Genomic DNA, 144,179 nt, shown 5'->3' on the forward strand with positions numbered 1-144,179 from the left:
GAACACATTGATATACAAGCGATTCCATGATATTTTATGTCAAAATGTAGCACCAAGCTATTAATAGTTAATGAAAGTTTGTAATAATAACGAACAGTTTTCGATATTAAAAATGAAAGCTGAAAGGGAAGTACCTTCGACGTTGCTGTAAATGAAGATGCTGTCAAGAACAAATTAAATATGTTGTTATATTTTTATGTCTCGAGTATTATGATTGCATTAATAATGAATCACCTGCGTCATGTGAGAGTTGTGTGGACTTAGATACAATTGAACACAAATATGTAATTCAATCGGATCGCTTTCAGTTGCTGTAGATGTAAGTAAAAGATTGCATTTGATTTTGAAACAGTTTGTGAACCACGAGGTTGACCTTACGTCAAGGAACGTCCTTCTCAAACAAACTATTCATGAGCTCCTCTTGCTTCTTTGTTCAGGTGAGAGAATGAACCTTTCTCATACAACAAATAGACACTGTATATTTTAGCATGCTGTTCATCGGCCATCATTTCAAGGAGAAGCTGGAAGCCAGTGGATACCCAGATGGATGTACCGATCACCACACTTACATCCAGGAGATCTATGACAAAAAAGGCATTCGGTTGGACAAGGACCTCATCGAAAAAACACCAGTTAATTTGCTCTGGGGCAAGTTTGGACAGCGGTTAGACTATAGTCAGAACGTCTATATGAACGGCCCCGCACAGTACTTTGCTTTGTGGAGTGATGAACGAAATACCATCGAGGATGTCACCGTCGTCAACAAACACATCGTGGAAGTGACCTTTACCCACAAGGTAGAATCCCAAACCCCTTATTCTCATTTCAATGTCTCAATAGCTGCTTGGGTCACCGCACAAGTGCTGTCCGTGTCAAAGTACAAGACTCTGTGACCCACCAGCATCAGGTACATTCATTGACTCCACAACACGAATCCACAGCTGGGCCATTCGTTGGTTGAGTTTACAGACGAACTGGACAGAAACACCATCAAGATGTTTGTGTCAGGAGGCCCCTCAAAATATGGCTATGAGTTAATGAACCCCAGACCTGATGGAACGCGCAAGATCTGCAAAGTACGAGGGTTCACCTTGAATTACAGAAACCAACAACACCTCAACTTTGACACCATGAAAGGACTGATACTGGAATGACGGCCTAGGAAGGAGGGGGAGAACACAGCTTGGATTACCCTCATCAGATCGTTCATAAAGGACCTTGACACGGAAACGCTCTTATGACCCGGCCCACCCAAAAAGACTACCGCACCGTTTACGACAAGCGGAGCCTCCTCTACGATGAAACCCAGGGCTGCCTGTAGACACGCCTTTGGGTAGAGAGACGACTAGATATTTTTTTTATTTCATACCATTGGGGTTGTCACAACGGATCGAAAGTGAATCGCCATGGACACCTACAGAAAAAAAACGGATCTAAATCTGACCAATCAGAAGCTTGGGTTTTGAACAAATCAGAGGCCGCGCTCGGACCATGCTGGGCTCTGATTGGTCGAACTGAGGTTGTGCTTTCTCTCTCATGCTACAAGCCTGACCCTATGGAAAAGAAACACAAGTGATGGTCCGTTTTCGAAAAATTGAGGCTCAGACCAGGCACCGGAATGGACCAATCAGGAAGCAGGGCGTCAATGTCTTAAAGCTGACAGACGCTCTCCGCTAATCACTTTTCACAGAACGGTCCAAGCAACAACATCGTCCCTCTGATTGATGTTCCTCACGTTGTGTTGGCTGTTGGCGTCTTATCTGGAAGAAACACGTGTTTGGAGAGAGTACCATCAAGTGTTGACACACATCCGTGAAGACTTGGAAAGAAACAACGAACAGAAAATCCAGACAACATCATGTCGAAACTTATGAATGCCAAGACACAGAGTGACATGGGTGGTAAAGGCAGTGGTGATGTGAACGGTGAAATGACCGCTGAACTGTGGGGTGAAGTGTACGACGTGATGTGTTGCGAAGATAAGGGCCGACGACCTTTGCACCAAGTTACGTGCGAAGACGAAGTGATATGCGATATGATAGGTTCAAAGATGAGGAAACTGACTGAACCCAAGAAAGTACCACTGAAGAAGACGATAAAGACCCAGAAAAAAAACAAGCAAACCAGCAGCAACAACAACAACAGCGGCAACCACAGCAGCTGCCACAACAGCACCATCCACCACCACAGCAGCAGCAGCAGACACTGAAACGAAAGGAACATCCTTTTTGAAACCTGTAACACCTGCAACACCTGCTAAAAGACCACCACAGAAGAAATTGTCTCTGAAGACATCTCATCAAGAACAGCTATAAGTACCATTCTATTCTTTGGGATGTGTATGCCGTTATGATGATGATGACAGCTGACAGCCCTCCCTTCCATGGATCTTAGCACACCCACCCTGCTTGATGCTTCTTTGTCACCAGCATCACCGGAGGATGTCTTCTCCTCAGGTATGCCCATGGTTTGCAAAGATGACGAAAACGTTGACCAGGATCCTTATGGAGAAACTCAACTCACTTCCCTACAACGTCAATGTAGTGCCTGTTGGCACAACAATATGCTTAGATACATAAGCTGCAACAGTGGTCAAGTGATGCGTCGTGTCCGTTTCAGGGAGGCCATAGACTGTACGTATACCTGTGTTGCTGATGGGTACCTATCTTATGATGACCCCATCTTCACTGGAAGAGCTTGAAGATGGAAGAGGAAAAGTTTTCGCGTTGTTGAAGGGACATGCAAAGCACTCCCTCCTCAGTTGTCTTTTCGTATTTCCTATGTATCTGGTTGATGTTGTTCATTATTAAACAGTGATTGATTGAACTGACTCTTTGTGTCTTGATTGATCTCAACTCCAATAGGAAGACAAACCGAGGGTAGAGGCTGAGTTGAGAGGTCGTTGTATGTATGTCATGTCACATGCTCGTTGTAAAAGTTAAGAGTGAGTGAGTTAAGATTTATAGTCACATCAGCAATATTTCAGCCATATCGTGACTAAATCAAGTTGTACATTAAAAATGCATAAATATAGACATTAAAATCTGTCGACAAAGGACAGTAAAATCACTAGACTATCACAGATGTAGATTGTAAAACTAGCATGTCATAATAAAATTCGTAACAATTCATAACAGTACACAATAAAAATGGGCTATAGATCACCAATAGCCAAAGGTAGGTCACCATACTAGGTACCATACTTCTGCTACCTACATGGTAACCCAGCAGGATTTACACCATCGCTCTGGCTACTGGTGATTGTCAGCAAGTTTAAGCCAAATCAATTAAAAACAACAATAATTCTATGATTAAAAACATGGAAAATGAAAAATACTTTGAATAAAGTGGGACCTATGTACCCTCTCAGGGGGACAATTATTGTGCGCTACTTCGATCCCTTTTGAAGGTACAGCCACTAACAATCACAGTTATATAATCATTTTACCAATTTAAAAGCACATACTTTTTACAATATATTTAATCAAAATTTATCTATTAATTCAATTTATTTTAAAAAACAAATAATTAAATGAGTACTTACCTTAAAAAGATCCTTCATAGATGAAACCTGGAAATAATTATCCCTCGTGATGGAAAAATTGATACAGTCAAGCAGGACATGCTTGACTGTGATTCTTTCATCACAAGGGATACAGAGTGGAGGATCCTCACCTTTTAACTAATATTTATGAGTATAACGAGAATGGCCAATACGACATCGTCTTAATACGAGTTCTTCAAATCTGGACTGACAGCCCAAGTAGGTATAACCGATATCTGCTTTAATTGCATGTAATTTATTTATACCCACTTGAGTGTCCCACTTCTTCTGCATTAGGTCTTTGATATAGCATCTAATAACAGGTTTATGGTCACTATATGGTAGAAGAAGTGGTGTTACAGATTTTTAGAGAGCTGTCTTTGCTGCAGCATCAGCCATAGTGTTACCCGTGATTCCAACATGACCGGGCAACCAGCAAAGGCCGATGTCGTAGCAAGGTCATTATACAATTCTAAAATATCTAAAATGAATTGATGATGTGAAGAGCTAGATTTGATTGCCTGTAGACACGATAATGAATCTGAAAAGATGATGAACCGTTTACAACTGCACTGTTTTGGGATATATTCCAAAGCAGTAAATATTGAGCTATGGTCTGGTAAGCGATCCAACGACAGCAGCACAGGAGACTGTGCTGCCGTCATTGGATCCATCTGTAAAAATGGAATGGTGGGATTCATGTTTAGCTCTAACTTGTAAATATTCTTGCTGATATACTAATTGATTTGTGTCTTGTTTTTTTAAATTGTGTGAGAGTCAAGTCCACCTCTGGTCTAATAAGTTGCCAAGGAGGGGAAGACAGAAGCCTGAAAGTAGAAATATTATCTAAATCAATATCTGCAGCTGTAATGTGGGGTTTAATCTGAATGCCTAGTGGTGGGACCAGCTTAGGCTTTCTATGAAAAAGGTCTTCATCAAGTGGTTGAAATATACAGTTATGTGCAGGGTTTAACGGGTTAGAACGTAATTTTGCAATGTATTGAAGCGATAATTTGATACGCTGTTGCTTCAACGATGGTTCATCAGCTTCTACATATAAGCTATCCACAGGAGACGTTCCAAATGCGCCAAGACAGGCCCTGATGGTGAATGGAATCTAATTTGTGTAAATTGCTCTTACAGGCTCCACCATAAACGATCGAGCCATAATCTAATTTAGAGCGGATCAGAGACCTATACAAGTGGAGGAGGGTTGTCTGATCATCTCCCCACTTTGTATTGGCAACAACTTTCAACAAATCTACAGCCTTCAGGCATTTAGTTTTGAGATAATTAATATGCGGCTTAAAAGTAAGATGGTGATTGAAAATACCACATTGTGTGTTACTTATAAGATTATTAGTTTCCAAGTACCACACCAGTCGATTATTTACCATACGTTCCATGGTTTTGCACACACAGCTGGTTAGTGATATTGGTCTATGATTAGATGCATCACTATGGTCCCTACCAGGTTTAGGTATCGGGACAACTATAGCATTACGCCATGAAGGAGGAACATTTCCTGACATCCATATCTAAACAAATATATCAAGAAGCGTCTCTAAACATCAGTTAGGTAAATGCTTCAGGAGCTGATAATGAATATTATCATCTCCCGTTGCAGTGTCATGCGCTTGACCAAGTGCAGTATTTGGCTCGTGGAGCGAAAATATCTCATTATAATCTTCTCCATTTAGAGAAGTAAAATCAACCCTCTTCTTTTCCTGCTGTTTCTGATATGTTTGAAACTTGGGATGATAATTCGTTGATGAAGAGTGTTTGGCCAGCGTCTCGCCCAATTTATTAGCAATGTCCACTTTATCAGTTAATAAATGGTCACCTTCCTTAAATTGGTGGACAGTCGATTTTGAGCCTTTACCTTTAATTTTAATAATCATGTTCCACACCTTGGATATCAGCGTGTGAGAATTTATTTTAGAGACATAATTCCTCCAAGACTTAAGCTTATTCTGTTTGAATGAACGGCGTGCCTTGCCATTTGTGATTTTAACATTAATTAAGTTGTGGACAGTAGGATGTTGGCGGAAATATTTCTCCGCTTTTTTCCTGCATTTCCTAGCCTGTCTGCACTCTCGATCAAACCATGGTTTTCGAATGTGTGGATTTGCAGAGAACTTAGGGGTGGTTATATCAGCAATGTCATTTAGGTTATCCGAAAACAATTGAATTGGGTCGATAACAGTCCTGAACATATCAGGTGTTAGTCTGTCTGTGCAGAGTTCCTGAAAGGAAGGCCCGTTGGCCTTGTTAAAATTCCACCTTGATGTAGGTGGAACATCTTATGGATTAAGTGCTGTTAACATGGAGGGAAAATGGTCGCTTCCACACAAGTCATCATGGACTGACCACGTAAATTCGTTTGATAGATTTGAATCTGTTAGTGACAGATCCAAAGCAGAATAAGTTCCAGTAGCAGGATGTAAATAAGTATTTGATCCATTTTTGAAAATGCATAAATTGTTATCAGAAATAAAATCTCCAAGTACTTTTCCCTTAGGATTGACGGCAACACTACCCCATAATGGAGTATGGCTGTTAAGTCACCCATGATCATGCATGGCTTAGGCAGCTGGTCATATAAAGATTGAAGATCTGATCCCTGAAGCACAGAAGAAGGGGAAATATACATAGAACACAGTGTAAAGGTGATGTGTAAAGTCAGTTGGACTGCAACAGCTTGCAGATTGGTATGAAGTGAAACAGGGCTGTGGATCACTGCCTGCTTCTCTAAAACAGAAGATCCTCCAGTAGCTTTAACACCTGGAGGAGAAAATGAATGGTAGGAACTATACCGACACAAATCAAAGTTATCAGTCTCTTTGAGATATGTGTCCTGGAGACAGATTGCTGATGGGTTAAAATCTTGTACTAATAAATGTATTTCATTAAAATTGGTCCTAAGACCTCTGCAATTCCACTGAATCAGTGGATTCATAATGTTCAAGTAACTGGCGGGTGAACAGGAGATCTACGTCTCCCATTTCAAAGCGACTTACTTCTGTTGCGCCCATTAGGATGAGGAGAGACATCCATGTCCTCCAAGGTTTGATATCTGTTATAAATTTGTATAGGTTCACGTTGACCCTTTGGTACACAATCTGATTTTTGTGAATAATCAACATTCTTGTTTGCACTTTTTACAACAGGAGTTGGCTTTGTAGCCAGTGCTGGCGCTGCTGCTACTGATGGTGTTGACACAGGTGCTTCATCTGTTTGTGAAGAGGAACTGGATTGTAACAAAGAATATTTGTCTCCCCAAACCCAAGTTATATCCGCCTGGCATTGCACAGACATGGTTGATTTTGAAGATGTGCGTGTGACAGCTGCTGAGTAGGATGCAGCTGTGGTTGGTGAGGTATTAGCCTCAATTAAACGCTTTGCTTCAGGGAAGGTTATGTTCTTTTCATGTTTCAGTTGTACAATCTGGAGTTGAAGTTTGAACTGTGGGCAGGTCTTTGATGAAGCCACAATTTCCAGAACAATTTACACAGTTAGGTGTTTTTTAACGTTTTTCATCAATTCCATGGTCATGTTCTCCACATTGATGGCAGATCGTGCGACTTTTGCATGATTGAGCACCATACCCAAAATGCTGGCATCTGTAACATCGAAGTGGGTTTGGAATATACTTGCCCGCTTCAATGTCCTGCTTTAATGTTTCTGGGAGGAGTTGGTTTTGAAAACGTCATGAGATAGGTGTTTGACTGAAAAATTGTGTCATCCCTTTTGTAAGTGAAACGTTTTACACTTGTGACTCCCTGATCTTGTATATTTGGCGGCTATTTCATGTTCTGTCATATCACAGGTCAACAATCCCTGTCTCTGACAATGCCTTTACTCGAATTTAGAGTTTTGTGAGGAGTAATCAGAACAGGAGTGGAAACCAACTGTTTTGCAGCTTGCAAGATCGAAGATTGTTTCGGAGTTTTGCATTCAACCAGCAGAAATCCAGATCAAATTTTCTTCACATCTTGTACATCGCCAGCGATGCCATAAAGAGCCTTTGAAATCGCGAATAGATTAAGCTTCAAGGGGGTACCATCAGACGCAGTAACCACTGAAAACTGTTGTTTGAAGAATTCTTCAAAATACTAATTTCCTCCTCTGAGGAATCATCCAGCGAACGTTGAGTTTTTTTGGATTGTGCCAGCTCCTCAGCCACCACGGAGTGTCATAAAGACGATGCTCAACACCAGTGGATCTCCAACTGGCAGCACCGAGGATACTGAGATGGTATACTCAAGCAGAAGAATTAATTGAAAATTAAATAATCCACCGGATTGGCCCATGAGCCACCACCTTCTGGGCATACGACTCTAGGCATGTGAATGAATTGTCAAACAAAGAATCAAATTTTGTGACATAAACAATTTGTCAAGACCTAAACTATAAAGGAAATTTGAATTCAAATTTTGTGCAAATACAAATAATGCACAGGGCCTGACATGACCAGCCGATTGATAGAACCGGGCCCATTCTACCACCCGTCTAGGCGAAGTAAAGTGGTGTATTGGGCAATGGAACGCTATTCCTGGAACCAGTGCCCTCAACAACCAGACTCCCGTCCTCCGCCGACACAGGGGCGCAACCCACGACAAACAGGTTGCCCAATTGTATCGCCTTATACGACAAGCAATGGGGTGCTGTGGACAAATTCTGCCCCGAGTCCACAAGGGGGAAGAGCTATTAGCGTTACCCAGCACTCACCACGGGGAGGTTGCTCTTCACGAGTGCCTGTAAAAGTTAAGAAAAAAGTAAAGAATAAAATATAAAAAAAAGATAAAAGAAAAAGGCCTTGCTTGAAAGATCAGATGGAGTCCACATGGTGTTCAGACTGTGGGAAATAGTTCACTAGACATGATAATAGTGAGAAAGACATAGGAGACGGTTCCATAAACCTCTGCAACCCCGACAGGAAGCTACTCTCCTCCACCACCACCGTCACCACCGCTCCCGTGTGTCAGTCACCCAGAACACAGGATGACGTCACGTGGTGATGATGATAACAATGATGAAGAGGTCATGATCCACCGTTTGAGGAGAGGAGACTCATAAAAGCAGGCAAACGCCCAGAGCTTCTTTCAATGGAGTAACAGTCATCATGGGTCAAAGAGGGTCTATGAATGCTATGTCATCGTCCTGAGATGTGCCCGATACCGAGTGGGTGTCGGGCGAGTGAAAAAGCGAGAAAACGCACACACTTTATAGAGTACACACTCTTTATTGATGAGACATGGCGACTCAGTGACATTCTGGAGGAACCTTTTCCTTGTGTCATCCTTCTCATCCTAACTATGATTCATTTCACGAACGTCTGAGGTCTTTTCAAACATGGCCTAAACAGGTGACCCAGACCCCTTATAACATGGCCATGGCTGCCTACGAGGTGACCATGTTATCTGTTGTTGCTGGGGTGTGACAGTCTGCCAATGGGAAGCCACAGACAAACCCTGCAAAGAACATCTGAAGCACGTCAAAGTCCCCTGTGAATACTTGTGTATGTTTTTTCCTGATGGAGAAGTGAATGAAAAATACAGATGTTTGATGTTCCGAAGAAGCACGAAAGAGAAGAGTCGAGTGTCTTGTTCAGCCCAAGTGACAAAGTTTCTTTTATTTTCCAAAGTTTCCAGTGAGTGAGTGAGTGAGTTAAAGTTTAACGTCACATCGGCAATATTTCAGCCATACAGTGACGAAACAAAATTTGACATCAACAATACCAAAGTTTACCCTAGTGTTCACAAAATTCACAGGGACTCTCCTAATCCTGTGACTTTTGTTTTGTTTGGTGTTGGTTCATGTGAGTGGGGGATTAAAACGTTGAACAACCATAAGTGTTATGTTGTCTTTTTCTTTAGGATGGAGAAAAAACAAAACAGGATCGAAATGCACACCCAAGAAAAAAAACGGAAGGAAATCTGACCAATCAAAGACTTGAGTTTTGGACCAATCAGAGGCCACCTTTGCCCTGGGCACCCCTCTGATTGGTCGAACCGAGGTTGTGCTTTCTCTCCCATGGTAAAATCCATTTCCTATGAAAAAGAAACACAGGGGTTGGTCCGTTTTGGAAAACTGAGACTCAGACCAGGCGCCAGAACAAACCTTTCCCTTTCCTATAAAAACAAGAGCGAACTCAAACTCACTGCATTCTATGAAATCAACCATGTCGTCTTCATACAGCTGCATGAAGCGTCAGACCGACAGTAACAGTTACCTGTGCTGCCCTGAAGTGACATGTACCGAGTGCCACACTCAAGGTCACCGCCACTATGCCTGTCCGAAGATAAGCAGTCAAGATAAGCATGCTACGACTGTCAAGTCGTGGGTCATTTCGCTGCAGATTGCCCAGAACCCAGTCGAAAGAAGACTCCCCACGGCCCATGTTACAATTGCCAAGTCGTGGGCCATTTCGCTGCAGATTGCCCAGAACCCAGTCGAAAGAAAACTTCAGTAGCGCCGTCCATGTCGACACCAGTGACACCAGTGACACAAGTGACACCAGTGCTGAAGCCCCTCAAGAAAGCACTCTTGACAGCGTCGATGAAGTCATCAGTCCGAGGAAGAGGAGGAAGAAGAAGAAGAAGAAAGATTATCTGAGCAAAGTGACTAACGCATGCGACATGCTGCTCCACTGTTTTTCCAGTTTCCAGTTTTTCCAGTGTTCCAGTGTTCCTACACTTTCCTGCCATTTCCAGTTTCCAGTTTGTTTTCCAACGGTCACCCATCTCTCCCGAAAGAACGCTTTCATCCATGACTTTGACGACCCTCAAACCAAAACAAAGAAGCCACCACCACCACTGCGACCAACATCACCACCACCACCCTCCACCACCACCCTCCAACATCAACCACCACCCCTTCTTTTTTTTAAAAAAAAAACCTCAAGGATTTTACAGGAGCTTCTTTCAATTTTGATATTTTCATATTGTACGAGCGCTTCTTATGGTTCCCCGCCACCCCGTAATCGGATGTGCCGTCCTCTTTGAGGTGCGCACGCCTCCCGGAAACGGACATGCCGCCATTTTGGATGTGCATGCCACCGGAAATGGATATGCGGCCATCTTGGATGCGCACGCATCACCGGAACCGGACGTGCCGCCATGATGCACATACCACCGGAACCGGAAGTGACGTGATCGTACTGACAGGTATATCCCCCTGGTCCTGTAGTACCGACCCCAACTACTAACATCGAATGTTATATACATGATATGATGTGTTCTGTGCATAAAAGGCTTGATGGATATAAAGTTTACAATTTTAATGATTGGTTGTCTGTTATTCATTTATATATACATTGTATATATATAAGTCTCTAAATAAAGTGTAAGCGATTACAAATGGGTAGATCTAGCTCTTATTCATGCTTGTGAAAAAAACACAAAAGGTTAAAAAAAAATTCAAAACCGTTAGCGCAAAATGTGTCTTTCATGTTATTGAAAGAAAACAAAATAGAAAAGACTTGTCAAAGAAAAACGACAAACGCTTACAGCAATTGATCATAATACGCAACATAATAGTGAGGGTTTGTTCACAAAAGGCTTTTCATTTCATTGCACAATGACGAACATAAGGAACAGCTGTTCCTTTCATTCACTTGGTGTTGCGACATACAAGATGATGCTCAGTTCATCTCGGTACAAGGTCAAGGTCATCGGGTACAAGGTCATGAGGGATGAGAGTTGATCTGCTTCTTTTGTTCCTTTCAAGGTCATTAAGGTTGAGGGGTGACCTACTTCTATTGTTCACTATTGGGTATTGTTCCCCTTGTCTTTACGACGCCGCAACTTTCTACCTACTCTTATTTGACTATGTTTTAGTCCTTATTTGACTATGAAAAACCTTTATTTGGTTTTATTAAAGTGCTCATTTGACTTTACAAATACTACCATTGTGCCCTGATTTGACACTGTCAGAGGCAGCCACCAGCAACGTGGCTGCTCTCTACCAAGCATGACTGTAAAAGTGACAAGGCTAGAGACAGAGTTCCCCGCCCCTACATTTGCGCATGCAGTCCGTGCGCCATGTGCTGTCCAGAACGCCACACCTTAACAAGTTCACGAAGTGGTGCGTTTGCGCGAATGTTTTTGAATGATTTGTCATCCTTCTGTTCAGCAGGGTTTTTGAGTGCCTGCAGCAACAGTGGAGTTCGGTCTTGACTGCCATCGAGTTCGGACGTCTTTTGCTTCTCAGCAACTTGTCTAGTGTTATACAACACACTTGACTGTTTATGATACTTCCTCTTTGGTTCTTTTGGCTTTTGATTTCTCTTGTGTTGGAGTGAATTCAAACTTTTAATTTCTATTTGGTGTTTGCTGATTGTTACAGTCAGTTGTTGGGGATTGTCCTCGGCAATGGCTGACAACAGAATGGAATGTGAGGAAGGATATAAAGTGGTGGCTTCAGGGAGGAAGCGAATCGGCCGTATTCCAGATGGTACTTCTAAAAAAGCCTGTGTTGCCAAGCAACCAAATACTGTCCCTCGAACTGCATGGTCTGATCTTACTTTTGTTTTTGATGAACCAGCACAGGTCAAATCAACCACTGTTGTCTTCAAAGCCGATGTAGATGAGTGTGATGATGGTTCAACGACCCTCTGTCAACTTATGACACAGCATGCTTTGGCTAGTGCCTTGGCTAAGGTCACTACAGAAATAGTCAGCGTTAAGTGGATGGCCAGGGGAGATGTTAGTGTCAAAGCAAAAACCGTTGAGGCTACCAAAACACTTTTGCAGGTCACAGAACTTGATGAACATTTTGTCACCCCTCATGAGCCTGAATCCTTAATGAGATCACGTGGAGTCATCTATGGTATTGATCTGGATATTGAGATGAATGAACTTGAGGACGAGTTAAAGCCTGTGTTACCATTAATGTGCTCTGCTGTGCGTCGGACTCGTGGGCCTGATAAAGTTCCCATCAAATCTGTTCTTCTTACATTTACTGGCCAGTCTTTACCAGATCATGTTGTCATTTTCTTCCAGAGATTTCCAATCCGGATGTATGTTCCTCCTGTTCTGCTCTGCGATGCTTCAAGCGTCAGTCCTTTGGGCATGTCTCTGCTAAGTGTAGGAGCACTCTTCATGTGTGCGCTAAATATGGAGGGAAGCACAAAGACGAGGAGTGCAATGAAAGTTCCCTTAAATGAAAGGAACTGTGGTGGTGCTCACTCTGCGGCATACAAAGGCTGCATTAAATACCAGGAAGCTGTCCAGGTCCAGAAAGTCAGAGTTGAGGGTAAGTTGTCTTATTCTCAGGCTGTTCGACAGGTGCGTGGAGGCTTAGATGTCGTTCAGGTTCCAGCAGTCCCTAAACCACCTCCTGCAGCTAAACCACTGTCTCAGGTTGTTACAATTTCTGATGCTGTGTCTTCTCCAGTCATGGTGACTGCTAGTACTCAGACTGAAACTCTGGAAGTTGAATGTCAGACCGATCCTGTTGTTGCCATCATGCCTGAATCATCTTGCAAACCTCTATTTAACAATGTCTCTCCTGTTGATTTTCTCAACTTTGTTATGTGTATAGTTGCTAATCTTGGCACTACTCGTGCATTCAAGTCTGATGGTCTCCAGACGATAGTAGCAGCTGCCCAGTCCCTCTTGGGTTAAAATTGTCCCGGATGACCGTCTCAATCCTTATTATGGCTCTCTTCATCATTCAGTGGAATGTTAGATCAGTAAATACTAATGGTCCGGGATTCAAGGTTTTTATTAACAGTCTTGATCCAATGCCTGATGTTATATGTCTTCAGGAGACGTTCCTGAATCCTAAACAGCAATTCCGTTGGGAATGTTATGTCTGCCTACGTAAAGATTGTCAGGTTGGTTTTAGAGGTGGTTGTGCTATACTCATAGGACACTTTGTCATTTAGTGAACTTACGTTGCCACCATCCCAGTTAGAAGCGAATGCAGTCAATATTCATTTGAAGGTTAAAAGATCAGTCTCCATTTTCAATATCTATAATTATGCTCTCGCTACCTATGATGACTATATTTCTCTTTTGAACATGTCAGACAATATTACAGTTGTGTGTGCGATTTTAATAGTCACAGTCCATTGTGGGGAGCTAGTAAGTTGGATGCTGGAGGTAAAGCCATTGAGACACTGCTTGATGAAAATAATCTTTTCCTTCTTAATGATGGTTCTATGACCCAGTATGACTTGGCTTCTGCTTCATTTTCGGCCCTGGATTTGACCAGTGTCAGTCCACAACTGGCTCCACATTGTAATTGGGAAGTGTATTTGCAGGATTCATTTGGTAGTGATCATTATCCTGTGATTACTAGCCTTCAACTTGACCCAATCGCTGAACTGAGTGGTACACCTCAGTGGTGGATTTTCTCTAAAGCTGACTAGTCTGCATTTACTGCTTTGTGCTCTGACACAATCACGCCTGCTATAAACTCTATTGATATTGAGCAGTTTTCCAAATGCTTTGTCTCTAACATTATTGATGCTGCCAATAGATTTATAGGCAGAAGTTTTGGTAAACGTCCGCTTAAACCGCCTGTTTGTTGGTGGACGGACAAATGTCAATCAGCACATGATTCCAGGAAGAGGGCAAAGAATATTGTTGAAAGATCGGATTTGCCGTGTGATTTAATTGAGTATAGGCACACTTCCGCATTACTGAAAAGAACTGTTATTGAAGCAAAACGTTTGTCTTGGTCCAAATACACCAGTTCTATAAATAACAATACACCTGCAACAACAAATATAGACAAGAGTAATGCACTGGCTCTGTCATTTCTAAAAGTATCGAGTACAGATAACTTTAACTCAGATTTTCTCTGCTATAAAGAAACACTTGAATAAAATTTCTCGGACATCTTACATTGTCCAACATATCATATTGCTGATTACAACTTATTATTTAGTTACCAGGAATTAAAGAATGCTATTTCAGGACGGAAAAATACTTCTCCAGGAGATGATTCGTTATGCTATGAAATGTTTAAACATCTTCCCCTTATCAGCCTTGAAACCAAGTTTTTACTGTTTAATAATATTTGGTTTGAAGGCAAACTTCCGACTTCTTGGAAAAAAGCAATAGTAGTTCCAATTCCGAAGCCTGGTAAAGATCCTACTAAAGCCACATCCTACAGACCTATTGCCAATCAGGATTTAGAAAAAATAGATCTTGTGATGATCATTTAGTGTGACTTGAAACTGAAATTAAAAAGGCTGTTGGTTGGTTGGTTTGTTGTTTTACACGGCACTCAGCAATTTTCCAGCTATATGGCGGCGGTCTGTAAATAATTGAGTCTGGACCAGACAATCCAGTGATTGACATCATGAGCATCGATCCACGCAATTGGGACCGATGACATGCATCAACCAAGTCAGAGAGCCTGACCACCCGATCCCGTTAGTCGCCTTTTACGACAAGCATAGTCGCCTTTTATGGCATGCATGGGTTGCTGAAGACTTATTCTACCCTGGAATCTCCACGGGTCCGAAATTAAAAAGGCATAAGGTAGCACTGAATATTTAATGGCTGTTTTAATGGACATTGAAAAAGTATATGACATGTTGTGGAGGGAAGGTTTGGTAATTAAACTGTAGAACCTTTGAGTTTGTGGACGTATGCTTGATTAGATAAAAGATTTCTTAACGGATAGAACTATACAAGTTTGCATTGGAACGTCACTGTCAGATATTTTTATTTTAGAGAATGGAACACCTCAAGGAAGTGTGATCAGCCCAACATTATATAATGTCATGATTAATGTTTCAATTGAGAATATTAATATCCTGGTTGAAACATCACAGTTTGCAGATGATGGAGCATTGTGGAAAAGGTCCGGTAATTTTGACACTGTCTTCAAAGTCGTTTAACAATCTCTCTATCTTGTACAGAATTGGTGTGTACATTGGGGTTTTAAGATTTCAGCTTCTTAATCTTTTGCTATCATTTTTACTCGCAAAAAGATTCCTCACAATTTAAAATTAGTCTTGTGTGGTTCTGAATTGGAGTTTGTGGATAAAGTCAAGTTTTTAGGTCTCTGGTTTGATAAGAGCCTCACCTGGAGACCACATATGGACTATCTGATTCAGAAATGCAATAAAGTCCTGAACCTTCTGAGAAGTATTTATAGTACCAAATGGGGTGCAGACAGGAAGTGTTTGTGAACGTTATATAGAGCCCTCATTTGATCTCGACTTGATTTCAGTTGTCAAGCCTATGGATCTGCATGTGCTACACAATAGCAAGACTTGATGTTGTTCAGTCGAAAGCCCTAAGATTATGTCTTGGAGCGTTCAGGACCACCTCTGTTAAGGCTTGACAAGTTGAATCAGGTGAAATGCCGTTAGATCTCAGGCCTGCAATGTTAGACGTTAGATATACACACAGTAAAAAAAGTGTTGCACCCCCACATTAATACGTTTGATACATCACAACATTTAAAACGCCCGACTCTGGTTTTAATGGTAGGTATTCCTTGGGGATCTGATGTTAAATGTGTAATGTTTTCGGAGGGAAGATGATCACCAAAACGTAGCAATCAGCACGTAAATTGCATGGTGCATGACATTTGCAGATTGCAGTATCTTCTTAAGCTCAACAAAGATGTTCTCTGACAGCCCAGTTTATTGTAACCCACAATGCCGGGTAGACGATTGTCAGAAGCAGTCAAGTGGCAGATTATTGGCCTTCATGGAGCAGGTCTTTCGTTCAAGGAGATTGGCAGAAGAACCGGACATCACTACTCAACAATAAGCCGTTTGGTCAGAAAACACGCACAAACTAATGATGTAAGGAATTGCAGACCCTCTGGCAGACCACGTAAGACCACAGTTAGAGATGACAGAGCGTTGTTGAGGGTGGTAAGGCATCATCCATTTGCTACAAGCACAACCTTGAAACGTCTTTGGCTTCCTCGTCAACAGTTCAGTATCCAGACCGTGAGAAATCGTCTTAAAGCTGCAGGGTTGAAGTCCAGAAGGGTTATCAAGCGACCTAAACTCACAGACAACCACAAACGACTACGTCTAGCCTGGTGTAGATTGAGACAGAACTGGAACTTGAGGTCCTGGAGAAGAGTCCACTAGTCGGACGAAAGCAGGTTCCTTCTGCATGTTGTGGATGGCAGAGTGAGAGTATGGAGGCGTCCTGGAACAGCTTATACTGCAAGAAACATCATGCCAACTGTACCATATGGAGGTGGATCTGTTATGGTCTGGGGATGCTTCTCATTTGATTGTAAGCTTGATTTAGTGACCATACGAGGCAACTTGACAGGGGAGCGCTACATCCAAGAGGTGCTGAATCCAGTTGTGGTGCCCCATTTTGACAATCATCCACTGGCCACCAGACCGATATTCATGGATGACAATGCCAGACCACATCGTTCACGAGCTGTGACCCAGGTTATCCACAACAATGCTCTGACGCAGATTCCATGGCCAGCAATGAGTCCAGATCTGAATCCTCTGGAACATGTATGGGACATTTTGGGACGCCTGATTTATCGTCGGGACCCTCCTCCACAGAACTTGCGTGAATTGGAAGCAGCATTACACGAGGAGTGGCAGCAGCGATGGAGCCCATGGAGCGATTCCAACGTCTGGTGAGGAGTATGAGACGAAGACTTCAAGCTGTGATCCAAGTGCTTGGTGGAAGTTCTCGATATTGACTTACTGTGTTCGTCAAATCTCCATATGACATTCTTACCCTATTGGATGAATTTGGTCACTAAAAATTATTGAGATGTCACCATACTTAATGCGACTTCATTGTTCGTTCATTTTTCGTAAAAGTTCAGCATGAGATTATTACATGCCATAAGGTCATGGAATACCCCATTTAAGTTCATTGTATAGACAATACACTGGTTTGTTGGTATACACGAAATCCTGGTTATAATATTAATTCGGTTATCTTTACACCCTTTCAAAACACCCCTCCATGAAAAAGTATAGGGGGTGCAACACTTTTTTTACTGTGTATATGTTAAAATCTTTCTCATCTTTTTGGAGAAAACACTCAATGTCAACTGTGTTGAATGATTGTGTAGAATGTTTTCATGACACTAGGAGCAATCATTGAAGCTTTGCATTGGATTAATTTTTTAAGGCCTGTTTCAGCGGTTATTTCCAGTGACTCTGTCAGTGCATTACAAGCAATTCGGGTAGGTTCTTCTTCAGCGAGGCAGGACTTGATCAACATTATTCTCGTCCTTTGTAATGACTTAAGTAAAGATCTGTTAGATGTTGAATTTTCATGGATCCCCGCTCATGTTGGATTACTTGGAAATGAGAAAGCTGATAAATTGGCAAAAGCTGCATTAGAATTTGATGAATGTGAACAGGCTGAAACAATTTTACTTTCTCCTGCAGAGTTAGGCACCGTCAGTATGGCCCATGCTAAAACAAAATGGCAGCAGAGATGGGCATCATCCTTAAAAGGATGTCATCTCTTTGGCATCGATCCTTTTATCACTAAATTACACATATCTAGAAATAATCGGAGAGAGGAGGTTCTCTTAACCAGACTTCGTCTTGGACATTGTGGCCTTGGTGCTTATCTAAATGTTATTAATAAAGACATTTCTGCACATTGTACAGTGTGTAATCAGCTTGATGTTTTATTGCATTGCCAAAAGTATGTTAATCAGGCAATGGTGGAGTCTCTAACAGTTCTCAATATTGACTTCTCATTGTCTGGTATTTTATGTTCTAGAAATATTGTTCACCATGATATTCAGAATGTCATTCTCGCTTATATTAAAGCATGTGGCAGTTTTGATACTTTATAAAATATCCAGGTACTTAGCAAACCTTTATTATGGGCAAGGTGTAAATGGGCCTAGTTGCCCGAACACCTATAAAACATTTTACTAATCATCATCATCAATAGAACAGTGACATTTCAACAACATGCCAAGATTATCAGAAGTGCAAAGAAGCAACATGATAGGGTGCTTGCAGACAGGGGAATCCTGATCAGCTGTAGCAGGGTTTTCAATGTAGCACTAAGCACCATCACAAGGCATCTCCGACAGGCTGTACGATACCGTTTAAGAGCAGCAGGTCTACGAGCAAGACATTGTGTTAGACGCGTCATATTGCTTTGACAACATCGCAACAACGACTGCATTGGTGTCGTCAACACAGGGTATGGTCTCAACTGCCATTGAGAGATGTCTGGTTCAGCGACGAATCAAGATTTCTCAACCGTCGCGGGGATGGAGGAGCACAGCGGAGAACCTTACGCCAGAAACTGCATGCAGCGAACAGGTTTGGTTGGGGTAGTGGGTATCTCTCATCAGGGCATCACAGGTTTGGTCCATAATCAGAGCAATCTCACGGCTCAACGATACATCAACGAAATTCTCCTGCCAAAGGTCCTCCCAACTGCAGCCAAAGGTCCTCCCAACTGCAGCCAAAGGCAACCGTGTATTCCAACAGGACAAAGCACAGCCCCATACAGCATGGATCACAAGAGCCTGTCTACACAACAACAACAACAACAACAACAACGTTGATGTTCTCCCCTGGACCTCCAGGGATGATTGGATAGACGGCTACGCCGACGTCAACCACAGCCCCAGGCGTTGCAGCAGTTGACTTTTGCGTTGCATGCCGAGTTGACTACCTTTCCCCAGGATGTGATTGGTATACTCGTCTCTTCCATTGGCAGGAGATTTCAGGCCACTATCGATTCCAACAGGAGACGCGTTATTGATGGAAGCTGACCTTCATCTTGGACTTTCCCTACGAACGATAACTGAGATGACAACAATCACCAAGTGTTCTCTCCACAACCTTGTTCGTATAAATGCATTTTCCTACCTCACACAAATCTGGCTTTGCGTTTCTTGTTTTTTTAAAGAATAGTTTTGTTTTCATAATATATTTGTTTTCTACTAGTATATTACATGATTATTTAAACTCAAGTGTGTAATATGCTTATTGCTGATTCTGAAGCTAGCATATGCAAATTGCAGTTTTGTTTTACTCCTGGGTTACATGTGTGCATTTTACGACACTATATAAGTACTTGCATCAACGGGTAAGGAGTGTTTGTTGTTTTACGACACTGTACAAGTGCTTGCATCAATGGGTAAGGCGCGTTTGTTGTTGGACGACACTGTACAAGTGCTTGCATCAACAGGTAAGGCGCGTTTGTTGTTTTACGACACTGTACAAGTGCTTGCATCAACAGGTAAGGCGCGTTTGTTGTTTTACGACACTGTACAAGTGCTTGCATCAACAGGTAAGGCGCGTTTGTTGTTTTACGACACTGTACAAGTGCTTGCATCAACAGGTAAGGCGCGTTTGTTGTTTTACGACACTGTACAAGTGCTTGCATCAACAGGTAAGGCGCGTTTGTTGTTTTACGACACTATATAAGTACTTGCATCAACAGGTAAGGCGTGTTTGCATCAATAGGTAAGGCGTGTTTGTTGTTTTACGACACTGTATAAGTACTTGCATCAACAGGTAAGGCGTGTTTGTTGTTTTACAACACTGTATAAGTACTTGCATCAACAGGTAAGGCGTGTTTGTTGTTTTACGACACTGTATAAGTACTTGCATCAACAGGTAAGGCGTGTTTGTTGTTTTACAACACTGTATAAGTACTTGCATCAACAGGTAAGGCGTGTTTGTTGTTTTACGACACTGCATAAGTACTTGCATCAACAGGTAAGGCGTGTTTGTTGTTTTACGACACTGCATAAGTACTTGCATCAACAGGTAAGGCGTGTTTGTTGTTTTACGACACTGCATAAGTACTTGCATCAACAGGTAAGGCGTGTTTGTTGTTTTACGACACTGTATAAGTACTTGCATCAACAGGTAAGGCGTGTTTGTTGTTTTACGACACTGTATAAGTACTTGCATCAACAGGTAAGGCGTGTTTGTTGTTTTACGACACTATATAAGTACTTGCATCAACAGGTAAGGCGTGTTTGCATCAATAGGTAAGGCGTGTTTGTTGTTTTACGACACTGTATAAGTACTTGCATCAACAGGTAAGGCGTGTTTGTTGTTTTACAACACTGTATAAGTACTTGCATCAACAGGTAAGGCGTGTTTGTTGTTTTACGACACTGTATAAGTACTTGCATCAACAGGTAAGGCGTGTTTGTTGTTTTACGACACTGCATAAGTACTTGCATCAACAGGTAAGGCGTGTTTGTTGTTTTACGACACTGTATAAGTACTTGCATCAACAGGTAAGGCGTGTTTGTTGTTTTACGACACTGCATAAGTACTTGCATCAACAGGTAAGGCGTGTTTGTTGTTTTACGACACTGTATAAGTACTTGCATCAACAGGTAAGGCGTGTTTGTTGTTTTACGACACTGCATAAGTACTTGCATCAACAGGTAAGGCGTGTTTGTTGTTTTACGACACTGTATAAGTACTTGCATCAACAGGTAAGGCGTGTTTGTTGTTTTACGACACTGTATAAGTACTTGCATCAACAGGTAAGGCGTGTTTGTTGTTTTACGACACTGTATAAGTACTTGCATCAACAGGTAAGGCGTGTTTGTTGTTTTACGACACTATATAAGTACTTGCATCAACAGGTAAGGCGTGTTTGCATCAACAGGTAAGGCGTGTTTGTTGTTTTACGACACTGTATAAGTACTTGCATCAACAGGTAAGGCGTGTTTGTTGTTTTGTTTGTTGACATCATGACCATCGACACACGCAATTGGGCTACGATTACATGCATCAACCAAATCAGCTAGCCCGACCACCCGATCCAGTTAGTCTCCTCTTACGACAAGCGTAGTCGCCTTTTACAGCAAGCATGGGTTGCTGAGGACGGCTTAATGGCTACAATAGGTAGGTATACTACCCAATGTCTAGGCGCCATATTGATTCCCGGGATCAAAGTATCTTGTTGATTATTTTATTACAGTTATCAAGAAGTGTCCTTATTAAATCTACAATCTGTGGAATATTTATATTTCCTTTAAGCAGGTGGCTACAAACCTATCAGCAAATATTGAGAGACCTCAAGATTGGTATTTGTAAAAGGATATGTACTATTAACCCGTCTGGAAGTGGCATTGGACACCTTTAAAGTACTGTGTCATGTTTATATATTACCATTTGGATGATGCTAGTAACAGTACAAACTAGTGCACAGAGTTTCATTGTTGTGGGCCAAGATTTCAATCAATCAGAGAATATTCCTGTAGATATCACCCTGCTCAGAGTGGCATGATGCCTTTTAAGTGAAAAAAGGGGGTGGATCTTTTTAAAGTTCCATCTTGCTCCTTATAGTGTAACATTTATGTTAACTGTATAGCCCCTGAACAGAGTTTGGGGGCAGTAGGTTTAAAATGTTATTTTTAAGGGAATATTGACTGTTTACTACACATATATTGCATAACACATTCAAAATCAATAAGACATTGGGAGCTTATATCCGTCTAATTCCGCTTCCCTTTCCGATCCTTTCCGTTCCCGTGCTTGCAATCTCCTCACAGCGATAGTACGTTCCCAGAGCTCTCTATACTATGTTACCGAGAGTGTAACGAAGGTGTCACGCGCTGGGAAGGAGCTTGCCGTGCTTGTTACTGAGGGAGAGCACTCTGATCTCGCAATGACACTCGTGAAAACACTGTCAGTCTGCAGCCGGGTGGGGACGACATTACAACCGTGCAGGTGCGTCAACCATTCTGCCTCCCTACTCTCTGCATGGATAAACCACACGCGCCGCGTCGTAATCGTGGACGCCCTCATGGGGAGTGGTGCTCACGCTATTGCTGCAGATGTTCAAATGTTGATCACGCCCTCAGTTTTCGTGCACCGTAAACAGGGCCAGTTAAATCGTAACCAGTTTGTCTGTTGTCGCCTTACATTAAGTGTGCTCACTACACCCCACCCCCTCCCAACCCCTCCCAACCCCTCCCCGCCCTAAAAATGTATTTGATTAAAAGGAATGCGCGGCAATGCATACACATGTATCTTTTGGATGGGAGACACGGGCGGAAGTCTACCCCCAGGTCGGTTCATTTTGTAGGACTCTAGCGCTTTGTCATAAAAAAAATGTGCCAAAGATTTTTTTTAATTTTTAAAATGTTCACAATTTGTTAATATCATGAAATTGTCTCCGGCAAAACTAATGACTTGGTTGTCACTATTTTAGTATGAGGCCTAGCTGCCTAATGTATGCACTAGCTCAGCAAACCCCCATCTAACATGTTTCCGAGTCTCACCTATTTTTGAGCCCCTAAACATGACGTAACCATGAACATGACGTAACCATGAACATGACGTAATCATGAACATGACGTAACCATAAACATAACCATGAACATGACGTAACCATGAACATGACGTAACCATGAACATGACGTAATGAACATGACGCAACCATGCTTAATGATGTAATCAAGGTAGATGCTTCAGATCCAACTGAAGACTGCTAAAGTTCTGATACGAATTACGCTACAAAAAGTAAAATATTCAATAAGTAATGGAAACATACATCTAAACTGACTTTTTCACTAATGCTTATTTTAATCAAACTTGATCTGATGATAATTTGCAGTAGATGTATTGGCTGCTGTTTGTAAATTTCCTGTCTGTTATGTCATGTGACAGATCATGATGTGCATCTTTTGAAACCTAACTGTCATGAAGGGGCTCTTGATCAGGTGACAGTAACAAGATGGCGTTGATTGACTTGTCTTGCTTGGTACGGCATTATCACAATTAAACTGACAAGATGTGGTCATTTGACTAACAGGAATATATGTTCTCAAAGATAAGATTTATTGTATTTGTATTGGGAATGTTATTAGATGTGTATTTAGTACCGTATTCGACGTAATAAGCGCCCCGTTCTTATAAGCGCCCATGGCGATATTTGCTAATATATTGGCCAGTGAACAATCCCAATTAGCACCCCTTTCGATTGATCAATGCACACAAGACTTATTTATTCACGTATAATGCGCACTCGTGTGCTATATGCTTCCTTAATTATGGGCAATTAAATTCTGGAAAAATATATCTGTCGTATATAAGCATTTCAGGCTGTCAGCATAAACCACGAAATTTATCTTTCAATTCTGTTTTTTTCACCCAAATAATATTCTAATAAGAACCCCCTATTTCTAATTTTGAGAACGCCCTGGGCGCTTATTACGTCGAATACGGTAATACTACTTAGGGGCTCGAAAACGCAGTGAGCGGGGATACTATCATAGTAAATTGTGATGATCTAGAGTATCTGTGTCCCCACTTTGGCAGCTTCCTATGTACAGGGCTGTCAACTTTAAAATTCAGCGGGCCTTACGGCCTGCACTTTACTTTGAGCTGTAAACATGGTAGATGAATCTCGACATTGCGATTGCTTGATGAAACGAGGATCCAGCTTGAAGGTACTCTGCTCGTTGCTCGTTCTTCCATTGTGCTGCCTACTGTCAGGTGTCTGGTTGTCTGCCCTTGTGCTGCCTACTGTCAGGTGTCTGGTTGTCTTCCCTTGTGCTGCCTACTGTCAGGTGTCTGGTTGTCTGCCCTTGTGCTGCCTACTGTCAGGTGTCTGGTTGTCTGCCCTTGTGCTGCCTACTGTCAGGGGTCTAGTTGTCTGCCCTTGTGCTGCCTACTGTCAGGGGTCTAGTTGTCTGCCATTGTGCTGTCTACTGTCAGGTGTCTGGTTGTCTGCCCTTGTGCTGCCTACTGTCAGGTGTCTGGTTGTCTGCCCTTGTGCTGTCTACTGTCAAGTGTCTAGTTGTCTGCTCTTGTGCTGTCTACTGTCAGGTGTCTAGTTGTCTGCCCTTGTGCTGCCTACTGTCAGGTGTCTGGTTGTCTGCCCTTGTGCTGTCTACTGTCAGGGGTCTAGTTGTCTGCCCTTGTGCTGTCTACTGTCAGGTGTCTGGTTGTCTGCCCTTGTGCTGTCTACTGTCAGGTGTCTGGTTGTCTGCCCTTGTGCTGCCTACTGTCAGGTGTCTGGTTGTCTGCCCTTGTGCTGCCTACTGTCAGGTGTCTGGTTGTCTTCCCTTGTGCTGCCTACTGTCAGGTGTCTGGTTGTCTGCCCTTGTGCTGCCTACTGTCAGGGGTCTAGTTGTCTGCCCTTGTGCTGCCTACTGTCAGGGGTCTAGTTGTCTGCCCTTGTGCTGTCTACTGTCAGGTGTCTGGTTGTCTGCCCTTGTGCTGCCTACTGTCAGGTGTCTGGTTGTCTGCCCTTGTGCTGTCTACTGTCAGGTGTCTAGTTGTCTGCTCTTGTGCTGTCTACTGTCAGGTGTCTAGTTGTCTGCCCTTGTGCTGCCTACTGTCAGGTGTCTGGTTGTCTGCCCTTGTGCTGTCTACTGTCAGGGGTCTAGTTGTCTGCCCTTGTGCTGTCTACTGTCAGGTGTCTAGTTGTCTGCCCTTGTGCTGTCTACTGTCAGGTGTCTGGTTGTCTGCCCTTGTGCTGCCTACTGTCAGGTGTCTAGTTGTCTGCCCTTGTGCGGTCTACTGTCAGGTGTCTAGTTGTCTGCCCTTGTGCTGTCTACTGTCAGGTGTCTAGTTGTCTGCCCTTGTGCTGTCTTCTGTCAGGTGTCTAGTTGTCTGCCCTTGTGCTGTCTACTGTCAGGGGTCTAGTTGTCTGCCCTTCTGCTGCCTACTGTCAGGTGTCTGGTTGTCTGCCCTTGTGCTGCCTACTGTCAGGGGTCTAGTTGTCTGCCCTTGTGCTGCCTACTGTCAGGGGTCTAGTTGTCTGCCCTTGTGCTGTCTACTGTCAGGTGTCTGGTTGTCTGCCCTTGTGCTGCCTACTGTCAGGTGTCTAGTTGTCTGCTCTTGTGCTGTCTACTGTCAGGTGTCTAGTTGTCTGCCCTTGTGCTGTCTACTGTCTGTTGTGTAGTTCTCTGCCCTTGTGCCGTCTACTGTCAGGTGTCTAGTTGTCTGCCCTTGTGCTGTCTACTGTCAGGTGTCTAGTTGTCTGCCCTTGTGCTGTCTACTGTCAGGTGTCTAGTTGTCTGCCCTTGTGCTGTCTACTGTCTGTTGTGTAGTTCTCTGCCCTTGTGCCGTCTACTGTCAGGTGTCTAGTTGTCTGCCCTTGTGCTGTCTTCTGTCAGGTGTCTTGTCATTGTCGTCACATGTCTGGTTGTCTTACCTTTTGCTGTTGAAGGATTGGTAGCCTAGTGGTTAAAGCTTTCGCTCGTCACAAAGAAGACCCAGGTTGGACTCCTGACATGGGTGCAATGTGTGCAGCCCATTTCTGGTGTGCCCTGCTGTGATAAACCATACTCACACATTTACTTTGTGCTTTCTCCTGTCAGGTGTCTGGTTGTCTGACCTTGTGTTGTCTACTTTAGATGTCGGATCATCTCACCCCCTCTACACAGTCAGTCACATGTCCGGCTACATCACTTCCTGTGTGTCCGAAATGGAAGAGGAAGTCACCATCAGTTACCATGGTTACACAGATGTTTCAGAACAAAGAGGAAAGTGGATAGAGAAGTAGTTCCTGAGACCACATCAACACTAGGAAGTCTGCTGAAGCCATTCTGCCTCTCAGTTGCTGTAAGTCAGTGTGTGTGTGTGTGTGTGTGTGCGTGTGCGTGTGCGTGTGTGTGTGTGCGTGTGCGTGTGCGTGTGCGCCTGTGCCTGTGCCTGTCAATGTGTCACTATGCAGGCCACAAGGTTACACAAACTTCAAAGGAGCCACTTGGCTCCTAAATTAATTTTTCAAGGAGCCAAATAGAATTTCAAGGCGCCAAGGCAAAATGTAAGGAGCCAAAAGTAATGACTTGTAATTTAACTGAGCTTCTGCATAACAAAACACAAAAAAATCCATTAGTTTGAATAATCAGTTTTATATCATGTACAACAACTGTTGTTGAAGCTTTTGAGTTTTTCAGAAAAAAACAAGCTTTAGAACATCGTGTCAGTAACATCATCAGACAAGCTTTAGAACATGTGTCAGTAACATCATCAGACGAGCTTTAGAACATCGTGTCAGTAACATCATCAGACAAGCTTTAGAACATTATGTCAGTAACATCATCAGACAAGCTTTAGAACATCGCGTCAGTGACATCATCAGACAAGCTTTAGAACATTGTGTCAGTAACATCATCAGACAAGCTTTAGGACATCATGTCAGTAACATCATCAGACAAGCTTTAGGACATCGTGTCAGTAACATCATCAGACAAGCTTAAGAACATTGTGTCAGTAACATCATCAGACAAGCTTTAGGACATCGTGTCAGTAACATCATCAGACAAGCTTTAGGACATCGTGTCAGTAACATCATCAGACATGCTTAAGAACATTGTGTCAGTAACATCATCGGACAAGCTTAAGAACATTGTGTCAGTAACATCATCGGACAAGCTTAAGAACATTGTGTCAGTAACATCATCTGACAAGCTTAAGAACATTGTGTCAGTAACATCATCAGACAAGCTTTAGGACATCGTGTCAGTAACATCATCTGACAAGCTTAAGAACATTGTGTCAGTAACATCATCGGACAAGCTTAAGAACATTGTGTCAGTAACATCATCAGACAAGCTTTAGGACATCGTGTCAGTAACATCATCTGACAAGCTTAAGAACATTGTGTCAGTAACATCATCAGACAAGCTTAAGAACATTGTGTCAGTAACATCATCAGACAAGCTTTAGGACATCGTGTCAGTAACATCATCAGACAATCTTAAGAACATTGTGTCAGTAACATCATCAGACAAGCTTTAGGACATTGTGTCAGTAACATTATCAGACAATCTTAAGAACATTGTGTCAGTAACATCATCAGACAAGCGTAAGAACATTGTGTCAGTAACATCATCAGACAAGCTTTAGGACATCGTGTCAGTAACATCATCAGACAAGCTTAAGAACATTTTGTCAGTAACATCATCAGACAATCTAAAGAACATCGTGTCAGTAACATCATCAGACAAGCTTAAGAACATTTTGTCAGTAACATCATCGGACAAGCTTAAGAACATTGTGTCAGTAACATCATCAGACAGTTTACCGGTGCCAGTTGCAGGTTTTGGTTCATCGAACGTGTCGACAGACGATGAAACTTCTGTGTCAGCTTAGCCATTCGAAGCATTCCGTATTTTCCTGAGTATACTGCGCATTTTTAAAAAAACCAACCACAGTTGTGTAGAAGGGGTGCGCATTATACACGAAATAATGAGTTTTGATGTTTTTCCCCCATGGAAAGACATTACCGTGAGCACGTAACACCGGAAATACCATGTCAACAAATCCATACTGAGATACGCAAATTAATCATGTAATTACACTGTCTGACTATAAAACATGTTCTTTGTATATCTGGACTTATGTGTGTAACTTATTTCATTAATTTTATTCAAAATTACTTTTAATATTTTTATACTTTTAATTAATTTTGGCGAAATCGTGTGTGAAGCGATCGGAAGATCGCACAACACACCTTTATTAACAGAAACCACGGTCAGATTACTGCTATTGACGCCTTGAAACAAACTTTAGTTGACAGAGAATGGATACATATGTCATAAATGCCATACTTTGACTCGTTAAAAGTCATATTTGATTTTGTTGGACAATTCTATGTCAACACATAATTCTCGCGATCACGCGATCACGTACGCTGGAGCCTTGACGGTGACTGGTCAGACTGGTTCCATGTAAAAAATAATACCCGGAAATAGCAATCAGCTGCTTCGCTTAGGGTTATTATTATTTCAAATATGTTTAGTAAAAGCTGCATCTAAATTAACAAGATATTGGAATATATTATTCCTGATAAAAAAATAGTTTCAGATAAGAATTTTGCCGATCCTTGCATTAAAACCCTGTAAAGTTATATCAATGGGTGTGTCTTGACCGAATCACCGGTAGATTCCAAGAACATGTGTGTACAGCTGATAGCTGTGTCCGGCTTAGTTTACGAGAAAATACACAAGGTAATCTTAATCCATGGATATAAAACAATGCCTAGCAGAACAAAAAAATACAATTTAATCAACATGTCTGGTGATTTTTTATCTCAAATTTCGAATTTGTACTGACCAAGTTTCTCATCACCCGTTTGTTTGCCAGACTTCGCTGAAGGGGTAGATATATCTACGGTGTGATTTTTCTTCTGCGCTTGGTAGATCTATTGGAAATTTTTTTCCCCAAAAAATACTGAATCTGCTAGAGAGGGGTGTGCACTATACTAAAGAAAATACGGTATTCATCATTTGCCGATTGACAACGATTTGTTGTTGTTTTGACTTGCGCCAATATGGAAAAATACTTCGTGTTTTTGAACGGCGAAACGACCGCCACAGCTGTCACCTGGGCGGATGCCGTACAGCGCATGCGTGGGTACTAAACTCTTAACATCGTTAGTGCATTACCTAATAACGGAAAGTGCTTCCTTCATTCCAGGTATGGAGCTTCATAGCGAAAGCGAAAACAGTACACATGGCCTAGCAGTGATCTAGTTGATGTTATTATGTTCTGATATCAATTTTTTTCACTGAAGTTACCACACTTATATTAAAAGTGATCTTTTTTAATATCTTATGACAAGAGATATTTAGTCGCCAAACTTAATTAAAGACAGGTGGCCTGTAGGACATCTTGTTGCAGGTGTGTTGGACTAGGACTGTATGTAGGACATCTTGTTGCAGGTGTGTTGAACTAGGACTGTATGTAGGACATCTTGTTGCAGGTGTGTGGGACTAGGACTGTATGTAGGACATCTTGTTGCAGGTGTGTGGGACTAGGACTGTACATAGGACATCTTGTTGCAGGTGTGTGGGACTAGGACTGTATGTAGGACATCTTGTTGCAGGTGTGTGGGACTAGGACTGTATGTAGTACATCTTGTTGCAGGTGTGTGGGACTAGGACTGTATGTAGTACATCTTGTTGCAGGTGTGTTGGACTAGGACTGTATGTAGGACATGTTGTTGCAGGTGTGTGGTACTAGGATTGTATGTAGGACATCTTGTTGCAGGTGTGTGGGACTAGGACTGTATGTAGGACATCTTGTTGCAGGTGTGTCGGACTAGGACTATATATAGGACATCTTGTTGCATGTGTGTGGGACTAGGACTGTATGTAGGACATCTTGTTCCAGGTGTGTGGGACTAGGACCGTATTTAGGACATCTTGTTGCAGGTGTGTGGGACTAGGACTGTATGTAGGACATCTTGTTGCAGGTGTGTGGGACTAGGACTGTATGTAGGACATCTTGTTGCAGGTGTGTTTAACTAGGACTGTATGTAGGACATCTTGTTGCAGGTGTGTGGAACTAGGACTGTATGTAGGACATCTTGTTGCAGGTGTGTTGAACTAGGACTGTATGTAGGACATCTTGTTGCAGGTGTGTGGGACTAGGACTGTATGTAGGACATCTTGTTGCAGGTGTGTTTAACTAGGACTGTATGTTGGACATCTTGTTGCAGGTGTGTGGGACTAGGACTGTATGTAGTACATCTTGTTGCAGGTGCGTGGGACTAGGACTGTATGTAGGACATCTTGTTGCAGGTGTGTGGAACTAGGACTGTATGTAGGACATGTTGTTGCAGGTGTGTGGGGCTAGGACTGTATGTAGGACATCTTGTTGCAGGTGTGTTGAACTAGGACTGTATGTAGTACATCTTGTTGCAGGTGCGTGGGACTAGGACTGTATGTAGGACATCTTGTTGCAGGTGTGTAGGACTAGGACTGTATGTAGGACATCTTGTTGCAGGTGTGTGGGACTAGGACTGTATGTAGGACATCTTGTTCCAGGTGTGTGGGACTAGGACTATATATAGGACATCTTGTTGCAGGTGTGTGGGACTAGGACTGTATGTAGGACATCTTGTTGCAGGTGTGTGGGACTAGGACCGTATGTAGGACATCTTGTTGCAGGTGTGTGGGACTAGGACTGTATGAAGGACATGTTGTTGCAGGTGTGTTGAACTAGGACTGTATGTAGGACATCTTGTTGCAGGTGTGTTGAACTAGGACTGTATGTAGGACATCTTGTTGCAGGTGTGTGGAACTAGGACTGTATGTAGGACATCTTGTTGCAGGTGTGTGGGACTGGGACTGTATGTAGGACATGTTGTTGCAGGTGTGTGGGACTAGGACTGTATGTAGGACCTCTTGTTGCAGGTGTGTGGGACTAGGACTGTATGTAGGACATCTTGTTGCAGGTGCGTGGGACTAGGACTGTATGTAGGACATCTTGTTGCAGGTGTGTGGAACTAGGACTGTATGTAGGACATGTTGTTGCAGGTGCGTGGGAATAGGACTGTATGTAGGACATCTTGTTGCAGGTGTGTAGGACTAGGACTGTATGTAGGACATCTTGTTGCAGGTGTGTGGGACTAGGACTGTATGTAGGACATCTTGTTGCAGGTGCGTGGGACTAGGACTGTATGTAGGACATCTTGTTGCAGGTGTGTGGAACTAGGACTGTATGTAGGACATGTTGTTGCAGGTGCGTGGGAATAGGACTGTATGTAGGACATCTTGTTGCAGGTGTGTAGGACTAGGACTGTATGTAGGACATCTTGTTGCAGGTGTGTGGGACTAGGACTGTATGTAAGACATCTTGTTGCAGGTGTGTGGGTCTAGGACTGTATGTAGGACATCTTGTTGCAGGTGTGTCTGACTAGGACTGTATGTAGGACATCTTGTTGTAGGTGTGTGGGACTAGGACTATATGTAGGATATCTTGTTGCAGGTGTGTAGGACTAGGACTGTATGTAGGACATGTTGCAGGTGTGTTGAACTAGGCCTGTATGTAGTACATGTTGTTGCAGGTGTGTGTGACTAGGACTATATGTAGGAAATCTTGTTGCAGGTGTGTTGGACTAGGACTGTATGTAGGACGTCTTGTTGCAGGTGTGTAGGACTAGGACTGTATGTAGGACATGTTGTTGCAGGTGTGTGGGACTAGGACTGTATGTAGGACATCTTGTTGCAGGTGTGTGGGACTAGGACTATGTAGGACATCTTGTTGCAGGTGTGTAGGACTAGGACTGTATGTAGGACATCTTGTTGCAGGTGTGTTGGACTAGGACTGTATGTAGGACATCTTGTTGCAGGTGTGTGGGACTAGGACTATATGTAGGACATCTTGTTGTAGGTGTGTTGGACTAGGACTGTATGTAGGACATCTTGTTGCAGGAGCGTGGGACTAGGACTGTATGTAGGACATCTTGTTGGAGGTGTGTAGGACTAGGACTGTATGTAGGACATCTTGTTGCATGTGTGTGGGACTAGGACTGTATGTAGGATATCTTGTTGTAGGTGTATGGTACAAGGACTATATATAGGACATCTTGTTGCAGATGTGTAGGACTAGGACTGTATGTAGGACATGTTGCAGGTGTGTTGAACTAGGACTGTATGTAGTACATCTTGTTCCAGGTGTGTTGAACTAGGACTGTATGTAGGACATCTTGTTGCAGGTGTGTGGGACTAGGACTGTCTGTAGGACATCTTGTTGCAGGTGTGTCGGACTAGGACTGTATGTAGGACATGTTGTTGCAGGTGTGTTGGACTAGGACTGTATGTAGGACATCTTGTTGCAGGTGTGTCTGACTAGGACTATATGTAGGACATCTTGTTGTAGGTGTGTGGGACTAGGACTGTATGTAGGACATCATGTTGCAGGTGTGTGGGACTAGGACTGTATGTAGGACAACTTGTTGCAGGTGTGTGGGACTAGGACTGTATGTAGGACATATTGTTGCAGGTGTGTTGAACTAGGACTGTATGTAGGACGTCTTGTTGTAGGTGTGTTGGACTAGGACTGTATGTAGGACATCTTGTTGCAGGTGTGTTGAACTAGGGCTGTATGTAGGACATCTTGTTGCAGGTGTGTGGGACTAGGACTGTATGTAGGACATCTTGTTGCAGGTGTGTGGGACTAGGACTGTATGTAGGACATCTTGTTGCAGGTGTGTTGAACTAGGACTGTATGTAGGACATCTTGTTGTAGGTGTGTGGGACTAGGACTGTATGTAGGACATCTTGTTGCAGGTGTGTGGAACTAGGACTGTATGTAGGACATCTTGTTGCAGGTGTGTGGGACTAGGACTGTATGTAGGACATCTTGTTGCAGGTGTGTAGGACTAGGACTGTATGTAGGACATGTTGTTGCAGGTGTGTGGGACTAGGACTGTATGTAGGACGTCTTGTTGCAGGTGTGTAGGACTAGGACTGTATGTAGGACATCTTGTTGCAGGTGTGTTGGACTAGGACTGTATGTAGGACGTCTTGTTGCAGGTGTGTGGGACAAGGACTGTATGTAGGACGTCTTGTTGCAGGTGTGTCGGACTAGGACTGTATGTAGGACATCTTGTTGCAGGTGTGTTGGACTAGGACTGTATGTAGGACATCTTGTTGCAGGTGTGTGGGACTAGGACTGTATGTAGGACATCTTGTTGCAGGTGTGAGGGACTAGGACTGTATGTAGGACATCTTGTTGCAGGTGTGTTGGACTAGGACTGTATGTAAGACGTCTTCTTGCAGGTGTGTAGGACTAGGACTGTATGTAGGACATCTTGTTGCAGGTGTGTGGGACTAGGACTGTATGTAGGACATCTTGTTGCAGGTGTGTGGGACTAGGACTGTATGTAGGACGTCTTGTTGCAGGTGTGTAGGACTAGGACTGTATGTAGGACGTCTTGTTGCAGGTGTGTTGGACTAGGACTGTATGTAGGACATCTTGTTGCAGGTGTGTGGGACAAGGACTGTATGTAGGACGTCTTGTTGCAGGTGTGTCGGACTAGGACTGTATGTAGGACATCTTGTTGCAGGTGTGTTGGACTAGGACTGTATGTAGGAAGTCTTGTTGCAGGTGTGTTGGACTAGGACTGTATGTAGGACGTCTTGTTGCAGGTGTGTGGGACTAGGACTGTATGTAGTACATCTTGTTGCAGGTGTCTGGGACTAGGACTGTATGTAGGACATCTTGTTGCAGGTGTGTTTGACTAGGACTGTATGTAGGACGTCTTGTTGCAGGTGTGTAGGACTAGGACTGTATGTAGGACATCTTGTTGCAGGTGTGTGGGACTAGGACTGTATGTAGGACATCTTGTTGCAGGTGTGTGGGACTAGGACTGTATGTAGGACGTCTTGTTGCAGGTGTGTAGGACTAGGACTGTATGTAGGACATGTTGTTGCAGGTGTGTTGGACTAGGACTGTATGTAGGACGTCTTGTTGCAGGTGTGTCGGACTAGGACTGTATGTAGGACATCTTGTTGCAGGTGTGTTGAACTAGGACTGTATGTAGGACATCTTGTTGTAGGTGTGTGGGACTAGGACTCTATGTAGGACATCTTGTTGCAGGTGTGTGGAACTAGGACTGTATGTAGGACGTCTTGTTGCAGGTGTGTCGGACTAGGACTGTATGTAGGACATCTTGTTGCAGGTGTGTTGGACTAGTACTGTATGTAGGACATCTTGTTGCAGGTGTGTGGAACTAGGACTGTATGTAGGACGTCTTGTTGCAGGTGTGTGGGACTAGGACTGTATGTAGGACATGTTGTTGCAGGTGTGTTGAACTAGGACTGTATGTAGTAGATCTTGTTGCAGGTGTGTGGGACTAGGACTGTATGTAGGACATCTTGTTGCAGGTGTGTTGAACTAGGACTGTGTGTAGGACATCTTGTTGCAGGTGTGTGGGACTAGGACTCTATGTAGGAGATCTTGTTGCAGGTGTGTGGAACTAGGACTGTATGTAGGACATCTTGTTGCAGGTGTGTGGGACTAGGACTGTATGTAGGACATCTTGTTGCAGGTGTGTGGGACTAGGACTGTATGTAGGACATCTTGTTGCAGGTGTGTTGGACTAGGACTGTATGTAGGACGTCTTGTTGCAGGTGTGTAGGACTAGGACTGGATGTAGGACATCTTGTTGCAGGTGTGTGGGACTAGGATTGTATGTAGGACATCTTGTTGAAGGTGTGTGGGACTAGGACTGTATGTAGGACATCTTGTTGCAGGTGTGTGGGACTAGGACTGTATGTAGGACATCTTGTTGCAGGTGTGTGGGACTAGGACTCTATGTAGGACATCTTGTTGCAGGTGTGTAGGACTAGGACTGTATGTAGGACGTCTTGTTGCAGGTGTGTTGAACTAGGACTGTATGTAGGACATGTTGTTGCAGGTGTGTGGGACTAGGACTATATGTAGGACATCTTGTTGCAGGTGTGTGGGACTAGGACTGTATGTAGTACATCTTGTTGCAGGTGTGTTGAACTAGGACTGTATGTAGGACGTCTTGTTGCAGGTGTGTAGTAGTAGGACTGTATGTAGGACATCTTGTTGCAGGTGTGTGGGACTAGGACTGTATGTAGTACATCTTGTTGCAGGTGTGTAGAACTAGGACTGTATGTAGGACGTCTTGTTGCAGGTGTGAAGAACTAGGACTGTATGTAGGACGTGTTGTTGCAGGTGTGTAGAACTAGGACTGTATGTAGGACATCTTGTTGCAGGTGTGTAGGACTAGGACTGTATGTAGGACGTCTTGTTGCAGGTGTGTGGGACTAGGACTGTATGTAGTACATCTTGTTGCAGGTGTGTGGGACTAGGACTGTATGTAGTACATCTTGTTGCAGGTGTGTGGGACTAGGACTGTATGTAGGACATCTTGTTGCAGGTGTGTAGGACTAGGACTGTATGTAGGACATCTTGTTGCAGGTGTGTTGAACTAGGACTGTATGTAGGACGTCTTGTTGCAGGTGTGTGGGGCTTGGACTGTATGTAGGACGTCTTGTTGCAGGTGTGTGGGGCCAGCTTCACGGGGGCAATGGTGTGGCAGTATGAGACTCTCCGCTACTACGCCAGGCGCCATCAGAATGAGGGGAACACAAAGAACTTAGATGCAGCACTGGCAAAGAGTTTTGGATTTCGAGCGCATGTATGTACAACCACTATCACCACACCCATCAATCTATGCCCTGCCCTGTTTCATCTCAACTCTGTGCCTTGTCCTGTTTTATCTCAACTCTGTACCTTGTCCTGTTTCATCTCAACTCTGTACCTTGTCCTGTTTCATCTCAACTCTGTGCCTTGTCCTGTTTCAGCTGAACTCTGTGCCTTGTCCTGTTTCAGCTGAACTCTGTGCCTTGCCCTGTTTCATCTCAACTCTGTGCCTTGTCCTGTTTCATCTCAACTCTGTGCCTTGCCCTGTTTCAGCTGAACTCTGTGACTTGTCCCGTTTCAGCTGAACTCTGTGCCTTGTCCTGTTTCAGCTGAACTCTGTGCCTTGTCCTGTTTCAGCTGAACTCTGTGCCTTGCCCTGTTTCAGCTGAATTCTGTACCTTGCCCTGTTTCAGCTGAACTCTGTGCCTTGTCCTGTTTCAGCTGAACTCTGTGCCTTGTCCAGTTTCAGCTGAACTCTGTGCCTTGTCCTGTTTCATCTCAACTCTGTGCCTTGCCCTGTTTCATCTCAACTCTGTGCCTTGTCCTGTTTCATCTCAACTCTGTGCCTTGCCCTGTTTCAGCTGAACTCTGTGCCTTGTCCTGTTTCAGCTGAACTCTGTGCCTTGCCCTGTTTCAGCTGAACTCTGTGCCTTGTCCTGTTTCATCTCAACTCTGTGCCTTGTCCTGTTTCATCTCAACTCTGTGACTTGTCCTGTTTCAGCTGAACTCTGTGCCTTGCCCTGTTTCATCTCAACTCTGTGACTTGTCCTGTTTCAGCTGAACTCTGTGCCTTGTCCTGTTTCATCTCAACTCTGTGCCTTGTCCTGTTTCATCTCAACTCTGTGCCTTGTCCTGTTTCATCTGAACTCTGTGCCTTGCCCTGTTTCATCTCAACTCTGTGCCTTGCCCTGTTTCATCTCAACTCTGTGCCTTGTCCTGTTTCATCTCAACTCTGTGCCTTGTCCTGTTTCAGCTGAATTCTGTACCTTGTCCTGTTTCAGCTGAACTCTGTGCCTTGTCCAGTTTCAGCTCAACTCTGTGCCTTGTCCTGTTTCATCTCAACTCTGTGCCTTGTCCTGTTTCATCTCAACTCTGTGCCTTGTCCTGTTTCATCTCAACTCTGTGCCTTGTCCTGTTTCATCTCAACTCTGTGCCTTGCCCTGTTTCATCTCAACTCTGTGCCTTGCCCTGTTTCATCTCAACTCTGTGCCTTGTCCTGTTTCATCTCAACTCTGTGCCTTGTCCTGTTTCATCTCAACTCTGTGCCTTGCCCTGTTTCATCTCAACTCTGTGCCTTGCCCTGTTTCATCTCAACTCTGTGCCTTGTCCTGTTTCATCTCAACTCTGTGCCTTGCCCTGTTTCATCTCAACCCTGTGCCTTGCCCTATTTCATCTCAACTCTGTGCCTTGTCCTGTTTCATCTCAACTCTGTGCCTTGCCCTGTTTCAGCTGAACTCTGTGCCTTGTCCTGTTTCAGCTGAACTCTGTGCCTTGCCCTGTTTCAGCTGAATTCTGTGCCTTGTCCTGTTTCAGCTGAACTCTGTGCCTTGTCCTGTTTCAGCTGAACTCGGTGCCTTGTCCAGTTTCAGCTGAACTCTGTGCCTTGTCCAGTTTCAGCTCAACTCTGTGCCTTGTCCTGTTTCATCTCAACTCTGTGCCTTGCCCTGTTTCATCTCAACTCTGTGCCTTGTCCTGTTTCATCTCAACTCTGTGCCTTGCCCTGTTTCAGCTGAACTCTGTGACTTGTCCCGTTTCAGCTGAACTCTGTGCCTTGCCCTGTTTCATCTCAACTCTGTGACTTGTCCTGTTTCAGCTGAACTCTGTGCCTTGTCCTGTTTCAGCTGAACTCTGTGCCTTGCCCTGTTTCAGCTGAACTCTGTGCCTTGCCCTGTTTCAGCTGAAATCTGTGCCTTGTCCTGTTTCAGCTGAACTCTGTGCCTTGCCCTGTTTCAGCTGAACTCTGTGCCTTGCCCTGTTTCAGCTCAACTCTGTGCCTTGCCCTGTTTCAGCTGAACTCTGTGCCTTGTCCTGTTTCATCTCAACTCTGTGCCTTGTCCTGTTTCAGCTGAACTCTGTGCCTTGCCCTGTTTCAGCTGAACTCTGTGCCTTGCCCTGTTTTAGCTGAACTCTGTGCCTTGCCCTGTTTCATCTCAACTCTGTGCCTTGCCCTGTTTCAGCTGAACTCTGTGCCTTGTCCTGTTTCATCTCAACTCTGTGCCTTGTCCTGTTTCATCTCAACTCTGTGCCTTGCCCTGTTTCAGCTGAACTCTGTGCCTTGCCCTGTTTCAGCTGAACTCTGTGCCTTGTCCTGTTTCAGCTGAACTCTGTGCCTTGTCCTGTTTCAGCTGAACTCTGTGCCTTGTCCTGTTTCAGCTGAACTCTGTGCCTTGCCCTGTTTCAGCTGAACTCTGTGCCTTGTCCTGTTTCATCTGAACTCTGTGCCTTGTCCTGTTTCATCTCAACTCTGTGCCTTGCCCTGTTTCAGCTCAACTCTGTGCCTTGCCCTGTTTCAGCTGAACTCTCTCTGGAACAACTTCAGCCCGGGACAGAAGGTGGTGTCAGGTCTGGTTGCCTCCAACGTCTGTGTCTTCCTGCTGTGGAGGATCCCAGCGCTGGCTCCCTTCCTGATGAAATACTTCTCCTCCGCTCCAGGTTCGTCAGCCTTTAACGATAGTAACACACTATCACCCTCTCCATTTCAGACAGACCTCTACCCTCCATGATACTGAGTGTATTGTTTCAGGCAGACCTCTACCCTCCATGATACTGAATATATTCATTCAGGCAGACCTCTACCCTCCATGACACGGAGTGTATTGTTTCAGGCTGACCTCTACCCTCCATGATACGGAGTGTATTGTGTCAGACAGATCTCTACCCTCCATGATACTGAGTGTATTGTTTCAGGCTGAACTCTACCCTCCATGATATGGAGTGTATTGTTTCAGACAGACCTCTACCCTCCATGATACTGAATATATTCTTTCAGGCAGACCTCTACCCTCCATGATACTGAGTGTATTGTTTCAGGCAGACCTCTACCCTCCATTATACTGAGTGTATTCTTTCAGGCAGACCTCTACCCTCCATGATACTGAATATATTCTTTCAGGCAGACCTCTACCCTCCATGATACTGAGTGTATTGTTTCAGGCAGACCTCTACCCTCCATGATACTGAGTGTATTGTTTCAGGCAGACCTCTACCCTCCATAATACTGAGTGTATTGTTTCAGGCTGACCTCTACCCTCCATGATACTGAGTGTATTGTTTCAGGCTGAACTCTACCCTCCATGATATGGAGTGTATTGTTTCAGACAGACCTCTACCCTCCATGATACTGAATATATTCTTTCAGGCAGACCTCTACCCTCCATGATACTGAGTGTATTGTTTCAGGCAGACCTCTACCCTCCATTATACTGAGTGTATTCTTTCAGGCAGACCTCTACCCTCCATGATACTGAATATATTCTTTCAGGCAGACCTCTACCCTCCATGATACTGAGTGTATTGTTTCAGGCAGACCTCTACCCTCCATGATACTGAGTGTATTGTTTCAGGCAGACCTCTACCCTCCATAATACTGAGTGTATTGTTTCAGGCTGACCTCTACCCTCCATGATATGGAGTGTATTGCTTCAGACAGACCTCTACCCTCCATGATACTGAATATATTCTTTCAGACAGACCTCTGCCCTCCATGATACTGAGTGTATTGTTTCAGACAGACCTCTACCCTCCATGATACTGAGTGTATTGTTTCAGACAGACCTCTACCCTCCATGATACTGAATATATTCTTTCAGGCAGACCTCTACCCTCCATGATACTGAGTGTATTGTTTCAGGCAGACCTCTACCCTCCATGATACTGAGTGTATTGTTTCAGGCAGACCTCTACCCTCCATAATACTGAGTGTATTGTTTCAGGCTGACCTCTACCCTCCATGATATGGAGTGTATTGCTTCAGACAGACCTCTACCCTCCATGATACTGAATATATTCTTTCAGACAGACCTCTGCCCTCCATGATACTGAGTGTATTGTTTCAGACAGACCTCTACCCTCCATGATACTGAGTGTATTGTTTCAGGCAGACCTCTACCCTCCATAATACTGAGTGTATTGTTTCAGGCAGACCTCTACCCTCCATGATATGGAGTGTATTGTTTCAGACAGACCTCTACCCTCCATGATACTGAGTGTATTGTTTCAGACAGACCTCTGCCCTCCATGATACTGAGTGTATTGTTTCAGACAGACCTCTACCCTCCATGATACTGAGTGTATTGTTTCAGGCAGACCTCTACCCTCCATGATACTGAGTGTATTGTTTCAGGCAGACCTGTACCCACCATAATACTGAGTGTATTGTTTCAGACAGACCTCTACCCTCCATGATACTGAATATATTCTTTCAGACAGACCTCTGCCCTCCATGATACTGAGTGTATTGTTTCAGGCAGACCTGTATCCTCCATGATACTCAGTGTATTGTTTCAGACAGACCTCTGCCCTCCATAATACTGAGTGTATTGTTTCAGGCAGACCTCTACCCTCCATAATACTGAGTGTATTGTTTAAGGCAGACCTCTACCCTCCATGATACTGAGTGTATTGTTTCAGGCTGACCTCTACCCTCCATGATACTGAGTGTATTGTTTCAGGCTGACCTCTACCCTCCATGATACTGAGTGTATTGTTTCAGGCAGACCTCTACCCTCCATGATACTGAGTGTATTGTTTCAGACAGACCTCTACCCTCCATGATACTGAGTGTATTGTTTCAGACAGACCTCTACCCTCCATGATACTGAGTGTATTGTTTCAGACAGACCTCTACCCTCCATGATACTGAATATATTCTTTCAGGCAGACCTCTACCCTCCATGATACTGAGTGTATTATTTCAGGCAGACCTCTACCCTCCATGATACTGAGTGTATTGTTTCAGACAGACCTCTACCCTCCATGATACTGAGTGTATTGTTTCAGGCAGACCTCTGCCCTCCATGATACTGAATATATTCTTTCAGGCAGCCCTCTACCCTCCATGATCCTGAGTGTATTGTTTCAGACAGACCTCTACCCTCCATGATACTGAGTGTATTGTTTCAGGCAGACCTCTACCCTCCATGATACTGAGTGTATTGTTTCAGGCAGACCTCTACCCTCCTTGATACTGAGTGTATTGTTTCAGACAGACCTCTACCCTCCATGATACTGAATATATTCTTTCAGGCAGACCTCTACCCTCCATGATACTGAGTGTATTGTTTCAGGCAGACCTCTACCCTCCATGATACTGAATATATTCTTTCAGGCAGACCTCTACCCTCCATGATACTGAGTGTATTGTTTCAGACAGACCTCTACCCTCCATGATACTGAATATATTCTTTCAGGCAGACCTCTACCCTCCATGATACTGAGTGTATTGTTTCAGGCAGACCTCTACCCTCCATGATACTGAGTGTATTGTTTCAGGCAGACCTCTACCCTCCATTATACTGAGTGTATTGTTTCAGGCAGACCTCTACCCTCCATGATACTGAATATATTCTTTCAGGCGGACCTCTACCCTCCATGATACGGAGTGTATTGTTTCAGACAGACCTCTACCCTCCATGATACTGAGTGTATTGTTTCAGACAGACCTCTACCCTCCATGATATGGAGTGTATTGTTTCAGACAGACCTCTACCCTCCATGATACTGAGTGTATTGTTTCAGGCAGACCTCTACCCTCCATGATACTGAGTGTATTGTTTCAGACAGACCTCTACCCTCCATGATACTGAATATATTCTTTCAGGCAGACCTCTACCCTCCATGATACTGAGTGTATTGTTTCAGGCAGACCTCTACCCTCCATGATACTGAGTGTATTGTTTCAGGCAGACCTCTACCCTCCATGATACTGAATATATTCTTTCAGGCGGACCTCTACCCTCCATGATACGGAGTGTATTGTTTAAGACAGACCTCTACCCTCCATGATACTGAGTGTATTGTTTCAGACAGACCTCTACCCTCCATGATATGGAGTGTATCTTTCAGGCAGACCTCTACCCTCCATAATACTGAGTGTATTGTTTCAGGCAGACCTCTACCCTCCATGATACTGAGTGTATTGTTTCAGGCAGACCTCTATCCTCCATGATACTGAGTGTATTGTTTCAGGCAGACCTCTACCCTCCATGATACTGAGTGTATTGTTTCAGACAGACCTCTACCCTCCATGATACTGAATATATTCTTTCAGGCAGACCTCTACCCTCCATGATACTGAGTGTATAGTTTCAGGCAGACCTCTACCCTCCATGATACTTAGTGTATTGTTTCAGGCTGACCTCTACCCTCCATGATACTGAGTGTATTGTTTCAGGCTGACCTCTACCCTCCATGATACTGAGTGTATTGCTTCAGGCAGACCTCTACCCTCCATGATACTGAGTGTATTGTTTCAGACAGACCTCTACCCTCCATGATACTGAGTGTATTGTTTCAGGCAGACCTCTACCCTCCATGATATGGAGTGTATTGTTTCAGACAGACCTCTACCCTCCATGATACTGAGTGTATTGTTTCAGGCAGACCTCTACCCTCAATGATACTGAGTGTATTGTTTCAGACAGACCTGTACCCTCCATCATACTGAATATATTCTTTCAGCCAGACATCTACCCTCCATGATACTGAGTGTATTGTTTCAGGCAGACCTCTACCCTCCATCATACTGAATATATTCTTTCAGACAGACCTCTACCCTCCATGATACTGAGTGTATTGTTTCAGGCAGACCTCTACCCTTCTTGATCCTGAGTGTATTGTTTCAGACAGACCTCTACCCTCCATAGTACTGAGTGTATTGTTTCAGACAGACCTCTACCCTCCATGATACTTAGTGTATTGTTTCAGACAGACCTCTACCCTCCATGATACTGAGTGTATTGTTTCAGGCAGACCTCTACCCTCAATGATACTGAGTGTATTGTTTCAGACAGACCTCTACCCTCCATCATACTGAATATTTTCTTTCAGGCAGACCTCTACCCTCCATGATACTGAGTGTATTATTTCAGACAGACCTCTACCCTCCATGATACTGAGTGTATTGTTTCAGGCAGACCTCTACCCTCCATGATACTGAATATAGTCTTTCAGGCAGACCTCTACCCTCCATGATACTGAATATAGTCTTTCAGGGAGACCTCTACCCTCCATGATACTGAGTGTATTGTTTCAGACAGACCTCTACCTTCCGTGATACTGAGTGTATTGTTTCAGGCTGACCTCTTCCCTCCATGATACTGAGTGTATTGTTTCAGGCTGACCTCTACCCTCCATGATACTGAGTGTATTGTTTCAGACAGACCTCTACCCTCCATGATACGGAGTGTATCGTTTCAGGCAGACCTCTACCCTCCATGATACTGAGTGTATTGTTTCAGGCAGACCTCTACCCTCCATGATACTGAGTGTATTGTTTCAGGCAGACCTCTACCCTCCGTGATACTGAGTGTATTGTTTCAGGCAGACCTCTACCCTCCATGATACTGAGTGTATTGTTTCAGGCTGACCTCTACCCTCCATGATACTGAGTGTATTGTTTCAGGCTGACCACTACCCTCCATGATACTGACTGTATTGCTTCAGGCAGACCTCTATCCTCCATGATACTGAGTGTATTGCTTCAGGCAGACCTCTACCCTCCATGATACGGAGTGTATTGTTTCAGGCAGACCTCTACCCTTCTTGATCCTGAGTGTATTGTTTCAGACAGACCTCTACCCTCCATGATACTGAGTGTGTTGTTTCAGACAGACCTCTACCCTCCATGATACTTAGTGTATTGTTTCAGACAGACCTCTACCCTCCATGATACTGAGTGTATTGTTTCAGGCAGACCTCTACCCTCAATGATACTGAGTGTATTGTTTCAGACAGACCTCTACCCTCCATGATACGGAGTGTATTGTTTCAGACAGACCTCTACCCTCCATGATACTGAGTGTATTGTTTCAGACTGACCTATACCCTCCATGATACGGAGTGTATCGTTACAGGCAGACCTCTACCCTCCATGATACTGAGTGTATTGTTTCAGGCAGACCTCTACCCTCCATGATACTGAGTGTATTGTTTCAGGCAGACCTCTACCCTCCATAATACGGAGTGTATTGTTTCAGGCTGACCTCTACCCTCCATGATACTGAGTGTATTGTTTCAGGCAGACCTCTACCCTCCATGATACTGAATATATTCTTTCAGACAGACCTCTACCCTCCATGATATGGAGTGTATTGTTTCAGACAGACCTCTGCCCTCCATGATATGGAGTGTATTGCTTCAGACAGACCTCTGCCCTCCATGATACTGAGTGTATTGTTTCAGGCAGACCTCTACCCTCCATGATACTGAGTGTATTGTTTCAGACAGACCTCTACCCTCCATGATACTGAGTGTATTGTTTCAGACAGACCTCTACCCTCCATGATCCTGAGTGTATTGTTTCAGACAGACCTCTACCCTCCATGATACTGAGTGTATTGTTTCAGGCAGACCTCTGCCCTCCATGATACTGAATATATTCTTTCAGGCAGCCCTCTACCCTCCATGATCCTGAGTGTATTGTTTCAGACAGACCTCTACCCTCCATGATACTGAGTGTATTGTTTCAGGCAGACCTCTACCCTCCATGATACTGAGTGTATTGTTTCAGGCAGACCTCTACCCTCCATGATACTGAGTGTATTGTTTCAGACAGACCTCTACCCTCCATGATACTGAGTGTATTATTTCAGACAGACCTCTACCCTCCATGATACTGAGTGTATTGTTTCAGGCAGACCTCTACCCTCCATGATACTGAATATAGTCTTTCAGGCAGACCTCTACCCTCCATGATACTGAATATAGTCTTTCAGGGAGACCTCTACCCTCCATGATACTGAGTGTATTGTTTCAGACAGACCTCTACCTTCCGTGATACTGAGTGTATTGTTTCAGGCTGACCTCTTCCCTCCATGATACTGAGTGTATTGTTTCAGGCTGACCTCTACCCTCCATGATACTGAGTGTATTGTTTCAGACAGACCTCTACCCTCCATGATACGGAGTGTATCGTTTCAGGCAGACCTCTACCCTCCATGATACTGAGTGTATTGTTTCAGGCAGACCTCTACCCTCCATGATACTGAGTGTATTGTTTCAGGCAGACCTCTACCCTCCGTGATACTGAGTGTATTGTTTCAGGCAGACCTCTACCCTCCATGATACTGAGTGTATTGTTTCAGGCTGACCTCTACCCTCCATGATACTGAGTGTATTGTTTCAGGCTGACCACTACCCTCCATGATACTGACTGTATTGCTTCAGGCAGACCTCTATCCTCCATGATACTGAGTGTATTGCTTCAGGCAGACCTCTACCCTCCATGATACGGAGTGTATTGTTTCAGGCAGACCTCTACCCTTCTTGATCCTGAGTGTATTGTTTCAGACAGACCTCTACCCTCCATGATACTGAGTGTGTTGTTTCAGACAGACCTCTACCCTCCATGATACTTAGTGTATTGTTTCAGACAGACCTCTACCCTCCATGATACTGAGTGTATTGTTTCAGGCAGACCTCTACCCTCAATGATACTGAGTGTATTGTTTCAGACAGACCTCTACCCTCCATGATACGGAGTGTATTGTTTCAGACAGACCTCTACCCTCCATGATACTGAGTGTATTGTTTCAGACTGACCTATACCCTCCATGATACGGAGTGTATCGTTACAGGCAGACCTCTACCCTCCATGATACTGAGTGTATTGTTTCAGGCAGACCTCTACCCTCCATGATACTGAGTGTATTGTTTCAGGCAGACCTCTACCCTCCATAATACGGAGTGTATTGTTTCAGGCTGACCTCTACCCTCCATGATACTGAGTGTATTGTTTCAGGCAGACCTCTACCCTCCATGATACTGAATATATTCTTTCAGACAGACCTCTACCCTCCATGATATGGAGTGTATTGTTTCAGACAGACCTCTGCCCTCCATGATATGGAGTGTATTGCTTCAGACAGACCTCTGCCCTCCATGATACTGAGTGTATTGTTTCAGGCAGACCTCTACCCTCCATGATACTGAGTGTATTGTTTCAGACAGACCTCTACCCTCCATGATACTGAGTGTATTGTTTCAGACAGACCTCTACCCTCCATGATCCTGAGTGTATTGTTTCAGACAGACCTCTACCCTCCATGATACTGAGTGTATTGTTTCAGGCAGACCTCTGCCCTCCATGATACTGAATATATTCTTTCAGGCAGCCCTCTACCCTCCATGATCCTGAGTGTATTGTTTCAGACAGACCTCTACCCTCCATGATACTGAGTGTATTGTTTCAGGCAGACCTCTACCCTCCATGATACTGAGTGTATTGTTTCAGGCAGACCTCTACCCTCCATGATACTGAGTGTATTGTTTCAGACAGACCTCTACCCTCCATGATACTGAATATATTCTTTCAGGCAGACCTCTACCCTCCATGATACTGAGTGTATTGTTTCAGGCAGACCTCTACCCTCCATGATACTGAATATATTCTTTCAGGCAGACCTCTACCCTCCATGATACTGAGTGTATTGTTTCAGACAGACCTCTACCCTCCATGATACTGAATATATTCTTTCAGGCAGACCTCTACCCTCCATGATACTGAGTGTATTGTTTCAGGCAGACCTCTACCCTCCATGATACTGAGTGTATTGTTTCAGGCAGACCTCTACCCTCCATTATACTGAGTGTATTGTTTCAGGCAGACCTCTACCCTCCATGATACTGAATATATTCTTTCAGGCGGACCTCTACCCTCCATGATACGGAGTGTATTGTTTCAGACAGACCTCTACCCTCCATGATACTGAGTGTATTGTTTCAGACAGACCTCTACCCTCCATGATATGGAGTGTATTGTTTCAGACAGACGTCTACCCTCCATGATACTGAGTGTATTGTTTCAGGCAGACCTCTACTCTCCATGATACTGAGTGTATTGTTTCAGACAGACCTCTACCCTCCATGATACTGAATATATTCTTTCAGGCAGACCTCTACCCTCCATGATACTGAGTGTATTGTTTCAGGCAGACCTCTACCCTCCATGATACTGAGTGTATTGTTTCAGGCAGACCTCTACCCTCCATGATACTGAATATATTCTTTCAGGCGGACCTCTACCCTCCATGATACGGAGTGTATTGTTTCAGACAGACCTCTACCCTCCATGATACTGAGTGTATTGTTTCAGACAGACCTCTACCCTCCATGATACTGAGTGTATTGTTTCAGGCAGACCTCTACCCTCCATAATACTGAGTGTATTGTTTCAGGCAGACCTCTACCCTCCATGATACTGAGTGTATTGTTTCAGGCAGACCTCTATCCTCCATGATACTGAGTGTATTGTTTCAGGCAGACCTCTACCCTCCATGATACTGAGTGTATTGTTTCAGACAGACCTCTACCCTCCATGATACTGAATATATTCTTTCAGACAGACCTCTACCCTCCATGATACTGAGTGTATTGTTTCAGGCAGACCTCTACCCTCCATGATACTTAGTGTATTGTTTCAGGCTGACCTCTACCCTCCATGATACTGAGTGTATTGTTTCAGACAGACCTCTACCCTCCATGATACTGAGTGTATTGTTTCAGACAGACCTCTGCCCCCCATGATACTGAGTGTATTGCTTCAGGCAGACCTCTACCCTCCATGATACTGAGTGTATTGTTTCAGACAGACCTCTACCCTCCATGATACTGAGTGTATTGTTTCAGGCAGACCTCTACCCTCCATGATATGGAGTGTATTGTTTCAGACAGACCTCTACCCTCCATGATACTGAGTGTATTGTTTCAGGCAGACCTCTACCCTCAATGATACTGAGTGTATTGTTTCAGACAGACCTGTACCCTCCATCATACTGAATATATTCTTTCAGGCAGACATCTACCCTCCATGATACTGAGTGTATTGTTTCAGGCAGACCTCTACCCTCCATCATACTGAATATATTCTTTCAGACAGACCTCTACCCTCCATGATACTGAGTGTATTGTTTCAGGCAGACCTCTACCCTTCTTGATCCTGAGTGTATTGTTTCAGACAGACCTCTACCCTCCATAGTACTGAGTGTATTGTTTCAGACAGACCTCTACCCTCCATGATACTTAGTGTATTGTTTCAGACAGACCTCTACCCTCCATGATACTGAGTGTATTGTTTCAGGCAGACCTCTACCCTCAATGATACTGAGTGTATTGTTTCAGACAGACCTCTACCCTCCATCATACTGAATATTTTCTTTCAGGCAGACCTCTACCCTCCATGATACTGAGTGTATTATTTCAGACAGACCTCTACCCTCCATGATACTGAGTGTATTGTTTCAGGCAGACCTCTACCCTCCATGATACTGAATATAGTCTTTCAGGCAGACCTCTACCCTCCATGATACTGAATATAGTCTTTCAGGGAGACCTCTACCCTCCATGATACTGAGTGTATTGTTTCAGACAGACCTCTACCCTCCGTGATACTGAGTGTATTGTTTCAGGCTGACCTCTTCCCTCCATGATACTGAGTGTATTGTTTCAAGCTGACCTCTACCCTCCATGATACTGAGTGTATTGTTTCAGACAGACCTCTACGTTCCATGATACGGAGTGTATCGTTTCAGGCAGACCTCTACCCTCCATGATACTGAGTGTATTGTTTCAGGCAGACCTCTACCCTCCATGATACTGAGTGTATTGTTTCAGGCAGACCTCTACCCTCCGTGATACTGAGTGTATTGTTTCAGGCAGACCTCTACCCTCCATGATACTGAGTGTATTGTTTCAGGCTGACCTCTACCCTCCATGATACTGAGTGTATTGTTTCAGGCTGACCACTACCCTCCATGATACTGACTGTATTGCTTCAGGCAGACCTCTATCCTCCATGATACTGAGTGTATTGCTTCAGGCAGACCTCTACCCTCCATGATACGGAGTGTATTGTTTCAGGCAGACCTCTACCCTTCTTGATCCTGAGTGTATTGTTTCAGACAGACCTCTACCCTCCATGATACTGAGTGTGTTGTTTCAGACAGACCTCTACCCTCCATGATACTTAGTGTATTGTTTCAGACAGACCTCTACCCTCCATGATACGGAGTGTATTGTTTCAGGCAGACCTCTACCCTCAATGATACTGAGTGTATTGTTTCAGACAGACCTCTACCCTCCATGATACGGAGTGTATTGTTTCAGACAGACCTCTACCCTCCATGATACTGAGTGTATTGTTTCAGACTGACCTATACCCTCCATGATACGGAGTGTATCGTTACTGGCAGACCTCTACCCTCCATGATACTGAGTGTATTGTTTCAGGCAGACCTCTACCCTCCATGATACTGAGTGTATTGTTTCAGGCAGACCTCTACCCTCCATAATACGGAGTGTATTGTTTCAGGCTGACCTCTACCCTCCATGATACTGAGTGTATTGTTTCAGGCAGACCTCTACCCTCCATGATACTGAATATATTCTTTCAGACAGACCTCTACCCTCCATGATATGGAGTGTATTGTTTCAGACAGACCTCTGCCCTCCATGATATGGAGTGTATTGCTTCAGACAGACCTCTGCCCTCCATGATATGGAGTGTATTGCTTCAGGCAGACCTCTACCCTCCATGATACTGAGTGTATTGTTTCAGACAGACCTCTACCCTCCTTGATCCTGAGTGTATTGTTTCAGACAGACCTCTACCCTCCATGATACTGAGTGTATTGTTTCAGACAGACCTCTACCCTCCATGAAACTTAGTGTATTGTTTCAGACAGACCTCTACCCTCCATGATACTGAGTGTATTGTTTCAGGCAGACCTCTACCCTCCATGATACTGAGTGTATTGTTTCAGACAGACCTCTACCCTCCATGATACTGAGTGTATTGTTTCAGACAGACCTCTACCCTCCATGATCCTGAGTGTATTGTTTCAGACAGACCTCTACCCTCCATGATACTGAGTGTATTGTTTCAAACAGACCTCTACCCTCCATGATACTGAGTGTATTGTTTCAGGCAGACCTCTACCCTCCATGATACTGAGTGTATTGTTTCAGACAGACCTCTACCCTTCCTGATACGGAGTGTATTGTTTCAGGCTGACCTCTACCCTCCATGATACTGAGTGTATTGTTTCAGACAGACCTCTACCCTTCCTGATACTGAGTGTATTGTTTCAGGCTGACCTCTACCCTCCATGATACTGAGTGTATTGTTTCAGACAGACCTCTACCCTTCCTGATACGGAGTGTATTGTTTCAGGCTGACCTCTACCCTCCATGATATGGAGTGTATTGCTTCAGGCAGACCTCTACCCTCCATGATACTGAGTGTATTGTTTCAGGCAGACCTCTACCCTCCTTGATCCTGAGTGTATTGTTTCAGACAGACCTCTACCCTCCATGATACTGAGTGTATTGTTTCAGACAGACCTCTACCCTCCATGATACTTAGTGTATTGTTTCAGACAGACCTCTACCCTCCATGATACTGAGTGTATTGTTTCAGGCAGACCTCTACCCTCAATGATACGGAGTGTATTGTTTCAGACAGACCTCTACCCTCCATGATACTGAGTGTATTGTTTCAGACAGACCTCTACCCTCCATGATACTTAGTGTATTGTTTCAGACAGACCTCTACCCTCCATGATACTGAGTGTATTGTTTCAGGCAGACCTCTACCCTCAATGATACGGAGTGTATTGTTTCAGACAGACCTCTACCCTCCATGATACTGAGTGTATTGTTTCAGGCAGACCTCTACCCTCCATGATACTGAGTGTATTGTTTCAGGCAGACCTCTACCCTCCGTGATACTGAGTGTATTGTTTCAGGCAGACCTCTACCCTCCATGATACTGAGTGTATTGTTTCAGGCAGACCTCTACCCTCCATGATACTGAGTGTATTGTTTCAGGCTGACCTCTACCCTCCATGATACTGAGTGTATTGTTTCAGGCTGACCACTACCCTCCATGATACTGACTGTATTGCTTCAGGCAGACCTCTATCCTCCATGATACTGAGTGTATTGCTTCAGGCAGACCTCTACCCTCCATGATACGGAGTGTATTGTTTCAGGCAGACCTCTACCCTTCTTGATCCTGAGTGTATTGTTTCAGACAGACCTCTACCCTCCATGATACTGAGTGTGTTGTTTCAGACAGACCTCTACCCTCCATGATACTTAGTGTATTGTTTGAGACAGACCTCTACCCTCCATGATACGGAGTGTATTGTTTCAGGCAGACCTCTACCCTCAATGATACTGAGTGTATTGTTTCAGACAGACCTCTACCCTCCATGATACGGAGTGTATTGTTTCAGACAGACCTCTACCCTCCATGATACTGAGTGTATTGTTTCAGACTGACCTATACCCTCCATGATACGGAGTGTATCGTTACAGGCAGACCTCTACCCTCCATGATACTGAGTGTATTGTTTCAGGCAGACCTCTACCCTCCATGATACTGAGTGTATTGTTTCAGGCAGACCTCTACCCTCCATAATACGGAGTGTATTGTTTCAGGCTGACCTCTACCCTCCATGATACTGAGTGTATTGTTTCAGGTAGACCTCTACCCTCCATGATACTGAATATATTCTTTCAGACAGACCTCTACCCTCCATGATATGGAGTGTATTGTTTCAGACAGACCTCTGCCCTCCATGATATGGAGTGTATTGCTTCAGACAGACCTCTGCCCTCCATGATATGGAGTGTATTGCTTCAGGCAGACCTCTACCCTCCATGATACTGAGTGTATTGTTTCAGACAGACCTCTACCCTCCTTGATCCTGAGTGTATTGTTTCAGACAGACCTCTACCCTCCATGATACTGAGTGTATTGTTTCAGACAGACCTCTACCCTCCATGAAACTTAGTGTATTGTTTCAGACAGACCTCTACCCTCCATGATACTGAGTGTATTGTTTCAGGCAGACCTCTACCCTCCATGATACTGAGTGTATTGTTTCAGACAGACCTCTACCCTCCATGATACTGAGTGTATTGTTTCAGACAGACCTCTACCCTCCATGATCCTGAGTGTATTGTTTCAGACAGACCTCTACCCTCCATGATACTGAGTGTATTGTTTCAAACAGACCTCTACCCTCCATGATACTGAGTGTATTGTTTCAGGCAGACCTCTACCCTCCATGATACTGAGTGTATTGTTTCAGACAGACCTCTACCCTTCCTGATACGGAGTGTATTGTTTCAGGCTGACCTCTACCCTCCATGATACTGAGTGTATTGTTTCAGACAGACCTCTACCCTTCCTGATACTGAGTGTATTGTTTCAGGCTGACCTCTACCCTCCATGATACTGAGTGTATTGTTTCAGACAGACCTCTACCCTTCCTGATACGGAGTGTATTGTTTCAGGCTGACCTCTACCCTCCATGATATGGAGTGTATTGCTTCAGGCAGACCTCTACCCTCCATGATACTGAGTGTATTGTTTCAGGCAGACCTCTACCCTCCTTGATCCTGAGTGTATTGTTTCAGACAGACCTCTACCCTCCATGATACTGAGTGTATTGTTTCAGACAGACCTCTACCCTCCATGATACTTAGTGTATTGTTTCAGACAGACCTCTACCCTCCATGATACTGAGTGTATTGTTTCAGGCAGACCTCTACCCTCAATGATACGGAGTGTATTGTTTCAGACAGACCTCTACCCTCCATGATACTGAGTGTATTGTTTCAGACTGACCTCTACCCTCCATGATACTGAGTGTATTGTTACAGGCAGACCTCTACCCTCCATGATACTGAGTGTATTGTTTCAGGCAGACCTCTACCCTCCATGATACTGAGTGTATTGTTTCAGGCAGACCTCTACCCTCCATAATACTGAGTGTATTGTTTCAGGCTGACCTCTACCCTCCATGATACTGAGTGTATTGCTTCAGGCAGACCTCTACCCTCCATGATACTGAGTGTATTGTTTCAGGCTGACCTCTACCCTCCATGATACTGAGTGTATTGTTTCAGACAGACCTCTACCCTCCATGATACTGAGTGTATTGTTTCAGACAGACCTCTACCCTCCATGAAACTTAGTGTATTGTTTCAGACAGACCTCTACCCTCCATGATACTGAGTGTATTGTTTCAGGCAGACCTCTACCCTCCATGATACTGAGTGTATTGTTTCAGACAGACCTCTACCCTCCATGATACTGAGTGTATTGTTTCAGACAGACCTCTACCCTCCATGATCCTGAGTGTATTGTTTCAGACAGACCTCTACCCTCCATGATACTGAGTGTATTGTTTCAGACAGACCTCTACCCTCCATGATACTGAGTGTATTGTTTCAGACAGACCTCTACCCTTCATGATACTGAGTGTATTGTTTCAGGCTGACCTCTACCCTCCATGATATGGAGTGTATTGTTTCAGGCAGACCTCTACCCTCAATGATACTGAGTGTATTGTTTCAGACAGACCTCTACCCTCCATGATACTGAGTGTATTGTTTCAGACAGACCTCTACCCTCCTTGATCCTGAGTGTATTGTTTCAGACAGACCTCTACCCTCCATTATAAGGAGTGTATTGTTTCAGACAGACCTCTACCCTCCATGATACTGAGTGTATTGTTTCAGGCAGACCTCTACCCTCCTTGATCCTGAGTGTATTGTTTCAGACAGACCTCTACCCTCCATGATACTGAGTGTATTGTTTCAGACAGACCTCTACCCTCCATGATACTTAGTGTATTGTTTCAGACAGACCTCTACCCTCCATGATACGGAGTGTATTGTTTCAGGCAGACCTCTACCCTCAATGATACGGAGTGTATTGTTTCAGACAGACCTCTACCCTCCATGATACTGAGTGTATTGTTTCAGACTGACCTCTACCCTCCATGATACTGAGTGTATTGTTACAGGCAGACCTCTACCCTCCATGATACGGAGTGTATTGTTTCAGGCAGACCTCTACCCTCCATGATACTGAGTGTATTGTTTCAGGCAGACCTCTACCCTCCATAATACGGAGTGTATTGTTTCAGGCTGACCTCTACCCTCCATGATATGGAGTGTATTGCTTCAGGCAGACCTCTACCCTCCATGATACTGAGTGTATTGTTTCAGGCTGACCTCTACCCTCCATGATACTGAGTGTATTGTTTCAGACAGACCTCTACCCTCCATGATACTGAGTGTATTGTTTCAGACAGACCTCTACCCTCCATGAAACTTAGTGTATTGTTTCAGACAGACCTCTACCCTCCATGATACTGAGTGTATTGTTTCAGGCAGACCTCTACCCTCCATGATACTGAGTGTATTGTTTCAGACAGACCTCTACCCTCCATGATACTGAGTGTATTGTTTCAGACAGACCTCTACCCTCCATGATCCTGAGTGTATTGTTTCAGACAGACCTCTACCCTCCATGATACTGAGTGTATTGTTTCAGACAGACCTCTACCCTCCATGATACTGAGTGTATTGTTTCAGACAGACCTCTACCCTTCATGATACTGAGTGTATTGTTTCAGGCTGACCTCTACCCTCCATGATATGGAGTGTATTGCTTCAGGCAGACCTCTACCCTCAATGATACTGAGTGTATTGTTTCAGACAGACCTCTACCCTCCATGATACTGAGTGTATTGTTTCAGACAGACCTCTACCCTCCTTGATCCTGAGTGTATTGTTTCAGACAGACCTCTACCCTCCATTATAAGGAGTGTATTGTTTCAGACAGACCTCTACCCTCCATGATACTTAGTGTATTGTTTCAGACAGACCTCTACCCTCCATGATACTGAGTGTATTGTTTCAGACAGACCTCTACCCTCCATGATACTGAGTGTATTGTTTCAGACAGACCTCTACCCTCCATGATACTGAGTGTATTGTTTCAGACAGACCTCTACCCTTCATGATACGGAGTGTATTGTTTCAGGCTGACCTCTACCCTCCATGATATGGAGTGTATTGCTTCAGGGAGACCTCTACCCTCCTTGATCCTGAGTGTATTGTTTCAGACAGACCTCTACCCTCCATGATACAGAGTGTATTGTTTCAGACAGACCTCTACCCTCCATGATACTTAGTGTATTGTTTCAGACAGACCTCTACCCTCCATGATACTGAGTGTATTGTTTCAGGCAGACCTCTACCCTCCATGATACTGAGTGTATTGTTTCAGGCAGACCTCTACCCTTCATGATACTGAGTGTATTGTTTCAGACAGACCTCTACCCTCCATGATACTGAGTGCATTGTATCAGAGAGACCTCTACCCTCCATGATGCTGAGTGTATTGTTTCAGACAGACCTCTACCCTCCATGATACTGAGTGTATTGTTTCAGAGAGACCTCTACCCTCCATGATACTGAGTGTATTGTTTCAGGCAGACCTCTACCCTCCATGATACTGAGTGTATTGTTTCAGACTGACCTCTACCCTCCATGATACTGAGTGTATTGTTTCAGGCAGACCTCTACCCTCCATGATACGGAGTGTATTGTTTCAGGCAGACCTCTACCCTCCGTGATACTGAGTGTATTGTTTCAGGCAGACCTCTACCCTCCATGATACTGAGTGCATTCAGTCATTACAGTTTCCTGCACCTTGCGGCCAACATGTACGTGCTGTGGTCCTTTTCCTCCATCTCCCTCAACCTGTTCGGGAAGGAGCAGCTCTCGGCAGTCTACCTCAGTGCAGGTAAGCAGCTTCAGTCTACCTCAGTGCAGGTGAGCAGCTTCAGTCTACCTCAGTGCAGGTAAGCAGCTTCAGTCTACCTCAGTGCAGGTAAGCAGCTTCAGTCTACCTCAGTGCAGGTAAGCAGCTGCAGTCTACCTCAGTGCAGGTAAGCAGCTTCAGTCTACCTCAGTGCAGGTAAGCAGCTTCAGTCTACCTCAGTGCAGGTAAGCAGCTTCAGTCTACCTCAGTGCAGGTAAGCAGCTTCAGTCTTCCTCAGTGCAGGTAAGCAGCTTCAGTCTACCTCAGTGCAGGTAAGCAGCTTCAGTCTACCTCAGTGCAGGTAAGCAGCTTCAGTCGACCTCAGTGCAGGTAAGCAGCTTCAGTCGACCTCAGTGCAGGTAAGCAGCTTCAGTCGACCTCAGTGCAGGTAAGCAGCTCCAGTCTACCTCAGTGCAGGTAAGCAGCTTCAGTCTACCTCAGTGCAGGTAAGCAGCTTCAGTCTACCTCAGTGCAGGTAAGCAGCTTCAGTCGACCTCAGTGCAGGTAAGCAGCTTCAGTCGACCTCAGTGCAGGTAAGCAGCTTCAGTCTACCTCAGTGCAGGTAAGCAGCTTCAGTCTACCTCAGTGCAGGTAAGCAGTTTGTATGGACAGCTTCCGTCCACGTGGTTGGGGAGTTTGTTTGTTAGGGACGGACCATCTGATATTCTGGTGGGGGCCAGGGATTAGCTAATCTTTCTGCAAAAACAGATATATGAGACTAAATATAATTTTACAAAAAACAGCTTGCAAACTATGTATTTTTGGTGGTTGACAAACAAATTTCAGATTAAGAAGCACAATTATTTACTTCAAGAACTTTCTGGGACAACATATTTTTTTCGATAAAATCCAAGGCCATAACCACCCCTCCCACCTCCGAATATCAAATGTAGTGGTGGTATAGGTATATAAATCTTGCTCAAGTGGAGTTGTGGCAGAACCCCCATTACCTATACTACTTTCGGTCCTTTAGTAAACAGTTATTATCTGACTTTCTTCCCTTCTTATTTCAGCTGCAGTGTCTTCCTTTACCAGCATGGTTCACAAGGTCATCAGAGGTAGACCAGTTCCATCTCTAGGGGCGGTGAGTGTTGTCAGGGGGAGACCCATTCCATCTCTAGGGGCGGTGAGTGTTGTCAGTGGGGAGACCAGTTCCATCTCTAGGGGCGGTGAGTGTTGACAGGGGAGACCAGTTCCATCTCTAGGGGCAGTGAGTGTTGACAGGGGAGACCAGTTCCATCTCTAGGGGCAGTGAGTGTTGACAGGGGAGACCAGTTCCATCTCTAGGGGCAGTGAGTGTTGACAGGGGAGACCAGTTCCATCTCTAGGGGCAGTGAGTGTTGACAGGGGAGACCAGTTCCATCTCTAGGGGCAGTGAGTGTTGACAGGGGAGACCAGTTCCATCTCTAGGGGCAGTGAGTGTTGTCAGGGGGAGACCAGTTCCATCTCTAGGGGCAGTGAGTGTTGTCAGTGGGGAGACCAGTTCCATCTCTAGGGGCGGTGAGTGTTGACAGGTGAGACCCGTTCCATCTCTAGGGGCGGTGAGTGTTGTCAGGGGAGACCAGTTCCATCTCTAGGGGCAGTGAGTGTTGACAGGGGGAGACCAGTTCCATCTCTAGGGGCAGTGAGTGTTGACAGGGGGAGACCAGTTCCATCTCTAGGGGCAGTGAGTGTTGACAGGGGAGACCAGTTCCATCTCTAGGGGCAGTGAGTGTTGACAGGGGAGACCAGTTCCATCTCTAGGGGCAGTGAGTGTTGACAGGGGAGACCAGTTCCATCTCTAGGGGCAGTGAGTGTTGACAGGGGGAGACCAGTTCCATCTCTAGGGGCAGTGAGTGTTGACAGGGGAGACCAGTTCCATCTCTAGGGGCAGTGAGTGTTGACAGGGGGAGACCAGTTCCATCTCTAGGGGCAGTGAGTGTTGACAGGGGGAGACCAGTTCCATCTCTAGGGGCAGTGAGTGTTGTCAGTGGGGAGACCAGTTCCATCTCTAGGGGTGGTGAGTGTTGTCAGGGGAGACCAGTTCCATCTCTAGGGGCGGTGAGTGTTGTCAGTGGGGAGACCAGTTCCATCTCTAGGGGCGGTGAGTGTTGTCAGTGGGGAGACCAGTTCCATCTCTAGGGGCAGTGAGTGTTGTCAGTGGGGAGACCAGTTCCATCTCTAGCGGCGGTGAGTGTTGTGAAACCGGGACTGCTTCTTGACATGAAGGACAGAAGCAGGTGTTGTTCGAAGTTATAGCCAAGTTTATTACTGATAAATGTTGTGAACCCTGAAACAATTGTAAAACATTCATTACACAAAATATAAACATATGCTGACATCAAATATTTCATTACATTTGATGATATATACAAAATGCTATAACTACTAATTGATAAGCTTACATCTCATCAAAAACTTAATTAATCTTATATTATAAACCTACTTAACCCGCATATATACTTATATATGTGTATCATATAAATAGAGTAAGATAGACGTGACATGATACATTTACTATGTGTACATACAATATGCAATATATGAGAATATATATAAAACCTAGTAAACCCACCAAGTGTGTGGACCTGGGTTCATCAGTCCAGACACAGACCTCTGCACGAGTAATACAGCTACATCTGCACGACAAGTAAATGAATATATATACACACTGTGCAGACCAATCTGATAGCAGCAATATTACTACAAACCGAAACATAGTGTTATTGCAGAGTAACTTAAAACATTTCTAAAATATAATAGTAAAACCCTGATTCATTCATACATCATACATTCATACATTACACATTCATATATACCAATATGTTACCTAGCAACACATATGTTTCACATTCATACTTCATACTTTCATACATCAGCTTCACAGTGATTGAAGATTTAGTTAAATAGTATTTTAGCACTTACTGAATTATTTACATTACGCAAATAATAACACTTGTAATGCATACAGAAATACAACTAATTACTATGATCTGGCTAATATTTACAACATGACAAAAAACAGCCAAATTATCAAGAGCATAAACACAATATACTGTAGTGATTGGTGCTTCCACACTCGTACATTGGGTTACATCGGATTGGCCACCCGATGTTACTCGTATGTTTCCGGGTGTGATCGAGGCACGTGATCAACTTACCCGCCAAATCTGACAGGTGACAATCGACAGATTGAGACTAGACAGCAGACCGAACGGACGAAAACCACAGAAGCTAACACGATCTCGATCTCCCCTTCACCAAGCTTACGCTGTAAGGTAAGCGCCTTTCCCTATCACTAGGCTTTCACAACAATGGCGCTGTGAACAGGATTAAGCCTAATTGTGATATTTGTGACAAAAGTAAATATGTCACACGACAATGGGAAAGGACTGATGAATGGGTCACGTGATGTCCTTATATAGAGCAAAACTCGCAGTATGGAGCGTTTTGAGCTTTTTCATTGGCTATTAGAGTAATACCCCAATGCTCTTTAGATTTTATATTTATCACTTTTCGGCCGTAAAAACATACTCGTAATGTTAAATGCACAGTAATATCAAAGGGTGTTTATGTATCCACTATCCATGTGTTCTGATCATGTCAACCGCTGGAAGCTGCATGCTTTTCACCCGGCGTATTACGTGTATATTTCATGGTGTTGATTGCAGTGTTGCTTGTACCTAGCTGTCAATCACTGTCACTGGGTGCATGGTAACGCTGTAACAACTCCCATGGCTTTGCGTGTTTTGTTTTTAATATAAATTCTGTCAGCATATTTATATATGTGTAGTGTTATCATCATTTATCCATTTATACTTTTATTATATGTATATAAATTATGTATTCACATTAATGCACATTAAATAGTGGGTAAGTATTCTGCAGGTCTTTTCATTAATGCAGGGGTTTGCAGGTATGTATTCACTGTGCATTATTGTTTATACAAGGTTTTAGGATGACACTTCTGCACTCAGTCATTCGCATGACTGACAGCGGTCAACTGTCACCTAATCCTGGGGTTATATTTATGTATATTAGGTTTTTCAATTATTTATACAAGGTGTTAGGTTGACACTTCTGCGCTCACTCACTCTTGATAAGACTGACTGACAGCGGTCAACTGTCACCTAGACCTGGTGTGTTCATTGCATTTGTTTATTATTTATATCCATTTGGTAAGTGTGGTAGCTTTTGCAATTGTTTAGAATATTTATTTATTTGTCATTTTTATGGTCATGTTTATGCCATGCATGAAATGTGATTGTGTTATATTAGCATAGGTCAAACGTTAGATGGTGCAAGTATTTCACCCTAGTATGGCCGGGTTTCATTTCAGTTTGCGACACCCACTGACCGTACAGATTATTTTGGGGTATGCCATCTGCTTTGTTCACTGCTGGTACAGTTCGGTTATCTTGCCTTCAGTGTTGTGTTTTCATCTGTAAGTCTGGTAGTGTTAGGTAAGGGTAGCTAATGCTTAGCAGCTGAGTAGTCGGTCCTTTGGGGGACGATATCGTTCACTTGGTTCTGGTTTGTGAAGCCTGTAAGTCCGGTTGCTGACAATATGCGTCCACTTTTATGCTCTGTCCTTCATACGAACGGCATCATTCTACTGGTCGCAGTCAGTATATTCGGCGACGTGGAGCATTCTTCACGATCAACTGGCGCTCTATCCTTCTTCAGACGATGGGCTTCGCAGTCGGCTGCCACTGCCTCACCCTATTAGCAACATGTAGCACAATGTTGTTTGGGTTGGTCTCAGTTCTCTACTGGTGGGGGGTAGTGTTGATGGTATGTCTTGGGTTTTCTCTGCCGCCATGGTCTCTCTAGCCCAGGTGTAATCCGCCATGCAGGTTGCAGCTTCCATTCATCTATCCTTTGACATGTACATGATTTGTCATATCCATAATATTGACATCTCTTTACTTAGGTTAGTTTAATGTTATACAGCTACCATGTAGGTACCGAAAGGTCAGCTTCGTCTTACCTTAGGTTGTAGTACAAGAGCAAGAATACTTTAGGGAAGGCCCGGACACTTTTGTTCCTTTCCCAATTGTATTCGTTCCAAACATGGGGTTTTTATAACTTGTACTTTCTAATTAATTATTTAAGACGGGTTTTTGGATTATTTCAGATAATCCAATCATGCCGCCAGTTTATATCAATCTGTGCTCTGAGGAAGAACTCAGGCTTATTCCGGGAATAGGGATGAAACTGGCCCGGAAGATTGTTCAGCTCCGAGAAACCTTAGGCGTACTGACGGAGGAGGACATTCGTAATCTCCCCTCTATCAGAAACCCTGAACAGGCTTTAAGCACCATCTCCTTTGCCACTGGTACTCAAACTGCAGGCTCTTGGTCTACCGGGATGGTGGGGCAACCCGCTTCTAGGCAAGCTGCACCATCCAAAACCAAAACACCTAAATCAGCATTTGGACAATTTACTCCAGCTACGGAAAGTACCTCGAGTAGGTTGTCGCAAGCTAAAATGTTCCATCAAGCAGTTCCTAGCCCTGATATGGATGCTATCAACTCCAACTTAAAACAACTGGAACAAGCGGAGATCAACTTGCAGGCCAGGCGTAGAGGGCTTACTCCACCAAGTCATAGTGCTCTCTATGGCCGGTGGCAGGCGGCCACTCACGATCTCAGCAGGGAGATGGAGGTTTTCTCTGAGGTTCTTGCCAACCTGGAAGCCAGTAGCCCTAAGGATCCTGGATCCAGCCATCTCGCTAAGGCACCCATGCCTAACCCTCATTCTGAGGTACAGGGTACGGAAGTGTTACGGCGGAGTTCTAGGACAAAGCCCAATACTGAGGAGATTGACCCTCGGGTCCTCCAAGGTGCTGAGGGGAATGTCCACCAGAGACAAGCTCTAACCCCTGGGCATAGGGAACGGAGGAGGACAGGCCAAACTCAATCTATGGCCCCTCAACCAAGCCTGATTAACTCAGCCCAGGGGAATGATACGCGTGAAACCCCATCCACCCAACGGACCACTCCATCCAGGTCTCGTTATCCCAAGCCTGCTCAAGATGACAGTCCGGGAGAGAAGGCATTGCAGTACAGGGGATACTTAGACTCAGAGGAGGAGGATACACTTCTGCTCAAGCAAAATGGGGGTGTCCCCATTTGGCCTAGAGAGGACATAAGGCAGAACGATGGGACAGAACATGGTTTGTCCACATATGCCGAGGGGTACCCTAGGGTTAATCATGCCCAAAGGGATTACCCAGAATATGTGGATACATATGGCCATTCATTTGGTAGCCGTCAATGTTCCCGTCCTCGTTGGTCCCCGATGTATGAAGAACAAGACCCTACGAATTATCATTCTGTACGGGATCCTAACCAATGCCGGGTGGATGCTACACATCCTGGGGCCCGCATACCAGCCAATCGCGGGGAACTCCAGCCACTCTGGGATCAATCTGGATTGTATAAAGAAGATCTGGCACATGCCCACAGAGATAGGCAAAGGATGTGTAAGGATAGGACAGAAAGAATCAGGAGGGCTCCTCATCATCAACCAGCCGCCTGGAGAGAGCCATTAGGTAACTCTTCGGATAGCGACTCAGATGAGGTACGTCCACAGCTCATGCAGAGGAGACGTAAAGCAGTGGTTGAAAAACCAACAGCTCCACTACCACGGATGTTATCCTATGATGGTAGTGCAAGATGGTCCTCCTTCTACATGAAATTTCAACGCTTCGCCCGATCTCAGGCCTGGAATGAGGAGGAGAAACTTGACAAGCTGTGTTACTGCCTTGCAGGGAAAGCAGCCGACTTCTTCGCCTTATTGCTAGAGAGAGATGAATTCATCTCCTTCCAAGGAATGGTAAAGAAACTCGAAAGGCGGTTTGGGAAACGGTCTCCAGCTGAGACTGCCCAACTGCAGTTTCCGAATCTTCGTCAGGGCTCAGACGAGTCATTGGAAGAATGGGCGGAGCGTGTACTCCAAGTAGCGATGGCTGCCTTTACAGATCTACCTGAGGACTTTGTGGAACAACAAGTGGTGCGGAGATTCTGCCAAGGATGCGCAAACAAAGAAGCTGCCCACTATGTTTCCAACCTGGGACTTAGAACTCTGGAAGCAGCTATGGACTCAGTCCAAAAGTACTTCCAGAATACCCAGGCAGTCTATGGTAGACCAGTCATTCGACGGGATGTTAGGCAATCGCACTTGGCCAATGAATCTGAGGAAGAATATATGGTTGCCCAAATGACACCTCGTTCAAATTATACCCCTTCACAGGATAAGTGGCAAACTCCATCACAACCTGTAAGGTCAAGTGTGGTGGAACGTTTGACCCGCCTGGAAGCTCGGGTTGAGGAGATGTCAGAAGATATCAAAAAGCTGATGGCTATCGTGAGTCGACGATTTAGAAGCCCCTCATCATCACCAACTAGATCGGGGGAGTGCTTCAAATGTGGGAAAACAGGTCATTTCCGAAGGGATTGTCCAAACAATTACAATGAAGGTGGATATGGAGAGAAGAAAGTCACGTTCAGTGCTCATGAAAAGCAGGGGAGGGAAAGCAAAGCCAGACAAGACCCAAAGGAGGCTTTAAACACTTCCGGATCGAGCACAGAGGCCTAACCTCGATCCAAACTGAAGAAGGCCAACCCCCTAAACTTCCTCCATTGTCGCCACCCCCTGGACATTATCCATCTCTGACCTCCCACACTCAGCCTACAGCTCTCGGGTCAACCAGTACTTCAGATGACGACAATCTGTCAATTCCAGAAATCACAGTTAGGCAATTAAAAAGTGGATCCATGTTTTTGGTACCAGTCCAAATCCAAGACCAGCACACAACTGCAGTGGTGGATACGGCGGCTGAGGTTACCATTATTTCGGACACTTTTTACAAAACACTCTCACAAAAGCCTGAGAAGAAGCAGGACATCAAGTTGAGAACTGCCGGCAGGGACTTCCATATGTCCTCATTTGTAACACAACCACTCCAGTTACAATTAGGGTCCAAAACCTATTCGATTCCTGTAGTAGTGGGCCCAATCCAAGATGATGTTCTTCTGGGACTGGACTTTTTAGTTCCCCAGGGGGCACATCTTGACTTGACTCAACAGTTACTACAGATTGGATCGGATACCATTGAAATGACTCTATGCCGTTCTCAAAAGGTACCGCAAGTATCCAGAATCTCGGTATGGAAGAAGACCATCATTCCGCCGAATTCGGTACAGCAACTTGAATGTCCTATATCAAAGCAACTCTCAGATTTCATTATAGAGCCACGCCTAACAAGTAATGATCTTCTGATGCCCAGGACTTATCAAACTGGAGGAAGCGTACCCATTGTGTGCCTTGTCAATCCTTCGGATCATCAAGTGGTGCTACAGCCTCGTCAAGTCTTAGGGGTTGCCATGGAAATACATCATGTCGAATCCCCCTCGGAACAATCTGCGGCTGTTAGAAGTGGTAATCAACCCAACATCCCTGCTCATCTGACAAGTCTGTTTGAAAGGTCATCAAAGCTACTGCAAGGTCATGAAGTGCATCAACTGGCACAACTTCTCACAGACTATCAAGATGTATTTGCCAAAGATGACTTGGATTTGGGGAACTTTACTGAACTTGAACATTCCATTGATACTGGAAACGCTAAACCGATTAAACAGCGTATGCGAAGAACACCACTTGGATTCGAGAAGGAGGAAGAGTCACATCTTAAGAAAATGTTAGATGCCGGAGTCATTCAACCTTCTGTATCAGAATGGGCTGCACCCCCTGTGTTAATACGCAAACACGATAACACAGTACGTTGGTGCATAGATTATCGCGGTCTGAATGACGTCACGAAAAAAGACGTATTTCCGTTGCCCCTGGTGGAAGATTGTCTTGACACGCTCGCCGGTAATCTCTGGTACTCTAAGCTAGATGCAAACTCAGCTTATTGGCAAGTGAAAATCTCTCCAAAGGATCGCGAAAAAACTGCTTTCATCACCAAGTATGGTCTATTCGAACATATTCGAATGGGATTTGGACTATGTAATGCTCCAGCAACATATTCGCGGGTAATGAACCTCGTGTTGAGAGGATTGACCTGGGATATCGCACTGGCATTCTTGGACGATATTTTGGTGATGGGTACCAAGGTTGAAGACCATCTGACTAATCTCCGATCCATCTTCGAGAGATTCCGAAGTTATCAACTCAAATTGAAACCTCGCAAATGTGAACTGTTTCAGCAGAGGGTTGAGTTTCTCGGTCGCGTAGTTAGCCAAGATGGCCTTGAGGCCAACAATGATGGCCTCAAAGTGGTACTTACCTGGCCCCACCCCACCTGTACCAAGGATGTTGAAAGGTTCCTTGGCTTTGCCAACTACCACAGGATGTTTATCAGGGACTACGCTTCTATAGCAGTCCCGTTGTATCGAATAACGGGTAAGAAGGCATTCCAATGGAATGATGAGCAGGAGCAATCTTTCTCGTCCTTGCGGCATGCTCTTACCCATACACCTGTGTTGGCATTACCTACCAAGGAGGACCCCTTCATCCTGGATACAGATGCTTCGGATGAAGCCATAGGAGCAGAACTGATCCAAGTTCAAAATGGAGAGGAGAGGGTAGTTTGTTTTGGCAGTTTTGGCCTGACCGCCGAGCAGAAACGATACTGCACAACCAGAAAAGAACTGTTGGCAGTAATCAGATTTACAAGGCAGTTTCGACACTATCTGCTGGGACGGCGTTTTACTGTTAGGACTGATCACAGCAGTCTCCAATGGCTGTTAAACTTCCGGAATCCAAATGGCCAATTGGCCAGGTGGCTGGAAGAATTGAGCCAATATGACTTGATTGTGAAACATCGCCCTGGAAAACTGCATGCCAATGCGGACGGTCTATCACGTATTCCACAAGGAGGCCACTGCCACAACTACAGACCAGAAGTAATGTTAAAAAGTTTGCCATGTGGAGGATGCAAATATTGCACTCGGGCTCATGAAAATTGGAGTAGGTTCTTCAGGGATGTGGATGACACCATTCCTCTGGCCCATGTTGGGCGGGATTGCCTCTCCGATGATGACTCACCTGATGATTGTGGCCTGCCGGTCTCCTGTCTTGAAATACAATCCATTGGGGATTCGGGTTTCCAAATGAACACCACCCCAGTGGCCGTAAGACTTGTTGTGACTGATGACGGGCAGAAAGAACAATTTGGGTATTCATCTGAAGAAATATGCAATCAGCAGAGATCTGATCCAGACTTAACCATTATAATGGATTGGATTCAAACTGCTGAGGAGCCGAGTGAATCAAGTCTCTTCTTGGCCAGTCCCGCAGCTAAACACTATTGGTTGAACCGAACTCTATTTCGGATTGACAAGCAGGGATTGTTACGTGTTGATCCTCTCATAAAAGAAAAGACAACACGAGGCATGGCATCCCTGGTGGTCCCGAAATCATTACAGCAAGAAGTGCTAAGGTTGAATCATGATGTCATGGCTGCGGCACATCTGGGAATGGAAAAAACAATCTATAGAGTTAAAACCCGATTCTACTGGCATGGCATGGTACAAGATATCAAGTTGTATGTAAGCACATGTTCAACATGTAGCCGAAACAAAGGACCTGTACGACATGCCCGGTCACCAATGATCAACTTTCATGCAGGGGCACCCATGGAAAGAGTTCATCTTGATTTCATTGGCCCTTTGCCCAAAAGCAAGTTGGGGAATCAATACATCTTGATGATGGTTGACCAATTCACCAAATGGGTGGAGTGCATAGCTTTGCCTACCCAAACGGCTGAGGTGACAGCCAAAGCTGCCGTAGATGGTTTTTTCTCTAGATTTGGTTGCCCTTTCCAAGTATTTACAGATCAAGGAAGAAACTTCGAGAGCAAATTGTTCACTGAACTTTGCACCCTACTACAGATACATAAAACCAGGACAACCCCATATCGTCCCTCTGCTAATGGACAAGTGGAGCGATTTAATCGCACCCTCCTGCAAGCCATTCGTTGCCACATAGATGCAAATCAATCCAGGTGGGATGAATTTTTACCACAACTGGCAGGAGCATTGAGGTCTGCAGTTAATCGGCAAACGGGATATACCGCCAACATGCTGATGCTTGGTAGGGAAATCAATCAACCTGCAGAGCTAGTCTTCAGCGCCACGCAGGAGGAATCTCCATCCTTGAACCCTGACACATATGTGCATCAGTTAGCCTCAGCTCTTGGTGAGGTACATCGCCTTGCCCGTAATAAATTGCAAACTACCCAGCTCCAAATGAAGAGGGATTACGATTTGAGGATTTTGTCCCGAAAGTTTGAAGAGGGGGAGATGGTGTATATACTGGACACTGCCTCCATACAAGGAAAGTGCAAGAAGTTGTCTCCATCCTGGAAAGGACCCGGGATAATCATTACTAGGATTTCCAATACACTGTATGAAGTCCGGACAAGGAAGACAACATCAGTACATCACCATGATCGCCTCAAGCCTTGTCGAGATCGCGTAATTCCAAGTTGGATCCAGAGGTTATCTAAGACAAAGAGTACTTCTGATACTCAAGAGGATCTCAACTTGGAGTGGCTCTTCAAGGACCAAACAAATTATTGTATCTGTAATAAACCCGATGATGGACGATTAATGATAGGCTGTGACCGATGTGACCAATGGTTTCATGGAGCCTGCGTTGGAATCACCAAGAGAACAGCAAACGCTCTGGATGAATACATCTGTCCTCACTGCACCACAGGAAAGGACAGAGTATCCTAGAGGGAAAACTCGAATGTTTCAGAAAAATGGTATTCCAAAGACGTGGACGCTCCAGCGAACGCCATGGAGCCAGGAGCAGGGAGGCCTCAACTTCCTACTGGGCTGGAGACTTGCTATCCACGTCTTCGGGCTCCCAGACCAGCCTAGGAGCTCCAACATCTCCAGGAAGAAGGTCCCCTGCCCCTCATCATGAACGATCAATGTCAGATCAATCCCTGGGACATGTACCAGACCTATCCAAAACGTCCAAGGATAGTGGATACCAGCTCCAGGCCGCACACTCAAGGAAAAGAAGCCCTGAGGATCTCATCATATCTTCCAGGAAGCGAGCCTGTCCGAGCCCGGATAGACGGCAGGTGGCCTCTGTCGTCTATCTTCCTGTTGCCAGCCGGGAGCGGAAAGTCCCACCACGCCCGTCTAACCGACAATCGCGCCGGCAATCACCCAGGCGATCACCCCGGCGTCAGGTGTCTGTGTATTACAACACTGCACGACACAGGCAGCACTCCTCCCCTGTAAGACGAACCGCTCCCAGAAAGGAACAGCGCTCTTCACCCCGGAGACATGTCTCTCCAAGACGGGAACGACGACCTTCGCCGCATAGACATATCTCAAGACGGGAAGTTCCCAGGCAGGAGCGACATGTCTCCCCCAGACGGGATCGACGCCCTAGGTCAAGGAGGCAAGCCCCAGAGCCAAGGCATCAGGCTTCTCCCTCCCGACAGGTCAGGTCAATTAACCAAGGGCTGAGCGTCTCTGTCATTAACAAGGCCGCCCCGAAAATAGCAGCTCGATTCCAGAGTAGTCATCCCCACGGAATGGGATCGAGCTGTCCAATACGGACGTGCGGTACAAGAACCAGGACGCTGCGCCACCATGCCTACGGAGCTCACCTCCCCCCCTGTTTCCGTGACTCCGTACCAGCATCACAAGAAACGGCAGTGGAAATGATATCGGCCATAGAAGACCTTGCCCGGCAGATTTTGGGAGCAGGAGCTACCTGGACGGAATTACACCAGTTCGTCCTAAGGAATAGCCTTGTTCCCAAAGACATACCCCTAAGAGGAAGCTGCTACGGGCTTATAAAAGAGTTATGTAACATCAAAGGATGGCCGTTACCATTGGATTCCGTCAACCTGTCGCCAGATAGCCCTGCCTGCCTAATACATTGGAGGATCTTGGTAGCCCTTCTGGATGTCACCTCGGATGGAGTCCGAAACCATTTCAGGAACTTCGGGAACCTTCTGCCACTGCCAGGACCATCGCCATCTGTGCAAGCCACGCCAATAGCAGAGCTTCCCGGAACATCCACTCGACCGACTCCATCCTCAGCGCCGCCGAATCCAGAGAGACTTCCCAGGGGTTTTGACACCCATTTCCACTCCGATAGGATGCGCAGCAGGCTCCATCTGGACGCTGCCACACCCCTGGAAGAGGTCCTGGACAAGGCCGGCCAGCCAAAAGAGGTAACCATCAACCTTCAGAAGGCGCTACAGATCTTTTGCGACCCAACAACCTGGCCCCAACAACCAACTTTCCATCAGTGTTGGAAGACAGCTGTCGGTTTCCACCCAAAGAATGTGCAGGCCATGGACCCCGACCAACTAGACAAGTTAAGGCACCTGCTATCATCCCAGGATGTAATCGCCTTCGGGGAAATTGGCCTGGACTTCACTGTGGGAAACTGGCAACGGCAAGGGCAAGTCCTAGGGCAGCTCTTCAAGCTGGCACCATCAACCAAGCCAATCATCCTCCACCTCAGGGGCACTACCGCAGACACCTATCAACAGGCTCCACTACAGGAATGCCTACAAATCGCCAAGACTGCGGGAGTACCGTCCACCCAGAGATTCCATCTCCATTGTTTCTCTGGGTCATTTAAAGAAGTGGCACTGTGGACCAAGCACTTCCCTGAGACGTGGTTTGGATACACCGGGATGGTGGCCAGCTTTGATGACCAACAAATATCAGCGTTGCGGTTCCTTAACGCCAAGCGCTTCCTTTTGGAGACGGATGCCCCATATCTGTGGCCTCGCCCAGGTCGCCGAGGAGTTAACAGCCCAAGACTACTGGGTGAAGTTGCAGCTATGGTGGCCACTGCCCGACAGAGCACCACCGCCAACATCCTGGAGCGTGCTTATATCAACGCAAGGCAGCTGTACAGGGTATAATTATTCCCGCCAGATGAATGGGATCTCTGAATCTGACTTGGTCAGGACTGGAACTGAGTCCACCGATCCGGTCTAGATTCTAGGATTCTCATAGAAACATTGTCCTAATCTGACTTGGTCAGGACTGGAACTGAGTCCACCGATCCGGTCTAGATTCTAGGATTCTCATAGAAACATTGTCCTAATCTGACTTGGTCAGGACTGGAACTGAGTCCACCGATCCGGTCTAGATTCTAGGATTTTCATAGTAGCTTTGTCGTCTATTTAAGTTACGTGAACCAACTCGGTTGCCACCAAACAATCTGGTTGGGGATTTTCTTATTTAAGGCGTATAACTAATCTTAACCATGAGTTACGCGAACTGTCTCGGTTGATAGCACAAACTGCTGCCCAACCCTGCAGGGATTTTCTCATGTTTTGGCAAGGTCACCTGTTAGATCCTCCATGTCCTCCTGAGACCACAATGGGGGGCAAGTCCAGAAAAGAGGGAGGAATGTAGTGATTGGTGCTTCCACACTCGTACATTGGGTTACATCGGATTGGCCACCCGATGTTACTCGTATGTTTCCGGGTGTGATCGAGGCACGTGATCAACTTACCCGCCAAATCTGACAGGTGACAATCGACAGATTGAGACTAGACAGCAGACCGAACGGACGAAAACCACAGAAGCTAACACGATCTCGATCTCCCCTTCACCAAGCTTACGCTGTAAGGTAAGCGCCTTTCCCTATCACTAGGCTTTCACAACAATACCTACACATCCTAGGAATACGTACAAACAATAAAATATCATCAAAAGACCAACCTTTAGAAGTGAATTCCAAAATGTCCAATAGATCAAACACCACAATTAGTCCAATTGTGTATTCCAAAATGTCCAATGCTATACATGTGTTTGACAGTAACATCAAATGTGCTCTAAACTGTAGTAAAACTAAACCCTTTAAAACTGGAGATAGTAAGCTAGAACCTGAAACACAAAGGGGCTGTGAGGGGCGCGCTTGGGCAGGCTATTGTGTGATAGTGCACTAGGTGATTGAGGCTGTGGCAAAGTACTCATGCAGTAAGCTGAAACAGAGAATTAGGAGAGCTGAAGTGTGAAATATATAATGTTTAAAACATACTTGACTGAATATTTAATTCAGTAAAAATCTAAACTAATAAAACTCTGAAAATATATACAATTATCTGATCCTGTCACAGTTGTCAATGGGGAGACCAGTTCCATCTCTGGGGGCGGTGAGTGTTGACAGGGGAGACCAGTACCATCTCTAGGGGCAGTGAGTGTTGACAGGGGAGACCAGTTCCATCTCTAGGGGCAGTGAGTGTTGACAGGGGAGACCAGTTCCATCTCTAGGGGCAGTGAGTGTTGACAGGGGAGACCAGTTCCATCTCTAGGGGCGGTGAGTGTTGACAGGGGGAGACGAGTTCCATCTCTAGGGGCAGTGAGTGTTGACAGGGGAGACCAGTTCCATCTCTAGGGGCAGTGAGTGTTGACAGGGGAGACCAGTTCCATCTCTAGGGGCAGTGAGTGTTGACAGGGGAGACCAGTTCCATCTCTAGGGGGAGTGAGTGTTGACAGGGGAGACCAGTTCCATCTCTAGGGGCAGTGAGTGTTGACAGGGGAGACCAGTTCCATCTCTAGGGGCAGTGAGTGTTGACAGGGGGAGACCAGTTCCATCTCTAGGGGCAGTGAGTGTTGACAGGGTCGACCAGTTCCATCTCTAGGGGCAGAGAGTGTTGACAGGGGAGACCAGTTCCATCTCTAGGGGCAGTGGGTGTTGACAGGGGGAGACCAGTTCCATCTCTAGGGGCAGTGAGTGTTGACAGGGGGAGACCAGTTCCATCTCTAGGGGCAGTGAGTGTTGACAGGGGGAGACCAGTTCCATCTCTAGGGGCAGTGAGTGTTGACAGGGGGAGACCAGTTCCATCTCTAGGGGCAGTGATTGTTGACAGGGGGAGACCAGTTCCATCTCTAGGGGCAGTGAGTGTTGACAGGGGAGACCAGTTCCATCTCTAGGGGCAGTGAGTGTTGACAGGGGAGACCAGTTCCATCTCTAGGGGCAGTGAGTGTTGACAGGGGGAGACCAGTTCCATCTCTAGGGGCAGTGAGTGTTGACAGGGGGAGACCAGTTCCATCTCTAGGGGCAGTGAGTGTTGACAGGGGGAGACCAGTTCCATCTCTAGGGGCAGTGAGTGTTGACAGGGGAGACCAGTTCCATCTCTAGGGGCAGTGAGTGTTGACAGGGGGAGACCAGTTCCATCTCTAGGGGCAGTGAGTGTTGACAGGGGAGACCAGTTCTATCTCTAGGGGCAGTGAGTGTTGACAGGGGAGACCAGTTCCATCTCTAGGGGCAGTGAGTGTTGACAGGGGAGACCAGTTCCATCTCTAGGGGCAGTGAGTGTTGACAGGGGAGACCAGTTCCATCTCTAGGGGCAGTGAGTGTTGACAGGGGGAGACCAGTTCCATCTCTAGGGGCAGTGAGTGTTGACAGGGGGAGACCAGTTCCATCTCTAGGGGCAGTGAGTGTTGACAGGGGGAGACCAGTTCCATCTCTAGGGGCAGTGAGTGTTGACAGGGGAGACCAGTTCCATCTCTAGGGGCAGTGAGTGTTGACAGGGGAGACCAGTTCCATCTCTAGGGGCGGTGAGTGTTGACAGGGGAGACCAGTTCCATCTCTAGGGGCAGTGAGTGTTGACAGGGGAGACCAGTTCCATCTCTAGGGGCGGTGAGTGTTGACAGGGGAGACCAGTTCCATCTCTAGGGGCAGTGAGTGTTGACAGGGGGAGACCAGTTCCATCTCTAGGGGCAGTGAGTGTTGACAGGGGGAGACCAGTTCCATCTCTAGGGGCAGTGAGTGTTGACAGGGGGAGACCAGTTCCATCTCTAGGGGCAGTGAGTGTTGACAGGGGAGACCAGTTCCATCTCTAGGGGCAGTGAGTGTTGACAGGGGGAGACCAGTTCCATCTCTAGGGGCAGTGAGTGTTGACAGGGGAGACCAGTTCCATCTCTAGGGGCAGTGAGTGTTGACAGGGGGAGACCAGTTCCATCTCTAGGGGCAGTGAGTGTTGACAGGGGGAGACCAGTTCCATCTCTAGGGGCAGTGAGTGTTGACAGGGGGAGACCAGTTCCATCTCTAGGGGCAGTGAGTGTTGACAGGGGAGACCAGTTCCATCTCTAGGGGCAGTGAGTGTTGACAGGGGGAGACCAGTTCCATCTCTAGGGGCAGTGAGTGTTGACAGGGGAGACCAGTTCCATCTCTAGGGGCAGTGAGTGTTGACAGGGGAGACCAGTTCCATCTCTAGGGGCAGTGAGTGTTGACAGGGGAGACCAGTTCCATCTCTAGGGGCAGTGAGTGTTGACAGGGGAGACCAGTTCCATCTCTAGGGGCAGTGAGTGTTGACAGGGGGAGACCAGTTCCATCTCTAGGGGCAGTGAGTGTTGACAGGGGGAGACCAGTTCCATCTCTAGGGGCAGTGAGTGTTGACAGGGGGAGACCAGTTCCATCTCTAGGGGCAGTGAGTGTTGACAGGGGAGACCAGTTCCATCTCTAGGGGCAGTGAGTGTTGACAGGGGAGACCAGTTCCATCTCTAGGGGCAGTGAGTGTTGACAGGGGGAGACCAGTTCCATCTCTAGGGGCAGTGAGTGTTGACAGGGGAGACCAGTTCCATCTCTAGGGGCAGTGAGTGTTGACAGGGGAGACCAGTTCCATCTCTAGGGGCAGTGAGTGTTGACAGGGGGAGACCAGTTCCATCTCTAGGGGCAGTGAGTGTTGACAGGGGAGACCAGTTCCATCTCTAGGGGCAGTGAGTGTTGACAGGGGAGACCAGTTCCATCTCTAGGGGCGGTGAGTGTTGACAGGGGAGACCAGTTCCATCTCTAGGGGCAGTGAGTGTTGACAGGGGAGACCAGTTCCATCTCTAGGGGCGGTGAGTGTTGACAGGGGAGACCAGTTCCATCTCTAGGGGCAGTGAGTGTTGTCAAGGGTCGACCAGTTCCATCTCTAGGGGCAGTGAGTGTTGACAGGGGAGACCAGTTCCATCTCTAGGGGCAGTGAGTGTTGACAGGGGGAGACCAGTTCCATCTCTAGGGGCAGTGAGTGTTGACAGGGGGAGACCAGTTCCATCTCTAGGGGCAGTGAGTGTTGACAGGGGAGACCAGTTCCATCTCTAGGGGCAGTGAGTGTTGACAGGGGGAGACCAGTTCCATCTCTAGGGGCAGTGAGTGTTGACAGGGGGAGACCAGTTCCATCTCTAGGGGCAGTGAGTGTTGACAGGGGAGACCAGTTCCATCTCTAGGGGCAGTGAGTGTTGACAGGGGAGACCAGTTCCATCTCTAGGGGCAGTGAGTGTTGACAGGGGGAGACCAGTTCCATCTCTAGGGGCAGTGAGTGTTGACAGGGGGAGACCAGTTCCATCTCTAGGGGCAGTGAGTGTTGACAGGGGGAGACCAGTTCCATCTCTAGGGGCGGTGAGTGTTGACAGGGGAGACCAGTTCCATCTCTAGGGGCAGTGAGTGTTGACAGGGGAGACCAGTTCCATCTCTAGGGGCAGTGAGTGTTGACAGGGGGAGACCAGTTCCATCTCTAGGGGCAGTGAGTGTTGACAGGGGAGACCAGTTCCATCTCTAGGGGCAGTGAGTGTTGACAGGGGGAGACCAGTTCCATCTCTAGGGGCAGTGAGTGTTGACAGGGGGAGACCAGTTCCATCTCTAGGGGCAGTGAGTGTTGACAGGGGGAGACCAGTTCCATCTCTAGGGGCAGTGAGTGTTGACAGGGGAGACCAGTTCCATCTCTAGGGGCAGTGAGTGTTGACAGGGGGAGACCAGTTCCATCTCTAGGGGCAGTGAGTGTTGACAGGGGAGACCAGTTCCATCTCTAGGGGCAGTGAGTGTTGACAGGGGAGACCAGTTCCATCTCTAGGGGCAGTGAGTGTTGACAGGGGAGACCAGTTCCATCTCTAGGGGCAGTGAGTGTTGACAGGGGAGACCAGTTCCATCTCTAGGGGCAGTGAGTGTTGACAGGGGGAGACCAGTTCCATCTCTAGGGGCAGTGAGTGTTGACAGGGGGAGACCAGTTCCATCTCTAGGGGCAGTGAGTGTTGACAGGGGGAGACCAGTTCCATCTCTAGGGGCAGTGAGTGTTGACAGGGGAGACCAGTTCCATCTCTAGGGGCAGTGAGTGTTGACAGGGGAGACCAGTTCCATCTCTAGGGGCGGTGAGTGTTGACAGGGGAGACCAGTTCCATCTCTAGGGGCAGTGAGTGTTGACAGGGGAGACCAGTTCCATCTCTAGGGGCGGTGAGTGTTGACAGGGGAGACCAGTTCCATCTCTAGGGGCGGTGAGTGTTGACAGGGGAGACCAGTTCCATCTCTAGGGGCGGTGAGTGTTGTCAGGGGAGACCAGTTCCATCTCTAGTGGCAGTGAGTGTTGTCAAGGGTCGACCAGTTCCATCTCTAGGGGCAGTGAGTGTTGACAGGGGAGACCAGTTCCATCTCTAGGGGCGGTGAGTGTTGACAGGGTAGACCAGTTCCATCTCTAGGGGCGGTGAGTGTTGTCAGGGGAGACCAGTTCCATCTCTAGTGGCGGTGAGTGTTGTCAAGGGTCGACCAGTTCCATCTCTGGGGGCAGTGAGTGTTGACAGGGGAGACCAGTTCCATCTCTAGGGGCAGTGAGTGTTAACAGGGGAGACCAGTTCCATCTCTAGGGGCAGTGAGTGTTGACAGGGGAGACCAGTTCCATCTCTAGGGGCGGTGTGTGTTGTCAGGGGGAGACCCGTTCCATCTCTCGGGGTAGTGTGTGTTGTCAAGGGTCAACCAGTTCCATCTCTGGGGGCGGTGAGTGTTGTCAGGGGAGACCAGTTCCATCTCTAGGGGCATTGAGTGTTGTCAGGGGAGACCAGTTCCATCTCTCGGGTTGGTGTGTGTTGTCAAGAGTCGACCAGTTCCATCTCTCGGGGTAGTGTGTGTTGTCAAGAGTCGACCAGTTCCATCTCTAGGGGTAGTGTGTGTTGTCAAGGGTCGACCAGTTCCATCTCTAGGGGTAGTGTGTGTTGTCAAGGGTCGACCAGTTCCATCTCTCGGGTGAGAGTGTGTTGTCAAGAGTCGACCAGTTCCATCTCTCAGGTTGGTGTGTGTTGTCAAGAGTCGACCAGTTCCATCTCTCGGGTTAGAGTGTGTTGTCAAGAGTCGACCAGTTCCATCTCTAGGGGTAGTGTGTGTTGTCAAGGGTCAACCAGTTCCATCTCTGGGGGCGGTGAGTGTTGTCAGGGGAGACCAGTTCCATCTCTAGGGGCATTGAGTGTTGTCAGGGGAGACCAGTTCCATCTCTCGGGTTGGTGTGTGTTGTCAAGAGTCGACCAGTTCCATCTCTAGGGGTAGTGTGTGTTGTCAAGAGTCGACCAGTTCCATCTCTCGGGGTAGTGTGTGTTGTCAAGGGTCGACCAGTTCCATCTCTGGGGGTAGTGTGTGTTGTCAAGGGTCGACCAGTTCCATCTCTCGGGGTAGTGTGTGTTGTCAAGGGTCGACCAGTTCCATCTCTGGGGGCGGTGAGTGTTGTCAGGGGAGACCAGTTCCATCTCTCGGGTTAGTGTGTGTTGTCAAGGGTTGACCAGTTCCATCTCTGGGGGTAGTGTGTGTTGTCAAGGGTCGACCAGTTCCATCTCTGGGTAGTGAGTGTTGTCAAGGGTCGACCAGTTCCATCTCTGGGGGTGGTGTGTGTTGTCAGGGGGAGACCCGTTCCATCTCTCGGGTTGGTGTGTGTTGTCAGGGGTCGACCAGTTCCATCTCTCGGGTTAGTGTGTGTTGTCAAGGGTCGACCAGTTCCATCTCTCGGGGTAGTGTGTGTTGTCAGGGGTCGACCAGTTCCATCTCTCGGGGTAGTGAGTGTTGTCAGGGATCGACCAGTTCCATCTCTCGGGGTGGTGTGTGTTGCCAAGGGTAGACCAGTTCCATCTCTCGGGTTGGTGTGTGTTGTCAGGGGTCGACCAGTTCCATCTCTCTGGGTAGTGTGTGTTGTCAAGGGTCGACCAGTTCCATCTCTCGGGGTAGTGTGTGTTGTACAAGGTTGTCACTATGATAAAATGGGATTTAACGTCAGAATCAAGATAAGCTCACTGATGTGACGTGTCAATGTTTCAGTCTGGTGCGCTGATGGCCGTGCTGGGAGCCGTGTGTCTGTCCTACCCGGACGCCAGGCTCAGCATCGCCTTCCTCGGGGAGATTGTCCCGCACTCATTCTCGGCCAGTAATGTAAGTACATGTACATCACACAGCATCAACATCCCGCTGTCTGTAACAGATAAAGAAGGACCTACACAAAGGAGTATAATGCTGTTGAATACTGTTGTTTGTGTTGCTGCTTCAGGCCCTAACCGGGATCATCGTCCTGGACGTTGTTGGCCTTGTGTTGGGATGGCGGATGTTTGACCATGCTGCACATCTGGGAGGAATGTTGTTTGGATTGTAAGTTACTTAATGACTACTGGTAAACATGATTCATCCTGTATGGGAGATGTGTGTTGTATTTAGTAGGGAGACATCTTCCTGAGCCAAGGGAGTTAACTGACTGAAAAAGTCCAGTTTCTACCCGTGCCAAACTAGCCTGGAATTTCTGGGCTCAATCGGAGTGCCGCTGCTAGCTATTACAAGTTATGTCCCTTCTATGTCCCTCCTAGTGACCAATCAGATTTTACCTCTCATATCACTTGCATTTGCTTCAAACAAAATGGTTGCATCCAGTCAAGACCATCTTATCAATAATCAAAATCTATAATATGTCTTGCAAAATCTGCAATCGATTGAAATCTGCATGGCAGTTTATGAACCAGACGTTTGTTCATTATGCGATATCGACTGGACTATGCATAGACTTGTTAGTCCAGCCAAAATATAGTCCAGAAGGGAAGATGTAATGAGATAAACAGTATACATGATGTGCTGTGTGTGCCAGTAAAGAGATGGTACACAACATAGTCTCTATGTCCTAACAGTAGGGAGGTACATGATGTATGTGCCATGTGGTATACATGATATATTGTATATTCCAGGAGGTACATGATGTATGTGTCATGTGGTATACATGATACATTGTATATTCCAGGAGGTACATGATGTATGTGCCATGTGGTATACATGATGTGCTGTGTGTGCCAGTATAGAGATGGTACACATCATATTCTCTATGTCCTAACAGTAGGGAGGTACATGATGTATGTGCCATGTGGTATACATGATGTGCTGTGTGTGCCAGTATAGAGATGGTACACATCATATTCTCTATGTCCTAACAGTAGGGAGGTACATGATGTATGTGCCATGTGGTATACATGATGTATATTCCAGGAGGTACATGATATATGTGCCATGTGGTATACATGATATATTGTATACTCCAGGAGGTACATGATGTATGTGCCATGAGGTATACATGATGTGCTGTGTGTGCCGGAATAGAGATGGTACACATCATATTCTCTATGTCCTAACAGTAGGGAGTACATGATGTATGTGCCATGTGGTATACATGATATATTGTATACTCCAGGAGGTACATGATGTATGTGCCATGAGGTATACATGATATATTGTATATTCCAGGAGGTACATGATGTATGTGCCATGTGGTATACATGATACATTTTATATTCCAGGAGGTACATGATGTATGTGCCATGTGGTATACATGATATATTGTATATTCCAGGAGGTACATGATATATGTGCCATGAGGTATACATGATATATTGTATATTCCAGGAGGTACATGATGTATGTGCCATGTGGTATACATGATATATTGCATATTCCAGGAGGTACATGATATATGTGCCATGAGGTATACATGATACATTGTATATTCCAGGAGGTACATGATGTATGTGCCATGTGGTATACATGATGTGCTGTGTGTGCCAGTATAGAGATGGTACACATCATATTCTCTATGTCCTAACAGTAGGGAGGTACATGATGTATGTGCCATGTGGTATACATGATATATTGTATATTCCAGGAGGTACATGATGTATGTGCCATGTGGTATACATGATATATTGCATATTCCAGGAGGTACATGATGTATGTGCCATGTGGTATACATGATATATGTGCCATGTGGTATACATGATATATTGTATACTCCAGGAGGTACATGATGTATGTGCCATGTGGTATACATGATATATTGTATAGTCCAGGAGGTACATGATGTATGTGCCATGTGGTATACATGATACATTGTATATTCCAGGAGGTACATGATGTATGTGCCATGAGGTATACATGATGTGCTGTGTGTGCCAGTATAGAGATGGTACACATCATATTCTCTATGTCCTAACAGTAGGGAGTACATGATGTATGTGCCATGTGGTATACATGATATATTGTATATTCCAGGAGGTACATGATGTATGTGCCATGTGGTATACATGATATATTGTATATTCCAGGAGGTACATGATGTATGTGCCATGTGGTATACATGATATATTGTATATTCCAGGAGGTACATGATGTATGTGCCATGAGGTATACATGATACATTGTATATTCCAGGAGGTACATGATGTATGTGCCATGTGGTATACATGATGTGCTGTGTGTGCCAGTATAGAGATGGTACACATCATATTCTCTATGTCCTAACAGTAGGGAGGTACATGATGTATGTGCCATGTGGTATACATGATATATTGTATATTCCAGGAGGTACATGATGTATGTGCCATATGGTATACATGATATATGTGCCATGTGGTATACATGATATATTGTATACTCCAGGAGGTACATGATGTATGTGCCATGTGGTATACATGATATATTGTATACTCCAGGAGGTACATGATGTATGTGCCATGTGGTATACATGATGTGCTGTGTGTGCCGGTATCGAGATGGTACACATCATATTCTCTATGTCCTAACAGTAGGGAGGTACATGATGTATGTGCCATGTGGTATATATGATATATTGTATATTCCAGGAGGTACATGATGTATGTGTCATGTGGTATACATGATACATTGTATATTCCAGGAGGTACATGATGTATGTGCCATGTGGTATACATGATATATTGTATATTCCAGGAGGTACATGATGTATGTGTCATGTGGTATACATGATAAATTGTATATTCCAGGAGGTACATGATGTATGTGCCATGTGGTATACATGATGTGCTGTGTGTGCCAGTATAGAGATGGTACACATCATATTCTCTATGTCCTAACAGTAGGGAGGACATGATGTATGTGCCATGTGGTATACATGATATATTGTATATTCCAGGAGGTACATGATGTATGTGTCATGTGGTATACATGATGTATGTGCCATGTGGTATACATGATATATGTGCCATGTGGTATACATGATATATTGTATATTCCAGGAGGTACATGATATATGTGCCATGAGGTATACATGATACATTGTATATTCCAGGAGGTACATGATATATGTGCCATGAGGTATACATGATACATTATATATTCCAGGAGGTACATGATGTATGTGCCATGTGGTATACATGATACATTGTATATTCCAGGAGGTACATGATGTATGTGCCATGTGGTATACATGATGTGCTGTGTGTGCCAGTATAGAGATGGTACACATCATATTCTCTATGTCCTAACAGTAGGGAGGTACATGATGTATGTGCCATGAGGTACATGATGTATGTGTCATGTGGTACATGATGTGCTGTGTGTGCCGGTATAGAGATGGTACACATCATATTCTCTATGTCCTAACAGTAGGGAGGTACATGATGTATGTGCCATGTGGTATACATGATACATTGTATCTTCCAGGAGGTACATGATGTATGTGCCATGAGGTATACATGATATATTGTATATTCCAGGAGGTACATGATGTATGTGCCATGAGGTATACATGATACATTGTATATTCCAGGAGGTACATGATGTATGTGCCATGTGGTATACATGATGTGCTGTGTGTGCCAGTATAGAGATGGTACACATCATATTCTCTATGTCCTAACAGTAGGGAGGTACATGATGTATGTGCCATGTGGTATACATGATATATTGTACACTCCAGGAGGTACATGATATATTGTATATTCCAGGAGGTACATGATGTATGTGCCATGAGGTATACATGATACATTGTATATTCCAGGAGGTACATGATGTATGTGCCATGTAATATACATGATGTGCTGTGTGTGCCAGTATAGAGATGGTACACATCATATTCTCTATGTCCTAACAGTAGGGAGGTACATGATGTATGTGCCATGTGGTATACATGATATATTGTACACTCCAGGAGGTACATGATATATTGTATATTCCAGGAGGTACATGATGTATGTGCCATGAGGTATACATGATATATGTGCCATGTGGTATACATGATGTATGTGCCATGTGGTATACATGATATATGTGCCATGTGGTATACATGATATATGTGCCATGTGGTATACATGATGTATGTGCCATGTGGTATACATGATGTATGTGCCATGTGGTATACATGATATATGTGCCATGTGGTATACATGATATATTCTATATTCCAGGAGGTACATGATGTATGTGCCATGAGGTATACATGATACATTGTATATTCCAGGAGGTACATGATGTATGTGCCATGAGGTATACATGATGTGCTGTGTGTGCCAGTATAGAGATGGTACACATCATATTCTCTATGTCCTAACAGTAGGGAGGACATGATGTATGTGCCATGTGGTATACATGATACATTGTATCTTCCAGGAGGTACATGATGTATGTGCCATGTGGTATACATGATATATTGTATATTCCAGGAGGTACATGATGTATGTGCCATGAGGTATACATGATATATTGTATATTCCAGGAGGTACATGATGTATGTGCCATGTGGTATACATGATACATTGTATATTCCAGGAGGTACATGATGTATGTGCCATGAGGTATACATGATATATTGTATATTCCAGGAGGTACATGATGTATGTGCCATGTGGTATACATGATACATTGTATATTCCAGGAGGTACATGATGTATGTGCCATGAGGTATACATGATATATTGTATATTCCAGGAGGTACATGATGTATGTGCCATGTGGTATACATGATACATTGTATCTTCCAGGAGGTACATGATGTATGTGCCATGTGGTATACATGATATATTGTATATTCCAGGAGGTACATGATGTATGTGCCATGAGGTATACATGATATATTGTATATTCCAGGAGGTACATGATGTATGTGCCATGTGGTATACATGATACATTGTATATTCCAGGAGGTACATGATGTATGTGCCATGAGGTATACATGATATATTGTATATTCCAGGAGGTACATGATGTATGTGCCATGAGGTATACATGATGTGCTGTGTGTGCCAGTATAGAGATGGTACACATCATATTCTCTATGTCCTAACAGTAGGGAGGTACATGATGTATGTGCCATGTGGTATACATGATATATTGTATATTCCAGGAGGTACATGATGTATGTGCCATGTGGTATACATGATATATGTGCCATGTGGTATACATGATATATTGTATATTCCAGGAGGTACATGATGTATGTCCCATGAGGTATACATGATGTGCTCTGTGTTCCGGTATGGAGATGGTACACATCATATTCTCTATGTCCTAACAGTAGGGAGGTACATGATGTATGTGCCATGTGGTGTACATGATATATTGTATACTCCAGGAGGTACATGATGTATGTGCCATGTGGTATACATGATATATTGTATACTCCAGGAGGTACATGATGTATGTGCCATGAGGTATACATGATGTGCTGTGTGTGCCAGTATAGAGATGGTACACATCATATTCTCTATGTCCTAACAGTAGGGAGGTACATGATGTATGTGCCATGTGGTATACATGATACATTGTATCTTCCAGGAGGTACATGATGTATGTGCCATGTGGTATACATGATATATTGTATATTCCAGGAGGTACATGATGAAAGTTCCATGAGGTATACATGATATATTGTATACTCCAGGAGGTACATGATGTATGTGCCATGAGGTATACATGATGTGCTGTGTGTGCCAGTATAGAGATGGTACACATCATATTCTCTATGTCCTAACAGTAGGGAGGTACATGATGTATGTGCCATGTGGTATACATGATACATTGTATCTTCCAGGAGGTACATGATGTATGTGCCATGTGGTATACATGATATATTGTATATTCCAGGAGGTACATGATGTATGTGCCATGAGGTATACATGAGACATTGTATATTCCAGGAGGTACATGTGATATGTACACTGTTACAGGTGGTACACACGCTACGGTATGGAGGTACATGATGTATGTGCCATGTGGTATACATGATACATTGTATCTTCCAGGAGGTACATGATGTATGTGCCATGTGGTATACATGATATATTGTATATTCCAGGAGGTACATGATGTATGTGCCATGTGGTATACATGAGACATTGTATATTCCAGGAGGTACATGTGATATGTACACTGTTACAGGTGGTACACACGCTACGGTATGGAGGTACATGATGTATGTGCCATGTGGTATACATGATACATTGTATATTCCAGGAGGTACATGATGTATGTGCCATGTGGTATACATGATACATTGTATATTCCAGTAGGTACATGATGTATGTGCCATGAGGTATACATGATACATTGTATATTCCAGTAGGTACATGATGTATGTGCCATGAGGTATACATGATACATTGTATATTCCAGTAGGTACATGATGTATGTGCCATGTGGTATACATGATATATTGTATATTCCAGTAGGTACATGATGTATGTGCCATGTGGTATACATGATATATTGTATATTCCAGGAGGTACATGATGTATGTGCCATGTGGTATACATGATATATTGTATATTCCAGGAGGTACATGATGTATGTGCCATGTGGTATACATGATATATTGTATATTCCAGGAGGTACATGATGTATGTGCCATGTGGTATACATGATATATTGTATCTTCCAGGAGGTACATCATGTATGTCCCATGTGGTATACATGATATATTGTATATTCCAGGAGGTACATGATGTATGTGCCATGAGGTATACATGATATATTGTATATTCCAGGAGGTACATGATGTATGTGCCATGTGGTATACATGAGACATTGTATATTCCAGGAGGTACATGTGATATGTACACTGTTACAGGTGGTACACACGCTACGGTACGGAGGTACATGATGTATGTGCCATGTGGTATACATGATACATTGTATATTCCAGGAGGTACATGATGTATGTGCCATGTGGTATACATGATACATTGTATATTCCAGTAGGTACATGATGTATGTGCCATGAGGTATACATGATACATTGTATATTCCAGTAGGTACATGATGTATGTGCCATGAGGTATACATGATACATTGTATATTCCAGTAGGTACATGATGTATGTGCCATGTGGTATACATGATATATTGTATATTCCAGTAGGTACATGATGTATGTGCCATGTGGTAAACATGATATATTGTATATTCCAGGAGGTACATGATGTATGTGCCATATGGTATACATGGTATATTGTATATTCCAGGAGGTACATGATGTATGTGCCATGTGGTATACATGATATATTGTATATTCCAGGAGGTACATGATGTATGTGCCATGTGGTATACATGATATATTGTATATTCCAGGAGGTACATGATGTATGTGCAATGTGGTATACATGATATATTGTATATTCCAGGAGGTACATCATGTATGTCCCATGTGGTATACATGATATATTGTATATTCCAGGAGGTACATGATGTATGTGCCATGAGGAATACATGATACATTGTATATTCCAGGAGGTACATGATGTATGTGCCATGTGGTATACATGATACATTGTATATTCCAGTAGGTACATGATGTATGTGCCATGAGGTATACATGATACATTGTATATTCCAGTAGGTACATGATGTATGTGCCATGTGGTATACATGATACATTGTATATTCCAGGAGGTACATGATGTATGTGCCATGTGGTATACATGATATATTGTATATTCCAAGAGGTACATGATGTATATTCCAGGAGGTACATGATGTATGTGCCATGTGGTATACATGATATATTGTATATTCCAGGAGGTACATGATGTATGTGCCATGTGGTATACATGATATATTGTATATTCCAGGAGGTACATGATGTATGTGCCATGTGGTATACATGATATATTGTATATTCCAGGAGGTACATGATGTATGTGCCATGAGGTATACATGATACATTGTATATTCCAGGAGGTACATGATGTATGTGCCATGTGGTATACATGATGTGCTGTGTGTGCCAGTATAGAGATGGTACACATCATATTCTCTATGTCCTAACAGTAGGGAGGTACATGATGTATGTGCCATGTGGTATACATGATATATTGTATATTCCAGGAGGTACATGATGTATGTGCCATATGGTATACATGATATATGTGCCATGTGGTATACATGATATATTGTATACTCCAGGAGGTACATGATGTATGTGCCATGTGGTATACATGATATATTGTATACTCCAGGAGGTACATGATGTATGTGCCATGTGGTATACATGATGTGCTGTGTGTGCCGGTATCGAGATGGTACACATCATATTCTCTATGTCCTAACAGTAGGGAGGTACATGATGTATGTGCCATGTGGTATATATGATATATTGTATATTCCAGGAGGTACATGATGTATGTGTCATGTGGTATACATGATACATTGTATATTCCAGGAGGTACATGATGTATGTGCCATGTGGTATACATGATATATTGTATATTCCAGGAGGTACATGATGTATGTGTCATGTGGTATACATGATACATTGTATATTCCAGGAGGTACATGATGTATGTGCCATGTGGTATACATGATGTGCTGTGTGTGCCAGTATAGAGATGGTACACATCATATTCTCTATGTCCTAACAGTAGGGAGGACATGATGTATGTGCCATGTGGTATACATGATATATTGTATATTCCAGGAGGTACATGATGTATGTGTCATGTGGTATACATGATGTATGTGCCATGTGGTATACATGATATATGTGCCATGTGGTATACATGATATATTGTATATTCCAGGAGGTACATGATATATGTGCCATGAGGTATACATGATACATTGTATATTCCAGGAGGTACATGATATATGTGCCATGAGGTATACATGATACATTATATATTCCAGGAGGTACATGATGTATGTGCCATGTGGTATACATGATACATTGTATATTCCAGGAGGTACATGATGTATGTGCCATGTGGTATACATGATGTGCTGTGTGTGCCAGTATAGAGATGGTACACATCATATTCTCTATGTCCTAACAGTAGGAAGGTACATGATGTATGTGCCATGAGGTACATGATGTATGTGTCATGTGGTACATGATGTGCTGTGTGTGCCGGTATAGAGATGGTACACATCATATTCTCTATGTCCTAACAGTAGGGAGGTACATGATGTATGTGCCATGTGGTATACATGATACATTGTATCTTCCAGGAGGTACATGATGTATGTGCCATGAGGTATACATGATATATTGTATATTCCAGGAGGTACATGATGTATGTGCCATGAGGTATACATGATATATTGTATATTCCAGGAGGTACATGATGTATGTGCCATGTGGTATACATGATATATTGTATATTCCAGGAGGTACATGATGTATGTGCCATGTGGTATACATGATATATTGTATATTCCAGGAGGTACATGATGTATGTGCCATATGGTATACATGATATATTGTATATTCCAGGAGGTACATGATGTATGTGCCATGTGGTATACATGATATATTGTATATTCCAGGAGGTACATGATGTATGTGCCATGTGGTATACATGATATATTGTATATTCCAGTAGGTACATGATGTATGTGCCATGTGGTATACATGATATATTGTATATTCCAGGAGGTACATCATGTATGTCCCATGTGGTATACATGATATATTGTATATTCCAGGAGGTACATGATGTATGTGCCATGAGGAATACACGATACATTGTATATTCCAGGAGGTACATGATGTATGTGCCATGTGGTATACATGATACATTGTATATTCCAGTAGGTACATGATGTATGTGCCATGAGGTATACATGATACATTGTATATTCCAGTAGGTACATGATGTATGTGCCATGTGGTATACATGATACATTGTATATTCCAGGAGGTACATGATGTATGTGCCATGAGGTATACATGATATATTGTATATTCCAAGAGGTACATGATGTATATTCCAGGAGGTACATGATGTATGTGCCATGTGGTATACATGATATATTGTATATTCCAGGAGGTACATGATGTATGTGCCATGTGGTATACATGATATATGTGCCATGTGGTATACATGATATATTGTATATTCCAGGAGGTACATGATGTATGTGCCATGAGGTATACATGATGTGCTGTGTGTGCCGGTATGGAGATGGTACACATCATATTCTCTATGTCCTAACAGTAGGGAGGTACATGATGTATGTGCCATGTGGTATACATGATATATTGTATACTCCAGGAGGTACATGATGTAGGTGCCATGTGGTATACATGATATATTGTATACTCCAGGAGGTACATGATGTATGTGCCATGAGGTATACATGATGTGCTGTGTGTGCCAGTATAGAGATGGTACACATCATATTCTCTATGTCCTAACAGTAGGGAGGTACATGATGTATGTGCCATGTGGTATACATGATACATTGTATCTTCCAGGAGGTACATGATGTATGTGCCATGTGGTATACATGATATATTGTATATTCCAGGAGGTACATGATGAAAGTTCCATGAGGTATACATGATATATTGTATACTCCAGGAGGTACATGATGTATGTGCCATGAGGTATACATGATGTGCTGTGTGTGTCAGTATAGAGATGGTACACATCATATTCTCTATGTCCTAACAGTAGGGAGGTACATGATGTATGTGCCATGTGGTATACATGATACATTGTATCTTCCAGGAGGTACATGATGTATGTGCCATGTGGTATACATGATATATTGTATATTCCAGGAGGTACATGATGTATGTGCCATGAGGTATACATGATATATTGTATATTCCAGGAGGTACATGATGTATGTGCCATGTGGTATACATGAGACATTGTATATTCCAGGAGGTACATGTGATATGTACACTGTTACAGGTGGTACACACGCTACGGTATGGAGGTACATGATGTATGTGCCATGTGGTATACATGATACATTGTATATTCCAGGAGGTACATGATGTATGTGCCATGTGGTATACATGATACATTGTATATTCCAGTAGGTACATGATGTATGTGCCATGAGGTATACATGATACATTGTATATTCCAGTAGGTACATGATGTATGTGCCATGAGGTATACATGATACATTGTATATTCCAGTAGGTACATGATGTATGTGCCATGTGGTATACATGATATATTGTATATTCCAGTAGGTACATGATGTATGTGCCATGTGGTAAACATGATATATTGTATATTCCAGGAGGTACATGATGTATGTGCCATATGGTATACATGATATATTGTATATTCCAGGAGGTACATGATGTATGTGCCATGTGGTATACATGATATATTGTATATTCCAGGAGGTACATGATGTATGTGCCATGTGGTATACATGATATATTGTATATTCCAGTAGGTACATGATGTATGTGCCATGTGGTATACATGATATATTGTATATTCCAGGAGGTACATGATGTATGTGCCATATGGTATACATGATATATTGTATATTCCAGGAGGTACATGTGATATGTACACTGTTACAGGTGGTACACACGCTACGGTATGGAGGTACATGATGTATGTGCCATGTGGTATACATGATACATTGTATATTCCAGTAGGTACATGATGTATGTGCCATGAGGTATACATGATATATTGTATATTCCAGGAGGTACATCATGTATGTCCCATGTGGTATACATGATATATTGTATATTCCAGGAGGTACATGATGTATGTGCCATGAGGAATACATGATACATTGTATATTCCAGGAGGTACATGATGTATGTGCCATGAGGTATACATGATACATTGTATATTCCAGGAGGTACATGATGTATGTGCCATGTGGTATACATGATACATTGTATATTCCAGTAGGTACATGATGTATGTGCCATGAGGTATACATGATACATTGTATATTCCAGGAGGTACATGATGTATGTGCCATGAGGTATACATGATATATTGTATATTCCAGGAGGTACATGATGTATGTGCCATGAGGTATACATGATACATTGTATATTCCAGGAGGTACATGATGTATGTGCCATGTGGTATACATGATACATTGTATATTCCAGGAGGTACATGATGTATGTGCCATGTGGTATACATGATACATTGTATATTCCAGGAGGTACATGATGTATGTGCCATGTGGTATACATGATACATTGTATATTCCAGGAGGTACATGATGTATGTGCCATGTGGTATACATGATATATTGTATATTCCAAGAGGTACATGATGTATATTCCAGGAGGTACATGATGTATGTGCCATGTGGTATACATGATATATTGTATATTCCAGGAGGTACATGATGTATGTGCCATGTGGTATACATGATATATGTGCCATGTGGTATACATGATATATTGTATATTCCAGGAGGTACATGATGTATGTGCCATGAGGTATACATGATGTGCTGTGTGTGCCGGTATGGAGATGGTACACATCATATTCTCTATGTCCTAACAGTAGGGAGGTACATGATGTATGTGCCATGTGGTATACATGATATATTGTATACTCCAGGAGGTACATGATGTATGTGCCATGTGGTATACATGATATATTGTATACTTCAGGAGGTACATGATGTATGTGCCATGAGGTATACATGATGTGCTGTGTGTGCCATTTTAGAGATGGTACACATCATATTCTCTATGTCCTAACAGTAGGGAGGTACATGATGTATGTGCCATGTGGTATACATGATACATTGTATCTTCCAGGAGGTACATGATGTATGTGCCATGTGGTATACATGATATATTGTATATTCCAGGAGGTACATGATGAAAGTTCCATGAGGTATACATGATATATTGTATACTCCAGGAGGTACATGATGTATGTGCCATGAGGTATACATGATGTGCTGTGTGTGTCAGTATAGAGATGGTACACATCATATTCTCTATGTCCTAACAGTAGGGAGGTACATGATGTATGTGCCATGTGGTATACATGATACATTGTATCTTCCAGGAGGTACATGATGTATGTGCCATGTGGTATACATGATATATTGTATATTCCAGGAGGTACATGATGTATGTGCCATGAGGTATACATGATATATTGTATATTCCAGGAGGTACATGATGTATGTGCCATGTGGTATACATGAGACATTGTATATTCCAGGAGGTACATGTGATATGTACACTGTTACAGGTGGTACACACGCTACGGTACGGAGGTACATGATGTATGTGCCATGTGGTATACATGATACATTGTATATTCCAGGAGGTACATGATGTATGTGCCATGTGGTATACATGATACATTGTATATTCCAGTAGGTACATGATGTATGTGCCATGAGGTATACATGATACATTGTATATTCCAGTAGGTACATGATGTATGTGCCATGAGGTATACATGATACATTGTATATTCCAGTAGGTACATGATGTATGTGCCATGTGGAATACATGATATATTGTATATTCCAGTAGGTACATGATGTATGTGCCATGTGGTAAACATGATATATTGTATATTCCAGGAGGCACATGATGTATGTGCCATATGGTATACATGATATATTGTATATTCCAGGAGGTACATGATGTATGTGCCATGTGGTATACATGATATATTGTATATTCCAGGAGGTACATGATGTATGTGCCATGTGGTATACATGATATATTGTATATTCCAGGAGGTACATGATGTATGTGCCATGTGGTATACATGATATATTGTATATTCCAGGAGGTACATGATGTATGTGCCATATGGTATACATGATATATTGTATATTCCAGGAGGTACATGTGATATGTACACTGTTACAGGTGGTACACACGCTACGGTATGGAGGTACATGATGTATGTGCCATGTGGTATACATGATACATTGTATATTCCAGTAGGTACATGATGTATGTGCCATGAGGTATACATGATATATTGTATATTCCAGGAGGTACATCATGTATGTCCCATGTGGTATACATGATATATTGTATATTCCAGTAGGTACATGATGTATGTGCCATGAGGAATACATGATACATTGTATATTCCGGGAGGTACATGATGTATGTGCCATGAGGTATACATGATACATTGTATATTCCAGGAGGTACATGATGTATGTGCCATGTGGTATACATGATACATTGTATATTCCAGTAGGTACATGATGTATGTGCCATGAGGTATACATGATACATTGTATATTCCAGGAGGTACATGATGTATGTGCCATGAGGTATACATGATATATTGTATATTCCAGGAGGTACATGATGTATGTGCCATGAGGCATACATGATACATTGTATATTCCAGGAGGTACATGATGTATGTGCCATGTGGTATACATGATACATTGTATATTCCAGGAGGTACATGATGTATGTGCCATGTGGTATACATGATACATTGTATATTCCAGGAGGTACATGTGATATGTACACTGTTACAGGTGGTACACACGCTACGGTACGGAGGTACATGATGTATGTGCCATGTGGTATACATGATACATTGTATATTCCAGGAGGTACATGATGTATGTGCCATGTGGTATACATGATACATTGTATATTCCAGTAGGTACATGATGTATGTGCCATGAGGTATACATGATACATTGTATATTCCAGTAGGTACATGATGTATGTGCCATGTGGTATACATGATACATTGTATATTCCAGGAGGTACATGATGTATGTGCCATGTGGTATACATGATATATTGTATATTCCAAGAGGTACATGATGTATATTCCAGGAGGTACATGATGTATGTGCCATGTGGTATACATGATACATTGTATATTCCAGGAGGTACATGATGTATGTGCCATGTGGTATACATGATACATTGTATATTCCAGTAGGTACATGATGTATGTGCCATGTGGTATACATGATGCATTGTATATTCCAGGAGGTACATGTGATATGTACACTGTTACAGGTGGTACACACGCTACGGTATGGAGGTACATGATGTATGTGCCATGTGGTATACATGATACATTGTATATTCCAGTAGGTACATGATGTATGTGCCATGTGGTATACATGATACATTGTATATTCCAGGAGGTACATGATGTATGTGCCATGTGGTATACATGATACATTGTATATTCCAGGAGGTACATGTGATATGTACACTGTTACAGGTGGTACACACGCTACGGTACGGTGGTACATGATGTATGTGCCATGTGGTATACATGATACATTGTATATTCCAGGAGGTACATGATGTATGTGCCATGTGGTATACATGATACATTGTATATTCCAGGAGGTACATGATGTATGTGCCATGTGGTATACATGATACATTGTATATTCCAGGAGGTACATGATGTATGTGCCATGTGGTATACATGATATATTGTATATTCCAGGAGGTACATGATGTATATTCCAGGAGGTACATGATGTATGTGCCATGAGGTATACATGATACATTGTATATTCCAGGAGGTACATGATGTATATTCCAGGAGGTACATGATGTATGTGTCATGAGGTATACATGATATATTGTATATTCCTGTAGGTACATGATGTATGTGCCATGAGGTATACATGATACATTGTATATTCCAGTAGGTACATGATGTATGTGCCATGAGGTATACATGATACATTGTATATTCCAGGAGGTAAATCATGTATGTCCCATGTGGTATACATGATATATTGTATATTCCAGGAGGTACATGATGTATGTGCCATGTGGTATACATGATATATTGTATATTCCAGGAGGTACATCATGTATGTCCCATGTGGTATACATGATATATTGTATATTCCAGGAGGTACATGATGTATGTGCCATTAGGTATACATGATACATTGTATATTCCAGGAGGTACATGATGTATGTGCCATATGGTATACATGATATATTGTATATTCCAGTAGGTACATGATGTATGTGCCATGAGGTATACATGATACATTGTATATTCCAGGAGGTACATCATGTATGTCCCATGTGGTATACATGATATATTGTATATTCCAGTAGGTACATGATGTATGTGCCATGAGGTATACATGATACATTGTATATTCCAGGAGGTACATCATGTATGTCCCATGTGGTATACATGATATATTGTATATTCCAGGAGGTACATGATGTATGTGCCATGTGGTATACATGATATATTGTATATTCCAGGAGGTACATCATGTATGTCCCATGTGGTATACATGATATATTGTATATTCCAGGAGGTACATGATGTATGTGCCATTAGGTATACATGATACATTGTATATTCCAGTAGGTACATGATGTATGTGCCATGAGGTATACATGATACATTGTATATTCCAGGAGGTACATGATGTATGTCCCATGTGGTATACATGATATATTGTATATTCCAGGAGGTACATCATGTATGTCCCATGTGGTATACATGATATATTGTATATTCCAGGAGGTACATGATGTATGTGCCATGTGGTATACATGATATATTGTATATTCCAGGAGGTACATGATGTATGTGCCATGAGGTATACATGATATATTGTATATTCCAGGAGGTACATGATGTATGTGCCATGAGGTATACATGATATATTGTATATTCCAGGAGGTACATGATGTATGTGCCATGTGGTATACATGATATATTGTATATTCCAGGAGGTACATGATGTATGTGCCATGAGGTATACATGATATATTGTATATTCCAGTAGGTACATGATGTATGTGCCATGAGGTATACATGATATATTGTATACTCCAGGAGGTACATGATGTATGTGCCATGAGGTATACATGATATATTGTATATTCCAGGAGGTACATGATGTATGTGCCATGTGGTATACATGATATATTGTATATTCCAGGAGGTACATGTAATATGGAACCGTGAAGAGTCCGGGGTAGAATTGGTTTGATTTAACATAGAATTTGACCACTAAAGGTAACACATACCTATCCTGATCATCTCTGAAAACATACTGTCACCTTCAGGAAAAAGTGCTGAGTCATGCCTTTAACACCCCCTAGTGGCAAAATGGTGAAGATGTATTTTGTAAGAAATATGTTTTTGAATAGCCCAGACATAATGCAAATGTTACAAGTATTCAAACCATATGGACCTTTTGGGGTAAATAAGCATACCCTATCTCTTGGACTAGGTCTTTAGCTATGTTACGGAGGTACATGATGTACAGCCGTGCCTGGTTTATACGGACACTTGCGTCATTTCACAATTCGTCCGTTTAAACGAATTTCCGTATAACAGAAACCGGTTTCTGACTGGAAGAGTTACTTCCCTTCAATTATGCAACTCATGACAGATGACAGAGCAAACAGATACATCCACTCAATCTTTATTCAAGACATACACGTTTCAAAAAGTCTGTCATGGAAGTTTGAACTTTACTACATTTTGAGGTTTGAATTTTAAAAAATAATTCCAAATTGTCCAGATCGCCTGTGTTCTCGATTTTCCAATGGTATGTCCAAATTCAGGGCTATAATGCTTACTGATGGTTTCAAACTTGTTGAAGGGTGTTTTTCCTTAAACAGACAAATTTCCCTTTTTTCGCGTGCTGTAACTGCGTGTCGCTCACGTTTTGCTGGTTTACAGGCCATACTCACAGTTTGAATTCACAACTTTGACCTCTGACCTCCACAGATGCCATATTTATCGAATGGGATTACATGTACAATAACATGAATGAAAATCGTCCAGGAAACGAGGTTTCCGGATATCTGAAGTTTGTATAAGCGGGGCATGACTGTATGTAGCATATGGTATGCTTGATACATTGTATATTTCAGGAGATACATGTGATATGTTCACTGTTACAGGTGGTACACACACTACGGTACGGAGGTACATGTGATATGTTCACTGTTACAGGTGGTACACACACTACGGTACGGAGGTACATGTGATATGTTCACTGTTACAGGTGGTACACACACTACGGTAGGGAGGTGGTCTGGAGGAGACGTCAAGCTGTGATGAAATTCTGGCATGATGTGAGAGGGAAGCCTTGATGTCCACTTCACTCGGCTGCCCATTGTGTGATGAAAACAGTGTGTGATGTGTACTGTGTAGACGGTGAAACTGTATCGGCTCGAAACAAGGAAAACTTATGTTGTACAATAAAGATGTCATTTCAAAGATGCCATTTTCCGTTTTCTCTTAAATGTACATAAATTATTGTTTGTTATAAAATCTTCAAGGACCTTGCCCTTAGCATTGGTGTGAACACTTCCCCACAGAGGGTTACCATTCAGGTCACGCATGATGACAGGGGGTTGAGGGAGTTGGTCAAATAAAGACTGAAGTTCAGCCTGCAGAAGAGGAGGAGAAGGTGGAATATTTCTGAAGAAGAGAAGTTCCTGGTTGTCTGTTTTCTATTTAGTTTTTTTAGTTTTTTTCTGGTCACATTGGCAATATTTCAGCCATATCGTGACTTGAACAAGTTATGCATTTATATTTTGTATAAAAAAACTGTCAACTGTACAACAACCAGCAATATATTACAGATTATAATTGTAAAACTTGTTTTAGAACAATAAAATGATCACATTATAACAGATGACACATTATAAACACGGGCTGTAGATTGCCAGCAACCAAAGTAAGGCCACCTTACTCGGGACCTTGGGGACTAACGGTACATCTGCTTCCTACATGGTACCCCAGCAGGATTTACACCATCCCTCTGGCTACTGGCGATGGTCAGAAAGATTAACCAAACAGTTAAAATCAACAAAAATACTGCGATTAAAATCACAGTGAAATGAAAAAATCCTCTGAATGATACCGGACTTACGTACCCTCTCATGTTGACGATTGTTTTACGATACTTCAACCCCCTGGGGAGACGGCCACTAACAATCTCAGGTAGGAATTCATTCTACCAAATAAAAGTATCACCTACTTTATACTATGTATATTATAATCATAATTATCTATGAATTCTATTTCTTTAAAAAAAAGACATGATTAAATGAGCACTTTTTCTACTAAAAAGATCCTAATTTCATTTAATTTATTGATACCTACTTGGGTGTCCCACTTCTTCTGCATCAGATCTCTGATGTAACATCTAATAACAGGCTTATAATCACTGTTTGGCATAAGAAGTGGTGTCACAGATATGTTGAGGGCAGCTTTATCAGAAAAAATGATAAACCTCTGATATTTTGACTGTTTACTGATATATTTGAGAGCTACTAGAATGGCATTGGCTTAAGCTGTAAAAATAGAACAGTTATCAGGTAATCTGGATGAGATAGTCTTGGATCCAATGACAGTGGCACTTGCAACGGTGTTACCATTTAGATCCATCTGTAAATATAGATTTGTAAGTATCATATGAGTTTCTTAATTCAGTATATTGTTGTTGATAAATCAGTTGATTTGTTTCAGATTTCTTTAGTTTAGTTAAGGTTAGGTCCACCTCAGGGTTCACTAACTGCCATGGTGGAGAAGACAAAAGCTGAGTGGGGGCTGTTTTCAAGATTTATTTTAGCAACAGAAATATGAGATTGTATTCTTATTCCAAGTGGTGGGATAGGAGATTATTTGTTACTGTAGAGATTTTGGTAAAGGGGATTAAAAACACAGTCATATGCTGGATTGGCGTTATTAGAATGTAATTTCGAGATATATTGATTGTCTCATGACAAGGGATACTAAATGGATGATCCTCCTCTTTCAACAAATATCATGTGTATACCTGCTATGTCCAGTACGACATCGTCGTGTTATGAACTCTTCAAATCTGGACTGACGGCCCAAGTAGTTGTTACCGATATTTGGTTTTATTTCATGTAATATATTGATATCTACTTGAGTGTCCCACTTCTTTTGCATCAGATCATGGATATAGGATCAGATCATGGATATAGGATCAGATCACGGATATAGGATCTGATCACTGGCTTGTAATCATAGTATGGGAGCAAAAGTGGTGTCACAGATTTGTTGAGTGCTGCTTTAGCTGCAGCATCAGCCGTTGTGTTACCATAGATTCCAACATGGCTGGGTAACCAACAAAAGACGATGTCGAATTGGCCAGTAGCAAGTTCATTACATAATTCAATAATTTTGATGAACAGTGGATGTTGACATGATAAGTTATGAATGGCCTGTAGGCAAGAAAAAGAATTGGAAAACACAATAAACTTCTTATATTTTGACTGTATACTAATATATTGTAAGGCTGTTTAAATGGCACTGGCCTCTGCTGTGAAAATAGAACTATTATTGGGTAACCTGGAGGAGATAGTCCTGGATCCAATGAGTGGGCGTTGCAACAACGTCACTATCCTTGGATCCATCTGTAAATATAGATTTGTAAGTATCATATGAGTTTCTTAATTCATTATATTGTTGTTGATAAATCAGTTGATTTGTTTCATATTTCTTTAGTTTAGTTAATGTTAGATCAACTTCTGGTTTTACTAACTGCCATGGTGGAGAAGACAAAAGGTGAGTGGGGGCTTTATTTTCAAGATTTATTTAAGCAGCAGAAATATCAGATTGCACCATAGATGATGGAGCCATAATCAAGTTTAGAGCGAATAAGTGCTCTGTACAGTTGAAGGAGGGTTTTCTGATCCCCTGCCCACTTGGAATTTGAACAACTTTCAGTAGGTCAAGGGCCTTCAGGCATTTATTTTTCAAATATTGTATTTGTGGTAAAATGGTTAAATGGTGGTAAAAAATAACGCCCAAGAACTCAGCCTCTTTTACAACTTTAATAGGAGTGCTATCTAAAATTAAATCAGGGTCTTTATGCGGTTTGCATTTCTTACAAAAGTGTAGACAATTTGTTTTGGTTTTCGTAAATGTAAAACCATTTTCTAACGACCATTTATTTATCTCATTTAGACACAGTTGTAATTGTCTTTCGATACTATGCATGTTTTTACAACATGATATGTTAAAATCATCCACAAAAAGTGATCCGTCAAATGAATGATTTAAAACCTTTGAAAGACTATTCATTTTAATACTGAACAACGTATCTGGGTCTAACAACCATTCACACCTGAGTGTAACAGTCATACACAACTACGTCTAACAGTAAATACACACCTGTCTATAACAGTCATATACACCTGACTCGAACAGTAAATACACACCTGGGTCTAACAGTAAATACACACCTGTCTATAACAGTCATATACACCTGGCTATAACAGTAAATACACACCTGGGTCTAACAGTAAATACACACCTGGGTCTAAGAATTATACACACCTGGGTCTAAGAATTATACACACCTGTCTATAACAGTCATAAACACCTGGCTATAACAGTAAATACACACCTGTCTATAACAGTCATACACAATTACGTCTAACAGTAAATACACACCTGTCTATAACAGTCATAAACACCTGGCTCTAACAGTAAATACACACCTGGGTCTAACAGTAAATACACACCTGTCTCTAACAGTAAATACACACCTGGGTCTAACAGTAAATACACACCTGTGTCTAACAGTAAATACACACCTGGGTCTAACAGTAAATACACACCTGGGTCTAAGAATTATACACACCTTTCTATAACAGTCATAAACACCTGGCTCTAAGAGTCATTTGCATCTTGGTCTTACAGTCATACACACATGGGAATAACAGTAATACACACCTGAGTCTAACAGTCATATACTCTTAGTCCAAACAGTCATATACACCTTGGTCTAACGGTAATACACACCTGGGCCAAACAGTCATATACTCTTAGTCCAAACAGTCATTAAACACCTGGGTCTAACAGTAATACTCACCTGGGCCAAACAGTCATACAGAGCCTTCCTTCCTCCGTAATATGTTCCGAACTAAGTGAACCTCCTTGGTCAATGATAGTCTTCAATGAAACTCCTTTTGTTTTAGTGATGCCTGCATCAACGCCTCGGAACAGATACCTGGCAACACTGATAGTTCAGTCACAGACAGCAATGGCAGTTCAGTTACAGACAGCAATGACAGCGACGGACAACACTCGTGTGCTGTTGTTGGTCAACTCCGCCTACATCCAGGCCTTTCGGGGCCTGAGCAACGACATGTGGGTGACCGTGTAACGTAAGGACGCAGTCCCGTGTTCTGCTATCCAGCTGTCAGCGGCAGACGTCAACGGCAACATGACGTCCCGGATGTTGTTGAGGGACGACGGTGGCATCCTGCTGTTCCCTGAGGGCGACGCTTCTCGCCAGGCCGTCTACCTCTCGACACAGGCGCACGTGGCCAGTGGGAGCCCCGGACGAAAGCTAGCTTCGGTAGGCATCAGCGGAAACGGTAGTGACCTTGATATGGCCCTTAACACGGAGATCGGGACCAGCAGACTCGCTGTTGCCATGGGAACAGTTCGGCCTCAAGTCATGATTTTTTATGCAATTGCGCCAATATTTTTCATGAGGGTCGACCATGTAAGAATGCATCCGAAACACCAAAGGTTTTAGTTCTGAAACTAATACTTTTGAAAATAGCTCTCATGGCGTAAAAGTCATGCATGTGAAAAAAATCGAATCACTGATGTATTTATAGTTCGGCCTCAAGTCATGATTTTTTATGCAATTGCGCCAATATTTTTCATGAGGGTCGACCATGTAAGAATACATCCACACACCAAATGTTTTAGTTCTGAAACTAATACTTTGGAGAATAGCTCTCATGGTGTAAAAGTCATGTATGTGAAAAAGTTCGACCAGGATAACCTTCTTTGGAACTCCTCTAGGGGGCATGACCCGCCTGAGTTCCCTGAGTTCCCTGTTCCTCCCATGTTGGAACCAGGAGGAGCTCGCCAGTGCCTTCGTCTCGGCAGACAACACAGAGTATATGTCCATGTTTGATACCTGGAGATCCTTCACTGGCAAGAGAATCACGCTCGTCACCACACTGGATTAGTCACTGTAGACACTGGATTAGTCACGATAGACACTGGATTAGTCACTGTGGACACTGGATTAGTCACTGTAGACACTGGATTAGTCACGGTAGACACTGAATTAGTCACGATAGACACTGGTTTAGTCACGACACTTCACTTCAGACGTCGCTACTAACGCAGAAGCAACATGTAGGTACACGCGTTGGCACACCAGATGAATCGCGGACAATTTGTTCAGCGTGGGAGTGGCATCAAAGTATACAAAGGACGGTATCATCAACGTGGCAGTGACCTCGGAGGTATCTTGAAGATGGAGTTGCCTTTCCTTAAATCTGCCGGAACATTGGTGCTGAAGATGGGTAAAAAGATCCTACCCGGGTTGGTGAGTGATGTGGTTGCAGGCAAACGCAAATGGTCAGAGAGTCTGAAACATCGTGGCACAGCAGCCCTGATGGATGTCTTGGAGGAACGTGAGGAGCCGAGACCCCCTAAAAGACGTCAAGTCGTTCCAACCACCACCACCCATCAGAAATAGCGTAAAAGGAAACGAAAAATGGTTTAAAGGTCAGTCCTCATCAGACTTTCAACCTGATCAGACGTCATTCAAGGCCGAGAAAAGGGAGAACCATCCATCATCATGATGCGCCAAGATGCTTGTGAATGTTCAAAGGCCCAGTTGGATCTCTTTACAGGGTCAGTGGATTTGCTATAGTCCCTTGGCGCCACGCTCTGTGGCAGGACCACTCCATTTTAACATTTCCAATCCCGTGAACACTTACATTGATTTGAACATATCAACAGTCAACAACGTGATGCATTCCCTGTTTCGTGAAGTGCCGCTGCAAGTGGGACACAATCAGTTGGAGATCACATCCTCCATGGGCACTTACCCTTACAGAGCCTACTTGGAAACCCCTCTGAGTTATGGTACAGGAGCCAAAACATCTCACCTTCGATGTCCTGGATGGTTTGACCACGATGTTGGTAAAATGGACGTCTTCAATCCTGATGCAGATGCGAACGCAAGAAACACAGGCGTTAGAACGCGACGTGATCTTATCGTGCCCACCAAAGAAGTGGAACTGACTACACTGTGGTCTGTTTCTTCAAGACCGTTTTCTGCTGGATGTCGTTCCTATGAAACTGGAATTGCTAGGAAGTACCGATGAGTTCTTCTTCATGAGTGCTGCTGATGGCGTCTACAAACTAGCAAAGCCGAATTTTATGTCTGTCAACTCAACATCGATCCCGCTGTCCGAGAAACACACGTGTCCAGTGTGAACGCTGGCGTGACTGAAAAGTATCCCCTTTCCCGTGTGCAAGTGACCGCTGATGACATCCCCAGAGGAGGTAGAGACTTTCACAAAGATCAGCTCATCGGTGGCCAATTACTAAAACGCTTGGTCCTGGGACTGGTGGACAATAGTGCCTACGCAGGAAGCAACGAGAAGAATGCATACAACTTCACACACAATCATGTCACCATGATGAAGCTGAAAGTCAATGTCAGGAAGTCCATGGCACGGAAATGAAAAGCAACTTCAGCCCATTTGAAACAAGTCTACATGAACACGGGACAACTGTTGCGACCTGAGACCTTTACTCATGGTTACATCTTGTGGGTGGTGGATCCCACCCCAGACCTTGGTGCTAATGAAGGCATCAACTACCCTCGACACACTGGCAAGTTGGGTTTGGAAATCCAGTTTGGACAAGCTCTCGAGAACCCAGTCACCCTCATCTGCTATGATGAATACAAACATGTTCTGGAAATAGATCGTTTCCGGAATGCGATGAATGTATAAAAAGAGCGTCGACAGACAGTCATGCCACACTTTTTTCTCCTCCTACAAGGATGAACCACTCGGGTTGAGCACCTTGGATTTAGAAGCCCTCGTGGCTGATGACGAACCACTTCATGCCATCTACCGACGCACCCTGGCCAGAGATGACTTTGCCAGACTGGGATGGCAACAGGATGACCCCTTTTACCCCAAAGCCTACGTGGTCAACACAGATTCAAGCGATCAACATGGCACACACTAGGTGAGCATCTATCGTCCAGCTCCTGGATCCGTGGAAATGATGGATAGCTATGGACTGTATTCATTACCCCTGTTTAAAGAGACTTTGAATCGCATGGGTCAGATTCAACAACGATGGAATACACACCCCTCACAACATGGATACAGCACGTTGTTTGGGGGGTGTACTGTCTCTGCATGCTGACCTATCGCGTGCGTGGGTGGACTTTTAATCAAGTGTTAGATACGTTGGACTGGAAGGACACCACCAAGAATGATGCCACGGTATTAGCATTGTTTCATACCAAAGTGTCTACCTCCGTTCCTGTGGATGAGATGCCTGCCTTTCGACTGAATGCCCAGACGCGTACCCTACATCAAAAGAACCAACCTTTCTGCCCTTATTGACCTGACACTTGTTCACTGAACCTACGATCACTTAACTGTCAACATTCCTGTTAGAGCAGTGTACATACGTTCAATGCATGGTAGGAATGTACATACGTCCCCACCCAAGTGACAAAGTTCCTGTTCACTGCGTTTAGGAGTGTACATACGTTCACACCCTAGTGGTAAAAAAGAAAACGTTCATGTTCACAAAAATCACAGAGACGCCCCTAATCCTGTGGCTTTTGTTTTGTTGTGTTGGTTCATGTGAGCGGGGTATTAAAAAGTTGAAAAAAAGTGTTGTGTTGTCTTTTTTTAGAATGGGAATCGCTACACCACAACCTCCCTCCACCATCATGCCTCCCGGAAACGGATGTGCCGCCATTTTGGATGCGTACGCATGCGCAGATCCCAAAGTGGTCCTGTAGTCATGCCACCAATTACTGTCACACTGTAGACACTGGTTCAGTCACGACAGACACTGGATTAGTCACTGTAGACACTGGATTAGTCACAGTAGACACTGGATTAGTCACTGTAGACTACCATCTGATCTTACGCTGTCGCCATCGCTTGCATCCTTCAAGAACGGGGGTTCGGACAACTTGGTACCTGGGATGGAAGCGTGACATTTCGAAAACCAGGTCCACATATTTGCCATGTTCCTCCTCAATCTTGTCAAAGAGGACAGAAAGTTCAATGATATAAATGATTTCATTGGATTTATCAAGAAGGACAAGATCAGGTTTGTTGGCCTGGATACTTCCGAGGCTGTAAATGGGCCTATTCCAAAGAATTTTGTATTTATCATTTTCCATGGCGCTCTCAACATAGTCCGGGTCATACCATGTCAAAACCACAAGCATGGCGAAGACGGTTATAAAATGATCGAGCTACACCATCATGTCATTTAAGATACTGTATTATTATGTTCTCCACATAAAGTAGGGGAACATGAAATATAAATGTATGGATAGATTGTCAAAGGAATTACCAGCACTGAAAACTGACTGCGAGAGATAGAATGGTTCCAGAACCAAAACATAACGCTAAAACACACCCAACACATTGCACGCGGACCAGGCAATCCCTGCAGTAGGTGTTTTATGTGATTTTCTGGAACAAAATATTTATGCTCCGACCATTTGAATGATCGGCACCGCACAGGGCGCCCTAGTTCAACAACACAAGAACAGGATCGATTAATCACGAGCCATTCTTTAAGAATCGAACCTAAACAGCCAATCAGATCCCTGTGGTCTTGCGTCAGACCAGTGGAGTCCACATTATTGACAAGGCAACTACATTCAAGGATAAGAAATCTTAAGTTTAATATAAGATACATTTTCGAAACCATTTTAAATAAGACGGAGATCGCACAAAGTTACGACACCTATGGTAACTCTGACAGAGAACTCATTGTGTTAGAAACTGAAATAGCGGGGTGTTTCCCAAAGACGTCAAGGGGATTTCCTAGCCGCTGACAACACAATTTCAACATGGAGAAGTGACAAGGAATTCCTGATCACAATGTCAGGGCACATTGTTTAACACGCATCTGTTTGAGTGACACTGCGTACAATCCTACACATGTCCTAAAAGTAGACGTTTTGTTAAAATATGCCAAGACTACCCGAACACAAATACCAGTCGTGTGCCATGCAAAGGCATTTTTCAAACCCAATATATGTTATATAATCAATAAGTGTAGTGTTACCACACTGAAGCTATTCGAATTGAAATAATTTGCAAAAAGATTTTTCAGTATTTTCTCTTCAATTAGTCCTCTCTCTCGAGCGCGCATGACTTTGTGTAAAGACAACGTGTGCACAGTCAAGGACGAAATTGAGGGACGTTATTCTAAATGACAACGACGCGGCCTTTGAACGTCCAGCATTTGCGTCTATTTTATCTTCTCTTTTTATATATTTTTCAACGGTAATTGACATTCAATTAACATTTACGGTTGAAAAATAACGGTTGGACAATGTGTAAGAATTATTGTTCAACAGAAAATATTTAATCACTTCTAATCAAATATTTGTCTTTCATTAAATCAACGTATATCGGACACGTATATCGATATCGGTCATGTATATCAAACCCATATATCGGCCATGTTTATCAAACACGTATATCAGCCATGTTTATCAAAAACGTATGTCGGTCATGTTTATCAAACACGTATATAAGTCATGTTTATCAGACACACTCACAGTCCATGAGTAAACGGTTCATCATCTTTTCAAATTCCCTTTCTTGTCTACAGCCAATAAAATTTAGCTCTTCCATTTATTTTAGATATTTTAGAACTATATAATGACCTTGCTACTGGCCAATACGACATCGTCTTTTGCTGGTTGCCTAGTCATGTAGGAATCACGGGTAACACTATGGCTGATGCTGCAGCAAAAGCAGCTCTCAACAAATCTGTGACACCACGTGCACTTCTTCTACCATACAGTTGTAACCGGGGTTTGTGATGGCAAATACAAGGTCCAACACAGGCTACGGGTGTGAGTCTTTATTGCCTTATTAGTAGATAACAATGACACCCTGTAATGTACAAACAATAAGATTGTAAAAACAGTAGTACACAGGTTTCATACACACATATATTAATACAATACAAAGCAACCTTTCATTTAATATAAACATAGTCTATATTCATTACATCAACATGAACTTAATAATCAATGATATATAAAATCATTACCTTACCCTGAAGTAAACAAACGATTGATCAAGGGCGATAACTCGATCCCGACATTACTGATAAGATTACAATATATATATGGTCCACGGTTCCAACATACAATGAACATTACAAATTCAATTACCACTTTGTTGAAACTACTATATTAATTCATTACCTGATCATACATTTGGTATGATACACTATTTACAAAATATACTTCATGACACAACAAACATGTAAATTATGCGTACCCTGTGGGTGACACTGGGGTGTTTGTCCTCTCTAGGCAGCCGCCTTGTGTGGTAGCTTTGTAGCTGTCAGCACGCTCCTAATTACAGAATCAACTATGAATAAATGTAACATACAGAATACAATTTAGGAAATATAACTAACTACTAACTACCATACAATGATTGACATTGCATACAAATTCAGTATTTACACAATGATAAAAATCAACGCATTCACTCAAACATTCACACACAGGAAGAAGAAGGATAACAAGCATTTATAGTGTTTACTTAGCCTTATTTAATTATTAACTTAGTAATATGGTGACACAATCACCATACCAAAGATAAGCATGTTAATAATACTGAAATTACATTCCACATAACTTAGATAACATAAGTTATATTATTATACAAATACATAGATATTAGCTAGCAATTTTATAGATTACTAACCTTAATAATCGAATTATTTATCCCAGATCTGTCCGAGTCCAAATTGTTGACTGACTTCTGAATTGATGTATTGTCAAGTGCAAGATGGATGAAAAGTGCACAGTTTGAACAAGCCAATGAAAACAAGGCTTGGGTTAGAACAAAGAGAAGAAACAATGACACAAACATAGACTAACCCAACCACCCTTTACATTATAAGTAAACTAATCCAGAAGCCCATAATAGATATTGAACTAAGAACCTACTTTCCTAACAACTTAAAATAATATTACAAACCTAAAGGACCTCAAATAGATAAAACATATATACAACAAAACTGTATGTTAATACTTGTGTCTGCCACATACTTCCCCCCACAGGAAAATGATGTCTCATCATTTGACCTTGCCGCTAACAAGATCGAGAAGAGTATCAGCCACTCGGTGTCGCTGATCCCGGAATCTATCATCAGCTAGCAGAGAATTGAGATAGTTGGCTCTGGCAAGCCATTCTGGATTTCCAGGATCACTTATGGCAGAAAGAACATATTCTCCACTTCTCATCCAGTTGGGCTGTGACCTGGTTCTGGTTGACCGCCGTGGCTGAGAAGCAACTTCTGGCTGCAAATTGGGTTGTTCTTCTCTGTCATCCTCACTACCTGTGGCCCCAGTCTCAGATCTGTCTTCATCTTGCTCGTTCTGGTGAACAGTATTATCAGTTGGCTCTTCTTCTTCCCTCCCTTCTTCAGTAGGAGTCTCATCTCCTTCTAAAGCTTCTTCTGACTCTCCTTCAGTTGGCCTTTCCACTGTGATCTCAGTAGGAACTGAAGGTTCTGAAGAACGGGTATAGCCAATTGCTGATTCCTCATCAGACAGATCTTCACTTGTTTCGACAGCCGTGTTCTTCCTCGGCTTAGGCACAGGTATTGGTACTTGTCGTCGTCTGGGTTTAATGGCTGGTGGCATTTTGACTGGCAAAGAACTAACTGGCAGCAAGAGGTTACGATGTAGCACTCTATTTCTTCCCTCTCCATTCTCCTTTCCAACCTCAAAGACAGGTATCGATGGATTGGGATGGCGCAGCACAACATATACATCTTCCTCCCATCTGTTAGCTAATTTATGTCTTCCATCAAAGGCCACAATCTTTACAAGGACTCGATCTCCTGGTTCCAACATTGCAGCTCTGGCCCTCTGGTCATAGTAAGTCTTCTGCTTGGCCTGAGATTTCTGAGATGCTGATGAAGCTATGTCATAAGCTTGCTTCAAACGGTCCTTCAAGGATTTGGTGTACTCTGTTATGGACTTGCTTTCCTGAATTTCCATGTCCAATCCAAAAACAAGGTCAACTGGAAGTCTTGGATGTCTTCCAAACATCAAGAAGAAGGGAGCTACAGATGTTGACTCATGGCGGGTACAGTTGTAGGCGTGGACGAGTGGACCTACATGCGCCTTCCAGTTCTTCTTTTCATTTGGTTCCAAAGTACCAAGCATGTTACAAAGAGTACGGTTGAACCGTTCTGTCATCCCATTGCCCATTGGATGGTATGGCGTTGTCCGGGACTTTTCTATTTTCAGAAGCTGGCACAATTCCTGCATCACCTTCCCTGTAAAATTGGCTCCTTGATCAGAATGGATTCTTTTTGGAAGACCATAATGGATGACAAAATTGCTGAAAAAGGCTTCTGCTGTTGTTTTTGCTGACATGTTCTTGGTTGGGTAGGCTTGGGCGTAGCGAGTGAAGTGATCTGTCACAACCAAGACATGTTCTATTCCTCCTTTAGAGGGTTCTAGGGAAAGGAAGTCCATGCATACAAGCTCTAGTGGCTCGGAAGTCTTGATGCTGATTAAGGGAGCTTTGATGTTGGTTGCAGTTTTCCTCCTTAGACAACGCTCACAATGTTTTAGGTGGGTCTCCACGTCACGTGTTATCCCTGGCCAGTAGAATCTGTCCTGTAGAAGTGATACAGTCCTGTCTCTTCCAGGGTGTCCAACATTGTCATGGAGGCTCCTCATTGCCGCAGTTCTTAATCGAGAGGGTAGAACTAGCTGTTCCCGGTCTACGCCATTAACACTGGCGACTCTGTATAGAACTCCTCGCTTGAGTTTGAACTGACTGTAGTTCTTCATCAATGATGTCATTTCAGGATCCTTCAGGTAGTTCATCCGGTCTGGTCTTGCTCCATTCCTCAAGTGTGTGATAATTTCTACTAGGGCTTGATCTTTAGCCTGTGATCGTCTCCAGTCTCTGGCATTCTGTTCACATCTGTCCTCAGTTAAGTCAAGGTCTTCATCTTCAACCACATCTGCAGAGAGGCACAAACTTTCCACAAGATTCGTCACATGGGTTGAATGACAAATAGCTGTGACATAATCTTTGGCAATCTCATCCATGTCATCAGGGTCTTCCTTGACTGGTAACCTAGACAGAGCATCGGCATCACTGTTGGATTTCCCTGGGCGGTACTTAATGCTGAAATTATAGCTGGAGAGAGCAGCAAGCCATCTATGACCTGTGGCGTCTAATCGAGCACTTGTCAGCACATACGTCAATGGATTGTTGTCGGTAATAACCACAAAGTCATGACCCCACAAGTAGTCATGAAACTTCTCTGAGATAGACCATTTCAGACACAAAAACTCCAGCTTGTGTGCTGAATAATTTCTCTCAGAACGACTGAGTCCTCTACTTGCATAAGCTATTACTCGTGGCTGTCCGTCCTGCACCTGGTAGAGTACTGCACCTAATCCATGACCACTGGCATCTGTATGTAGTTCAAAGGGCTTGGTACAGTCAGCATATCCCAGAATTGGTGGCATGGAGAGTCGCTGCTTTAGTTCGTTGAAAGCACTCTGTTGGGCTTCCCCCCACATCCAGTTAACGTCCTTGGGTTGCTTTGACTTCTTTGAAGCTGACTTTGGCATTAACTCTGAAAGTGGTTTGGCAATTTTGGCAAAATCTTTGATGAATTTTCTGTAATAGCCAGCGAATCCTAGAAATTTCCTGACTTGTTCCGGGCTGGAAGGAGTTGGCCAATGTTGCACTTTGTCAATTTTCTCAGGGTCAGCTTCAATTCCATTTTCGGAAACAATGTACCCCACATACCGAACTTTTCTTTTGAAGAACTTGCACTTCTTGGTGGCTAGTTTGAGCCCACATTCTTGTATCAGCTGGAAAACTTGTTTGAGTCGTTCAATATGTTCTTCATACGTGTTAGAGAATATGATCAAATCATCGAGATAGATCAAACAGATGTTAAGGTGTAGGCCTTCAAGGCATCGTTCCATGAGACGCTGGTAAGTGGCTGGGGCGTTGGTAAGTCCAAATGGCATACGATTGTACTCGTAGAATCCTAGAGGTCCTACAGTGAAGGCAGTTCTTTCTTTATGAGCTTCCTCGATCTCCACCTGGTGATAACCACTTTTCATGTCAAGGACTGAGAAGAACTTGTTTCCACCCAAACAATCCAGTAAGTCTTCAATCCTCGGCAGAGCGTAGGAATCTTTAATGGTTCGGTCATTAAGCTGGCGAAAATCTGCACACATCCTGAGACGCCCATCTTTCCTTCTGGCAAGTACAATATTGGATGCCCAAGGACTGTGTGACTTCCTGATTACTTCAGCTGAGAGTAGTGTTTGAAGATGGTTTCGAACTTCATCATACATTGCAGGTGGTATTCGGCGATGTCTCTGTTTGAAGGGAACTTCATCAACAATATCTATCCGATGATGCACCATGTTGCTACATCCAATGTCATCATCATGTTTGGAGAAGATGTCTGTGAACTTCATGATGATGTCAAGTCCCATCTGTATCTCTTCCCTTGTCAGGTCAGTGTCATCAACATCGACTTGGTTGATGATGTCATCTGGGTCACCTTGTTCTCCAGTGGGTAGCTCCGGAATAGATACAGGCTGAATCTCACACAACAGAGCTCTAGGAGGGACAACTACTGTTCTAGTTGTAATGTTAGAGATGTGCACATCCACTGGGTTCCGACTGTCATAGTTGTAAGATATAAGCGTAGGTGCTATGTCCAAATCCCGTGGTAATGAAGCAAAGCTGGTAGGTTGGAGTAAAGCACATATGACTGGTGAATTGAACCCCTTGGTTACTTGTCCTTTGATAACCATGTTGGTGTTGGGTGGAATGATGAGGTTCTTGTTCTCTGTGCTGCGAACAAATCCAAGGCAGTGTCCTCGTCGCTCCAGTTCTTTATCCCGTAATGCTAAAGTCCTGTAGGCTAAGTACCAAGGAGTGTGGAGATTGGCCTTCTGAAGAAAACGTGCTCCGTGTTGTAACTTACACTCATTCAAGAAATGCTGCAACACATTAGTTCCAAGTAAAGCGGGTACCTTGGCATTGTATCTTGTTTCAGGAACAATTAACATGAGGCATGAATCCGAAGTTTTGCTTATTCCTCCACCAATGATATTGAGTCTTACACTCACATATCCAAGATATGGAAGCTGTTCCCCTCCGGCACACTCAATATCCAAGATATCACTGATTGGTTCCAAGGGCAAAGACTGTAAATTATTCTTGTAAAATGTCTCAGATATGATAGAGACTGTAGCACCAGTGTCCAACAGAGCACGAACAGGAAATCCTTCAATGCTGATCTCAACTTCTGTGGCATCTCCTACTAGTCCGTCTGGAATCTCTTTATACTTGGGGCGCCCAATAAAGCCTAATGGTTGCCCCCTCCCATAGGCCTGGCCAAGTTTAAAGGGCGTCGAAGATGGTCCAGTCTCACTCTACACCCAACTGCAATATGTCCAGGGTATCCACAGCGGTAACAATAGATGGGTTCCTGGGGTTCTGGCGGCAATCCATACCCATCAACTTGAGGGGGTTGTGGTGGTGGAATATGCTGGGGCATATATGGCGCTTGTGGCCTTGGAGGCGCAGGCTGACTGTAAGAATGCTGTTGCTGAGGCATAACAGATGGCATCTGGGACTGGAACGAGCTTGTCGGATGTGATGGTCCATTCCGTTTCCCATAATGTTTGCTGTTCCTCCTCCAGGAAGTCTGAGGAGTACCTTGAGAGGCTGGTGATGGTTGATGAGGCTGTTGAAAAAATACTTGAGCTGAATGTTGACGTTGCTCCTTTAGGTCAGCTAGCTCTGTCTGGATATCCCTCATCATGGCTTTAAGATCCATCACTTCTTCCTTAGTAGCAACAGCAGAAGAAGAGTCAGAGGTAGAGGCCATCTTTATGGTTGCTGTCTTCTTTCCTGTGCTGTGACTTTGATCCCGCTTCATGTCAAACTCAACTTCCCTTAAACATAGTCGAAGCTCATCAAAGTTGAAGATGTTATCATACTTGTGGGCAGCAAGGCTCTTCAGTTCAGGCTTAAGGCCATCCCACATCTTGCTTCGGAGCATTTCATCCTGTTCCTCAAAGTTCATCTGACGTTGGGAGGCTATCTGGTACATGAGGTTCTCCAGCCGGCAACCCCATGCTGTAACATCTTCCTTGTCTCCTTGGAAAGTACCATAAAACTGTGACATCAGGGTCTCCTTCCTTCTCAAAGTTCCAAAAGCAGAATGGATCTTGAACAAGAGGTCCTCTACTGTGGCAGTGTGTCCAAGCTTCATGGCAACCAGTGCGGCTTCTCCCTTCAAAGATTTTCTGATAACCTGGAGTATAACATCTAGAGAATGAGTCTTTGACTGTAGAAGACAGTCAACTTCATATTTCCACAAGTCATATGGAGTGTCCTTTCCAGTCTCTCCGCTAAAGAATGGTATCTTGGGAAAGTGGTGATATGTTACGCCAGAGGTTGAAGGTGGAGCAGCAAGTTCAGGATTAGTGGCTGAGAAGGCGCCTTTGACATCAGGCTCTGTCTTTATAATAGGTCCTTCCTGTTGTGCCATTCCTTGAATCCAGGCTTTAAAGTCATCCGGATTCTCAACCTTTGGAGACAGTCCCATCTTTGTAAATATTGTTAACAAACTTTTCATCTCCTCTTCTTCAAGATTCATGATGTAAGAGTATGATGCAGTCGAGTGGAAGGATTACAAAATCCAAATAAAGATCACAAAAGCCTGTGAAGAAGATGTGCAACGACTATAAAAAGTCACAGAAGTTTTGAAAGATGTTGATAACTGAAATCTAAAAATTAATAGTGATGATCACAGAGTCACAACTGCAATCAGAAAGAAAAACAGCTGCAATGGAATATAAAAAAATGGATTGCAACACTATTGCCTAGAAACAAAAAATAACCTCAGTGAAAAATAAAAGTAGATACTAAAATGCTACATAATGAAATAAAGTACCTAAGATAACTAATACCCGGTGTGAATATAAGACCCACAAAACAACACGAAGGAATAGATCAAGGCATGCTGTTATGTAAATGTGAAAAAAAAAGAAGAAGTGCAGATGGGGAAAATGATTTCAAACTAAGCCAGTCTGTGGTAGGGCAGTCAGAAAAAAACAACAACCCAAAGTAATTCTAATCTGATTATTATTATTATTTAATACCTATCCAAGTTTATTTGCATACGTGTAGAAAGGTGAAAGAAGCAAATAGAACTGATTCAAACACACACACTCACCTGGTTATAATTAAATATGATACTTTATTGAAACTAACTAAACAGCTAATCTAAAAGTCTAACTAAATACTAACTAAACCAATCTCAGTAAACCAAGTCTATGTAAGGTAGGCAAATATTTCAAACTTTATTGAAACTAGCAAAACAGTTAATCTAATAGTCCAACTAAACTAAGCTAAGCTAAACTAAACTAAACTAAACTAAACTAACCTAAACTAAACTAAATTATGCAAACATGCCGTAAGCAAATATACACAATACCAAAGTATACAAACTGGGTGATCACCGAAAAAATGTTTTCACAAGTTGTGAAATGCTACATAACAAGGTTTACTGGCCAGATAAATATCTTTAATTACAAAAATAGAGAAAGGTTGAATGTAATTACAATTACGAAAACCTTACATAAATGCAGATAATTGAAATATATGTACAATAATGAAAAACTTAAGCCGGCAAAGACAAATAGATACTATGAAGTAAAATATATTACATGATTGATGGCAAAGGGAAGTAATTTACAAATTACCAGATATGAGAAATATGCTACGTGTACGAGAATAACGTAAAGTTACATTTACTACATAGGAAACAAAATACACAAAGTTGTATACACAAATGTCAATACACAGAAGTCAGTCACAGATACCGTGAAAGTGAAGGGAATCACATGGCTTGGCAGATCACATGGCTTGGCAGATCTCAGTACATGTGCCTGTACACAGAATGGAAGGGGAGCTGTCTATCCCACGAAGAGGCTGGCTGACATTTCTTAGGCAAATATCCTCACTGGGGGCTCCATTTTGTAACCGGGGTTTGTGATGGCAAATACAAGGTCCAACACAGGCTACGGGTGTGAGTCTTTATTGCCTTATTAGTAGATAACAATGACACCCTGTAATGTACAAACAATAAGATTATAAAAACAGTAGTACACAGGTTTCATACACACATATATTAATACAATACAAAGCAACCTTTCATTTAATATAAACATAGTCTATATTCATTACATCAACATGAACTTAATAATCAATGATATATAAAATCATTACCTTACCCTGAAGTAAACAAACGATTGATCAAGGGCGATAACTCGATCCCGACATTACTGATAAGATTACAATATATATATGGTCCACGGTTCCAACATACAATGAACATTACAAATTCAATTACCACTTTGTTGAAACTACTATATTAATTCATTACCTGATCATACATTTGGTATGATACACTATTTACAAAATATACTTCATGACACAACAAACATGTAAATTATGCGTACCCTGTGGGTGACACTGGGGTGTTTGTCCTCTCTAGGCAGCCGCCTTGTGTGGTAGCTTTGTAGCTGTCAGCACGCTCCTAATTACAGAATCAACTATGAATAAATGTAACATACAGAATACAATTTAGGAAATATAACTAACTACTAACTACCATACAATGATTGACATTGCATACAAATTCAGTATTTACACAATGATAAAAATCAACGCATTCACTCAAACATTCACACACAGGAAGAAGAAGGATAACAAGCATTTATAGTGTTTACTTAGCCTTATTTAATTATTAACTTAGTAATATGGTGACACAATCACCATACCAAAGATAAGCATGTTAATAATACTGAAATTACATTCCACATAACTTAGATAACATAAGTTATATTATTATACAAATACATAGATATTAGCTAGCAATTTTATAGATTACTAACCTTAATAATCGAATTATTTATCCCAGATCTGTCCGAGTCCAAATTGTTGACTGACTTCTGAATTGATGTATTGTCAAGTGCAAGATGGATGAAAAGTGCACAGTTTGAACAAGCCAATGAAAACAAGGCTTGGGTTAGAACAAAGAGAAGAAACAATGACACAAACATAGACTAACCCAACCACCCTTTACATTATAAGTAAACTAATCCAGAAGCCCATAATAGATATTGAACTAAGAACCTACTTTCCTAACAACTTAAAATAATATTACAAACCTAAAGGACCTCAAATAGATAAAACATATATACAACAAAACTGTATGTTAATACTTGTGTCTGCCACACAGTGACTATAAACCAGTTATTAGATCCTATATCAAAGACCTAATGCAGACGAAGTGGGAAACTCAAGTGGGTATAAATAAATTACATACAATAAAAGCAAATATCGGTTATACCTACTTAGGTTGTCAGTCCAGATTTGAAGAGGTCATCATGCGTCGATGTCGTATTGGCCATTCACGTTATACACATGAGTATTTATTGAAAGGTGAGGATCCTCCATTCTGTGTCCCTTGTGATGAAAGAATCACAGTTAAGCATGTCCTGCTTGACTGTATCGATTTTTCCATCACAAGGGATATTTATTTTCAGGTTTCATCAATCAAGGATCTTTGTAATCAGGTAAGTACTCATTTAGTTCTTGTTTTTTTCAAAAGTAATTGAACTGATTGATAAATTTTGATTTGTGTAAATAGCTATATTTTATATTGGTAATGTATACTTTGTAACTTAGATTGTTAGTGGCTATATTCTCAAAGGGGGGTGAAGTAGCGTAAAATTATTGTCCCCCTGAGAGGAATGTAAGACCACATCATTCAAAGTACATTTATTCTTACCACAGTTTTAAACGTAGTCTTTTTGTTTATTTTAATTGTTGGCTAAATTGCGTATTGTATCGTAAGTCCCCACGGTCCCCAGCAAGGTGGCCTGTCTTAGGTTGATGGTGATCTGTAGCCCATTTGTATATTGTATTGTTGATTGAAAATGTTTTCTTTTTAATGTTCTCAACTAGTTTTAAAATCGAAACTGTGATACTCTAGTTATTTTTACTGTCCTTCGATGACAGATATATATTCCATTCAAATATATGAATTTTATGTCAGTTCTCGTGACGATATGGCTGAAATACTGCCAATGTGACGTTAAATATTTAATCACTCACTCACTCACTCAGACACGTATAACGGCCATGTATATTAGACACGTATATCGGCCATGTATATCAGACAGTTATATCGGCCATGTATATCAGACACGTATATCGGCCATGTATATCAGACAGTTATATCGGCCATGTATATCAGACACGTATATCGGCCATGTATATCAGACACGTATATCGGCCATGTATATCAGACACGTATATCGGCCATGTATATCAGACACGTATAACGGCCATGTATATCAGACACGTATATCGGCCATGTATATCAGACAGTTATATCGGCCATGTATATCAGACACGTATATCGGCCATGTATATCAGACACGTATATCGGCCATGTACATCAGACACGTATATCGGCCATGTATATCAGACACGTATATCGGCCATGTACATCAGACACGTATATCGGCCATGTACATCAGACACGTATACTGGCCATGTATATCAGACACGTATATCGGCCATGTTTATCAGACACGTACATCAGACACGTATATCGGCCATGTACATCAGACACGTATATCGGCCATGTACATCAGACACGTATATCGGCCATGTTTATCAGACACGTATATCGGCCATGTATATCAGACACGTACATCAGACACGTATATCGGCCATGTATATCAGACACGTATATCGGCCATGTATATCAGACACGTACATCAGACACGTATATCGGCCATGTTTATCAGACACGTATATCGGCCATGTATATCAGACACGTACATCAGACACGTATATCGGCCATGTACATCAGACACGTATATCGGCCATGTATATCAGACACGTACATCAGACACGTATATCGGCCATGTATATCAGACACGTATATCGGCCATGTATATCAGACACGTACATCAGACACGTATATCGGCCATGTTTATCAGACACGTATATCGGCCATGTATATCAGACACGTACATCAGACACGTATATCGGCCATGTATATCAGACACGTATATCGGCCATGTATATCAGACACGTACATCAGACACGTATATCGGCCATGTTTATCAGACACGTATATCGGCCATGTATATCAGACACGTACATCAGACACGTATATCGGCCATGTATATCAGACACGTATATCGGCCATGTATATCAGACACGTATAACGGCCATGTGTATCAGAAAGTTTGTTGTTGGGTAGATTTCTGTGTACAGGGACCATGGGCGAGTGACCGAGCAATCAATCAGCCACGGATATCAGCTACGTATATCATCCAAGTATATCATACACGTATATCATACACGTATATCATACACTTATTAGGTATTCAATACACACAAATGGAAAGTAGTTACTTGTGCCACATTTGTGCTGGCATTCAAACCGTTGACAACAAACCAAGTGTGCAACTCTGACTTCAAAGGTAATTTCAACATCATTTTAAGTTCAAACCTATAACCAAGTTTGTGAGAGATTCTAATCTGCCTTTGTTGGTGGGAACCTAACGGACATGTTCTCCTGGCACGTGACCCTCCTCTGTCAGCTTGCAACTGTTTCCTGTGATAACGGGGAAGTCTGGAGCAGGAGGGGGAGGGGGACTGGGGCAGGAGGAGGAGACTAGGGCAGGAGGGGTGAGTCTGGGGCAGGAGGGGGGACTTGATCAGGAGGGGTGAGTCTGGGGCAGGAGGGGGGACTTGATCAGGAGGGGTGAGTCTGGGGCAGGAGGGGGGAGACTGGGACAGGAGGGGTGAGTCTGGGACAGGAGGGGGGAGTCTGGGGCAGGAGGGGAGACTTGATCAGGAGGGGTGAGTCTGGGGCAGGAGGGGGGAGAATGAGGCAAGAGGGGTGAGTCTGGGGCAGGAGGGGGGACTTGATCAGGAGGGGTGAGTCTGGGGCAGGAGGGGGGAGACTGGGGCAGGAGGGGTGAGTCTGGGACAGGAGGGGGGAGTCTGGGGCAGGAGGGGAGACTTGATCAGGAGGGGTGAGTCTGGGGCAGGAGGGGGGAGAATGAGGCAAGAGGGGTGAGTCTGGGGCAGGAGGGGGGACTTGATCAGGAGGGGTGAGTCTGGGGCAGGAGGGGGGAGACTGGGGCAGGAGGGGTGAGTCTGGGGCAGGAGGTGGGAGTCTGGGGCAGGAGGGGGGAGACTGGGACAGGAGGGGTGAGTCTGGGGCAGGAGGGGAGACTTGATCAGGAGGGGTGAGTCTGGGGCAGGAGGGGGGAGAATGAGGCAAGAGGGGTGAGTCTGGGGCAGGAGGGGGGACTTGATCAGGAGGGGTGAGTCTGGGGCAGGAGGGGGGAGTCTAGGACAGGAGGGGTGAGTCTGGGGCAGGAGGGGTGAGTCTGGGGCAGGAGGGGGGACTTGATCAGGAGGGGTGAGTCTGGGACAGGAGGGGTGAGTCTGGGACAGGAGGGGGGAGTCTGGGGCAGGAGGGGAGACTTGATCAGGAGGGGTGAGTCCGGGGCAGGAGGGGGGAGAATGAGGCAAGAGGGGTGAGTCTGGGGCAGGAGGGGGGACTTGATCAGGAGGGGTGAGTCTGGGGCAGGAGGGGGGAGACTGGGGCAGGAGGGGTGAGTCTGGGGCAGGAGGGGGGACTTGATCAGGAGGGGTGAGTCTGGGGCAGGAGGGGGGACTTGATCAGGAGGGGTGAGTCTGGGGCAGGAGGGGGGATTGGATCAGGAGGGGTGAGTCTAGGGCAGGAGGGGGGAGACTGGGGCAGGAGGGGGGAGACTGGGGCAGGAGGGGAAGACTTGGGCAGGGGGGGAGACTGGGGCAGGAGGGGAGACTGGAGCAGGAGGGGGAGACTGGGGCAGGAGGGGAGACTGGGGCAGGGGGGGGGAGACTGGAGCAGGAGGGGGAGACTGGGGCAGGAGGGGGACACTGGGACAGGAGGGTGAGACTTGGTGCAGGAGGGGTGAGTCTGGGGCAGGGGGGTGAGTCTGGGGCAGGAGGGTGAGTCTGGGGCAGGAGGGGAAGACTGGGGCAGGAGGGGAAGACTGGGGCAGGAGGGGAAGACTGGGGCAGGAGGGGTGGGTCAGGTGCAGGAGGGTTGAGTCTGGGGCAGGGGGTGAGTCTGGGGCAGGAGGGGTGAGTCTGGGGCAGGAGGGGAAGACTGGGGCAGGAGCGGTGAGTCTGGGGCAGAAATGGAAGACTGGGACAGGAGGGGAAGACTCGGGCAGGAGGGGGAGACTGGGGCAGGAGGGGTGGGTCTGGGGCAGGAGGGGTGAGTCTGGAGCAGGGGGGGAGACTCGGGCAGGAGGGGGAGACTTGGGCAGGATGGGGGAAACTGGGGCAGGAGGGGAGTCTGGAGCAGGGGGGGAGACTGGGGCAGGAGGGGGGAGTCTGAAGCAGAAGGTGGAAGTCGAGTGCGTTTCGCTGTTGGCAGTAGTACAAATTGAAGGAAAAGATACTACGCCTCAGTACAAGTGTTCATAATATCTGGTGCAGAATCAAATTAAGGTCAAGCAGCGACATTACTGACATTCCCACCTATCTCCAGTAGTGCAGAGGCTCAGTCCACGCTCGGCGACTCAAGCCTTATCAGAATCCAATACTTAAAGTAAGAATGATTGTAGCATGAGGAAGTATAGACTGACATATACCTTATAAACTGTGTGTCAAGTTGCCTGATAGTTGTGAAGTACCACGTTTTCAGTTATATGTGTCATGTGTTGTGTGTCAAGCTGTGGTGTATTTGTTTTTTTCATAGTGAGTGAATATGGTTTTAGCAATATTACGGCAATATCACGTCTGGGGACACCAGAAATGGGCTTCACACATTGTATCCATGTCGGGCATCGAACCCGGGTCTTCAGCGTGACGAGCGACCGCTTTAACCATTAGGCTACCCGACCGCCCCTGTTTTTATAGTGTGTAACATTGACCTATATTTGTAAGTCGGTGTGTGTCATATTGACGTATATTTGTGATATGTTGTGTGTCAAGCACTCGTCTATTGGTCCTTTTTGTTGTGTAATATTGACGTATATTTGTGATATGTTGTGTATCAAGCTCTCGTATAATAGTTCTTTTTGATGTGTAATATTGACGTATATTTGTCATATGTTGTGTGTCAAACACTCGTCTATTTGTTTGGTGTGTATTATTGACGTATATTTGTCATATGTTGTGTGTCAAGCTCTCGTATATTAGTTCTTTTTGGTGTGTAATATTGACGTATATTTGTGATATGTTGTGTGTCAAGCACTCGTCTATTGGTCCTTTTTGTTGTGTAATATTGACGTATATTTGTGATATGTTGTGTATCAAGCTCTCGTATAATAGTTCTTTTTGATGTGTTATATTGACGTATATTTGTGATATGTTGTGTATCAAGCTCTCGTATAATAGTTCTTTTTGATGTGTAATATTGACGTATATTTGTGATATGTTGTGTATCAAGCTCTCGTATAATAGTTCTTTTTGATGTGTAATATTGACGTATATTTGTGATATGTTGTGTATCAAGCTCTCGTATAATAGTTCTTTTTGATGTGTAATATTGACGTATATTTGTCATATGTTGTGTGTCAAACACTCGTCTATTTGTTTGGTGTGTAATATTGACGTATATTTGTGATATGTTTTGTGTCAAGCTCTCGTATATTAGTTCTTTTTGGTGTGTAATATTGACGTATATTTGTGATATGTTGTGTGTCAAGCTCTCGTCTATTGGTCCTTTTTGTTGTGTAATATTGACGTATATTTGTGATATGTTGTGTATCAAGCTCTCGTATAATAGTTCTTTTTGGTGTGTAATATTGACGTATATTTGTGATATGTTGTGTGTCAAGCACTCGTCTATTGGTTCTTTTTGGTGTGTAATATTGACGTATATTTGTAATGTGTTGTGCATAAAGCACCGTATATTGTTTTTTTGTAGTTTGTAATATCGACGTATATTTGTAATGTGTTGTTTATTAAGCTGTCGTATATTGGTTTTTTAAAGTGTTTAGTATTGACAGATATTTGTTATGTGTTGTGTGTCAAGTTGTAAGGTTTTTGTAATTTGTGGTGTGTAATATTGACGTATAATTTCAATGTGTTTTGATCATTTTGTCGTATATTGGTTTTTGAAGTGTGTATTAATATCCTATATTTGTTATATGTTGTGTGTCAAGCAGTAGTGTATCCGTTTGATACCGTTGGGCAACTTGTATATCTGGCATATACTGTGAGTCAAAGCGTCGTATGTCTGGGTGATTGATTTCCTTGTAAACCGACCACAATAATAATTTCACGTGCACGGATCCCGCTCGTGTCTTGGTCACGTGTCAACGAGGGATCCACAAGGTTGCGTTATGTCCCCTATAGTATTGACTTCAAACACAGACAATTGTACATACAACTCCGATCCGATCCTTTACGGAATGGGATGAATCGAATTTCTGGTTTCCAAATGTTAAAAGTTCTAAGGCAATGATTGTCGACTTCCGAGGAAAAGAGTCCAAATCAAACCCACGCATAATAATGAGGAACTTAAAAATATTAACGAGTACAAATAACCAAGCACCATTATTTGCTCTAAACGTTCGTTGAATGCGAATACAGAATTTATTTAAAAAAAACGGCCCTCAAAGACTTCATTTATTCGCTGCTTGAGATTTTGTAATATTGATCCAACTTTCATGTCCTTGTTTTATAAAACCATTCAGTTTCCACCGCTAATATGGGTCTTCTGTGTGTTCTATTCGAACATAAAATACACACAAATGTAACTAATGCCAACAAAACATCAGCATGTGTTACGAACAGCAACTTGTTAAAAGGGCTAACAATATTTTAATTGACAGTTTGCAAATCTTGTTTTCGGAGCATAAGCTTTTACCTTATAGGGCACTCGTAGATCCAAAGACGGTGGTGTTATAGTGTATACACAGCTAACAGAGTACTCTGAAGTGACTTGCTGCACGTGGTGCTTTAGTGTATACATAGCTAACAGAGTAGTCTGAAGTCACTTGCTGCACGTGGTGTTATAGTGTATACACAGCTAACACAGTAGTGAGAAGTGACTTGCTGCACGTGGTGTTATAGTGTATACATAGCTAACACAGCAGTGAGAAGTGTCTTGCTGCACGTGGTGTTATAGTGTATACCCAGCTAACACAGCAGTGAGAAGTGTCTTGCTGCACGTAGTGTTATAGTGTATACACAGCTAACACAGCAGTGAGAAGTGTCTTGCTGTACGTGGTGTTATAGTGTATACACAGCTAACACAGCAGTGAGAAGTGTCTTGCTGTACGTGGTGTTATAGTGTATACACAGCTAACACAGTAGTGAGAAGTGCCTTTCTGCACGTGGTGTTATAGTGTATACACACCTAACACAGTAGTGAGAAGTGCCTTGCTGCACGTGGTGTTATAGTGTATACACAGGTAACATAGTAGTGAGAAGCGTATTGCTGCACGTGGTGTTATAGTGTATACACAGCTAACATAGTAGTGAGAAGCGTATTGTTGCACGTGGTGTTATAGTGTATACACAGCTAACACAGTAGTGAAAAGCGTATTGCTGCACGTGGAGTTATAGTGTATACACAGCTAACACAGTAGTGAGAAGTGCTTTGCTGCACGTGGTGCTATAGTGTATACACAGCTAACACAGTAGTGAGAAGTGACTTGCTGCACGTGGTGTTATAGTGTATACACAGCTAACATAGTAGTGAGAAGCGTATTGCTGCACGTGGTGTTATAGTGTGTACACAGCTAAGATAGTTGTGAGTTTCGGGGGATGTACTCAGGTCCCACGCCGGTCGTCGTCATCCTGAGAAAGGTCGGAGGTTAAGATGGTGACGTAAAGACATTCTGCATATACGTAATGACATATCTGGTGATATCAACATTTCGCTGTCCATTTGTCAGTAATGCATTGGTGTAGATTCTCTATCATGATGTCAGGACTAAATGTTTGACAGACAGACAATCCTTGTGCCCTTGTATGATCCGTGTACCCTCTCACGACAAGCAGATTAACGTCCGCCATGAAAATCCAAGAAGAATGTCGGAAGTTCAATTAATCGTTGTGAGACGATCCTGTCGGTGGCTAATGACACGTGACCCGCAGATGTATCAGTAGTTATTGGTGTCTTGCGTCTGTTGAGACTGGCCTCTACACTCTCCACCATGAACTACAGCGCGCTGATGTTAACGTTGGTTCTCATGTCTGCGCTGGAAGCATCTTCGTCAGAGTTTGTTTTTGAGCTTGAGCAAGTGGCTAGTCACGTGAAACCGTGCCGCATCCATCATCGAGCTAATGCGTCCGGCAACCGAGTGGTGTGGATGTTTGCAGGGGAATACCTCAATATCAACTTTTGTATAGATCAGCCACGAAATGTTTCTATCCGTGATTTCATGCATTCGAACGATGGTGGAAGTGACGTCATTTCGGTACTGCTTGATGGAATATCAGTCGGAGAGATTACAACCCTTGAAAGATCCAACAGCGGCGCATATTGGGATGAATTTCTTGGGTCAGGTCAAGTCGGAGAAAGGAGCCAACTTGACCCTGGACAGCACACTGTGACCTTGATCGTTGCCCGTGCTGACATGTATGGTGTGGAGGTTGACTCGGTGGTTGTGGACATGGCTGCCGTCAACCTGACAAAAGACGACATCCGGTGCACGGCATCGCCCTTGATGAGGGGAGACAACTCCGGCATAGGTGGCAGCTGTAAACCCTGGGAGGTGAAGGCAGACAAAACAACAGCAAGGAAAGGTTTGAGATTAATACTTCCCCACAAAAGGCGGAAACACAAACAAACACTGTGCATCATACAAACGTTACATCAAGTATTAATAGAGACACAAGACAAGCAGAGTGCATCATAACAAACGTTACTTCATATATATTAAGACACAAGACAAGCACAGTGCACCACACAAACGTTACTTCATGTATCTATAGACACAAGACAAGCAGAGTGCACCACACAAACGTTACATCATATATATATATATATATATATAGAGAGAGAGAGAGAGAGAGACACACGACAAGCACAGTGCATCACACAAACGTTACATCATATATATATATATATATATAGACACAAGACAAGCACAGTGCATCACACAAACGTTACATCATATATATATATATATATAGACACAAGACAAGCACAGTGCATCACACAAACGTTACATCATATATATATATATATATAGACACAAGACAAGCACAGTGCATCACACAAACGTTACATCATATATATATATATATATATATATATATATACACAAGACAAGCAGAGTGCATTACACAAACGTTGCATCATATATATATATATATATAGAGAGAGAGAGAGAGACACACAAGACAAGCAGAGTGCATCATACAAACGTTACATCAAGTATTAATAGAGACACAAGACAAGCAGAGTGCATCACACAAACGTTACCTCATATATATATAAACACAAGACAAGCACAGTGCACCACACAAACGTTACTCCATATATATATAGACACAAGACAAGCACAGTGCATCACACAAACGTTACTCCATATATATATAGACACAAGACAAGCACAGTGCACCACACAAACGTTACTTCATATATATATAGACACAAGACAAGCACAGTGCACCACACAAACGTTACTCCATATATATATAGACACAAGACAAGCACAGTGCACCACACAAACGTTACTCCATATATATATAGACACAAGACAAGCACAGTGCATCACACAAACGTTACTCCATATATATATAGACACACGACAAGCACAGTGCACTACACAAACGTTACTTCATATATATATATATATAGACACAAGACAAGCACAGTGCATCACACAAACGTTACATCATGTATTAATAGACTCAAGACAAGCCCCGTGTATCATAAAAAACCCGTTACATCATGTTTTTACTAGCCCAGGTTAAGCTCTGAAAATTACCCAAAACGTTACATCATACAAATGCAGACACCAGACAAGCACATCGCCGCAAAACGTTACATGATGTTTTCACTGATTCAAGTTAAAGCTCAATCTGCGGTAGGAACTACTGCACTCTAGTGGGCGGAGCTTATACGAGTCATCTGACGGGTCAATATGACGTCATGATAACACATGAATGTCATTGGTTAATGGGACGTTGGCCGTTTGACAACAAGGACGTAAGTTTCAATGGTTATAAATATCCATCAAACGTTTGTCGTGATGAATAAGAGCAGTGTAATTGAACAAAAAAACATACAATATGTCACCGCACCAATCGTAATCCAGTGGTGTACGGTATATCTGCAGTTTATGAATAGCATTTCTAAAAATATATACGGCAATCGGTGATGTCAACAGTGTTTTTTTCCGTTGTGTTCGTCTTGCTTTCATCTGGATTCTGGATGTAAAAAAACCTGGTGATGGTCTGGAATATTGTCAAGTGATGACAATAGTTTTTGTCGTTTCCGTCACACGTTTCCATTGCCCAGCAGCAAAGTCTTACTTGTCCGAGGCGCCTCAGGCCGAAGTCTCGAGATCCGTGAAACTTTGGCGGGTCCCATACAGTGACCCAGAGTCCCCGTTGATTGGCATACCAAGTGTCATTTGCATAAGGCCATCCATATTTCTTGTATGTGTTTCTCCCCAAAAGCCTCAACTAACAAGAGTGCGGGCGGACGAAATAAAATATATTAATTATAAAAAATGTCTATCAATAATTGTGTAAGTTACTTTATGACATTTTAAAAAGATTTACACACTTGGTACTAGAATCTAAACTGACGGCCAAAAGAAACGTTACCAACGATATTTCTAGGATAAAATATGACCAACACAATTTGAAGCAGTAATAACAATTGTATTGTAGAAATTCATCATTCACAACAGTAAAATTCGAATTTGCTAATTCAACAACAAAGTCCTTGACCTCCATCAGAGACATTTCTTGACATTGGGTCATTCGTCCAGTATTCGATCAACAACATTGGTTACAACTTTAAGGTGACGACGGCACACACCGTTCAATACGGGACATGACCTCCATGAGCGGCAATGCATCTTCGAATGCGGCGTCGAACTGAGTAGACAAGCGTCCTCACATCGACTGCAGGTATCCGATTCCATTCCTCACGGAGGGCAACGATCAACGCTTGTCTCGTGAAGGGAGGATGTTGACGTTTCCGAAGACGACGCCCCAGCTGGTCCCAGAGATGTTCTATGGGTGACAGATCTGGTGATCGAGCTGGCAACGGCAGGACAGTCACGTCGTTGGCGTTGATGTAGTCTCTAGTAATACGGGCTTTATGGGGTGTGGCGTTATCTTGTTGGAACACCGTCCGTTGTTGACGCTGGATGAAAGGAAGAACCACTGGCCGTAAGATATTGTCAGTGTAGCGTTGTGCTGTCAGATTGCCATTGATGAAGACAAGTTCCGTCTTCTCGTCCCCGCAAATGCCGCCCCAGACCATCACACTTCCGCCCCCGTAAGGTTCCACCTTCTGGACACTACAAGGAGCCGTACGTTCACCACGTCGTCACTAAACAGCACTCGCCGCCATTCCCTTTGTTGCCATCGCTGAATTTGCCTGCACCACGTCAATCTGGCACGTCGATGTTGACGGGTCAAGGTCATGCCCTTCAAAGGGCGATAAGTCCGGAGACCATAATGTCGTAGTCGTCTGGTCACTGTTTGTCTTCTGACTGGATGTCCTAAGCTGTTGGCAGCTGATGACGTCACTGTAAGAAGTCTGTTCCTCAGATGAAATACCTGTAAAAAGCGGTCATCCTGCGGGGTCGTGACCGCAAAGCACGTGCAAAGAACGACAGAGAACATGAAGGCTGTATTCGTGAGATGTGTTCTTTACTGTTTTTTAACAGGTTGGCATCTTTGTTTCAAAGTGGCAAATCAGTTAATGTTGGTAACGTTTCCTTTGGCCCTCAGTTTAGTCTATGAATTAATTTATAACGTAGATCGGGTCGCTTTGCTTCGGAAACGAATTTTTAATTAACAACTAAAGAAAGGTAAAGTTGCCCTGGTGACGTATAGTAGCAATGGTGTGTATAGTAGCAATGGTGTGTATAGTAGCAATGGTGTGTATAGTAGCAATGTTGACGTATAGTAGCAATGGCGACGTATAGTAGCAATGGTGACGTATAGTAGCAATGGTGTGTATAGTAGCAATGGTGTGAATAGTAGCAATGGTGTGTATAGTAGCAATGGTGACGTATAGTAGCAATGGTGTGAATTGTAGCAATGGTGTGTATAGTAGCAATGGTGTGTATAGTAGCAATGATGTGTATAGTAGCAATGGTGCCGTATAGTAGCAATGGTGCCGTATAGTAGCAATGGTGTGTATACTAGCAATGGTGTGTATAGTAGCAACGGTGTGTATAGTAGCAATGGTGTGTATACTAGCAATGGTGTGTATAGTAGCAATGGTGACGTATAGAAGCAATGGTGACGTATAGTAGCAATGGTGTGTATAGTAGCAATGGTGTGTATAGTAGCAATGGTGTGTATAGTAGCAATGGTGTGTATAGTAGCAATGGTGACGTATAGTAGCAAAGGTGACGTATAGTAGCAATGGTGTGTATAGTAGCAATGGTGTGTATAGCAGCAGTGGTGTGTATAGTAGCAATGGTGTGTATAGTAGCAATGGTGTGTGTAGTAGCAATGGTGTGTATAGTAGCAGTGCTGTGTATAGTAGCAATGGTGTGTATAGTAGCAATGGTGACGTATAGTAGCAATGGTGTGTATAGTAGCAATGGTGTGTATAGTAGCAATGGTGTGTATGGTAGCAATGGTGTGTATAGTAGCAATTGTGTGTATAGTAGCAATGGTGACGTATAGTAGCAATGGTGTGTATAGTAGCAATGGTGTGTATAGTAGCAATGGTGCCGTATAGTAGCAATGGTGTGTATAGTAGCAATGGTGTGTATAGTAGCAACGGTGTGTATAGTAGCAATGGTGTGTATACTAGCAATGGTGTGTATAGTAGCAATGGTGACGTATAGTAGCAATGGTGACGTATAGTAGCAATGGTGTGTATAGTAGCAATGGTGTGTATAGTAGCAATGGTGTGTATAGTAGCAATGGTGTGTATAGTAGCAATGGTGACGTATAGTAGCAAAGGTGACGTATAGTAGCAATGGTGTGTATAGTAGCAATGGTGTGTATAGTAGCAGTGGTGTGTATAGTAGCAATGGTGTGTATAGTAGCAATGGTGTGTGTAGTAGCAATGGTGTGTGTAGTAGCAGTGGTGTGTATAGTAGCAATGGTGTGTATAGTAGCAATGGTGACGTATAGTAGCAATGGTGTGTATAGTAGCAGTGGTGTATATAGTAGCAATGGTGTGTATAGTAGCAATGGTGTGTATAGTAGCAATTGTGTGTATAGTAGCAATGGTGACGTATAGTAGCAATGGTGTGTATAGTAGCAATGGTGTGTATAGTAGCAATGGTGACGTATAGTAGCAATGGTGACGTATAGTAGCAATGGTGACGTATAGTAGCAATGGTGTGTATAGTAGCAATGGTGTGTATAGTAGTAATGGTGTGTATAGTAGCAATGGTGACGTATAGTAGCAATGGTGTGAATTGTAGCAATGGTGTGTATAGTAGCAATGGTGTGTATAGTAGCAATGATGTGTATAGTAGCAATGGTGCCGTATAGTAGCAATGGTGCCGTATAGTAGCAATGGTGTGTATAGTAGCAATGGTGTGTATAGTAGCAACGGTGTGTATAGTAGCAATGGTGTGTATAGTAGCAATGGTGTGTATAGTAGTAATGGTGTGTATAGTAGCAATGGTGACGTATAGTAGCAATGGTGTGAATTGTAGCAATGGTGTGTATAGTAGCAATGGTGTGTATAGTAGCAATGATGTGTATAGTAGCAATGGTGCCGTATAGTAGCAATGGTGCCGTATAGTAGCAATGGTGTGTATAGTAGCAACGGTGTGTATAGTAGCAATGGTGTGTATACTAGCAATGGTGTGTATAGTAGCAATGGTGACGTATAGTAGCAATGGTGTGTATAGTAGCAATGGTGTGTATAGTAGCAATGGTGACGCATAGTAGCAATGGTGTGTATAGTAGCAATGGTGTGTATAGTAGCAGTGGTGTGTATGGTAGCAATGGTGTGTATAGTAGCAATGGTGTGTGTAGTAGCAATGGTGTGTGTTGTAGCAGTGGTGTGTATAGTAGCAATGGTGTGTATAGTAGCAATGGTGACGTATAGTAGCAATGGTGTGTATAGTAGCAGTGGTGTGTATAGTAGCAATGGTGTGTATGGTAGCAATGGTGTGTATAGTAGCAATGGTGTGTATAGTAGCAATGGTGACGTATAGTAGCAATGGTGTGTATAGTAGCAATGGTGTGTATAGTAGCAATGGTGACGTATAGTAGCAATGGTGTGTATAGTAGCAATGGTGTGTATAGTAGCAATGGTGTGTATAGTAGTAATGGTGTGTATAGTAGCAATTGTGACGTATAGTAGCAATGGTGTGAATTGTAGCAATGGTGTGTATAGTAGCAATGGTGTGTATAGTAGCAATGGTGTGTATAGTAGCAATGGTGTGTGTAGTAGCAATGGTGACGTATAGTAGCAATGGTGACGTATAGTAGCAATGGTGTGTGTAGTAGCAATGGTGTGTGTAGTAGCAATTGTGACCTATAGTAGCAATGGTGACGTATAGTAGCAATGGTGACGTATAGTAGCAATGGTGACGTATAGTAGCAATGGTGACGTATAGTAGCAATGGTGACGTATAGTAGCAATGGTGTGTATAGTAGCAGTGGTGTGTATAGTAGCAATGGTGTGTATGGTAGCAATGGTGTGTATAGTAGCAATGGTGTGTATAGTAGCAATGGTGACGTATAGTAGCAATGGTGTGTATAGTAGCAATGGTGTGTATAGTAGCAATGGTGACGTATAGTAGCAGTGGTGTGTATAGTAGCAATGGTGTGTATAGTAGTAATGGTGTGTATAGTAGCAATTGTGACCTATAGTAGCAATGGTGTGAATTGTAGCAATGGTGTGTATAGTAGCAATGGTGTGTATAGTAGCAATGGTGTGTATAGTAGCAATGGTGTGTGTAGTAGCAATGGTGACGTATAGTAGCAATGGTGACGTATAGTAGCAATGGTGTGTGTAGTAGCAATGGTGTGTATAGTAGCAATGGTGTGTATAGTAGCAATGGTGTGTGTAGTAGCAATGGTGACGTATAGTAGCAAAGGTGACGTATAGTAGCAATGGTGTGTATAGTAGCAATGGTGTGTATAGTAGCAGTGGTGTGTATAGTAGCAATGGTGTGTATAGTAGCAATGGTGTGTGTAGTAGCAATGGTGTGTGTAGCAGCAGTGGTGTGTATAGTAGCAATGGTGTGTATAGTAGCAATGGTGACGTATAGTAGCAATGGTGTGTATAGTAGCAGTGGTGTGTATAGTAGCAATGGTGTGTATGGTAGCAATGGTGTGTATAGTAGCAATGGTGTGTATAGTAGCAATGGTGTGTATAGTAGCAATGATGTGTATAGTAGCAATGGTGTGTATAGTAGCAATGGTGTGTATAGTAGCAGTGGTGTGTATAGTAGCAATGGTGTGTATAGTAGCAATGGTGTGTATAGTAGCAATGGTGTGTATAGTAGTATTTCTGTTATTAGATCGGGGCGCAATTTTTTCACAGCGGGAGAAAAAAATTGAGACACGAAATTAAAGTTTATATTATTTCACGTCGGAATGGAGATAAGACACGGACAGCCTCAAATACTTCGAAACGATGTTCAAATAAATAATTGTTCACATTAATTCATTCTGTCATGTGCTTGAACCTGGATTTCAACATTATTTTCATCAATATTATTCTGGTCGCTGGCCATGGCTACACATATCATCCTCACTTGTAAACAACTTCGACATGAACACGTTTGGTCTCGAAGCTCAAAGCAACAACGTTTCTCTCGAATGCATTTTTTCTCCATCCATGACGAGCATCTGCCATAATGTCAATGCCCCGACAATCTTCCTGGTCAGTTGATTTCAACAATGTAATACACACAGCCTCATTCACGTCGCCATCGCAAGATTATTTCCAAATACCCACCACGTGATCAGGGTTACGACCTTGGGATCAATCAATAAATTAATTTGCATGTTTAGAAAAGAGTGTTTTCGTGAATATTTTTTTTTTTTTAAAACATCCAGTACTTGGCACTTTTGGATTGCACTGCGGATTTCTTTTATTTATTTCTAAAACTTTTCGTTTTCCCCTCTTTCTGACCGCGCGATCTCCTAGCAACCACTCCCCATGAGCGCATCAAACTTTGCAAGTTCGCTTGTATTCCATATGAGCGACAAAACAATTTCACGTGACGCTTAATTTGATGGAGAGTTGTTAGAGATGATCAGGGAGCCTTTGGTCATTTCGATTATGACATTGGTGACTTTGTCGTGGAGAAAGTTCCAATTCAAGATGACATGATTTCGACCGCCAACTCGAATCGACAAGATGGCGCCTCGCTTCCCGCCCTTGCAAGTGAAACAGAAACTTTGACAAATTCTGTGCCGATTCTTGGGATTAGTGAATCAGTGTCACAGCGATATTTCATTGTGGATCCAGCTAAAGCCGAATATGTATGTTCACACTTCTTATGTCAACCATGCGTGACACGGCAAAGGCAATCGTAGTTCAGGAAGGGTGCGGCCACCATGTTGCAGAATCCGTCGATCGGACCAAACTTCTGGACTGAGCTGAGCTAAATAACGGAGTGTTTGGAGAGTTCGTAGATACTCGGACTTGAAGAATCGGATATTAAACGTTGCAGCAGATGAAGGATTGGTGTGGACCAAACGGGAAAGGGATCCCAGATTGTATTATTAAACTTGTGCGCGATGTGTATCCAAATCCCCCGAACAATAAATACATGAGACAAGTGTGGATCCAATGATCAAACTCAGTTTTGTGTGTGAAAATGCTGTGAAAGGAAGGGCAATCCATAATTAAAGTTGTGTTTGAATATGGGTATTGGATGTTTCGTTTATCGTAAGTACAATATTATCCAGATAGATCTAGGCCTAATGTAGGTCAAAACATCACGTGTATTTCGTTAGGTATATATTAGTTGCTCATGTGCATTGTTATGTTGATCCACGTGACATATTCACATATTGTAGTCAAGCTAAGAAATATTGGTTCAACTTCTTGTGCTTCAAATTAGGCCACTTCCTAAACACTTGTTGAAAAATCCGTGTAATAATTTAAGTTTTATCAATCTAATCTGATCACTGTATGGTATAGGTCTAACTGTGGAATCTAAATGACCTAAACTAAACAAATATCTGCATTATTCGGATTGAACTGAAAGAATCTTGTCGTCAAATTCGTATTTATGTATCGCATTAACCGAAACTTTTGTTCTGCTGCTGTTCTGAGGTACAAATATACAAAACAATTCACTTTGAGCACAAATGCATCGAATGTGTCACATGTACACATGACCACGTGCTTTATAAATATTATTTGCAGTTGTCAGGAATCATCTCAATAATTGTTACAGGTTATGACGGCGTTTCTCCCGATCTTGTGACTGCTGAAGGGACAACGAGGCTGTTTGCTGATGGAGACAAGGGTGAACTCACAACGAGGCCGTTTGCTGAAGGGGACAAGGGTGAACTCACAACGAGGCTGTTTGCTGAAGGGGACAAGGGTGAACTCACAACGAGGCTGTTTGCTGATGGAGACAAGGGTGAACTCACAACGAGGCCGTTTGCTGAAGGGGACAAGGGTGAACTCACAACGAGGCTGTTTGCTGATGGAGACAAGGGTGAACTCACAACGAGGCCGTTTGCTGAAGGGGACAAGGGTGAACTCACAACGAGGCCGTTTGCTGAAGGGGACATGGGTGAACTCACAACGAGGCTGTTTGCTGATGGAGATAAGGGTGAACTCACAACGAGGCCGTTTGCTGAAGGGGACATGGGTGAACTCACAACGAGGCCGTTTGCTGAAGGGGACATGGGTGAACTCACAACGAGGCTGTTTCCTGAAGGGGACAAGGGTGAACTCACAACGAGGCTGTTTGTTGATGGGGACATGGGTGAACTCACAACGAGGCTGTTTCCTGAAGGGGACAAGGGTGAACTCACAACGAGGCTGTTTCCTGAAGGGGACAAGGGTGAACTCACAACGAGGCTGTTTCCTGAAGGGTACAAGGGTGAACTCACAACGAGGCTGTTTGTTGATGGGGACATGGGTGAACTCACAACGAGGCTGTTTCCTGAAGGGGACAAGGGTGAACTCACAACGAGGCTGTTTCCTGAAGGGTACATGGGTGAACTCACAACGAGGCTGTTTCCTGAAGGGTACATGGGTGAACTCACAACGAGGCTCTTTGTTGATGGGGATAAGGATGAATTGACAACGAGGCTGTTTGGTGATGTAGACAAGAATAGATTGACAACGAGGCTGTTTGGTGATGTAGACAAGAATAGATTGACAACGAGGCTGTTTGGTGATGTAGACAAGAATAGATTGACAACGAGGCTGTTTGGTGATGGAGACGAGGGTGGACGCACAACGAGGCAGCTAACCAATAGTGACAGTGACACCTCCGTCGTTGCCTCTGCTCCTACTGCTACTGAAACATCTACGGCAACCTCACCACCGTCACCAGCTGCCTCATCGCCAAAGAGTAAAGAACCTTATAACTGCAGCGGCCGGACCCCATGCGCACACGTGTTACTCGTATTCAGTCACATGATCATGTTTCTTCAAACTTTAATTAATCAGATCATCACCTGAACAATTCACACCTTTAATTATCTCACCGCTGTATAGAAAGGTTAATTCAGGATGCCACCTTGAATAATAAAATTGCATTATGAACTAGACAACGCACTTTGAATTATCTTATCGCTCTGTAATCATTTCACAATGCAGCCTTGAAATACTAGTATCTCACGATTATGTAATCTGATTAAGTCATAGTGCAGGGGGCACGGGTGGCCCAGTCGTCTAAGGCGCCGCAATTCGCTGTGCAGAGTTGCGTCCCTTAGGCACGCCAGAAACCTATGATCGTGGGTTCGAATCCCGGTTCACCCCGATTATGTTTCTAGGTTTGTCAGCACCATAGCCGTGCTCGTGGGTTTCACCGAAGTGGTAAACGTCTGAGACCTGCATCACTTCGGGCTTTCTTCCCATATTAAGCTGACACGCCGCGATATAACTGGAATACTGTTAAAAGCGGCGTTAAACCCAACTCACTCACTCACTCACTCATAGTGCAACCTTGATTTACTTATAACCTGGACATTTCACACTGCAGCCTTGACATACAAGTATCTCACCATTATGTAATCTGATTAATTGACAATGCAACCTTGAACTATCTCACTGCTATGTATCCTGGATACAAGAAACAAGACAAGAAACTTGTAATCACATGACATTTGTTCCACTGTGTTGAATATTTGTTTTACATATGTCTGATCTGGTGTTCCTGGAACAGAAACAGTGTTACATATGTGTCTGATCTGTTGTTCCTGGAACAGAAACAGTGTTACAAATGTGTCTGATCTGGTGTTCCTGGAAAAGAAAAATTGTCACATATGTGTCTGATCTGTTGTTCCTGGAACAGAAACAGTGTTACATATGTGTCTGATCTGTTGTTCCTGGAAAAGAAACAGTGTTACATATGTGTCTGATCTGTTGTTCCTGGAACAGAAACAGTGTTACATATGTGTCTGATCTGTTGTTCCTGGAACAGAAACAGAGTTACATGTGTGTCTGATCTGTTGTTCCTAGAACAGAAACAGAGTTACATATGTGTCTGATCTGTTGTTCCTGGAACAGAAACAGTGTTACATATGTGTCTGATCTGTTCCTAGAACAGAAACAGTCTTACATATGTGTCTGATAGGTTGTTCCTGGAACAGAAACAGTGTTACATATGTGTCTGATCTGTACCTAGAACAGAAACAGAGTTGCATATGTGTGTGATCTGTTGTTCCTGGTACAGAAACAGAGTTACATATGTGTCTGATCTGTTGTTCCTGGAACAGAAACAGTGTTACATATGTGTCTGATCTGTACCTAGAACAGAAACAGAGTTACATATGTGTGTGATCTGTTGTTCCTGGAACAGAAACAGAGTTATATATGTGTCTGATCTGTTGTTCCTGGAACAGAAACAGAGTTACATATGTGTCTGATCTGTTGTTCCTAGAACAGAAACAGTGTTACATATGTGTCTGATCTGTTGTTCCTGGAACAGAAACAGAGTGACATATGTGTCTGATCTGGTGTTCCTAGAACAGAAACAGTTTTACATATGTGTCTGATCTGTTGTTCCTGGAAGAGAAACAGAGTTACATATGTGTCTGATCTGTTGTTCCTGGAACAGAAACAGTGTTACATATGTGTCTGATCTGTTGTTCCTGGAACAGAAACATATTTACATATGTGTCTGATCTGTTGTTCCTGGAACAGAAACAGTGTTACATATGTGTCTGATCTGTTGTTCCTGGAACAGAAAGAGTGTCACATATGTGTCTGATCTGTTGTTCCTGGAACAGAAACAGTGTTGCATATGTGTCTGATCTGTTGTTCCTAGAACAGAAACAGTTTTACACATGTGTCTGATCTGTTGTTCCTGGAACAGAAACAGAGTTACATATGTGTCTGATCTGTTGTTCCTGGAACAGAAACAGTGTTACATATGTGTCTGATCTGTTGTTCCTGGAACAGAAACAGTTTTACACATGTGTCTGAGACGGTGAATAGAGACGATGAATAGAGTCAGTGAATAGAGACGGTTAATAGAGGCGGCGAGTAGAGTCAGTGAATAGAGACGGTAATATGAGACTGTGAATAGAGACGGTGAATAGAGTCAGTGAATAGAGACGGTAAATAGAGGCGGCGAGTAGAGTCAGTGAATAGAGACGGTAATGTGAGACTGTGAATAGAGACGATGAATAGAGTCAGTGAATAGAGACGGTTAATAGAGGCGGCGAGTAGAGTCAGTGAATAGAGACGATAATATGAGACTGAATAGAGACGGCGAATAGAGTCATTGAATAGCGACGGTTAATAGAGACAGTGAATAGAGACGATGAATAGAGTCAGTGAATAGAGATGGTTAATAGAGACTGTGAATAGAGAAGGTGAATAGAGTCAGTGAATAGAGACGGTTAATAGAGGCGGCGAGTAGAGTCAGTGAATAGAAACGGAAATATGAGACTGTGAATAGAGAAGGTGAATAGAGACGGTAATATGAGACTGAATAGAGACGATGAATAGTCAGTGAATAGAGACAGTTAATAGAGGCGGCGAGTAGAGTCAGTTAATAGAGACGGTTAATAGAGGTGGCGAATAGAGTCAGTGAATAGAGACGGTTAATAGAGGCGGCGAGTAGAGTCAGTGAATAGAGACGGTAATATGAGACTGAATAGAGACGATGAATAGAGTCTGTGAATAGAGACGGCGAATAGAGTCAGTGAATAGAGACGGTTAATAGAGGCGGCGAGTAGAGTCAGTGAATAGAGACGGTAATATGAGACTGTGAATAGAGACAATGAATAGAGTCAGTGAATAGAGACGGTTAAAAGAGGCGGCGAGAAGAGTCAGTGAATAGAGACGGCGAATATTGTAATTGAATAGCGACGGTTAATAGAGACTGTGAATATAGACGATGAATAGAGTCAGTGAATAGAGATGGTTAATAGAGACTGTGAATAGAGACGATGAATAGAGTCAGTGAATAGAGATGGTTAATAGAGACTGTGAATAGAGACGGTAAATAGAGACGGTAATATGAGACTGTGAATAGAGACGGTGAATAGAGTCAGTGAATAGAGATGGTTAATAGAGGTGGCGAGTAGAGTCAGTGAATAGAGACGGTAATATGAGACTGTGAATAGAGACGATGGATAGAGTCAGTGAATAGAGACGGTTAATAGAGGCGGCGAGTAGAGTCAGTGAATAGAGACGGTAATATGAGACTGTGAATAGAGACGGTGAATAGAGTCAGTGAATAGAGACGGTAAATAGAGGCGGCGAGTAGAGTCAGTGAATAGAGATGGTAATATGAGACTGTGAATAGAGACGATGAATAGAGTCAGTGAATAGAGACGGTTAATAGAGGCGGCGAGTAGAGTCAGTGAATAGAGACGATAATATGAGACTGAATAGAGACGGCGAATAGAGTCATTGAATAGCGACGGTTAATAGAGACAGTGAATAGAGACGGTGAATAGACTCAGTGAATAGAGACGGTAATATGAGACAGTGAATTGAGGCGGTAAAATGAGACTGTGAATAGAGACCGTAAGTAGACAGCACTGTTTCAAACATCAAGTTTTGTGTCTTCACCTCGGCGCTTGGCCCTGTGTGTAAAGTGCAAGGGGCCGAGAAGATGGTTTATATAACACCACAGATCAATGAAGATAAATATGCATCTTTCAAAACACTATCGAGGTTAATGCAACAGGTTTAAAATGATAAAGTTCAGTGGAATGTATGGTGTAATTGGCACAGAGATGATCTGAGAGATCTTCCATATTGATGGTAATCACATGTAACGTGATGAAGCCTACTGTATACATGGCAGCACTGTCTACACCTTCAACACAATGACATCTAAACCAGGTCTTCCATATTGATGATAATCACATGTAACGTGAAGCCTACTGTATACATGGCACCAGTGTCTACACCTTCAACACAATGACATCTAAACCAGGTCTTCCATATTGATGGTAGTCACATGTAACGTGATGAAGCCTACTGTATACATGGTAGCACTGTCTACACCTTCAACACTATGACATCTAATCCAGGTCTTCCATATTGATGGTAATCACATGTAACTTGAAGCCTACTGTATACATGGCACCAGTGTCTACACCTTCAACACCATGACATCTAAACCAGGTCTTCTATATTGATGGTAATCACAAGTAACTTGAAGCCTACTGTATACATGGCACCACTGTCTACACCTTCAACACTATGACATCTAATCCAGGTCTTCCATATTGATGGTAATCACATGTAACGTGATGAAGCCTACTGTATACATGGCACCAGTGTCTACACCTTCAACACCATGACATCTAAACCAGGTCTTCCATATTGATGGTAATCACATGTAACGTGAAGCCTACTGTATACATGGCAGCACTGTCTACTCCTTCAACACAATGACATCTAAACCAGGTTTTCCATATTGATGGTAGTCACATGTAACGTGGTGAAGCCTACTGTATACATGGCACCACTGTCTACACCTTCAACACCATGACATCTAAACCAGGTCTTCCATATTGATGGTAATCACATGTAACGTGAAGCCTACTGTATACATGGCACCAGTGTCTACATCTTCAACACAATGACATCTAAACCAGGTCTTCCATATTGATGGTAATCACATGTAACGTGATGAAGCCTACTGTATACATGACACCACTGTCTACACCTTCAAGACTATGACATCTAAACCAGGTCTTCCATATTGATGGTAATCACATGTAACGTGGTGAAGCCTACTGTATACATGGCACCACTGTCTACACCTTCAACACCATGACATCTAATCCAGGTCTTCCATATTGATGGTAATCACATGTAACGTGATGAAGCCTACTGTATACATGGCACCAGTGTCTACACCTTCAACACCATGACATCTAATCCAGGTCTTCCATATTGATGGTAATCACATGTAACATGAAGCCTACTGTATACATGGCACCAGTGTCTACACCTTCAACACCATGACATCTAATCCAGGTCTTCAATATTGATGGTAATAACATGTAACGTGATGAAGCCTACTGTATACATGGCACCAGTGTCTACACCTTCAACACCATGACATCTAATCCAGGTCTTCCATATTGATGGTAATCACATGTAACATGAAGCCTACTGTATACATGGCACCAGTGTCTACATCTTTAACACCATGACATCTAATCCAGGTCTTCCATATTGATGGTAATCACATGTAACATGAAGCCTACTGTATACATGGCACCAGTGTCTACAGCTTCAACACCATGACATCTAATCCAGGTCTTCCATATTGATGGTAATCACATGTAACGCGATGAAGCCTACTGTATACATGGCACCAGTGTCTACACCTTCAACACCATGCCATCTAATCCAGGTCTTCCATATTGATGGTAATCACATGTAACATTAAGCCTACTGTATACATGGCACCAGTGTCTACACCTTCAACACCATGACATCTAAACCAGGTCTTCCATATTGATGGTAATCACATGTAACGTGATGAAGCCTACTGCATACATGGCAGCACTGTCTACACCTTCAACACCATGACATCTAAACCAGGTCTTCCATATTGATGGTAATCACATGTAACGTGATGAAGCTTACTGTATACATGGCACCAGTGTCTACTCCTTCAACACAATGACATCTAATCCAGGTCTTCCATATTGATGGTAATCACATGTAACTTCAAGCCTACTGTATACATGGCACCACAGTCTACACCTTCAACACCATGACATCTAATCCAGGTCTTCCATATTGATGGTAATCACATGTAACGTGAAGCCTACTGTATACATGGCACCAGTGTCTACACCTTCAACACCATGACATCTAAACCAGGTCTTCCATATTGATGGTAGTCACATGTTACGTGATGAAGCCTACTGTATACATGGTAGCACTGTCTACACCTTCAACACCATGACATCTAAACCAGGTCTTCCATATTGATGGTAATCACATGTAACGTGAAGCCTACTGTATACATGGCACCAGTGTCTACTCCTTCAACACCATGACATCTAAACCAGGTCTTCCATATTGATGGTAATCACATGTAACGTGAAGCCTGCTGTATACATGGCACCACTGTCTACACCTTCAACACCATGACATCTAAACCAGCTCTTCCATATTGATGGTAATCACATGTAACGTGAAGCCTACTGTATACATGGCACCAGTGTCTACACCTTCAACACCATGACATCTAAACCAGGTCTTCCATATTGATGGTAATCACATGTAACTTGAAGCCTACTGTATACATGGCAGCAGTGTCTACACCTTCAACACTATGACATCTAAACAAGGTCTTCCATATTGATGGTAATCACATGTAACGTGAAGCCTACTGTATACATGGCACCAGTGTCTACTCCTTCAACACCATGACATCTAAACCAGGTCTACCATATTGATGGTAATCACATGTAACGTGATGAAGCCTACTGTATACATGGCACCACTGTCTACACCTTCAACACCATGAAATCTAATCCAGGTCTTCCATATTGATGGTACTCACATGTAACATGAAGCCTACTGTATACATGGCACCAGTGTCTACACCTTCAACACCATGACATCTAATCCAGGTCTTCCATATTGATGGTAATCACATGTAACGTGATGAAGCCTGCTGTATACATGGCACCAGTGTCTACACCTTCAACACCATTACATCTAAACCAGGTCTTCCATATTGATGGTAATCACATGTAACTTCAAGCCTACTGTATACATGGCACCACTGTCTACACCTTCAACACCATGACATCTAATCCAGGTCTTCCATATTGATGGTAATCACATGTAACGTGAAGCCTACTGTATACATGGCACCAGTGTCTACACCTTCAACACCATGACATCTAAACCAGGTCTTCCATATTGATGGTAGTCACATGTAACGTGATGAAGCCTACTGTATACATGGCAGCACTGTCTACACCTTCAACACCATGACATCTAAACCAGGTCTTCCATATTGATGGTAGTCACATGTAACGTGAAGCCTACTGTATACATGGCACCAGTGTCTACTCCTTCAACACCATGACATCTAAACCAGGTCTTCCATATTGATGGTAATCACATGTAACGTGAAGCCTGCTGTATACATGGCACCAGTGTCTACACCTTCAAAGCTATGACATCTAAACCAGGTCTTCCATATTGATGGTAATCACATGTAACTTGAAGCCTACTGTATACATGGCAGCACTGTCTACCACTTCAACACCATGACATCTAAACCAGGTCTTCCATATTGATGGTAATCACATGTAACGTGAAGCCTACTGTATACATGGCACCACTGTCTACACCTTCAACACAATGCCATCTAAACCAGGTCTTCCATATTGATGGTAATCACATGTAACGTGGTGAAGCCTACTGTATACATGGCACCACTGTCTACTCCTTCAACACCATGACATCTAAACCAGGTCTTCCATATTGATGGTAATCACATGTAACTTGAAGCCTACTGTATACATGGCAGCACTGTCTACACCTTCAACACCATGACATCTAAACCAGGTCTTCCATATTGATGGTAATCACATGTAATGTGAAGCCTACTGTATACATGGCACCAGTGTCTACACCTTCAACACCATGACATCCAAACCAGGTCTTCCATATTGATGGTAATCACATGTAACGTGATGAAGCCTACTGTAGACATGGCACCACTGTCTACACCTTCAACACCATGACATCTAAACCAGGTCTTCCATATTGATGGTAATCACATGTAACGTGAAGCCTACTGTATACATGGCACCACTGTCTACTCCTTCAACACAATGCCATCTAAACCAGGTCTTCCATGTTGATGGTAGTCACATGTAACATGAAGCCTACTGTATACACGGCACCAGTGTCTACACCTTCAACACCATGACATCTAAACCAGGTCTTCCATATTGATGGTAATCACATTTAACGTGGTGAAGCCTACTGTAGACATGGCACCACTGTCTACACCTTCAACACTATAACATCTAAACAAGGTCTTCCATATTGATGGTAATCACATGTAACGTGATCAAGCCTACTGTATACATGGCAGCACTGTCTACACCTTCAAAACCATGACATCTAAACCAGGTCTTCCATATTGATGATAATCACATGTAACGTGAAGCCTACTGTATACATGGCACCAGTGTCTACACCTTCAACACCATGACATCTAAACCAGGTCTTCCATATTGATGGTAATCACATGTAACGTGATCAAGCCTACTGTATACATGGCAGCACTGTCTACACCTTCAACACAATGACATCTAAACCAGGTCTTCCATATTGATGGTAATCACATGTAACGTGATGAAGCCTACTGTATACATGGCAGCACTGTCTACACCTTCAAAACCATGACATCTAAACCAGGTCTTCCATATTGATGATAATCACATGTAACGTGAAGCCTACTGTATACATGGCACCAGTGTCTACACCTTCAACACAATGACATCTAAACCAGGTCTTCCATATTGATGGTAGTCACATGTAACGTGATGAAGCCTACTGTATACATGGCACCACTGTCTACACCTTCAAAACCATGAAATCTAAACCAGGTCTTCCATATTGATGATAATCACATGTAACGTGAAGCCTACTGTATACATGGCACCAGTGTCTACACCTTCAACACAATGACATCTAAACCAGGTCTTCCATGTTGATGGTAGTCACATGTAACGTGAAGCCTACTGTATACATGGCAGCAGTGTCAACACCTTCAACACCATGACATCTAAACCAGGTTTTCCATATTGATGGTAATCACATGTAACGTGAAGCCTGCTGTATACATGACACCACTGTCTACACCTTCAAAACCATGACATCTAAACCAGGTCTTCCATATTGATGATAATCACATGTAACGTGAAGCCTACTGTATACATGGCACCAGTGTCTACACCTTCAACACCATGAAATCTAAACCAGGTCTTCCATATTGATGGTAATCACATGTAACGTGATCAAGCCTACTGTATACATGGCACCAGTGTCTACACCTTCAACACAATGACATCTAAACCAGGTCTTCCATATTGATAGTAATCACATGTAACGTGATGAAGCCTACTGTATACATGGCACCAGTGTCTACACCTTCAACACCATGACATCTAAACCAGGTCTTCCATATTGATGGTAATCACATGTAACGTGATGAAGCCTACTGTATACATGGCAGCACTGTCTACACCTTCAAAACCATGACATCTAAACCAGGTCTTCCATATTGATGATAATCACATGTAACGTGAAGCCTACTGTATACATGGCACCAGTGTCTACACCTTCAACACAATGACATCTAAACCAGGTCTTCCATATTGATGGTAGTCACATGTAACGTGATGAAGCCTACTGTATACATGGCAGCAGTGTCTACACCTTCAACACTATGACATCTAAACCAGGTCTTCCATATTGATGGTAATCACATGTAACGTGATGAAGCCTACTGTATACATGGCACCAGTGTCTACACCTTCAAAACCATGACATCTAAACCAGGTCTTCCATATTGATGATAATCACATGTAACGTGAAGCCTACTGTATACATGGCACCAGTGTCTACACCTTCAACACCATGACATCTAAACCAGGTCTTCCATATTGATGGTAGTTACATGGAACGTGATGAAGCCTACTGTATACATGGCACCAGTGTCTACACCTTCAACACAATGACATCTAAACCAGGTCTTCCATATTGATGGTAGTCACATGTAACGTGATGAAGCCTACTGTATACATGGCAGCAGTGTCTACACCTTCAACACTATGACATCTAAACAAGGTCTTCCATATTGATGGTAATCACATATAACGTGATGAAGCCTACTTTATACATGGCAGCACTGTCTACACCTTCAAAACCATGACATCTAAACCAGGTCTTCCATATTGATGATAATCACATGTAACGTGAAGCCTACTGTATACATGGCACCAGTGTCTACACCTTCAACACCATGACATCTAAACCAGGTCTTCCATATTGATGGTAATCACATGTAACGTGATGAAGCCTACTGTATACATGGCACCAGTGTCTACACCTTCAACACAATGACATCTAAACCAGGTCTTCCATATTGATAGTAATCACATGTAACGTGATGAAGCCTACTGTATACATGGCACCAGTGTCTACACCTTCAACACCATGACATCTAAACCAGGTCTTCCATATTGATGGTAGTCACATGTAACGTGATTAAGCCTACTGTATACATGGCACCAGTGTCTACACCTTCAACACCATGACATCTAAACCAGGTCTTCCATGTTGATGGTAGTCACATGTAACGTGAAGCCTACTGTATACATGGCACCAGTGTCTACACCTTCAACACCATGACATCTAAACCAGGTCTTCCATATTGATGGTAATCACATGTAACGTGAAGCCTGCTGTATACATGGCACCACTGTCTACACCTTCAACACAATGACATCTAATCCAGGTCTTCCATATTGATGGTAATCACATGTAACGTGAAGCCTACTGTATACATGGCACCAGTGTCTACTCCTTCAACACCATGACATCTAAACCAGGTCTTCCATATTTATGGTAATCACATGTAACGTGATGAAGCCTACTGTATACATGGCACCAGTGTCTACACCTTCAACACTATGACATCTAAACAAGGTCTTCCATATTGATGGTAATCACATGTAACGTGATGAAGCCTACTGTATACATGGCAGCACTGTCTACACCTTCAAAACCATGACATCTAAACCAGGTCTTCCATATTGATGATAATCACATGTAACGTGAAGCCTACTGTATACATGGCACCAGTGTCTACACCTTCAACACCATGACATCTAAACCAGGTCTTCCATATTGATGGTAATCACATGTAACGTGATGAAGCCTACTGTATACATGGCACCAGTGTCTACACCTTCAACACAATGACATCTAAACCAGGTCTTCCATATTGATAGTAATCACATGTAACGTGATGAAGCCTACTGTATACATGGCACCAGTGTCTACACCTTCAACACAATGACATCTAAACCAGGTCTTCCATATTGATGGTAGTCACATGTAACGTGATTAAGCCTACTGTATACATGGCACCAGTGTCTACACCTTCAACACCATGACATCTAAACCAGGTCTTCCATGTTGATGGTAGTCACATGTAACGTGAAGCCTACTGTATACATGGCACCAGTGTCTACACCTTCAACACCATGACATCTAAACCAGGTCTTCCATATTGATGGTAATCACATGTAACGTGAAGCCTGCTGTATACATGGCACCACTGTCTACACCTTCAACACAATGACATCTAATCCAGGTCTTCCATATTGATGATAATCACATGTAACGTGAAGCCTACTGTATACATGGCACCAGTGTCTACTCCTTCAACACCATGACATCTAAACCAGGTCTTCCATATTGATGGTAATCACATGTAACGTGATGAAGCCTACTGTATACATGGCACCACTGTCTACACCTTCAACACTATGACATCTAAACAAGGTCTTCCATATTGATGGTAATCACATGTAACGTGATGAAGCCTACTGTATACATGGCAGCACTGTCTACACCTTCAAAACCATGACATCTAAACCAGGTCTTCCATATTGATGATAATCACATGTAACGTGAAGCCTACTGTATACATGGCACCAGTGTCTACACC

At 43.4% G+C, this 144,179-nt stretch overlaps 4 protein-coding genes across 6 annotated transcripts; 3 read left to right on the forward strand and 1 right to left on the reverse strand.

The window, feature by feature from the left end:
* Window positions 1-22,061: 22,061 nt before the first annotated feature.
* LOC124128407 (presenilins-associated rhomboid-like protein, mitochondrial) lies at window positions 22,062-94,717 on the forward strand. Its single transcript, XM_048393066.1, has 9 exons — window positions 22,062-22,196; window positions 25,835-26,042; window positions 35,251-35,388; window positions 37,907-38,045; window positions 55,069-55,218; window positions 56,250-56,320; window positions 76,279-76,389; window positions 76,505-76,602; window positions 94,500-94,717. Exons 1-9 carry the CDS (start codon window positions 22,135-22,137, stop codon window positions 94,585-94,587), a joined length of 1,065 nt encoding a protein of 354 aa, XP_048249023.1. The 5' UTR covers window positions 22,062-22,134; the 3' UTR covers window positions 94,588-94,717.
* Window positions 60,587-64,798, forward strand: LOC125378153. Its single transcript, XM_048393065.1, has one exon. It carries the CDS (start codon window positions 60,706-60,708, stop codon window positions 62,815-62,817), a length of 2,112 nt encoding a protein of 703 aa, XP_048249022.1. The 5' UTR covers window positions 60,587-60,705; the 3' UTR covers window positions 62,818-64,798.
* Window positions 94,718-116,574: 21,857 nt separating the features above from the next.
* On the reverse strand, window positions 116,575-121,460 carry LOC125378156 (leucine-rich repeat extensin-like protein 5). Its single transcript, XM_048393088.1, has 3 exons — window positions 121,435-121,460; window positions 117,431-118,041; window positions 116,575-117,275 (listed from the first exon to the last, which is right to left on the reverse strand). The coding sequence occupies exons 1-3, from the start codon at window positions 121,458-121,460 to the stop codon at window positions 116,575-116,577; spliced, it is 1,338 nt and encodes a 445-aa protein (XP_048249045.1).
* An 87-nt stretch (window positions 121,461-121,547) lies between these two features.
* LOC124128408 lies at window positions 121,548-132,531 on the forward strand. 3 transcript variants are annotated; one of them, XM_048393069.1, is made up of 3 exons: window positions 121,548-122,412; window positions 131,199-131,247; window positions 131,365-132,531. In XM_048393069.1, the coding sequence occupies exons 1-3, from the start codon at window positions 121,821-121,823 to the stop codon at window positions 132,440-132,442; spliced, it is 1,719 nt and encodes a 572-aa protein (XP_048249026.1). In that variant the 5' UTR covers window positions 121,548-121,820; the 3' UTR covers window positions 132,443-132,531. The 3 variants fall into 3 exon arrangements, with proteins under 3 accessions (XP_048249026.1, XP_048249025.1, XP_048249024.1); XM_048393068.1 differs by having other exon boundaries at window positions 121,549-122,412; window positions 131,199-131,559; window positions 131,599-132,531; XM_048393067.1 differs by having other exon boundaries at window positions 121,550-122,412; window positions 131,199-132,531.
* The last annotated feature ends 11,648 nt before the right edge of the window (window positions 132,532-144,179 follow it).

The sequence above is a fragment of the Haliotis rufescens genome, unplaced genomic scaffold (genome assembly GCF_023055435.1).
Source record: "Haliotis rufescens isolate VD_foot unplaced genomic scaffold, xgHalRufe1.0.p SCAF_113, whole genome shotgun sequence".
NCBI lineage: Eukaryota > Metazoa > Mollusca > Gastropoda > Lepetellida > Haliotidae > Haliotis > Haliotis rufescens.

What these genes read in the sequence shown, in the direction of transcription:
- LOC124128407 (XM_048393066.1), top strand. Translation starts at nt 22,135, where the DNA reads ATGACACTCGTGAAAACACTGTCAGTCTGCAGCCGGGTGGGGACGACA. An exon ending in ATACTTCTCCTCCGCTCCAG is followed by an intron (nt 38,046 to 55,068) that starts GTTCGTCAGCCT and finishes GTATTGTTTCAG; the next exon opens with GCAGACCTCTACCCTCCATG. An exon ending in GGCAGTCTACCTCAGTGCAG is followed by an intron (nt 55,219 to 56,249) that starts GTAAGCAGCTTC and finishes TTCTTATTTCAG; the next exon opens with CTGCAGTGTCTTCCTTTACC.
- LOC125378153 (XM_048393065.1), top strand. Translation starts at nt 60,706, where the DNA reads ATGTTCCATCAAGCAGTTCCTAGCCCTGATATGGATGCTATCAACTCC.
- LOC125378156 (XM_048393088.1), bottom strand. Translation starts at nt 121,460, where the DNA reads ATGACGACGACCGGCGTGGGACCTGA. An exon ending in ACGACCGGCGTGGGACCTGA is followed by an intron (nt 118,042 to 121,434) that starts GTACATCCCCCG and finishes CTTCTGCTTCAG; the next exon opens with ACTCCCCCCTCCTGCCCCAG. An exon ending in AGTCTTCCCCTCCTGCCCCA is followed by an intron (nt 117,276 to 117,430) that starts GTCTCCCCCCTC and finishes CTCCTGCCCCAG; the next exon opens with ACTCACCCCTCCTGCCCCAG.
- LOC124128408 (XM_048393067.1), top strand. Translation starts at nt 121,821, where the DNA reads ATGAACTACAGCGCGCTGATGTTAACGTTGGTTCTCATGTCTGCGCTG. An exon ending in CAAAACAACAGCAAGGAAAG is followed by an intron (nt 122,413 to 131,198) that starts GTTTGAGATTAA and finishes TAATTGTTACAG; the next exon opens with GTTATGACGGCGTTTCTCCC.